Raw genomic sequence first — 144,179 nt, 5'->3', positions numbered from 1 at the left:
AGGGTCAACTGGGAGTTATCATTCTCACACTCGTGATCCTCCAGCCCAGGGCACTGATACCCCCTTGGCCCACCATCCATGTTGAAAACAGAGGCAAAGAATGTGTTAAACACCTCTGCCTTGTCTCTGTCCCAGTTCATGAGGTGACCATCCTCATCCTGTAATGGGCTGATGCAGCCCAGGATACAATAGGCCTTCTCTGCTGCAGGCACACATTGCTAGCTCACGCCCAGCTTTTCAACAACAACAACCCTCAAGTCCCTCTCCACAGGGCAGGGCTGCTCTCAATGACTTCTTCTCCCAGTCTGCACTCACTGATGAAGATATTGAAGAGCACTGGTCCCAAGACAGAGCCCTGGGGGGCACCGCTTGTCACTGGTCTCCGCCTAGACATAGAGTAATTGACCAAAACACTGTGGCTGCAACCATCCATCCATCCATCCATCCATCCATCCATCCATCTCTTTATCCACTGAACAGTCTATCAATCGAATTCATGTCTATCCAATTTGAAAATAAGGATGCCATGTGGGACCATATCAAAGGCCTTACAGAGTGCAGATAGATGACATAAGTCATCTTCCCTTGTCTACTGTTGCCATCATTCCATCATAGAAGGTCACCAGACTGGTCACGCATGATTTGCCCTCAGTAAAGCTGTGCTGGCTGCCTCAATTCACCTAACCCTAACCCTTGTCTTTTATATGCTTCAGGATATCTTCTGGGAGGATCTGCTCCATGATCTTGCCAGGCACAGAGGTAAGGCTAATTGGTCATCAGTTCCCCATATCTTCCTTTCTCCCCTTTTAAAAGGGGAGCTATGTTTCCCTTTTTTTTCCAGCCACCAGTGACTTTGTCTGATCACCATGACTTTTCAAAGGTGATGGAAAGAGGCTTGGCAACAACACCAGCCAGTTCCCTCAGGATCCCGGGATGCATGTCATCAGATCCCATAGACTTGGGGCTATTCAATTTCATCAATCAACCCGCTCTTCTCTTACAGTGGGAGGATTTATGAGATACCTTGGGTGCCAGCTTTGAAACTGCTTCCTGAAGTTATGAGTGAGTGTAAATAAAATGTGCTGCTGCTGGAGTGCAGGGTCCAGAGGCACAGTGGTCTGGCTGGGACCCTGTGGTGGCATTTACAGCATGGCAGGGATGAGGCTGAGGTACAAAACTCCAGCATGGCTGCAGACATCAAGCCCTGTACCCTTACCTCAACAAATAAGGAATGAAGGAAAAGCTTTGGGCTTGTCAGAGCCAAAGCTGTGGTTTAGATACATTTCTGGTGACAAATCTGAGCGAGAGGAAGGTGCAGAAAACTCAGGCTGCTGGAGGCACATCTCTGCATGCTGGATTTTTTTGTTTGGTGGGGAAGATGTTTTGTTTGCTGAAATGAAACACATTGGCTGAACATTAAGAGGGTACAGATAGCCACTGTTTAACTTACAACTTCCACACCCACTCATCCCTCATGGAAATGTTACTCACAGAAGTTCTCTAGATTGTTTTGCACCACAGCCACCGTGGTTACCTGTGTCTGCAGCTGCCTGGGGCAGTAGGCCTGGAGCCAAACAGTTTTAAATGCTGACTTTTAATTTGCCAAGAGTAATTAGAAGAGGTATGAAATGAATTTTTAGATAACATTGAAGTCACTGCCAGAGCCGGAAATGCCAAAATATTTATTGGCAAGAAAAATCTGTACATCACCAAGCAACTCTTTGCCCAGAAAACCACCAGTTTGAGGTTGTTGGCCCATTTCCTATGTTCTGCAGGGGAGAAGGATGCTGCAGGGAAGGGTGTGCTAGGGTTTCCTGCTGGTCGAATGGCTGGTGGGATCCCCTCATCATAGCCCATTATGTTGCCACCCACGCACTTGACTGTAAGATAGGCAAGTTAGATACAACCCAGTCAGCCCAGTGGGCAGATTTGGGATTTCCTGTATGTGGCTAATGAATGCCTCTGCCATGGAGCACAGTGCTCTGCATGCTTTGGGAAGACTGGGAGTGTCCCACATCAGACCACGCCACAACCAGCTATTGCTGCAGCGTGGCCACGGGCTTTAGGTGCTTTGTCTTGTTCTTACATATCTCTGTAAAGCCACCTGTGTTGTGTGCCAGATGGCAAGCAGAGGTGACAATCACAGTGCTTGGTGGCATTTGTGTGAGACCAGATGTTATCCATGAGAGGGTTTCCTCCTTTCAGGATGCAACAGTGCAGGATGCTGAGCTCTCACCTCCTCTGAAACTGAGGTGAAGATGCTCACATTATTTCAGGATAGTTTTTTGATCTGAATATTTGATTTAATAATTATTTTCTAACTATTTGATTTAATATTGAATAACTGATTGCATCAGAACTGGACCATGGGGGCTGCTGTACAGTGGCCAGGCCATTCCCAACAGGTTAAGGACAGCCTGGCCAAAAGGAAGAAAAAGTAAGTGTATTTTATTCAAGGTCACACAAATGTTTTAGGAATCTTATCTCCCTCTCCTGTGTGCTGACCTAGTGCTCTCTTCCCCAAATCAAAGTTTCTTTCTAACAGGTGAGCAGACACAGTCTGTGCCCTTACCTGAGGTTCAGAATACACATATGGTGTAAAGAAATTCTCTAGTTCTATCTTCAATGGGAAGTCAGTGGAAAAGTTGGGGTTGGTTTTAATATCTGTGTGTCCTTGGTCATGACAGAATTATTTCACTGTATTAGAACTGCTGACATTTGTTTAAATGTTTACATACCAGCTTAAAATTCTCCTGGTAGTTACTGCCAGAATCCTAAATAGTTAAAAGATGGGGCTTAGTCTAGAGCCTAGGCTTTAAGTGATGGTAGGCTTCCTCTTTCTTTAAAAAAGCCTTTATTTGTATCAGCTCATTTGACTTCCTTTACAAATAATACCAGCCCACTACTTTTTACATAGGGGATGAAATATTGGCAGTATCTGGATACCAGTGTTACTTCATATTGGATTGCAGAGTTTGTTTACATTTTCTCTTGTGAAACCATCTGCTAGGAGGATGCTTGACCTTTTTTTTGGTAGTAACCTAACTCAAAAGCATGGGGCTTCACAAATAGGAAACCCCAAGGTGATCGTTGGCATGTCTTTGCTACAGGGAGTTAAACTCAATTGTTCTCCAAAGGTTTACTAAAACGGAAGTATTTTAGGAATGCAAACTCAGGCTTATAAGCTCCACATGATCTAGCAATGTGTTCTTCACCTTTGCATAAGTCAGAGGTGTACTTTCCCTCCCTGGAGCCTGTGAAACATCCAGCAGCACATGAGCAAGCAAAAGGCATGCTGCTTCTGACTAGCTTTACTACAGAAAGGAGTCCCTGGTGAAGGACACCCCATGGGCATTCATTCTTGGGTGCATCATCCCCATGGACCAATTTGATTTCATTTTTCAAATGAACCCTGCTTTGGGACTCTTCTTTCACTATTTTGAGTGCCCCCACTGCCTCTGTGGGCTTGGGAAGAGCTCAGTACCCTACAGTGGGTTCTGAAAGTCCAGAGCATATTTCTTCACTGGGCTATTTCATGGAGGATGGGTGTTGTAAAGTGCATGCTACAACCAGGGGTCTGTGCGAGGCACTGGAGTCCATGACCTGCCCCCGCCTGCTGAGCAGTGGGGCTAAGGGAGCCCAGCAAGGTCTGTGCTGCTGGGAACTTGCTGCAGGCTGCAGGGATCACTGACAGAAGCTTAGCTCTAACTTTTTTAAGCTGACTTAGCAGCAACTGCTTCACCCTCCAGTGTACGTCAATAAAATCAGTCAAGGCTTGTACCTGACCTAAATCTATGTGACTGCTGTAGAACTGGTACCCACTTGCATCAAACGGGCTTGCACTGCTGCATCCAGCAGAGAGGTCCCAGATCAGCTGAGAAGCCCAAGAACTTGGCATTTTGGGTGCTTGTAGATAGGATACAGAAGGCTTAAATCCTGGCATGGCTGAGACTTGGCACATCAGCTGCAGAGAGAGACCTGACCTCCCGCTCTCCCAGGCTGTGTCCCTCTCCACAAACCCTTCCTGTGACATCCTCAGGTTGCACACCTAAAGATGTCCATGCTGGCCCAGGAGTGCCCATGCTGGGGAGGCGGGCACCTGTCCCACCTGAGGGTTCATTGCTGCTGGGTAGGACCCAGATGAGCTGTGTTTAAGCTTGCTGGGAAAACCCAGATGAAGTAAAACACATCTGTCTTTTGCCAATGAGTTCAATCGGTAGAACAATGACACAGGGAACAGAAAGCCTGAAGTTTACATTCAGAAGTCTTAATGAGACAAAAAATATTGCCAGTAGGTAAGCAGGATAAGATCTCTGTAATTGCATGTCTCCTTGTAGATCCAGTCCTAGGGCAAAACTGACAACTTCATATCAGCAATGTCTGTGGCTGTTTAGAAACACAACTAAACACTGGGCTGACCAGTGGGTTTGTATCCCAAACAGAGAGTGACACAGCTGGAACTACAGTGGAGTGTTAACATTGCCTAATACTTTCCACTAAGGCATCACTGTTTCTCTTTCTTTTGACTTTGCCAATTTTCAACTGTTGGGGCCAAAATTCTGCATACCAGGTGTTTGCCTCAGGCTGAGAAAATCTGAAAAATTTCAGCCAAAAAATGTGTTCCTTTTATGAAAGGATGAGGTAATGGGAGCACTCAGGTGAGCTGCCCATCCAAGAAACTCTGGAAGAATTTCCTCTGTGTGACTCCTAGAACCTGGCTCTGGGAGCCAGGTCTCCATCTCTGCCATTTCACCGTGTGTCAGGGAGCAGCTTTCTGCCTGCCCCAGTACAAGGGGCTCAAATAAGACCAAGTCTGTGCACACACTCCCATTCCAGCAGCTGAAGCAGCTGAGATTTCCCAGTTGCGATGGATACCTGCCTAATTTTGGGACTGGCAGCGATTGAGTATGTGCTGCCCTGGGCACCCCCAGTGCCCTGAAACAAAGGAGGAGAAGTTGTTTGACTCTTCCCTTGCCAGACATGATGCAGTGCCAGAAGGAAGACAGTGATCTTGGAGGAGGTGCAGGAGACAGCAAGCAGTGGATCAGACCAGTGCATTGATTTTGTTTCCAGGGCTGCCAGAAAAAAACACTACTGTTCCTCATCCTGTCCTTCTCACCTGGGGCAGCATGGGCTGTACTCTTCAAAGGAGAAAACAGGAAGTACAGACAGGGCAACCTGCATTGTTGCTCATTGGTTCTGCCCCACCAGCAGCATCCAGCCCATGTCCTGCTTAACTCTTCAACTCAATTGCTGCCTTCCCACTTCCCTGTATGCTAGGTGAGGTGGATAACTGCTTTCAGGTAGCAGAAAGGTGGCAGCTTTGAGCCTTCAGATGTCAGAGAGCATCACATGTAGCACCCAGCCTCCTCTGCTCCTCCTTCAGTGCACCCATGTCTTGAACAGGCGACCTGTCCCTTGCCTGTGCACCCCACCTGCAGTAATTCTGATCAGTGCGGGCAATCACCCAAAGCAGTGCTGGGGATATGAGAGAAAACTATTTCCTCATATAGATTAAAAATACCATTATCAAGTCAACTGGACAGTCTGCCAGCATGGATAAGTTTGGCAATAAGCTTTTTCTTGTTCTTTCTGTTTTTCTTTCCTGTTTCCCCATGACTATATCTTGGTTGAAATCCTGCATGTTGGTTTTTGGAAAACTTCATTACTGCACCCAGCCAGAAACAGATGCAGATATGACTGTGGCAGTTACGGGCTGTCATCAAGGGGTCAACCCAAATGCCCACCACCAGAAAGTGGTGATGAAGCAGATTGTTTCAGAGGATGCTGAGAAGACACGGCACCAATGGAAAACCTATGTCTTATTTCTCTATGTAGACACGTGCACCTCTGAATGTGCTACTGAGTCCTTCTACTGCAAGTAAGGGTGCTGAATACTGCATCAAACCCACCTGGGGAAAAAAAAAAAGAAAGAAGGATCGTTAGAGTGCCCAAGGGCTTGTTCTCAAGGCCGTACATGCTCTTGCCTTCCTCTGTTTCTTTTTGATCGCTTGTCAGCCTCTTAGGCTGTGCTGTCAGTCCAGTCTTGCTCATTCACGCGCTCATAGTTTATCCAATTATTGCATTACCAGCAGTGAGGAAGTGCAATAGACTCTTTCCTACCCACTGCTGAGAGCAAATGGCAGGGGAAGTGTGTGGGTGTGTGGGGGGGCGTGGGGGGGGGGTGTGTGTGGTGTGTGTGTATGTAGATTGCTTGGAACATTCTCTAAAGCTGCGTGGTAAATTACAGAATATGCTAGGGAGGTAAAATTGGGTAGGAAGGGTTTCTTGCTAGAAAGACTCTATTAATAATTTCTATTAATTAAAACACATTAGTGTTTTTTGGGGGGTTTTGGCTGAGTTCCTTACAATTTCTAACTTGTTTCTACTTCTGCAGAATGACCCTCTGGTGCAGAAAACTTTCCTGATCAACTAATTATTTCAAAGAGATCCTGGACAACCACTGGTACAAGCCTGCCATTTCTGCTCATGCTGACCACATTTCAGAGCTGAGGCATCATCTGCCAAGTCCCACACTAACATTCACCTGCTTCAGCACTCCCTCCCACCTGCTCTTTACATCGTCATCCCAAATTTTGGGTACAAAACCTGCTAGCAGATGGTAAAAAATGAAGAATCTCATCAATTGCTTGACTGCGCTTTGATAGCAGCACTGAAATCACTTAGCAAATACAATTTCCTCGCTATGTGTTGGCTACTGCTGCTGGTGGGCTGGTGGGGTGTCATGCATCACTGACTCTGGAATCTGAGTAGCAACATTTACTTTGAATCAGTTTCTAAATCGTTTCACTTTTTGGCCTCAGGGTCCCGTTCTCACCCAGGCTGTGCTATTAACAGTGCCTGCTAGGACTGGAGGAGGTTTCAGTCACCACCACATTCACATAATGACAATGAGAGCTGAGGAGGCACGAAATAACAAACCCAGGGGCTGCAGCTCATTCCCTGGGGTTCTCTCCTGTCCTTCTGCCTCTGCATCACTGCTCTGGTGGCCAAACCCTGCAGCTGAGGTGCCTTTGTGCTTCCCCAGTGCCCTCTCCAGAGGTAAACCTGCATCTCCTCTGTGCTCTGCCACTGCAGAAACTACAGTTTCTCTGAAACTGCCCACAGACACCTGTCCCCTCTGTGCCCACCATAGCACTGCCTTACTGAGATTGATGAAATCTAGCTCCTGTAGTGCATTTTCCTCAGAGTTGGGACCTTTTCTCTTAGCAGTTGATGACTAGAAGACCTAAGACACACCCCTGGGGCTCTGCTGCTTTCCCAGCTCAGGTCACAGGCTCTTTACACTGCTTTCTTTTGACCTCAGAGACATTTTACCAGTCTCACAGCTTGGGAAGTTTGACATTGAGCTGGCCATAGTTGTATGGCCAGAGAACCAGGATAGGTACACTCAGTAGTTTCTGCCACCAGGAGGATTGTATGTGGTTCTGGAAACATGTTAAAGGCAAATGTTGGCTAGGTGAGATCTCCAGATCCTTAGTATGTGTAAGAGACAAATCCTGGCAGGATTTTCCAGTGATCCTTTGTAAGATCTCTTACTGAGCATACCTCTGTGCTTGCGTTTGCAGAGGAAACACCTCTGGGGGAGTGAGGGACAAAGTGGGGAGATGGAGTATTTGCTTGTTTGCAGTACAGAGTTAGTGTAACCTGTGGTGTGATGTGAGCAGGCAAAGGGGAAGATGACCTTATGGTTTTGTTTTTCTTCCAGCTGCCTGCGGTATTTTTCATTTCCATCTTACAGTGTGCTCATTTCTAGCTTACGGTCTGCTCACTTCTATCTGAAAAGAAATTGAAAGCATGTAATTGAAGAGCTGGTTGCTAGCAAGGTGAAATCTTTATGCCTGTCACCTCAGAAGAAAAACTCATCTTAAAAAACTAAACCTGAAATGCTCTGGAACAAATTATATCCTCAAAAAAACCCCATATATTGTTATAGGATCATTTTTTTTTTTTATGACACAGAGTTAAAAATAATTTAGATGTTGGTCTGACTTGTGGGTGACAGTGAGAATTTGCAGCTGTGGGAATTAAATCCCAGAGGCCAAAAATGATACTTGCAAAAAACCTAATCTGAAGCAAGAATGTATATAAGGAGGCCAGAATAAGGCTGAGATGAAAACCAGATTTCAAGTCTGATGACATCTTTAGGCTTCTGTCTTTTCCAGGAGAGAAAAGACCAATGAGTGCAATAGCAACTAGTAGCGCTCTCCTGGCCTTTTTAAAGTACTTCTGAGCTCTGAAGCTCTTAAATGAGATTTATTACATCTACCAGAGTAACGTACAGTGGATCTTCTGCTGAGGCTTTACATGTCTGTGGTTTTCAGTGGAATATTTCTTCAGTTACACAGTTATCAAATTGTTAATAGAGAAAAAAATGCTACCCAGTCAAAAGCAAACACAAACTAGCTTAGCTATTGTTGAGAGAATTATCTAAAAACATATAATTTATCTGTTAGGGATTATTTTGTTTTGGGTGATTTAGCATGCACAGCACGGTTCCTGATTCAGCAGGAAGATCAGTATCAAGACCTCATTTTGGAAAACAGATCAGATGAAAGCAGTAGTCTTCATTTTTAAGGAGAAATGGCAAATGTGGTACAGGTTAATATGACCAAGTACTGGACACTGCTCTAAAAATAAGGAATTTTGCTAAGGTTTTATCTTGTCAGAGCTTTCGGATACATTGAGACAACAATGCTGTTGCCTCAAGACTTGCCAAATAATTTTCAGGCAAATGTTGAAATCCTCAAGGGCTCTGTTAAACTTTCATAATTTCCAACACTGAAATTGCATATTGCAGAGGTGAAATTGCCTTCAATCTGATGAGCATCTGGCTTCCCCTGATCTAAAAATAGTCTGTCTGGAGCCCCAGGCACCCATCACCATGCTGCTTCATCTGCTGAGCTAGACGGATGCTGGAAGGGAAAGAGACACATCAGTGCTGGGGGAGAGGGGACCCCTCTTCCCACCCAGCAAGCAGACAACACCAACCTGCAGCCCAGCCCTTCCGCTCTTCATGGGGAAACCCAGCACCAGCTTTAGGTCACATCAGTAGTTGGTGGTATTGCAGGATGCCAGCTGTGTGCCATGAATGGACACTTACCAAAGAGTCCTAGGGTCAGAACAGAAATGTGGAGTCTTCTGAAATGGTTTTCTGATGTGAACAGACGGGGCTGAGGGTGAACCTTCTCACTGCAAGGGTCCCTGAGCATCCCCCCAGGAATGCTTCCAGCCAGGCTGTGCACCCACCAGCACCAGGTCTCACAGACGTGGCTCTCTCCTCTTCTGGGCCATGGGGAATAGGAACAAGCAGAAGGTATGACAGGACATGAGAAATACTTCTCATGGATGCCTGGAGTCAGAGCAAGGTCTCCTACTGCTTCTCAGCACCATGCCATTAGGAACCCTGCACATTCCAAGTAATGTACATACTGATCTGTGAGTGAGACAGCTTCTGGGCAAGGCTGGATTTCACCTTGTGCTGAAACTCTGCTCCATTGGCTATTCTTTGCCAGCTAGAAAATACCAGAGAACTTCCTTAATGATTTCTTTGGTTATTCTGCATTTTGTGACAGACCAGTTTCAAACCAGGTCATAAATCTGTGACCTCACAACAGTGGGACAACAAGTCCTGTATTTTTTTCCTGTATGTAACATACCTGTATTGATTTCCAGTATATGCTTTGTTCTGACAAGGAGATTTCCATGGCCATTGAGTTGTCCAATGGACGGCACTTTTTTAAACACATCTAATTTTGTTCTCATACCCCTATTAAAATTGTTGATGAAGATGGAATTTGCATTAAAGCAATTTGCAGAGAACACCAGCCTGGCCATGAGTCAGCATGTGGGTGCCAGGGCATTTATTTCTGATGCTGTCCTGCTGCGTGAGATTGGTGCTTGGGACTGTATTTTCTAACATCTGTGAATGTTGCTTTCCTTGACATCTTCAGTAAGTGGACCAGAACGCTGCTTAGACTTAGGGAGAGGAAATCTGTACAAAGCAATTTTCCTCCAGTATTTCTGCAAAAGGATCCTTCCTCTTCGTGCCAGCTTTATCCAAAGCTCTGGTAAGAGAGAACTTCACTATTGTTTCTTAGATGGCAGCTGCTAATGCTAAACCAAAATATTTTAAATATATATATATAAATACGTGCTGTATTTGCTAATTTGGTGCATGACAGTTATGGCAGTAGCCCATTTTTGCATATGTGCGCTTAGCTGAATGGCACAGTACAGCACCAGTGCTCTTTCCTCTATTTCATCCCTGTGAAGCCCTCAAAGGTTTTTTCTTCAACCTTTTGGTAAATTAAGATGCCATTAATGTTTTTATTCTCTAGTCAACAGTGTCCTTTTTACTTCTGCCAGTAATTCTGACAAGGCACACTTACAAACAGGTAAATTTGCTTCATGTATTTCTGCTCTGCATTTCATCCCTGATAGATGCTTGACAGTTGCCTGTGTATAGAGTTCGGTCTCCTGTGTGCTCTGCTAAATATGAGGCTTGTACCTTGTCTCAGGCACATCTGAACAGCTGCTTTTAAAACCAGGATATTTACCTGTTGAGAGGTTTAGATCAGTGCTCACAATTGTGGTGTGCTAAGTGCTCATTTTCAATATTTTTTTTAAGTATCAACAACTGATAGTTTAATATGAAAAAAATGCTGTTTTTCCAAGATGTTTGAAACAGATAAACAGATTATATATATATATATATTTGATGCTTCCATGTTTATTAAACACATTAATTGCTGTCTATGTTATTGAATCACCTTTGTTCTTAAGCTTTGTCTTTAAAAAGAGCAATCACATCTTCAAGCATTAACTGTGAAATATTTCATCCCAAATAGTGATCACCACAAATTAAGTTTAAATAGAACCAGAGCTCTACAGCAGAAAATGTTCCACACCATCATTATATAATGCCATATACTACATGCTTTTGGCTTCAGACTCTAATAGTGCAGAAAAGGCTGGGACCAGTGGCATTCCTGTGCGTGACTGTCCTGGCAGAACCAAATTGGTGTCTTGTCACTGAGTCACCTGCTCTGCAGCAGCTGCGAGGCAGTAGGTTTACAGGATCTATTTGCACTTTGAACTAAAAAGCCACAACCTGCTCTGCCTTGTGCAAACACCCATAGCAGGAGCAGGATCCTACATGATCCACCAGCATGCAGATCCTACTGAACAGTGAGTCTATGGACTGGCTTTTCATGAATGTTATTTAACCAATTTATTGTGTTTGCATGGATATACAAGTCTTGACAGAAAGACTCGTCACTTTTGTTTGACTTGTTGCAGTAGCAAAGAGCTGCAGCAGTTATCTTCAGGCTGAGATGATTGACTGGAAGTGATTTTTCACCAGGTGACATTTGCAATAATTACATGGTGCTTTGCTTGCTCGGGAGGAAATAATCAGCACGACCTTCAAAAGACTCTACGGAAAGCAGCTCTTGCAAAAACAATTATTTGAACCTCCTACTACGACGGCTCCTGGTACAGCTAGGAAATGAGGAGAGTGTACTGCATGTATGGGAGCTGCTGATGACTGCTGAAAAGACAAGCAGAGCCAGGAGGGAGAAGTGATAAACTCGAGGGAAATCAATATTTCCTTCTGAAATCCTGTGTGTTCTCAACACCTGCTTCTCCCTGCCAGGCTGTGTGGTGGAAAAATCTGAGTGAGTGGCTGGGGAATCAGGTTTATTGCACAAGCTAGAGCAAGGCTGGGAATCTGACCCCATGCTGCATCCTAAGGAGGAAAGTTTTTTGGTACCCACTTACTCCAGATCTTACAGCATCATGTGAGACAATAAATTACCTCACATGCTTTCTGCCCTGAGGACAAGACTTTCTCCAAGCTCCATCATCCTGTGGACAACCAACCCACTTGTACCATGGTGAAACTGGGCAGCTTTCTGGGGAGCTAGGGGTGCCTGATCTTGTGGGGTCAGCATTCCCTATCATGTCCTGGGACACAGCCTGGTCACTTGGGTGCACCACCTCTGCTCCAGCCTGCAGTAAATGTTGGACCCAGCGTGTGTTTCCACTCTTCTTCCATGCCTGTTGCAGCCCAGGTCACACTTTTCTGAACTCATCCCTCTGTTAAACAGGGTAATGCCATATAAAAATAGCAACCTATGGCTAACGGGTTTATTGAACGTCCCAGAAGAAACAGCTAGCAACAAAGTTACCCAATATAAATAACTATTCTGACATCCCCACACCCACCTTCTTGCTGTCAAACTGAGACCAGCCTGGAATATTTTAAGTAGGATTTTTTTAAAAGGAAAGTATACTAAATTACTTTTAATTAACAAACAAGCTAGAAAGACCAAACAACAACAAAAATCTGAAGAGACTTTAAATAAACAAATATATAAATAATTATTCTCAAGCTGAGAGAAAGTTGGGAAAATTACTCATTTTGGGTAATCCTGAAAAGGGTGCCAGAAATCCTGTCTCCTGTTCCATCCAGTAAAACATGCTGTCTCATCAGGGAAAGCTAATTACCTTTTTGGAGGTTGTTAGACATTTGTGTCTAACATCTTAGGGATGTGTGCATGGCACCAGGGCCTCACCACCCCCTCACAGGCCGGGAGCAGTCTCTACCTCAGCTTCCCAGAAGAGGTGCCAGGAACTGGCCTGTGGTGGTACACTGGATGGACAGGGGACACCATTTTGGCTTGTTTGAAAGAAAGCAGAGTGCTGCCTTGGGCCTCCCTGGGTTTCACACACCCTGTGGAAATCCTTGGAGCTGGTGAAGGGCTATGCAATGCACCAGGAGCTGCTGCTGGGTCACCGAGCCATGCCAGCACCTCATTTTGCCAAACCCAGCTGTGCCACCATGGCTGTCACCAAGGCTAAGGGCAGCTAAGGGGTGGCAGGGTAGAGATTTGGATGAGGCACTGCATGATTTCCACAACATCTATCGCTGTAGGCACCCTTCCCATCGCTAGGGCTGCTGGCTGCCTAGACACAGCCGCTTAGGTGAGGGAGTCTAGCCACATTTCTGGCTTCTTGCAGCACTGGTACAAAGTCTTGCACAGTGCTCTGTTTGCTCAGCTCTTTGGAGAGCACTGGCTGTGTTTACTTACAGCTGCCTTGTGCAAAAGCTGGCTGCATTCCAGCCAGAGTCCCTGAGCTCAGCCCAGGATGTGCCCTTTCTGCTTCCTGGGAATTCCCCCCTTCCTTGGGACTGCAGACGTTGTCCCACTTTAGGCTCTGCTTCATTGCACAGATCCTCAGGGCTGGATGAGTTGCTTTTGTCTGCCCTGCAGGTAATGCAGAGCCCATGTTGGTGTTCCCTGATGCCTAGCATCTCTGTTAGTAAGAGTATTGCCTATCATTTTCCAAGGAGCACACCCTTGTAAGGCAATGGATGAGGTCTGTGAGCATATCAATGCTTGGAGTTAAACACCCTGCACCTTCTGAACTGGAGCCCAACCATCTGCTGTACAACCGAGGATTGGTCAGAACACTGCTGGTGACTCAGTGGAGGAAGCAGAGGCATGGGCAGTCTATTTTTAGCTGTCAGTAAATGTACTAAAGTGGCTTACTGCTGAGTTGAAGAAAGGACAGACAATCCCTGCTTGCCCTATTTAGGGAATAAATGTGAAATACTTGCATCCATTTCTAAAGTCTAAATGATAGGTACTGCTGGGGAGAGGTGTGCTGGGGAGAACAAATCCCAGGCCATCCCTCTGTGCAGCTCAGGACAGGCTTTGCTTCACAATGCAGCAGCAATATAAAAGGCAACCAGCACTTTTGCAGAAAGAAAAGCAGAGGAGGAATGTGGCACTCACCTGGAAGTGTGCTGCAGCTACCTGACAGTGCTTAAGTCTGCTCAGCCCTTCTTGAATAGGATGTAAATAAGTGATGGGCAGCAATGAGCCCAGGGGGACTGTTAAGCTTTTCTTTTACAGAGGGGAACAGTAAGGAAGAAAACTGAAAACCAAATGTTGAATCTATGTCTTGAATCAAAGATAATAAACATATATAAAATAATAATCATAGAAGATACTGAGTTGGAAGGGACCCACAAGGACCATCAAAGTGCAACTCCTTGCCCTGTACAGGACCCCTCCAGGAATCACACCATGTATATATATGTAAACAAGCTTCTGTTCACTTTGTATCAGAATATGAGAAAATATTTGGGTAAACTAAGAATTTGTAGATTCACAGCCAACAAACATGTTTGGCTCATCCGGTAAAGAATTGTCTGTAGATACAGCAAACTTCAAGAGTATAGTAACGTTGCAAGGAAGATGAGCTATTAGTGGGTATAAAAATACACATAGAGATGTTAGTAAATTTGAACAAGAACCATTTTTGCCTGAAATGTCTTCTGTTACCATAGACCGTAACTCTGACTTTGACTGAAATGGAGAAGGAAGAAGTCACTTTTCTCTGTATGTGGCCTTCCTTCTCTGGTCTTTGTTTTCAAGGCTTCTGCACATCCCCTCAGATGGGGTAAGAGTTGACATTCGAGGGATGGATGTTGGCAGGGATAAATTTGCCTAGAAAAATGCGCTGGCCAGGGCTGTTGCTGGGATAAGATGCCATGAAGGAGTGACTGGACCAGTGAGAGAAATGAGCTAAATGGTAAGAAGAGAGAAAAATAGGTCTCAGCAGGGCACCTGCATGTGGGTGTCTGGGGCTGGACCAAGATCTTCCTTCAGGAGGGGTTTGCCTCATGGGAGATGAGACATAAACTGAGGGAGACACTTGCAATTTGGTCTACAGATTGTTGTTGCCATTGCATCAGTTCTCTAAAAAGAGACTAAGAAAGCCTTTTCTATCTCCATCTGTCAGTGGCAGTGGGAAAGGCTGCTCTGCCACAGGCAGTGCTGCTCTTTAAAAGCTTTCAAATGCTCCTCTGCTGAGATGTTGTCAAGGTTTATTTCCTTGCAGTGGCTGTGGTCACAGAGCGCGTGATGGGCTCACAGCAGCAGGAGGCAAAGCATCTGTACTGAAACAACGTCAGCACTGTAAAATGATTCGATACATGGGAAAAAATAGCTGGGGGCGATGGAATGATGGAATGACCCCTAAAGGGAAAAAGGAAGAGAGTAAACAGCCTCTTGGCTTTTATTCACTATATTCTAAGCATTGGCAGTTACTAATGGAGGTCAAGGGGAATCTGCAGTGCAGGTCAATATTCTAGTGAGAGGGTTAATTAAAAAGATGTATTTTCTCTTTGGCGACATTATGTACTGGATTTGTAGGGATGGTCTGTTGGCTCTCCAAGACTATTCACACACAGTCACTTGCAAATCTTGCAGAGCTTGTAGCTTTTCCCAGCAGGTACCTGTGGCCCACCCCGGCAGTGTCCCTGCAGAATTTGAAGTGGGTGTGTAAAGAGCTCTGCCTGTGCCTGAATCAGCCATGTCCAACCCCATGATGTGCTCCTGGGACTTGCACTACTGATGCTCAGCTCGGCATCTGCCTGTTCCTCATCCTCACCTGCCTTCCTCCCATCACCTCTGTGGCTAGAGGAACAGGGCTTGTTTATCTGCTTTGGCAGAGGAAGGCACAGGAGTTTTCCACATTGTATTATTGATGTGAATGTTGGTGAGAAAACAAAGACCGAATGTTTAAAAGCATGGGAGATATTAGAGCCACATGGGTTTGGTGGTTGAATCACCCAAAAATAATCGCTTTAACTTGCTGAGCCAGGATAAAGGTCACATCTCTAGGAATGCCACATAATAAAAAATCAATTTGAAAGTCAATATTCTTAAGTTTTCCCTGCAGAGAGCCTGTCTGGAGTTGCATTTCCTCACAGCTGGTCTTTATGTGCAAGATGTTCCTCATGCAGAGCTGCAGCTTCTGCTCACTGTGTGCTCCCAAAGCTCCAGCCCAAGGCTGGCAAGGCCAGGCACTGGGGCTAAGGAACCCTGTGCTGCTGTGAAACACGACATTCATAACGCACCAGTTCCTTCTTTTCAAAATCAGCCTTTGCAATCCTTTTCTTTCTGTGTCCATAGAAGACACCACATTGGATGTGAGCAGGTTCATGGTACCCAGCAGCTGTGGCTGTCCCTCAGACATCGCTCCCTTCCCTCCTGTGCATTCGGGCGTTTGGGTCTTAAAGTGTACAGGGTTGCTCTGCAGCAGACTCCAATTGCTTTTTGTAGGTAGCTGCCCAAAACAGGAGCACTTCAGTGTTTGTATTTTTTAGAGGATGGTTTCAGTCCTCAGCTCTAACCACCTATACTCTTTATTCCTTGCTGAAGCCTGAATCAGAAAGGATTTTCTTGTCATTTTGCACTGGAAGAATTTGAGGACTGGTAAGAGCAGTGATTCTTGTCAGTGGAGATGAGGGAAATGGTCTCTCTTCTCCTATTGCTCCAATTCTCCTGGCTTCCCTCCATCTTCCATCTGTGCAAAATCAGAGGGAGGGCTGTGAAACACCCCAGCATACAGTGGTGAAAATGTCTTCCTCTCTGGGGCTTTGGCAATTTTAATGGAAACCTTGGTTTATTCCAGTGCTGGACATTGCACAGCCCAGCCTTATCTCTGCTGATATTTCAGTTCCTGTCTTAGACCCAGCAAGATCATCAAACTTCACATTGCCCCTGGGATCTGTTCTTAGGGGTATTTTTGACTTTGAATCACTCAGTCTCATAACTTGGCTCTTTTCTTGCACTTGTCATGAAGTTTCATAATCTGGGGTCTCTTGCACTGGGATCTTTTCACCAATGTTTTCCTTTGGCTTTAGTTTTGTGCAGTTTTATTTATCAAATCCTTCATGAAGCTTCCTGCTACTGCAGGCAATAATTATTCTTATGTGTACAGACACTGCACTAGAAAAATTTCCGTTGCCTCTAAACATACCTGTTTAGCATTAAAATATGGAGTTTGGCTATTTTTGGCAATTGCCTCATAATGGTCTTCACTGCAGAGAAGTTTTCTGACCACAGATTTTGTAGTCAACATGTCCTTCTCTTAGACCTGGGTGTTCAGTTGCTTGTGGGTTTGTATTTTACCATTGCCACATCTTCATCTTTAGACATTAATTTCCTTCTATAGCTTTGAAGAGCAACACTTTATTTAATTATTTTTCTTCTGTTATGGGGGTAAACACTTCTTTGTTGATTCAACCACTTGCACTTTGAAACCTTTTGCCTTGTTTTTATTGTTTTGTTATGTCTTGGCTGAGCCAGTGTAGCTCATCAGCTTTAATTGGGGAGAAAGCACAGGGTGTGTTTGCTTTTCCCTGAAAACCATTTTCTGCTTCATAACAAATTTTAAAGGCCTATAAAATTAATTAATAGCCTGCCTGAGTGCAGCTGGTGCTGAAGGGAAGTACAGCCTGCCCTGCCACAGAGCAGTGGGGAGTCCACCATCCTCTTCCCCCCTCTAAAGCCACTGTGTGTGTTTTGGGGCTGGAAATACTCTTTGAGTAACTCAGTGAGCAGCCAACCCTCTGCATATCAGTGAGATTTATGCTTGGAAATGGAGGTAGATTATCTCCAGGAGTGGGAGATAAGTTGCCTTTTCTCCAGCAGCCCCTTTGCAGCTCCCATCGCAGGGCTGGGGGGCCAGCAGGACTGTCTGGAGGGGAGCAGGGGCTCCTCCGCGGAGGCTGGTGGTGAGACACTATGATTTCAGTTCTCCTGGGGGTTAAAGGAACAGAATTTGCCTTTATTTTAGTTTGGCTGAAGCTGAGCCTCTGTGCTGCCAGTTCTGCCCATGGTGTGCCCACACAGCCACCAATGGCTTATGAAAGCTGCACAGGAGGGGATGGTGGGTTCGCTCCTTGCCTTCCCCTCTCCTACGCTGCTGCAGCCCCACAGGTCTGCTCAGGCTGGCTCTGGACTGGGCTGTGCACAGGGCCAGCGCTGCTGCCCGCTGCACCGTGGGGCAGAAATCAGAGGTGGTGGGGCAGGCAGGAGAAATGCCTGCTCTGGAGGAAGCTGGTATCTGCCCCGTAGCAGACATGGTGCCAATTTTTTGCCCTCTTTGTTGAAGACACAAGGATTTCCTTCTGAAGGAGAGCTTAAAATAGGAGTTTTAACATACCAAGAACAAGCACCTTAAGCAGCTGTGTTATTGCCTGTTCTGGACTGAGCTCTCTTTTGTAGCTTTGGTCCGTCCCAAAAGACCACACCTCCTCCTTTCTTGCAGACTTGATTTCTTTACATAAATGTTTACGTTCAGATATTAATGTTGCAGTGAGTGGGAAGGTCAGTGACTTAAATGCTTTCCTCTGGGATGCAGATGCAGAAGTGCTCCAGCCCCTTGTGATCTTATTGACAACCTCGGTGGGAATCTGATGTCGTCCATCTTGCCATTTCACTCCCAGGAACTGGATCTCTTGAGCAGGTCCTTTGACCTTGCTCTTCTTGATGGCAAAACCAGCTTCCAGGAGAATTTGGATGATTTTCTCTCCTTCCTCAAACACTTCTGTTGCAGTGTTCCCCCACACAATGAAGTCATCGATGTACTGCAAATGTTCTGGAGCCTCACCTTTTTCTAGTGCAGTCTGGATCAGTTCATGGCAGATGGTAGGGCTGTGCTTCCACCCCTGGGGCAGTCGGTTCCAGGTGTACTGCACGCCCCTCCAGGTGAAGGCAAACTGAGGCCTGCACTCTGCTGCCAGAGGAATGGAGAAGAATGCATTGGCAATGTCAATAGTGGCGTACCACTTCGCTGCTTTGGACTCCAGCTCGTACTGGAGCTCCAACATGTCCAGCACGGCAGTGCTCAATGGTGGAGTCACTTCATTCAAGGCACGATAGTCCACAGTCAATCTCCATTCTCCTTCCAATTTGCGCACAGGCCAGATGGGGCTGTTGAAGGGTGAGTGGGTCTTGCTGACCACCCCTTGGCTCTCCAGCTCACGGATCATCTTGTGGATGGGAATCACAGCATCTCGAGTTGTCCGGTACTGTCGGCGATGCACTGTCGAGGTAGCAATTGGTACTCTTTGTTCTTCCACCTTCAGAAGGCCGATTGCAGATAGGTTCTCTGATAGTCCAGGCAAAGTGTTCAATTGCTTAATGCCGTCTGTCTCCACAGCAGCTATTCCAAAAGCCCACCTGAGTCCCTTTGGGTCTCTAAAATACCCGTTCTGGAGGAAGTCTATGCCCAAAATGCACGGGGCCTCTGGGCCAGTCACAATGAGATGTTTCTTCCACTCATTTCTAGTGAAGCTCACCTCAGCTTCCACCAAGGTCAAATTTTTGTGATCCACCTGTTACACCAGAAATAGAAACAGATTCTACCCCTACATGCTGCGATGGGATTATTGTACACTGTGCACCAGTGTCAACCAAGGCATCATATTTTTATGGTTCTGATGTACCAGGCCAACGAATCCACACAGTCCAAAAAACACGGTTTTCCCTGGCCTCTACCTTTACCTGCTGCAGCGTGCGATAGGCATATGCCAAAGCCCAACATATTGCAAGGAGCTTGTTCTCATTAGAATTGTCATTGTATTTCTCTTTCAGATATTTCACCACCTAAGCTGGTTTCTGAACTTGTTCAGGGGGAAAATTGCAAACCATTGAGTCAGAGAATTTCTTCAAGATTTGGCCCATATCCTCCCATTCCCCACACCACTCAGGATGTTTCACCTTTGGGTCAGGTGTCTCAGCAGTCACCCTGGAAATCTGAGCTCTTATTCTAGACAAGCTGTGAACCACATAGAGGAAGATTACCAGATTACATACCAGGAGGGTGGTCTCTTTAACATCCAGGGGATGCTGAACATTCTCAAAAGATAACCTATCAAATTTAAAGGGAAGGGAAACCCCGTCTCCTCCTCTTCTAACAATCTGGGTGCAATTACTAATAAATTCCCAAAACAGGCTACTGAAGCTAGGACTGGGGTTAGGACGGAGAAACCACATATCATACACACTTCGAACAGCTGCCTGTGCCTCTATTAACTTCTTATAAATCATTATCACCGAGCACAGCGAGATAGAAATCCTGATTCGTCTCCCTTCTCTGTAAAATTTACATATCAGGGACAAGATTGGAGCAAGTTGTGGATAGGCAAACAACCCTAGGGACCAAAAAAACCATTAGTACCTCAATGAAGCCTAAGGACCAGAAAGACATGAGTACATCAAGCCAGAGAGACATTATGAACTCAACCAGCATGGTGACTACTTTACCCCAACGCAGAATAAGTAAATTCAAACCAAAATGTAATTACTACAGGTTTTTTCACTTTCCTTCGAGCCCCGCATTGGGTGCCACTAAATTTGTTCTGGTTTGGCCAAATTTAGAAATATATCCTCTGAGGGAAGGCACAACCACCCCTCCCCCACCAGGTGTGGGAAAAATAAATTTTCCTCTAAGGAAAGTGAAGGAGATAAAACTATTTATTTAACAAACACACGGGAAAAGGAAAATAATGCTAAATAATAAAATCTCTTGCTGTGGAGAAAAAACCTGGGAAAGTGTTAGAGTCCTCCCTTTGGTCTCCTCAGAGCTGGGGCTTGGCCCAGGGCCAGGCCCTCTGCGCTCGGTGGAAAGTCCTCCTGATGTGTTCTAATATTGAAGCAGTCCAGCAGAAAAGGGAGAAAATCCGAAATTCCGGGGAAGGGGAAAAAAAAATTCAACTCTCAGTCTCTCTCCGGAGAAAAAGAAGCTGAACCACTGGCCAAAAGCTGACTGGAAAGCCACAAGCCGGGTGCCTCCTCCCTCCCCTGCCGCAGCTGGAAAAAAAATGCTATCTCTGTGTGACCTTGAACAAGCTGCAAACTGCTTTGAAAAAGTTTTGCTCAGTTTTTTTCCTTCCCCCTCTCAGGCTCAGTTTAGAGGCATAGAAAGGCACAAAGTTAATTTCTGGGCATAGGGCAGCGACATGGGATACACATCATAAAGTCACCCCAAGACACCCCTGCACACCTTCTTCCACTGTGGGAGACATGAAGTTTCCCCAGGCAGGTCTACAGTGGTCTCTTAGTGTTTTCTTACTGATTTATCCTGACTCCAAAATCTCTGTTATTTTCTTGAATGCTTTGTCTTCTCAGGGACCTTCAGGACTTTTGATTATGAAATTGTTTCAAAGTATTAATTTGCTCTGTTAAACAAGGCCACAGTTTACTTTCTCATTGTGTGACCTGCAGAAATAAAACCAAACACGGGCTCATCTGAATATGTAGAGACATGATCCAGGCTGGAGAGCCCTGAAAGGTGATGGGTCTGCAGAGCAGTGCAAGTAAGTGTAGGGCTAAGGACCAAGGCAGGTGTAAGTACAACAGGAGGGGCAGACAGCAACCCCTACTTGGCTGTCTGCAGCTGCTGGGCCACCAGCATGATGGCCCAGGTGCCACAGAACTGAATATGGATATGGACTTTGGGAGGGGATCAGCTGCAAATTCCTGAGCTGTCCTCACATGCTCCTTATGGGAGGACAGATCCACCTGAGTGTGTCACATCTGGTGCCTTATCTGCACCTCACACTGCAAGGTGTTCATCACACCCTTCTTCTCCAGTGGCTGAAAACCCGTGAGCGTTATCTCGGCACACATGTGGGTTAAGTAATAGCCACAATTAACACACCTCTGTGTAATTAGAGAATAGCACCTGGCCTTGCCTGTGAGGCTTGAGCGGAAGCCAAGCTGTGTGGGTGGAGGGTTTCCCCAGAGGTCCTGGCAAAGGCGGGGCCAGGCGATGGATTGATTACAGCTGTGTGTGAGGGGATTTAAAAATAGCTCTCCAACTTTCCAGAGGAATGCATTTGTTATGGAGTCACTGAAAGGCTGTAGTAAGAGATCCAGGAGCAGCCTCTGGGAGCAAGCCAAGACATAGAGCTTCTTCTGGGCACAGTGCTCCCTGGAAAGGCAGGCTTGGGCTGCTGAGCAAGAAACCTGCTCCTGTTTGTTTGCCCTGTGTGTTCAGGGAAACAAGACACTGTGTAGTCTCATACAATAAATAAACATTGCTGCACCAAGGAAATGCTTGACGTATCATCAGTTGTATTGTAGTGGAAACAACCTGGCAAGACCCCGCTTACTGGCTAATCCTCTGGCCAGATGGAGGTAACAATATGTTTCAAATGTTAATTAACTACTTCATTACGTGTCTGATTTTCTGGTTTTAAACAAATAACTAAGAAGGCTTGTTTAGCAAATATATTTACTGTGGCATCCTGGTTCACTGCTCAAACCAAGAAGATCTCAGCCTTAACAGCAAAATTGTCAGCTTGGGTGTAACAGCAGAGCTAATCACTAACACATGGGGAACACAGAGCAAAAAATCTGCAAATGGACAAGGAGCATAGCAGGGAACTGAAATAAGGGACACACGTTCTGCTACTCTGCAAGAAAAAGATGTTTCCACCTTTTAGATACACAGAGGTCCTAATTAACTGTTCATGATGGTGATGCATTAGGATGAAAGGGCCTCCCATGAGCGTGGAATTAATGCACAGGTTCAGGTGAGTGTTTTCCCAAATATGTTCCCTAAAACACACCTCCAGCATACACACTAGGATGGGTGGGGAAAGAAGCCATGACATTCAGATTGGTTAGGGCAGAAAATGTATATGGCTTCAATGGAAAGAAGAGATCCCTTAAGAAGGAGAAAAATAGAAGCAGGGGTTATGCTGAGGGAAAAAAAAGGAGATGGAACCATTGTGCAGGTCGGGGGGAGACTGTGGGGGCCAGGCCAGGGGGGATCCTTGTACAACATCATGGAGCTGCAGGGTTTTGCAATCTCAGTGCTATGATAAACTCCAGTGAAGTGTAGATTTGACAGCACAGAGCAGCAGAGGCATTGGCTGTGTGTGCAGTAAAGGTAGGTCAGTCCTATCAGGAGTGAGAGCTTGCTGAGATAGAGGGGAGTTGATTAAGATCTGTGGTTTACCCTATACAAACCCATGGAGTCACACCAGCCACACCAGCACGTGTGAGAGATTTGTTTGGGCCTAGGAGGCATTTGTTGGAGGACAAATTGGGTTTTTATTCCAGGGATAAGTTTTTGGAGATGGTCATGAGGGAAATTATTTACTTGCAAGCAGTAGACATTTGCCTGTGTGCTTCTGAGAGACCAGAGCTCTTGCAGTGCTCTTGGACATAGGTCTGCAGATGATAACCTCATCTTTTGGCCACAGCATGCTGTGGGTTTGCCTGCAGGTTTACATATGCTCAGGAAACGACAGGGAGATAGATATGTAGAGATATATCTCACTGTATGGACTAGATGCAGGCAAGCATCAGGATGTCTGAAGGTATTGTGCCAGCCTTTTGGGACCCTCTGCTAGTGGACAAATTTGTCCTGGTGGTGCATCTTACACCCTTGCTGGCTCAGAAAGCCAAGGCAGAAAAACATCCATGCTGTAAACTGCACATCCTTCCAGCGGCACCAGCCTAGAGCTTTTATTTAGTCTCACATCTCAGGCAGCAGATTTGCCTACTGCAAGGAGACACATGGAGGAAAGGGTTTCTCATAGTTCCAAGAAGATGGCGTTCATCAGCTTCTAGACCTACTGTAAGGAGGAGTCAATTTGTAAGACAGAAGAAACAAAATTAGGTCATCTTTTTCCAAAGAAGAGATGTTTCTTGAGTCTTGTATGATCAAGTAAGTGCAGGAATATGGTTGTTTCTTCTCAGGTTGAGCCTTGACTTCTATTTCCCGGAATAAGTGCATGCATGGAGGTCTACATGCTCCAAACTAGATGATATCACCTTTTAGCCTATAAGTCAGCATTTTGTGAGCACTGCATCAGATTTGTTTTGAGAAAAGCCTTTGAGCTGTTGTAGAGCTATACAAATATTTCAGAATCATTATTTCATTTTTCTTATTAAAAAAAAAATTGCTGCATCAAAACCAGTTGAATTTTGAGACTCTAGTGGGACATGTTTCTCCCTTTTATGGCTTTTTCCAGCATCCTCTCAGAGTGTGAACACAACCTTGGGTCTGATTCCTCCCAGGAGCCCTGCCAAGCACCCAGCATCACTGGGTGAACACTGGGAGCATCCCCGCATCATCCATCCCCTCTGCGTCTTGTCCTTGAGCACCCAAGGAAAGGGACACATGCGAAATATACCCAGGTGCACAGAGAAGCAAAATAGTGCAAGATGTAATTTTAAGACATGGGTTAAGCACTCCCAGGGTGTTTAGCTCACACTGCATTTCCATAAGCAATGGCTTCTGCCCTGAGAAACAGCCTGTTGGTCAGACATCTGGCATGCTGGGCAGTAGAGCTGTATCTAACCTGGAAATAGTGGTGACAACAGGTTCAAAACACTAGGAAGAGCAAGTAGCAAGTTTACTTGAGGTGTATCAGTGACTAGGCATGCCATGTTTTGGAGACATTGCAGCAAGGTGAGCTTTGAGAAGGAGTTTGCAGGCAAATATGATAGCTGCAGGTTATGTTTTTCTGGTGTGGCCTTCATCTTACTCCTTTTTCTAGGGGGAAAAATGTAGAAATGAAGACAAAAATTAAGGTTTTATGTTGGCTAAGCAGCCCTGAAAGGGCTGGAACAGAAAACCCAAACAGCAGAAGTGTTGCTTAAAAAGCCAATTTCAATCTGAATTTTTCCACTGCTGCCTTCAGCTTCATAAAGGCCTTTCATATACCCAGGTCTGTTGATCTCTGATAAAATTGCACAAAGGAGGCAGCTCATTAACTCTCGTTCTGCACTGAGCATGTTTTGATGTGCAGATTGCTGACAGCACAAAAAATCCTTTCTGGCTGTGTATGTAGGGATAATAGCAGTATTGATAGTGGGTACCTGCTGCAGGCAAAAACACAGGGGGTGCTCCATCTCCTCAGCATTTCATCTCAGGAGTAATGACCAGGGATCGTGAAGAGTGATTGTGGAGTTAAACCTAATACAAAGCTCCTGTAATTGAAAACCCATTACAGCATCTCAAGTCAGACTCTTGAAATAAACACTAGCTTTTAAAAATTCCTGCCAATACTAGCTAGTTATTGATTAAAATAATGATACATTTTGGTTTTTACAAAGGTTTCCAAGCTCTCTTGTGTACAGAAGACTTCTCAAACATATAACAATTCCAGGCATGAACAGTTTATTCGAACACTGAGCTTGCAACAATGGAGACTACAAACAAAGAACTATTGTGTTAGTGTGGGGAGGCAGAGAGCAAAACTAGCCCACCTGCTTCAGTTAACTAAACTGGATGGAACAGCATAAGTGAGAAGAAAGTTACATTTAATGGATAATTTTTTAACTAGAGAATGTTGGATATCAAAGCTGCTGTCTTTTAAAAGAGAAATTGCTGGCAGCATTTGTAAGTGCATGAATGAAGGGCATGCAACTTTGTGGTTGTGCTTTGATTTCTTTCTCTCTGCTCCAAAATCATAAGGGATCATGGAGAGAAACAAATGGCTCCATTAGAGTTAAATGCTGGTGTTCACTGAAAGAACAAAGATAGAAAACAAACAACAAATGCATTTCTATGATGCTTTGGGTGCTGTCCTTCTCTCTCCCTAAACTAGGAGAAGATGGTTTCAGGCCCATTTAAGGTGGCATCTGTTTGCCTCTGTCGATATAAACATGATGGCTGTGTAGCGATGTGCAGCGATAGAGAATGGCTGCGCAGTTTTGGGGTGGCTGCTGCTGAGCCAGAGCTAGTCCACTCCACCAGAGCTGCTGGGCCAGCAGAGACCATGGTCTACCCTTCCCTCTCCCCTGCACTGCCAAAGAATCAAACACCAGCGAGTATCCTCCCCAGCACCCTGTGTGCTGAGAGGCTTGTGAGGAGGCACACCTGCAGGGAGTGATCCCAGGAAGGGAACACCCCATAGCAGGGAAGTGGTGGCTGCACAGGGACCTCCCCAGACCGCGAAAATCATAGTCATGCTGGTGGCACAGCTCTCCAAGCACAGCACAGGAATGGGCTGCTTTGCTGCTGCTCGCAGCCCTTGCTGGTGCACAGGCACTTGCTCCAGGCTGGCACAGCCCTGCTTGTGGAGACAAACAGACAGAGTCTGCATCTGTGCTGCCCACATTCCCAACTGGGTCGGTCCAAAAAACTTTGTCGCTATGAATGGCAGACGAAATTAGACCTAAGGAAAGTTCAACTTTAATGTCAAGTGCCACTGTTTCATTATGCGGATTTTTCAGAGCAGCCGAAGAGGTCCAGTGCTGCTTAATTGCTTAATATGATAAATTATGTCTTTCGCCAACTGCTTGCCTAATTATGTATTTTATTCCTTGTAAACATCAGCTCTGAGACGATGGAAGGGAGGCCATGCAGAGTTTCCACTGCCAATCTGATGGGCTGGAGTACAGCAGCCATTTCTGTAGCTATATTTATCTTCCTCTCATCAATGTGACTGACATGGACCTCCAAGAAGTTATCTTTTGTACTCCACTCTTCAAAATGAGGATTCGCTTTGTCATTTCTCCAGGGAAGCTGTTTGTGAATCTATTATAAAAGGTTGTTTATCTCATCTCCCAAGGACTTGCATATTTTCACAAAATATCATTTGGCCTCTTGCCATGTTTTCAGTCCAGAGTGTCAGAGGCCAGGCCAGCTTTGGACAAGAACTGGGAGGCTCCTCTCTGTCTGAACTCCTCCTGCATCACACCAAGACACACAGTTTTGGGGGCTTTTTTTGTGGATTTTACTCAGGATCAAGAAATTCTGACAAACTAGAAAAGCATTGTTTCTGAAGCCACTAAAAGTTGAATTTCAGGTCTGACCAAGTTTAACTTTTTAAGCTGGGGAGGGAGGGACTGGTTGCAGGTGGACTGCATGTGATGGTGCTAAGTACTCTGCAGCCCAGAAGGGCAGCAGCCCTCCGCCCTTGGGAGCTCACAACATGACGGACGTGAGCAGAGGGACTCTGCCTGTGATTGGGGCAGGGGTGACTGACTAACTGTGGTGGATGTGACCTCAGTGAACCTCCAACTCCACTCCTTTTGTCAGGTGGCTGCTCCAGAGCAGCACTGGTGGAAGAGGCAGGACCAAGGGTATCCCCACCACCACCGAGCCACAGGGGTTTGCTTACACCACTGCAAAACACTCCCATCCAGCAGTGCCTCGTGAACAGAATACAGCTGTCATCTACAGACACTCTATTGAGCTTCATACATATTAATGTTCATATACTGACTGCTCTTTCTCATCCACTTTAATTGGAAGATAAGCTGAATTTCTTACTTTGCTCTGCAGTAGGAGTTGTATTTGGAGCAGTCCATTTTCCTGCTGTGTTCCTACTACGTTTGAATTAAACTTGGTCATAACAGTAGAAAGAAAGCATCAACCTCTACATAAAATCGATTTGTACCAAGGGAAGTGTATAATGCTGTACTTTAAAGTGATGATCATTAAAAATAACTGTTTGGGACATTGTAGCTGAGGAGAAAAGCATCGAAGTCTTCTGTATCAGCACTGTAAAATATAAATGTCTGTTTCATTTATCAACTGCTGATAACAAAAGTGTTTAACTTCACAGGGTTTAATACCAGTTTAGATTTTTTCCTTCTGATAGTGCACAAGATGAACCATGCCTGCTTGAATTCTGAGAACACAATTTCCCTCTTGCAGATACACTGTACCTTGTTAAAAGAGAGCAGAGCAGAAAAATGAAGACCAGAGGTCCATTTACAGAAGTCTGTAAACAAAAATGTGTGCAAAACTGCAGAAACAGCTATCAGAGTCACATGTGACAGATGAACAACCCTGCACACAATTAGGATAAAAGGACAGTTCCCCCTGGGCAGCAACTGCATGATGGATGGCTGCAGCTTGCTGCACTGCAGCTGCACAAGAAGCTTTGGTATCTTTTTAATGTACATTTATTTCATGTGAACGGAGGCCACGCTTCCTGTGTTGAAAAGAACATTAAAATATATTTCCACAGAAATTCCAAAAGTTATTAGATTTATTCTTGCATTTTGTGAGTGATATTTATATGCTTCCCAGCTTTTTTCTTCTTTCCTCCCTTTGTCCCTTTTTCTGTAGGGGCTGAATAATTCATCATAGAAGGAAGCACATGGATTTTAATTTTTCATTTTAGTAAAACAATACTTCAAAGAAAGCAGTGTCAGAGGTTTGCTCATTGTGACTCAGATTTGTGGAAAAGGCACTGCAAAGTCTCTGGGTTCTCATTTTAGCTTGGATGTATTTGTAGGTCTACTCTCAGTCTTATGTTTTCCTAATATAAGCTTGCAAAAATTATCCTCAAATTTAAGTAATTCTACCACTGCAAACTCTGTATAACTTGACAAAAAAAAAACATCATAAGATTACATATTTTCGTTCTCTGGTCACAGCAGAAATTTTAAAAATATTTTATCAGCTTTTATTTTTTGGGGGGGGGCATATGTTAGGTTAATGCTGAATAACTTAGTAAGTTTCATCAAAATCAGCTGAGAACTCTCCAGCTGAAGAAACTATGTATTTTTGGAGACTTCCTCAGCAATAAAACTGCCAATGCAAGATTCAAAAGCTTCATCTTTTGTATCTTAGTTGCACTTAAAAAGCAAGCTATGTTTGTAGAAGATCAGGAGTCCCAAAACTCTCAGTTTATAAGGTTGGAAGTTCAGTACTTCACATGGGACCAACACCAAAAGCAAACATACCATCTTCAGAGAGAAGGCTTTGGTCAGCATCAATTGAGTTCGAAGTGCTCTCCACTGCCCACTGTGATACTGAGCTCCTAAATCTGTCTGACACTTGAGGTTCCCAATAACCTGCCTTAAATGTATAAACCACTTGAAAAGTGTAAACACAGCAGGTCCCTACCAAAATGTAAATCTCATGCTTCTAACAGGACTAGCTGGAGTGAAAAGGTCTGGGGGAGGACAGAGTTGTGACCCGCAGACACAGCAGGGAACCTCTGCTGACCACACAGGCTGGGAAACACTGTTGGCAAAGTTTGCAAATTCAGATGAAGTAAATGGCAAATTGTCCAGAAGGGCTGGGTATTCATGGGTTAGTTTTGCTCACTCTGTCCCCCACAACAGAGATGTAGAATTTGGGTAGGAGATGCTACAGAATGTTATTTAAAGAGTTTGAATAGTTGAGGTGAAAGTTGAATAGTAGAGGTGAAAGTTTAGGAGTCCAGAGGACTCCAGGACTGAGAGGAATTCAACATAGGTTAACTCTTTCATTCTGCAACCGGTAGTAGGACAGTAATGGTTTTATCATGTTACTGGCTTGTGGGGGACAGGAGCTACATCTCCAAGGACTCAGAGCTTGACCTTGGTTTTGTCCCATGACAGGCAAACACCATCAATACATTCAGCAGTTCTGATACCTTCTGATTACCCGGGACACTTCAGGACACTTCATTCTTTGTGGCCTCAATGTGCTTCTTCTTTCTGCAGTTTTGAATGTAGCTTATTTTTGAAGGGCTGGATGACTAGTGCTCTGCAAGACTTACAAGTAGTTTTGAACTTAAGGAGATCTGGTCTCCATCCTTTAACCATAATCTCCATGTCTTTTACCATTTTAAAGCCTTCTTCTGAGTTCTAAAACCCAAAACTAACCAAAGATATTTTCATCTGAGATCCTTCAGCTGGTTCAGAAGATACTTTGGGAATCCTCTTTCAGCAAGAAAATCTTATTCAGACATTGACAATCTATAAATGAAGGTAGAAATAGCTCTCAAGGCTCTAGTAACTTCCTAGGTGAGTCTGCTTTGATTTGTATGAGATCTGATGATCTCTGAAGTCCTCTGGCTGCCCTCTGTCTTCCAGAGCAAATTAGATAACCATGTGGAAGATGAGGAGTGAGAATGTGCATCATCTCTATGTGGCTAAGGAAAGCCCACTGATATGAAGCCATCAGTACCCTCAAGTCTCAGGGATTTAGAGGCTTTTCTGTAACAATAAACATAGCCCTTGGGAGGCAGCAGCACCTGAGCCAGTCTCCAGGCTGTGGACTGCTGGGCCTCATAACAATTGTGTCATGGGCGGTTTAGGCTGGATATCAGAAAAAGGTTCTTCACCCAGAGGGTGGTTGGGCACTGGAACAGCTCCCCAGAGAAGTGATCAAAGCGTCAAGCCTGGCAGAGTTCAAGAAGTGTTTGGACAATGCTCTTGGGCACATGGTGTGACTCTTGGGGATGGTGCTCTGCAGGACCAGGAGTTGGACTCAATGATCCTTGAGGGTCCCTTCCAACTCAGTTGATTCTGTGATACATGCTGGGATCACAGCTCTGGGTTTGATTTGCAGTAGGCCTCAAGGAGAGCAGAGTTTTTCATCTGAAGATCTCACTACTCATCTGGTAGTGTCTCATTTACAGAACTGATCTCTACCAGCAGTCCACCTCTAGCCTCTCAGGACCAGCACCCTGCATATCACAGGTACTCAGCCTACCTGTGCTGACAGAGCAGCACTTCCCACCATCACTGGGACTTCTGTCTCATCTGGCAGCCTGGAGAGGTAGGGCATGGCTGTACCATGTAGGTGCAGTCCAAGTTGTAGGAGGTAGTGCAGCTGTTGGTCCCTGCATGTCACACTTCCAACTGCTTGTCCATGAGAACTAAGGCGTGTGGAGAAGATAAGGTGGGAACCACGTACAAACAAGGTAAGAGACAATAGGTATGTATCTCATCTGGAGAGCTGATGCACTTGAGAAATATTTGTGCTGTTGAAGCTTCCAGTTTGAACACACTATACTTTCACAGCGACTTGGGATGACATAAATGGTCAGCAAGAAACTGGAGGAGAGTCACCCTACCCTGTGCAGCCCTGGACTCATGGATTACAAGCAATTAGCAATGACTCGTTTGCTTGTGAATGGCAGGGTCCTAATCCAGCCTTTCTTTAGAGTTTTTCTGCCTCTTTGCCTATGCCACAGAATAGTCCTGTTTTTAATATATGCAGGAATTAGATCACAGTCCTGGAGTCTTTGTGTGTAGCGCTTCAAGACAAAGTTCTAGACCCATGGAGAGGTCTGAAATAATGTCTCTGCAGTAGTAGAAATGATTCCTTCTACCTTTGCATCCCATGAGCTGTGGAATGTTGAGCACAAGACATGCTTCTGGTAGGAGAGGCTGTCACACCAGCTTCTCCAGGTCCCACATAGTGTCCTGGCAAAGCTAAACCTGATGGGGACCAGCTCAGAGCCTCGAGGGGTAGCTTTGTTTGGGTTTTGGCTCTGCTGTTGTCAGGTGAGTACAACATATACGTAGGTATTCACTGCACATCATAGGTACCATGTCTTTTTTTGAGTATTTACCTTTTAAACCATACTGTTTAAATACCAATTTTTTCTCCTGAAGGGTAGCAAATTCTGCTCACCTCCTGCCTCTTTGGGCATTACTGGCATTTGTCAGGGATCTGACATGCTCAAGTGCATTGCTCTTCAAGGCACAGAGATTTGGCTCTCCACTGAGAGCTATTATTTAGGGCTCAATTGATCTTTTGTCCATGTTTTGCCTTCAGCAGCTCAGCAAAGCTCCTCTCAGTGTGCACTGTGTCGTGTGGTGGATTGTTGCAAGGACTGTGCTGGCCTTTGTCTAACACATCAGCTTGTCTCACTCTCTCCTGGATTATCTTCTGACCCAGCAGTTCTTATCCAGCCATAGCTGTCCCCAGGATTTCTCAGAGCCGGCAGTGCATATGGTGTTTATACAGGCTCAGAGGGGAACCCTCTGTTGCAAGTTCGTAGGGGTTGACAGGGCCCTTTGTGTCCTCCTTATGCTTTACATGTGAATTTTGTATTGTTTCCAGACAAAGTGAGACTCAGTTGTGCGTGGTGTCTGGAGCCCAATACATTTTTTCCTTTCTTTCTCTTGGAATTGCAACATGAAAAATGGTTTATGCTCTTTTTAGAAGAAGCTGAGCTGATTTATCTGACTTCAGTGACGTTATGTGGGCGGTGAATAGAGCCCCTTGTGCTTGCAGAGCAGTGGAGGGTTTGGAGCAGGGCCGCAGGCTCAAGCCAAAGGCCAGCTGTGACTAACCTTGATTTTTCTCACCCAATAAACTCTCCAGCTACATCAGCTGGGGTTTTTCTATTGGAAAACTGCAGTTTTTGTGAAGGTTCAGCAGTACGTTTGAGGGATGGCTCTTACTCTCTTAAGGAAAAACTGAAGCACATTTTGAAGCAAATACACTTCAGCAAAGTGCCCACAAAAACTGCAAAGAGGGAAGAGGTTTCAGAAAATCTAAATTTGGATTGTTAAACTTTTGTTTGGTGTGGCTCTTACTTTGAGACCAAAAAATGAAAGCTATGTGGGTGGTGTTAAAAAAATGTCTTTCAGTAACACTTAACGACTTCTGAATTTTTCCTTGTAAAAGTAGATCATTCATTTTCTTCCAGGCTGGGGTGAAAGCTGGATTGCCCTGAGCCATGGGTGGCAGCTGGGCAAGTCTCCATGCCACCTGCCGTCTGGCATCAGCAGCACTCCTCAGTGCATTCCTTCTCATGTGAGTGGAGCTGGGGTTTGTGCTCACCTCTTGCATAAACAACAAATTGATTATTTAGTCTTTGTGACTGTGGCAACTTCTTGAGTTGTTTGTAATCTCATGCTTCTTTTCTGACCAATTTTATGCATGTTTTATGCAACAGAAAGCAGAAGCATTTTGATCTGTCAAGCAGAGATGAGTGCCCTTCCTCATGCAGCATCCAGTTGTGTCTGAGCCAATTAGCTCTTCTTTTAAATGCTGTCACCCTTCTTACATAAATAGATGCCCAAGAGAGAATGAGGGAGGCGGGGGACAAAAATATATTTAGGTGTGTATATTCATGTAGAAATGCTTAAGGGTGCCTTTCAAGGTAGGGAAACATGCAATTTTTGACTACCATTCCCTCTGTTCCCTTGCTTGTTTTCCCCTGCTTATGTGAAGCGCAGAGCCTAAGCTATAGACTGAAAGCAGCAGAGTGGGCCAGAGGAAGCCAAAAGTCTAGGAGAAAGTTAGTCTGGCTTGTAATGCCTGTGGGGAATCAGTATGGTGGGAAAGCTAGTTTTTCCCCTCTTTGCATTTTCTAATTGCAAATGGCCCCATCCTTCACCTCCTTTGTTCTCAGTTTTCTTGATAGACAAAAGAGCAGGTCCTGCTCCCCCAGAGGATTTTGGCATTCCCACCAAGCCAGCTTCTCCTGGGTTTTGCCTCCATGAGGGGGCTGAGCAGTAGTGCTTGGAAAATGGGATTCCCATCTGGGGTACCCAGGAGAGAGCACAAGATGTTGGAAACCTGTCCTGCGCTGATGGTCAAAGGGATTTCCAATTCCCCTGAAGGTGTGTGCGTTCCCCACCCCGGAACATACAGGAATAATGGAAAATACAGAATATACATAACGCAGCCACCATGCGTGTGAAAGGGAATGGTGGGCTCCCAGCCTTGGGGGTGAAGGTTCCCCAACCTCTCTGTGGCTGTTCTTGGTATCACCTGAAACCACGTGGGCATAAGAGCAAATGATGCATCTTGTGTCCAGACTGTTTGTGGTCAAAAAAGAGGGCAAGAGGCCACACAGAGGCTCCTGTAGGAGGAACATAGAGAGTAATGAAGTTCTTGTGCTTGCAAGGGACCACATCTTTGTTCTCAAGTGTATTCTCACTTCAAGGAGGTGTGTTGGTAAAGGGCTGCTCTGCATGCCAAGGCTGAAGTTTGCTTCTCCTTTTTACTCTGACATGAATGGCTTCCCCCATTCTAAGAAAAGCCAGCTCCTTTGAGAGACCCCATAAGCACAAGGAGTATTTACTTTTTCCAGGTGCCAGCCCTGCAGCTGGATATAAGGTGGGAAAGAACAAGAACTTCCCTTGCCTTGTCATCATGGGCTTAAAACCAACACATTTGACTCCTGTGGATCTGGTAAGAGATCCATAAGAGCTTTACTGTCTCTGACTTATCAGACTGGTCTTCCAGCAGTGAGTTTCACCCACCCCAGGAGCACCTTGTGGAATGGACATCAGCCTGGTGGGATGGGACATGGTCTGGGGGATGGAGGCAATCCTGACTCTGCTTGGCTTGCACTAGGATGGTAGCACTAGGGAATGTGGGGAAGGGTGCAGCATAAAACAAGCACAAGTTAACCCAGATACTGCCTGTTCATCTCCACATCCCATCTCTTAAACACCAGTACCAGCCCCGGCTCTGGGCCAAACCTGGCTCTGCCCTGAGGAACCATTCCCAGCCAGGAACTGCTCTCCGTGTGTTAAATAGACACCCCTGAGGCCTGTGCAATGCTTTGAGTGTTGGCTGTCACAGCTCTTTGGTTTCATACTTAAATTAAAGTAGCTGATGAATACTTAGACCCCTTTGATTTTTCTGTTTCCCTGCTCTGTTTTCTCACTTGTTCAAAGCTCTGTTAATTCTCTGTATCACCTGGTCCCCTGAGCAACTTCTCATTTCATCTTGGGAAGGAAATTAATTTAGCAGTGATTTTTAATTCTTATCCTATGCCCAATAATGTGAATAATGTATGTGCTACCAAAGCCATTTGTAATTAGTCCGTTGTGCTGCTAAACAAAATCTTAGGATCCATGGTTTTCATAACAGCAGGTAGGAAGGCTTTTGGCAGGTAGGAGGGCTTTTGTTACTGATTTATTTTCTGTGTTTCACTTTTTTTGTCATATGCTCTTTATCTCTGGTATTGTCTGACTGGTTGATAGTTTTCATTTCTAAAGAAGAAAATCACTCTGTGAATCCGTGATAAACAAAGGCCTCAGATAAGTGCATTTCAGTGGGTCATTATATCATACTAGCAGTAACAAAAATGAAATCCAAATACCCTCACCGTCGTTCAGATGAGGTAGTGGCTGGGTGAGTGAATATCCCAGCCTCAAAGTGTGCCTCTGTTTCGCTAAGAAGTCCTTGAATTCTGGTTGATTATTTTAATATTCATTAAAATTCATTAATTTTAATGAATTATTTCTCATAAATTCATAACAGTATGCCAATCCTCTTAAAGAGATTTACCAGTTGATTTTTGTGTTTGTTCTCTTTCTTTCTCTGTCTGGATTCTGACATCAAGATACATTTGTGTGGGCGGTCTAAGGCCTCCTCTGCAGTCAGCCATTATCCAGGAACTCTAAGAAGCCTTTCCTCATAGATCAAAAAACATTTATACTTCCAAAATGGCCTTTTCAGTTCCAAGAGAGAGCAATAACTATTTCGGGTACATGCTCCATTAGCCCAGTTATGGTTATTAACTAGACTAACAGCTTCAGCTAATAAGATGCAAAGTTTGAGCCTCAGGATCATTTCTAATAGTGAAAAAATATGAATATTTATCAGGGGCCAGATTTAGCTCTTTTAAAAAGAAAAAAGCAATTTAAAAAAAAAGAAAAAAGGGCAACTAATCATGTACCTGATATAAAATACTGACCTAAATGGCCAGGTTTTTACCCTGAATCTTTTGCCTTATGTTTCTTTTTAATTCCCAAACAACAACAGATAAGGATGATGCTAAATGCAGGGTTGTACACAGTTTTCAAAGTGCCCTGTGGTATCACAGGTCAGGCTCTTGCCCCTCTGCTCTACCTGCACCAGAGAGGTGGACTTTGTCTGGTGAAGAACACAGCACTGACAGCCCCTTCTGAGGCCAGAAAAGAGGTGTTTATTGCTAAAAACACTTGTCCTGCTGCACAAGCAACCTGCATCTTACACTGCCCTTTGGGATAGCATGTGTTAAATTAGTTGTGAAAGGCTGAGCAGGGACAGGGAAGACTTTTAGAAAGTCGAGGACCAGCTGGGCACATTTCCGCTTTCTCCCCTTTGACATCTGGTAGGAGTTTTTCCATCCCCTGATCAGATATGTCGGCTGGTTAATAAACTCAGGTGCAGGGCAGCAGCTTGCCTGATGAAAATGAGTAGTTTTCCCTGACTGGAATTTTGATTGCCACAGACATGATTAATAGGATTTTCTGACCACTGCTTAAAGAAAGCTTTAACTCCTAGGAAATCATTTAGTATATGGGAACTGTAGCCAGGCTTGAGGGATAGTGAGAGACTGAGCGAGCAGTATCATGAGAGGAGGTCTGACATTTTATAATTGTCTTGGAGAATAAGCTGATGGGAAAGGACACAAACAGTCTCGTGACAAACTGGACACACAACACCGCATCAGGTGGAGCTGCAAGGCATGGATATTGTTCAGGGGACTGGGAAATAAAATCAGATCTGTGATATTTTGGAGGAAATAATACCACCCTCCTTTTGGAGAGTTTAGGGAGGAGTTAACATGAGCCAGATGTTAATTTACAAATAACTTTTATTACAACAATCAAATACAGCTGAATAAACCATAGCTGAGTGTTGGTATACCAAGCATGAGAGAATTGCACTGTGTTCTCAGAAAGCACTTTTAAAAAATAAGCAGTTCATCTTCTTCATGTTTGAAATATCTAACACTCAGTTTTGAACTGGCACTGTGGGAAGAAGCAGGACTCAAGAGTAGAAGTTCTGGGGACCAGGGTTTCCATTTACAGCTGTGCAGTTTTCCCATGCATGACATGCTGCATGTGGGGAAGTGTGTGTTAACCCACACAACTCCACTGGCACTGGAGCTATTCAAGTCTCGGTTTTGAGGAAGTAGGGCCTTGCAACAACCTGATTTTGGTAACTTTGGCAGGAACTTCCCCTGCACTGGGGGTGCCCACGGGAACCCAGGAATCCTGAATCATTGGGAGATCTCCTGGAGGGAGCAAGCAGCACTGGGGCAAGTGAGGAGCTCTGCCTGGCTGGCTGCTAGGTCAGACCTCCTCCATGGGTCAGGGCATGTGCCACACTCCCATCACCCTCCCTCCATTAAGTCTGCTTCAGTGCATCTGCAGTTATGCTTACAATACCCCTCTCTCAAATGGTATCTTCTCCCTATCTCTTGGCCAGGCAGATGAGGAGCTGTGGATCAGTGTAGTCAGTGCCCTCCTATCTTGTGCTTGGCAGGGGAAATTTCTCTTTAACCACACAAGAAAAATCCAGGAGTTGCATTTCAGGAGCTTTAATTCCTTTATCTCCTCCTCTTTCACCATATGTTTGGATGATTCTTTGTCAGGAGATACAGCTTTAGGTAGTCTTCGTGCTTGTACTTCATTATTTTGGGGATTCTGCATTCCTCCACTCAGATCATTTGTTCCTTTACTCTCTTCAAAAGGGGAATCTTTCCACCAGCTTCAGTGAGATCTCAGACCATGTCCACCTTTTTCCACCCACCACGTTCCACTCTTGCATCCAAGCCGGCTATCCCCGTGGTGATCCTTCCTCCTCAACCTTCCCCTCCTCCCACTCCTCTCTGACTCCCAGACTTCCTCTTCAGCCTGCTCATCTCCTTTGTAGTCCCCACCTCCATCCATTTTCCTGCATCCCTCTGCCCAGATGTTCCAGGATCCCCTTTCATCCCCTGCTGCAAATGGGTCACTCCCCCTGCCGCTCCTGCTGCCACTCCCTCTGACTGGCACTCATTCACTGGCGCTGGCACTTGCCCCTCCTCAGCTGTGCCCAGACAGGTTCATCCTTCAGGAGCTTTCAGGTCAAGCAAAAGACATGGCAGAGACTCCTAGTTCCCATTTTCAGGGCTTGATTCCAAGGGGCTTGGCTGTTCCTGAAGTGCCCGGTTTTCTCTGTACATGTGGAAGTGCTCCCAGAGAGGTCACCAACATCTGCATCTGGACGGCACAGGAAGCAGACAGGAGCAGGCATCCACCCAGCTAGGACAGGCTCCCAGAAAACCTTTAGCTGTTGAGACCTTGCAGCTTTTCCTAAGAATGTGCAAGTGTGGTTTTTCAGGCAGCCTGGATTTGGAGCTCTGCATAGGCGGCAGGCAACCCAGAGTTTATGGGGCTGGTGCTGGCATCTCCAGGGGGCTGGTGCTGGCATCTCCAGATGGGTTCCATCTCCAGCCAGAAAGGCAGGAGGGGTAATAGTCTTATGGGAGAAATTATGTGAAATTTTAATGCTGGAAAACAGCTTTTTCATTGTCTTGTTTACGTCAAAACTGCAATAATAGTTTGGGTTTAGTAAAAAAAAAAAAAAAATCAGCATGTAGTAGCTGGAATGGGAATCTGCAGTCCAAATGGACAAGTGCTGCCATTCTTCTAAACATCTCACTGTGGCATCTCATAATGAGAATTCTGGGCAGTGTTAACAACATCAAATGTACTCGGGCAATCTGACAGAGGGGTTGGGTGTCAGCTCTCCAGCCTAATTTTGGGCTTTCAGGAGGAGCCTCATGAATATGTCTAAATAGCTGGAAATATGCTGTGACACTCAGCTGGTTCTTCAAAATGTAGATAAATGTGCAGTCATGGTGAAGACTGATAAAATGTGTGATTACTTGGAAAAGGGAAGTCAGTTGTGAATATACAAGCTGAGTTAGGCAGATGAGATGATACAAGAGGGTTTCCTACTCAGCAATAACATTCTTCTCCCAACTTGAGCTATCCAATATCAGTTTTGGAGGCTCCATGATGCCTCCAGGACGTTTGTCTGAATTTCCTGTGCCACATAAAACATTGCTGATAAAATATTGAACTGTGTGTGGGAGCACTTAAAAATGTCTCTGTAAGACCAGAAACAAAATACTTCAGTAAACAAAAGTATTTTCTTTACCATTTATCGTTGGATAGGATGGAGGTAGCTGGCAGGGGGTAAGTATGGGCATGGCAGGTACAGTGGATGTGACTGGGGGAACAGGAACTGTTACAAAAAGGTTTGAAAATTATGAAATTAAAAATTAGTTACATTTCTGCAACCTGTATGTGCTCCTCCTGCTACATCAGAGAACCACTTGTCACTGTGCCCTTCCCAGTTGGTGGCCTTGTCTGTTAGAATAGTTCTGGAAAGGCAGAACTCCTGTGAAATGTAGTATGTGTTCAGGAAGCAATCACAGGCATCACCACTCCAAAGATGTGGTGCAACACCCCTGCAGTACCTAGTTATTATGAAGAAATTGGCCACTATTTGGTATTAATATATGTCTTAAAGACCTTTTTGTGTATCCTGTAAAATTACCAAAATGCAGAAGTGAGAGAGAAATAGATAAAAATGTTGATGAACAATTCTATAGAATGGTCAAATGTACTAAAATACTCTCAGCTGAAATGCATCATCCAAAATTCCTGACAATTTGAACTCTGCTGAGTAACACTTTGTAATGATTTTTTTTATCATTTCTTGCATGTTGTGTCAGCAACTGATATTTTTCTGGAACAATTATGCAAACTATACAATAAATAGAAGTTGTAATATATTAGTATGATGGCCCCTAGGAAAACACTCTGCAGTTTGTCTAGGTTTGAAGGATAACTCTTGAAATAGAGGTTTTGAGGGGAGATTTATGAATTTCTGCTTTCTAGGTTAATTATTTTTGATCACATGCTACTCCACTTTTCCAAGGAGCTTTGGTGGGAATACAGTAGACTGATCTTGGCTTTTCACATATGGGACTGAAGTGTTTAAGGCGTTGGTCTGATGACTTGTGCTTGCCACACTACACATTCAAGGTTTTTTGGCTTAGTGACTCAAGGGAAGAGCATGCCACAGCTCTTCAGAGTCTGCCCATCAGTCTGTGCCTGGTGTGGACACAACGAGAGGGCTGTGCACTGTGTATGCCAGTGCACAGATAAGCCATTGCAGCCACAAAGAGGTTTGTGCTCCAAATGTACTTATGCTCTTTGGTTTTAGTGCATTTTATCTGGCTTCTTTGAAACACAAATAGTCCTGAAGCTATGTGGAAAGGAGGCAGGCTTGTTCATCTTCCAGGAAACCATGTGAATGCTTGTGTATAGGAGAACAGCTGATACAGAGTGAAGCAATCATATTTTTTTGGCAGGCTTGAAAGTAGGTGGTTCCTGCTACTAATACCAGATGTGCCACCAAGTGTTCCTGTGTAAAACCAGCCATCAGTCCTGGGGCCATATTGCCACTCTTTCTTGGCAGATTTGTATCTCTTGGGTCTGTCTGGCTTTATCCTGCACCATCTGAATTTGGAAGACAGAAGGTGTAGAAGTCTCACCTGTAAAGACATTTCTGCCTTGCTCTGGACCATTTTACTCTTCTAGCCCTCTTCCCAAAACCTTTCCCTGTGCAACTCTCCAAATGAACTTGGTGAGGTTCATTTATTGACTCTCCTGTGCTCCCTTGCCTGCCCTTGGAGAGAAGAACCATCCACACCAGTCTGTGTGAAGCTTACATATAAATGGAGGAAGGCAGTGTGTTGTCTTGCAGGTATGGGGAATTATAAGATAGAATTGGGTTGTGAGCTGTAAAACCTGCCTGCAAAGGTATATGGCAGAACAAAGGAGCACATGGTGGCACACAGAGGCTTGTCTCCACGGGACCCTGGGGGGAGGAGGTGTCACAGGGCAGACCCCTACGGAGAGGAGCCCGCGGGGAGCTGACAGACCGGTGAACAGCGAGTGATTACCCCATAAACGGACATTGAGAAAATGTGTTGCTGATGTGGCAACACGGGATAGGTCACGCCATATAAGGAAATACTGTGCCTTAGAAAAGTGTGTAAAACCAATGCACTCCTTGGAATAAACAATTCAGATTCCCTGCTGGTCTGCATCCGTCATTCAATCGCTAACAGCAGGTACTACTGGAGAGCAACAGGTATGGTTAGAACCAACCCAGCCCAGTAAGTCAGTTATTGATAAATCAGAATGTGATTGGTAAATCAGAGTGTGTTATTAAGGTTATTTTCATTAGCTAGTGAGAATGTGGGATTGTGGTTGGAAGGTGCCAGAAAATGCCTCCTTTTATTTGTGGTAGATATGGACAATTGCCTTCTTGCAAGCCCAAGAAATAATGCATGCAGTCTGTCTCACATTTTGTGAATCAGAAATGTGGCCAGAGCCTAGACTAGAGAGAAATGCATCTCAATGGGAAGTGAAGAGAGTGCAAAAGACTTATTTTTCTGCACATTCTCAGCATTTTCACTGCCTCTGATTCCGCTGTAGGCTTTTCCCTACATCAGGATCTTCTGAGTTGGCTGTACCATCAGATCTGACTCCCATTCCCCTTTGTTCTCTATGGAGGTGGAATGGAGCCTTCATTTCCTTGGAGAAGGATCTTGCTTCCTGCTGATGGTTGCATAATCCCAACATTGGCTTCTTGAGCTTTTCTCTTCCCAGACTCACATCTCCATCTGTGGTATTTAGAGGAGTGGCCCTGGAAATTACAGAAATGGTCATGTCCTTGCTCCTGACATGTGACTGACGCAGACTGGCTTCCTTGGCATGGTGCATTTGGGTACTCAGGGTATGGTGAGTCTGGCTGGCATCTGCCAGGGTGAACCTGGTTTTTGAAGATGGCCTTTTCCCTGTATGGTTGGTGAAGATATAGTGACTTCAGAAACCAGTGTTGAGTGATATCTCTTGTATGAATTTGACCCCGGGAAGTATTTTTCTGCGGCTGATATATACAAAGCTGCATTTCTGCTTCAAATCTACTTGCTCTAATAGTAGTAGTGTCTCTACTCTTGCCATCCACATAAATTCAGAACGCCTACGACAGAGATTTTGGTCTTCCCCCTAAACTGCATCTTCCTCAGTTATTGGGCGAACATCTTCATCCTTTCACTTTCAGTCTGGGCAGCATCCTCACATTGAATGTCACTGAGGGTCCTCATATCCAGGCAATACCCACATCTTGCAGATTATTTCAATGCAACTTTTCCACATTTCTGTCTGACTATTCTCTATCCTAATAGTCTTAGCCAGATTTTCATATGTCTCCATTATTGCAAGGTTATTGCCCTACCAATATATCCTTCGAGATCCTGCTAAGAAGCTTGTTTTCCTAGCTTGCTGTTTTGAGCATGCTAGCTCTCTCAATCCACCCCACCATCAGCTTCCCTCCTCTCTTACAGTGCTATTCCATTCCTTTCCCGGGCATCATCTCTCATCTACTGTCAAAACATCCATGCCTGCCCAAGCAGGATTGCCTCCCACCCTTTCTCCCAGCATCACTCAGTTGTTCAGTTTTGTTACAAGCACTTATGTGTTGTTTGTGCTGGAAGAAGCTCCTCGCTGTCATCCAAAATGCTTCTTTCTCATCCCTGTAAACTTTCTGAGGAACCTTTTTTGTTCTGACAGCTGTAACCAGCTTAGAACAGGAAAGTGGCTGGGATGTGGACAGAAGACAGCACTCCCTGTTGCCTTGACCAGCACTTTTGGGCTGCTTACCTGAATTTATCTTTTTTTTTGTTTAAGGGCAGATGTTAGAGCACAAGTGATGCCTAATGGCTAAGGTCCACGTGAACTGGCCTTTTGTGCCAACAGATCACTTAAAACACTGCTTAATTCTCCTAGCACAGTGTAATACCAATGAGGACAGCAAATAGCTCTCCAAACACACCCCTTCTCTGACACATTTTGAGAACTGCCCATTGCTTCCCTCTAGCCCTCAGCCACAGGCTGGCCTTTCCCCTGCTTTGTGAGGCAGCATCTTTGGCTCAGAAAGCCTTCAGTTGGGATTTTGGCTGCTTACCACCCCAGATGTACTGTCTCAGCACAGATGCAGAAGGCAGTGTGAAAGAGAGGTGTGCATGTGCATGCTGCAAGGCAGCTGCCCCTCTTCTCCTCTGTTAGCACCAACCACAACGTGTCCTGTGTCACACGGTGGGGCAGTGGAACTGCAGCCCCCAAATAAGACAGGCCTCACCCAACTCCCTTGGTCATCTATGGCTTCCCCCAGCCTTGCATAAAGGCTAAGACTTGTTAAAGGCACACATAGAATCATTAAGATCAGAAAAGACCTCTAAGGTCATCAAGTCCAGCCATTGACCCCACACCATTGTGTCACCAGTAAATCATATCCCCACGAGCCACATCCACATGCCTTTTGAACACTTGCAGGGATGATGATCTCACAGTTTATAATTGGTTAGAAGACCTTTGTGTTTTATGAACCAAAGACTTTTTAAACTACTTTGGTTGTGTCAATGAAAAAAAATCAGGACTAGATGGAAAAAAATAGTCTCCTTTCCTTTTAAAAATTCATCCTTTTAAAACTTAATGTTTGTTAATACTAATAGTATGAATTTAAAATGGCCAAGTGTTGAATTCTTTAATAAAGTGCCTCTACGAATGGTACTGTAAACCTTCAATGCAAAAACTTTTAAACATACTTCTGTTGTTTATGTGTGCATAGCTTGCAGTATATTATTACATCTGAGTCATCTCCTGGTCATCACAAGCTCACTCAAAGCACCAGCCAGCATCACCCTGTGCTACTGCTCTGCAGGTCCATGTGAACCCCTGGACAGAGCTATGCAGAGCAGCCTACTCCATTTTTCACAGTAACTGTTCTAAGCCACCTCTTTCCCCATGGTTTAAGCAGTCCATATTTTCAGCGCTGCCAGGGAAGGTGACGCCCTTGGGACAAAGCAGCATGCCTGACTCCTCTGAGTCAACATGGTCTTGGGTCCCATGGCTGAGCGGTGACTGAAGCCACAGCTCTGCCAAGCCCCAGTCATGAGACTTCAGTAGTGGTCTGAGCACCCCAGCTCAGCCATTTGGTCCCCATGGTGTCCTGCAGTGTTCTTTAATGCTGTGCATGAACGAGATGAAATCACAGGTAGCAAGAAGCACGCTAATCACGTAAATGGCTTCATTATCTTGATTAGACCCAACTACAAGCATAACTGCAGTGCCTGGCAGTGCAGTGAGGCAGGTCCAGATCAGATGGCAGGGGACAGGGTGTAAGGGCTGAACTTCACACTAGGTGTGTGCCAAGCCCTCCTCTCTGTGAATGAGTTTGTTTCAGATGTATGTAGAGTCAGAGGTACTTGTGTTGGGGGCATCTCTGGGAGGACAGACTGAGCTGATCTGGCTTGTCAGTTTGAAAATGGGGTGACAGGGGAGCGTACGATGCCACATGATCCTCTGGTGAACAACTCCTACTTTGGAAATGTTTAAACTACAAAGCACATCAAATATCTGATCATTTAGATACTAAATGATCAGATACTTGTTACTGGATTTGGGTTTGGTATGGGATCTCATGCCTTTAATTTGCCCTCCTGTTTTCATCCTGTAGGCAGAAGTGATGACTTAAGCACATTCTAAAAATATAACTCAGAAATACAAGAAATGTCTTTTTTCAGGGAATATTTCTGAAGGCAATGAAGCTTGATAAAACAAGAGAGGGTGTATGGCTCGTGTTGGAATATCAGTATATTTTCGATATGCATACAGAAAGATTTTGTTGCTACTTTTTCCTCTTACAGCAGAGGAGTCTCCATTGCTGTGCTGGCCTACGTGCATTCTATTACTTCAAGAAATCAGGCACACAGCAGGTTTTCATGGGTTTTGTTTCGTAATGGAGACTTGTTTCTAGAACGAATCGCTCTTCGTTTAAAGCTAGTAGAAGTTGATCCTGAATTTTTTTTACCTCCCTTAGAGGTAACAGATGCATGAAGTTTGAATGTATTGCTATATAAATTACAGTCTCATATTGGTACTTCTTGGCAATTGATACACAGAAGAGCGAGAGAGCCTAATACCGATGTAAAAATTGCTTTATATAGGTTGCATTTCTTTTTTGAAGCACATTATATTTTTAACATTACATTGGTTATTTCCAAATATAGACTGCAGTGAAATGCAGCCAGGAGAGAGAGGAACGAGCACATGCATGTGGCTTTCCCACCCCTGCGCCACGTTGGTGCTGCTGGGAGTGAGACACCTGTCCTGCTGCTCCTCTGGTTTCTGTCCCACACACTCCTCGCCTTCCCAAAAACGAGGAGCAGATATTGGACCCGCATTTTACACCTTCCCTGCACTGGGCCCATTGCTCCCATCGTACCCCCATTTGCAGGAGATTGCAATGCAGTGTGAATGCTGGCGGGCCAGAGAAGGAATGTGTGGCACAGGAGAGATCTTGTGGCACAAAAGCCAGTGACTCACACATGCAGTGATAAGTAAGGCTCCTCCCACCCAGACACTGCTGGGTCCCACCCTGCTTCCCACGGAGCCTGGTGGGGGGATGTTGTCACCCCGAATGACTTCGCAGGAAGCAACAGCCTTGGACTTTGACTTCAATTATATCAATCTTTGCTCTTCCTTGGAACAGACCAGCCATTTGGGTGTTCTCCTGCTTTCTCTTGCCTTCCCACCTCAATCGCTTGTCTCATCCCCTGGCCCTGCAGCTGCAGCCGCTTTCATGCACTCCCTCACACCTTCAGCCCCATCAGTGGGACAGGGGCCCAGCAGGAGGGAGCACATCACCTCTCTAGGGCAGGACCTGCTTCTCAGTGGGAGGGAGGTGAGGTTTAGAGGACTCCAGGAGGAAGATGCTTTAGCAATGCAGTGATGAGCGAGAGAAACCCTTGTGTGGGTTTCTTCACCACCAGGCACAGCTTCAATTGGAGCATTGGAAAACATTTCCTCTGCCTTGCTTGCCTGTAAGCTGGTGCTGGACACTTTTTTGAGAAATGAACTTCCAGCCTTTGCATCTAGCTGGCATTTTAACACCAGGGATGGATTGAAGTTCTGCCTGGGGAGGTGTCAGACCTCTGCTTGTGTCCCTGCTGAGGGTGAGCAGAAATACTGCATTGGATGGGCAGCACAAGCCTGATGGGCAGAATCCTGCAATTCAATACTTGATCTGGTACAGGTGCCACAGGGCCTTGAAACTGAGTTTCCTTCAGCCTCATAACAGTTTGGCCATGCAATATCATAGCCTGCTCCTCTTGTTCATTTTTGTCTCTTTGTGATGGGAGCCCTGTGCAGGCTCGTGAACCAGCTCACCAGAAAAGCAGCACCCTGTAAGCTGCAGTCCCTGGTCTGGCTTGGGGGTGGCAGGCAGCACTGCTGTATGGCATCCTGAGCTGTGGCTGCAGGTTCCACCAGACGTGTGTGGGAGACCCGGGAGAACCAAAATTTGCTGGGAGAATCAGAAGGGAAGGACTCTTCTTATTATTAGCCATGTCACCCGATGACAGCCACACCTCAGACGTCCACCCACACCACTTCCTACTCCTCTGAACCAGCTGCTCAGCTTGGCTCCACAGGGAAATGCTCAGCCAGAGGCTCATAATCCATATCTGAATCCTCAGTGTAAAATTAAACCACCCTGCTGTCAGAGCAAAGAGGAAGGCACAGCTGATGCTCGGCTTGGTGGGGTGATGGGGAAGAAGGGCTCCTCGTGACCAGAGCTGAAGGGCTCAAGGGCAGTCGGTGGAGCAGTGGCTTTTCTGGGCATCCACCACAGCAAAGTCATTGCTGAACTTCTTGTCTCTTCCCTGCTCTGATTTCAACTCACTTCTTTTTGTTTTTCTGCCTCTCCTACATTTAAACTTCTGTTCAGCCTTGCACTTACCTCTAGGAATTCCTCAGCATTTGGGATGACATCCAGGATAGCTCTTTTTGTTTGCAAATTTAGTTATCTCTCAAGTTCTTAGCATACATCTGTGCATTAGCTGGCAATGTTAAATCCTACATGGGTTCTGCCAGGGGAATTGGAGATAGATGAGAAGTCAGGGGTATTTCAGGAACTCTGCATACGGAAAGCCTGGGGGACCATCATGGCTATCAAGTCTAGTGAGAATTCCCCAGTGGCCTACTAACACAAATTTTTAAAAAACAATTTATAATGAAGCTTTCTTTGAGCTCCGATTGGAATGGTGCTGGTGCCTCTAATGCTGTAGGCAGGTATCTCTAAGGGAATTCATATTTCTTAAAAACTCAGCTCTGCATGACATCTCATTCATCTCCTGGAAGTCTCTGGGGCACAAGCTGTGGCAATCCAGGGGCATGAGATAATATAAGCATCTACAATATGACTGGCAGATAAAAGGGGCCTGATCCTAACTTGATCCCTGACAACACCCCAGAATGTGGACTCATGAGCTGCACCTATGCTGCTAAGCTCCATGAAGACATGGGGGCAGCAGAAGTCCCTTCGTCCATTCTCCTGTTGCTTGTATTGAACCTGCTCAGCAGCCTGTTTAAATGCTAATCATTAGCACTGAGCCCCCTATTTGCCATTCTATGTGCCATGCTCTGGAGGATCACAGGGTGGTTTTGGGGTTCTCCTGCTGCAAAAGTCAATGTGTGGTTTGTAACTGCTCTCTTTGTGGTGACCCTGCCGCTCTCCTGGCTCCTGGAGCAAATGATGTTTTCATCCCTGAGAAGGGCTTAGCAACCTCACTTGGGCTTTATGAGTAAACTTTTATAATCTATTAAGTATTTTAAGGATTTTACAGTATTTTAGTTGTATAAGGTCGATCTGTGCAAGAAGGAAGAGCTCTACCACCCAAGTTCAGGCTGCCCTGGGTGGTTTTGTGTGCAGGCAGGAGGTGCCGTTGGTTCAGCTCTTTGGAGCAGGAAGAAGGATACCTGCCGAGCATCAGCCTCAGGTTTAGCTTCTGCTGAGGGGTAGGCAGGGAAAAGCGGTCCCTTTGACAGCCCTCTCCTTAAACCTCCCTCCAAGGTGAACCTCCCATGGAGAAAAAGGCTTACTTAACTCCTGGTGAGTTACAGCAAAGACTTAAGAGACTTTAAAATGATCCCTGCCACCGTCTGGCTGCCTCATATGAACAGGAAGTAGATTTTCCTAATTGCTATTAACAGTTTGTCACTTGTCATGGAAAGTCTAACTGTGGGTTGAAATCTCTGTGTATAATCTGGATCTTGATCTGACTGCTTAGAGCTCTGTAATTTTAATTTTTTCAAGTTTCATTACTGGGTTGTTTTATTCTATGCGATGCTATGCTGTTCTAGGTGTTGTGACTGGTTGTAACGTTGCAACCTGGGCAGTGCTGCTGGCCCTGAGTGGAGGGCAAGATGGGCATCTTGCGTCCAACACAATGCAGGTGCCTGACGCCTCTCCTGGAGGGCTTCAAGGCAGCAGAGACATTTTCCTCATAATGCAAGGGCCTGCGCCAGGGCAGAGGACAATGACTTTATTTTAACAGTATGGATTCTCAGTTGCAGGAGATGTTCAGTGCAAGATGTGTCTTTAAGCATGAAGGTGAAGGTGGTGGTAGATGGATGCCAGCACACTGCTGGGTGGGGCTAAGGAGTGGTCACCCCAGCACATGCTGAGGATTCCCATCAGCTGGCAGAGGAAAAAGCAAAGTACCTGGTCTGCCTCACCCCAATCATAGCTTGACCTGGTTCAAATAAATCCTCTGCCAGCAGTCTTCGCTGCTGACTTTAAATAGCAACATCTTCATTAACTTAAGCCTTCTCTTGAGCTTTGTGGCTGCTCTCTCTGCTGAGCCTTTTCTGTTACCCCTGTCTCCAGCTGACAGACCAATCCTTCCTATGCCTGGTGCTAAAGGCTTCAGACTTAGGGAGATAGTTTAAAGCCCTGGTCTGTGGTCCGTGGGCAGCAGAGATTTGCCCTACAAAAATTTCTCCATCAGTCCTCACAGAGGAGCAGGCCCCTTCCTTCCTTCCTTCCTTCCTTCCTTGCTAGCAGCTCATCATTCCTTATGGGAGCCTTCACTGCCCAAGACAGAACATTGTGATCAAGCCTTTCCAGGAACCTCCTGGACTGTGTGTAATGCATCGCTGTGTTGCTTTTCCAAGAGATGTCTGGGTAGTTAAAAGTCCCCCACAAGAATCAGTTTCTGTGACTCCGAGGCTGTTTCAAGGTGCCTGTAGAAGGCCTCACCCACTTACTCCTCCTGATCAACTGTAGCAAACACCCACAATGTCACCCTTATTAGTCTGCCCTTTTATCCTAACCCATAACTCTCAGTTTGCTCATCATCCCCCCCCCCCCCCCAGGAGAGAGCTCAAAATCCCATCATTATAGGTGTGACTTCCCTGGGGACAGGCTATGCTGCCACTGGGTTTTGTAAAGCCATAGCCATTTTCAGTGTTAAGAACTGCAGCAGGTGACAGCCTCATCTCACCCACGGGGGATTTCGGGAAGGGGGGAAATGATCCTCAATCCTGCATGTGCAAATCCATTAGTCAACACTGGCAGGCAGAAATGTGGAGCCATGAATCATCCTGACCATCTCTACATGACCTCTGAGGAGTGTCATGAAACCACCCAAGCACCAAAAGAAGTTCAGATGGCCTCCAGTGAGTGAGGAGGATGAACCCTCCAGCTCCCTCGACTGCGAAAGGGAAGCCAGATTTCAGCACAATGACAATTCACATCTACTTGGAGATCTGAGCTATAGTGTTTGTATCTGTGCTAAACTGCCAAATAACCTCTCAAAATACTGTCTGGGGAGTACAGACCCACCTGCTGAGATGGGTAAATGCTGTAGAAATGGAATAATTTAAAGCCTCTGTTTGCCAGAGTGAAGCAAACTAACAAAAAGCCCATTCATCTCTTTAATAAAACCTTTCCTCCTTTTTTGTAATCAGTATGGGTCAGATCTCTTTTATGTAACACAAGGCTCTAATTCAGCTGAGTAAAAAAGTGTAATGTAATTTTGAGAATCTAGAAATGCTCTAAATATGATGTATTTAAAAACATCTATTCTGACTAAGTAGGAAGCAGAAAATATTACTTATATGACCATTAGGGATGGAGTTTACTATTCCAGAGAAAACACCAGTAATTATATCTCCCATTCACTGGCAAGTTCAGTGCCTTCCAACAGTGTGGACACATGTTCCTTAACCCTTTACTGTGCTGAAATAGCCATTTAAAAAGAATTTTTGAGTCAAGGCATGATCTGATTCTTTCCTTTCTTCTTCAAATGCATTCACACCCAGCACTGCTCAGTAAGCTAACCTGATCTGGAACAAAAGCTACACAGATTTTTGGTGTTACCAAAAGCTCAGTTTCAAGACTGGAGAGTGTTTCATTCCTAAACCACAGCAAATCAGTCAGGAGAAAATGCAAGTGACTCTGCACAATCTTCCATTCTCAGGGTAATTTGCTTTAAAATAAGGAGAGAGGTATTTATAGGCTCCCTGCCATCACCACTGGCTCCATGACAGGCTCTCGGTCCTCTGAAACCCCAGCCAGCAATTCAGTCTCCTTCCAAGGACTCTTCAGAAAGGTTGGAGGGCAGGGAATACTGCAGCTGCAGAGAACCCTCTGGAGCTGGCTGTGGCTGGATCTGCTTCTCTCCCCCTGTTCCTTCCACATGCTGCATGCAAGACATCAGCAGCACCCTGCAAATCTGCAGCTCCTGGAGAAAATCAACCCAACTTAAGTGTATTCTAAGGCATTGCTACAACCATTGGGTTTTGCAAACAAAAAGAGACTCAATTCCCCAGTGGAATCCAAGCTGCAGTTTGTCTTGTCTTTCTTGCACTCAACCACAGCTGCAGAAATGGAGATGAACTGCAGAGCTGCTCTCAGGGCAGGAGGTGCCACCACCAGCACTGCAGAGATGGGCCACAGAAGAGGCTGAAGTGTTTACCTACACATCTTAGAGCAGACATTCCTTTATAGTTATTCAGGCACCCAAGGAAGTCTGCTGACACAGACAGGGCTGCCAGACAGCCCCTGTGCCACTAAACAGCTGCTCAGTACTGTGGGCTGTACCTACCTGCGGCTCCTGGCCATCGGACACAGCGTCCCGGCCAGCAGGTGAGTGGCACCTCATTGTACAGCTCATTGTGAGAGCTTTGCTAAGTGGATACAATTAATAGCTGGAGAATGACATTTAAACATGTGTTTGATACTTTCTCCTAGAATTAGGACAGAATTATACTACTTTGCATTCTGATTAATTCTTTTAGCCTGCAACTGACTTCAGATTTGCATAAGCAGTGTAGTTCATGCTTTCTGCTACCCCTAAAAGCAGGATGTTTTTCAGCTATTATTTTGCTTTCAGTGTTTCACATTAATTTCCATGGTGCATTTGTCATTGTTCAAGAACATACAATGCACTGCCAGCTCTATCATTAATGCCAGCTCAATAGAACAGTGTCAGAACAATGATGACGTCTTGCTTGCATAAATTTCAGCTTTTCTGATAAAACTAAAAAATTCTGAGCCTTATGTGTAACTTTTTCTGACCCTGCATGTTGCTCTCTGCCCTACAGACCATCTTGTTTAGCTTATGAAATTCTGTTTATGGATTCCCCCATGATGGGGATGCTCAGCCCCAAGCCCGCTGCTGGCACATTTGGTGCTCACAGTTTTAAGACTACTTATGCAAAACAGAAGCTTGCAGCAACCATAATAAAAACATCACAACACTACAGAGAAAGAGCTCCAAGGTGGAGCTCATTCTCTCTGCAGGCTCCCATGATATGCTCTGCAGTACCTGCATCTGGCAGTCACTCCCTGTCAGCTAAGCAGGGTAGAAACAAAAGCACAGGCAAATTAACTAGGGAAAAGGAAGACCCATCTTCTGCCCACTGACTCAAGGTTGTCTAGAAAGGGCCTCTTTCACTTGTCCCAACTCCTGGTTCATTAAATGCTTCTCCTCTCTGCCCCATGACACACACACTGTTCTTCCTTATGTTACCCACCAATAAATCCCCAAAAGAGGAAATACTGTCTTCATTTTGGAAGTGTAATTAAATGTCCTTGATATAAAGCCACATTTCCATATCAATCTTTTGTGCTTTCATCCAGGCATGCCACTAAGCCAGGGAGGAACAAGGGAAGCATTCTGTATTTTTCTGCTGGAGGACAGACACTTCCCAGTAAACAGCAATGGGCACCCGAGGGGTGTGGAACCCTGCCTGTTCAGACCATTATTACAGAAATATTGTAAACGTGAATATTACAGGATGAGCTTGTTTTGGGATGTCATTTCAGGTCCAGTTTAAATGCCACTGCTCTGGAGGTCCATACAGTCCCTCTGCCCCTCTGTGCTGGCTGTCAGGGTCACCTTATCAGTGTGGGACTCATAAGGGAGACGAGACATCTCCTGGTTTTCCCGTGTGCCACAGACTGAGACAGATGCTCTAACTGTAGGCTCCCACAACTGGTGACAGTGACAAACCTCCCTGTTTGCCCAGATAGGTGTATGAAAAGCTGAATCATAGAAAGGTTTGGGTTGGAAGGGACCATCTAGTTCCAATCCCCTTCCATGGGCAGGAACAGCTTCCACTAGACTTGACTGCTCAAAGCTCCATCCAAAGAGTCTTGAACACTTTCAGGAATGAGGTGTCCACAACTTCTCTGGACAACCTGTTCCAGTGCATCACCACTCTCACAGTGAAGAATTTCTTGCTAATATCTCATCTAAACCTTCTCTTTTTCAGTTTAAACCCATCAGCACTATGGAAGTACTCAGAATGAAGGAAATCTTGGAAATAATTCCTTGCTTACAAGGAAAACCAGAGTTAGGTCATCAGTAAAACAAAGCTTCCTTACTTTAGTGCTTGTCTTAGAGATCAGGAATACAGGGTTGCAAGGCATCAATGCGTATACAAATTGGAGAGCACAGTTCCTACACTCCATTCCCTGCTGCCAAGACTAGAAGAGCACTGGACAACTCAGAAAATCTTTGGCTTTGAAGAAAAACTTGCTAATAGCAAGGAAGGGACCTAGCTGTTTTGCAAACCAAACCCTGTAATCTGGAAATAAGTGAGACACTGTGGCCAGTAGCAGTCTCAGAGCAGGAAAACAGGGAGCTGGAGAGCAGAGGCACACGTGGTCCTGCAGGTCCAATGTGGGCTGTGGGAGAAGTGGAGGGGGATGAACACGACAAAAAGATGAGGTGGTCTGGGGATGATGAATCAGTAATAAAATTCTGTTTTTGTAATAAAATTATAATTTTAAGTATATATATAAGTAATATTATATATTATATATTATATATTACTATATATATAAGTATATATTATATATTCTATATATAGAATATATAATATAAGTATATATATATATAAGTAATAAAATTCTGTTCAATGCTTTGGGGCATTGAACAGAAAGGGCAAACTGAAGAACAATGTCAAAAGAGGAGCCATGTGAAACTGTCTCCTCAAAAAGTGCTCTGAACACAGCACATGCCCTGACTAAACAGAGTGGATCTCTTCTGCTTGGGAAGTGTCAGCAGACTCACTGTGGCACTGCAGTTTTGCTGGTTATATACTCAGTGTGGATGATCCAGTTCACACCAGTGCTGCCATAGTGTTAAAAGCTAAACACCTCTTGCTGGGCTGCAAATGACCTGGCAGAGCCAAACCCCAAACTGTCCCTACTGCTTCTGCAGATGTTTGGATGTAGTGAACAAGAAATAAGCTCAAGCAGTTTTATCCAGAAGCTCACACTGACATTTTTATCCCATTACAGTCACACACACACTAAAGAGCCCAAACACATCAGGCCAAAGGGCACCCCAAGAATTCAAACAGTTTCAGTCTCTTCTGCAACTGCTCAGTCATGTTATATCTCAGTGTTATTCCTCACAGAGTATTCAAGCCATAAATTCAGACACAAAAGTTGTTTCTTTCCTCTCCTCCCTTGGTTAAGCTGCATGGCCAGATTAAGCCTGTGTGTGAATGTTTTAATTTCCATGGGTGAGTATCAACCTTTCCTGAAGAGCAATGGAAACCTTCTGGGTTGTGTTCAGCATATTTGCTGAGCTCTGAATTGACTTGTTTATCAGATTTCTCAATATTTACACTTGGTTCCCATCTCAGTAAACAGATGACATATTATATGATACTACTGTTCAAAAACCCCAAGGAAATGAAAACCAGAAACTCTTTTCAGCAGAAACCCACAAATGCAAAAGATATTGAAATTAGCTTCCTTCCCATGCCTTTTTCTTTGTCCATTATTTATAGATAATATGCAGTTCATATGTACATAGCACATGAGCACTGTTGGGAGATAGGCATTGCTTGATGGGTTCAGACTCACAGTATTTTTAACTCACACAGTGACAATTTCCAGATGCTTCAGGAGAAAGATTTCTGTAGGGAAGGACAGTAGGAAGGATGGCTCCTAAATCAAATTCTTCTTTACTGAAAAACTTGGTATGTGACAGAGCATGAGGAATACAGTCTGCATGTTTTGAAACTCTGTTGAATGGAGAATGTGAAAATGTCCCTGTCTGTACACCAATGCCTGGCTCTGTCTGAATCCTGCATGGTTCTGACACACTCCATGATTCCTGGGCATTGAGTTACCCAGGTGAGTGTCTTTTGATGAATGTATTTGAGATTTTTCTTCTTTTACTAGGGTATAGTACTGGCCATACCTTTCACTTTGCTTCGCATCTTTTTTGCAGTATTTTTGTTTATCTCTGTTGGCAGACTGTGACCTACAGCACTTGGTGATGCCATTGCACATGAGCTGTCAGTTGGCCTGACCACCTTCTGCACAGGAAAGCCCTTTGGTAACAGCCCCAGACAAAACCTCTCCCTTAAGGGTATTTTGTCTGCACTTGAAAAGCAAGAACAGTTCATGAAATAAGGGAGTATTTCCAAACTTGTGCTGCATTCTGGTTTTAACTGCGGAGTCCCTGCAAGGCTGTTGAGTCTGAGTAGTAGCCCAGGCCTTGCCCCAGGATGGAAAGGCTGCCAGTGCCCCAGGGAGGTCTGTGAACCACACAGGATAATGCCGGTGAGCACAGCTTCAGAAGAGCCAGGCACTGAGAAAGCAAACAAGTTCCTGGCTGGGATAGGACCATGGTATATGGCTTTTGCCTCAGAAGGAGAAAATCCCTCTTACTTAATTGAAGGGAAGCTGTTGTTACTTCTGTATTGCACTTTTCTGTTTTTAATTAAATTGAATAGTTTTACATAATAAATCAAGAAGTGCACCTGCAGTAAGCAATGTAGATTGGGCAAAATGTTGATTTTAATTATGCTAAGTTTATTCAACCGTATTAATGCCAGTAACTCCATCTGGCTGGAGCAGCAAGCAGGGTTTAGCATTTATTTCCAGGTGTACAAAGATATGGTTTGTACAGACTGAAAAGAGATGAGGCCTTGAAAAGAATTTGATTGCAGTGTTTTATTTAGCAAATTAATCTTAAGCTACAAGAACATAATAATAGCAAATAACGTTATAGGAACTTCATCTACATCAGAGTTATAGGGGGACATTTCCTGCATATAAATTAGCTTAATATGGCACCAGTTTTGGCAATGGTTTTAATTCAGTAATCTATACCTCAAAGAGTTAAACAAATGAGGGGATCTTAAAATTTATGTTGTATTGAATATTAATGTGATAATACAGACTAGCTGCTAAGGTGTGACTTCTCTTTTGTGTTTCTTGGTTCATATTAATTCAGTTTTTGTTAAGAACAGAAGTTGTCTTCTTTTCTAGTGCACAGAGGAAGGCAAACCACCCAAAGACAAACATATTTTCAGAGGTTGCAAAGCTGTCAGTACAAACTCATTCGTTCTGCACTTGGACTTTGAAGAATGTGCACAGTGATGAGGGCCCTGTCTGAAAGAGCTGTGCGCTACTTTTTAAGGGAAAAAGCAAATGTACAACCTCATTAACATGAGTTACTGTTGTTAAATAGCCAGGAGATATGGACAGAAGCAGCAAGTTGGCAGGCCCTTGTGGTTCATGTGCCAAATTAGTATGGAATTGAAGAGGTTGCCATGAAAAGGAAACTTCTTGCATAGTGATTTACAGTGCAAGTGCCTAAGCATAAACCAGAAATACTTTAGGGGTTAGGAAATACAGAGATTGAATATGTATTTTTGTGATGATTAAATAAATTCTTCCTTTTTAAATAGCATCTTCTGTAAAGCTGCTTTTTAAAGAGGTCAGTCCACTAGATAAACAGCAGATATGGGATATGAAGAGGTCAGCTTCCTGAAAGCTACTGCAGATGTAGTCCCTAGTCCTGATGTGTGGCTAATCTCACAAGTATTCACACAGACTATGCCTGAGATTTAAGATTTACAATAAAAACCATAATAGAAAACAGTCTCTTTTTCAGCCTGAAGTTTGCCCGAAAAATACAAATAGTTACAGTGCTTTGTTCTCAGCTGATTTTGTGGAAAACAGAAAACCCAGCCACCCTGGTCTTCAGGTTCAGCATATTTCACCACAAAGTTTCTACTCATTCATTAGAGAACCCCAGTGTACAAGAACCAAGAGCTGAATTGCTTATCATATAAGGGACACAGCTGCAAGCAAACAAATCCCCTCTGATGGCTCTCCTGCGCAAGGCGTTTTTCAGACCTGTGCAGGACAGGACTGCTTTGTTCCAAGGAACTCAGCAGACCTGGGAAATGAAAAATACAGGGTGGCTGCTAAGAAATGGTAAACAGAGGGATGTGTACATTGTGTTGCCAGTGCTGGGCTGGGCTCAGCTTCACTGCGAAATTATATCCCTAGCAGATGTCACTGTGGAGGGAAATGGTGGAAAAATAATTAGTGTTAATGGCAGCTCAGTAAATTAAACTTGCAGACTCAATTACTTGGTACTCCTATCTTTGTAGGTGCTGTGAGGATCCCTAGGGTGGCAGATAAATGGGTCTGGATCATCCATTCACCAGCTGATACTTGAGATGCAAGAATGAAGACACAAGTCCCACCATTGTAGTTAATGTGGCATCCTTTAGGCACGTGTTTTGGATAATAGCTTGTAGGTTGGTGTGGTCAGTTAACCCTGGCTGGACCAGGTGTCAACCAAAGATACTCAGCTACTCCCTTCCTTAATTGCACAAGGGAGAGAAAATATAAAAAAAGGCTCATGGGTTGAGATAAGGACAGGGAGATATCACTCAGCAATTATCGTCATAGGCAAAACAAAATCTATTTGAGAAAATTAATTTATTGTCAATCAAAATCAGAGTAGGGTAATGAGAAAATAAAAAGCTCTGAATTTTAAAACACCTCCTCCTCACTCCTCCTTTATTCCCAGGTTCAACTCACTCTTGAGTTCTCTGCCTTCTCCCTCCCAGCAGCACAGGTGTACAGGGCGTGGAGTCTGTGGTCAGTTCAGACAGAGACATAGGTTGTCTCTGTCATTCCTTCCCTTGCTCCAATGGGGTCCCTCTCGTGGGAGACAGCTCCCAGTTCTCCAGGGTGAGTCCTTCCCACAGTTCTTCACAAACTGCTCCAGTGTGGGTCCCTTCCATGGGGTGCATGGCGCAGACTGCTCCAGTGTGAATCTCCCACTTGTTACCACAAGTCCTGCAGCAAGCCTGCTTCAGTGTGGGCTCCAATCTCCATGGATCCACAGGTCTCGACAGAAGCCTGCTCCAGCATGGTCTTCCCATGGGGTCACAACCTCCTTCAAGCATCCACCTGCTCCAACACAGGGTCCTCCACAGGTGCAGGTGGATCTCTGCTCTACTGTGGACCTCCACAGGCTGCAGGGGCACAGCTGCTTCCCCACGGGCTACATCAAGGGCTGCAGGGGGATCTCTGCTCCAGTGCCTGGAGTGCCTCCTACCCCTCCTTCTCCACTGACCTTGGTGCCTGCAGAGTTTTTTCGCTCGCATATTCTCGCTCCTTTCTTCTGGCTACTGTTGCACCATCATTTTTCCTCCTTCTTAGATACATTATCCCAAAGGCGTTGCCACTGTCACTGATTGGCTCAGCTTTGGCCAGTGGTGGGTCCATCCTGGAGCCCTCTGGCACTGGCTCTGTCAGACATAGGCGAAGCTCCTAGCAGCTTCTCATAGAAGCCACCCCTATAGCCACTATCAAAACATTGCCATGCAAACCCAATACATTCAGGGACCAGGGAGACAGCTTCTCACCCCATGATATATCTCTGAAGGAGCAGAGAGGGGTGGAGGATGAGGGATGCAGGATAATGCAGAGACTGAACTACATCTCTGAGTTGGGTTTGGAATACAGTGCTGTAAGAGGCAAGGGAGAAGGCTGCACATCACTGTCTCTCATCAGAGAGGGCAGTGTCCATCTCCAGTGCAGCATGAAGTACAGGATGGAAAAAAATCTTGAGAGGAAAGAAGGGGTCTGGTTTGGATCACTGCTGTGACAAAGTCTACAGAAAAGGACTGATATTGTGCTGGAGGACAAGAAATAATAAACCCCTGTTTGTCCGCCTCTGCAGAGCATGGGGAGGCAGTGGGAGCTGGGCTGCTGCCCAGGCCCAGCATGCCCCTGCAGTGGCCTTTATTCAGATCCAGATCATCCTGGAGAGGACAAGAACTTTCCCATCCGCTCAGGGTGGTGGCCATGCCAATGTGCCCCAGGGAACATGGCAGCCCTGGCAGGGCAAGCAGGACAGCAGGGCAAAGAACCACCCAGGGAAGAGACCTTCTGGTTTCCTTAATTTTTGTGTAGGTTGTGAGGGACTATTCACACCTATCCAGCTTGTCCTTCCCATTGTGAGACCTCTGTTCCCTGCTGGAGCGAGTATTCCTCCCCATGCCCTGCTGCCGGCTGCATGGTGCACGCCAGGCACTGCAGCTTTGCCAGTGGCAGCCTGACCCCAGCAGCAGCTGCACTCCCTGGCCAGGGCCCCTCCTGCTAGGACAGAATCGGTGCCCTTGGGGCCTTGCAGGGGCAGTGTGCCCCTTCACTCAATATGTGTTTTCCAGAGCAGCTGTATTTATAGGAGGAGATGCAGAAAGGAGGAAGATGAGCATTGCTGGTGGCACTGGGCTGGTGGTTGCCTGCTGAGACATTCTCCTATACTTCGGTGCTTATTTTGGTTTAATATATTGCCCATTTATGTTTATTTTACAGGTGTTTATTTTGGATAGGGCTCTGTTTACATTTCTGTTTTTACGGGGAGTGCACAAATGTTGATATTTGCTTTGCTGGGACTTGGCATTCCTCCTCCTCCCTTCCACCCAGCCCTCACTTTGGCCAAGCCACCAGTCATGGCCAGCAAGTTAAAGGCTCCTTTTGCTTTCAGCCCACTTTCCACCCACCAGCCCTTGGGCCCCTCACTGAGTCAGCTTTGACAAAGCATGTTCATGCTTCAAAATCCTTCAGAGCATGGCTGGTATCAGCACTCCCCATCCCCTCCACGTCTTGGTGCACCAGAGGAGGACAGATGTGACATTCTTCACATGTAAAGCATCTGAATTATGCCACTGCAGAAGGCCTTTCTGCCTCTTCTCTCCTTGCACAGTGACCTGGGCTCAGCGGGAGCTTCACATCCCCCTGGGCCATGTCTGCACAAACCCAGCTGCAGTTTTTCCATTGACTTGTGCTGAGGTGGTGGAAAAGCTGACAAATCAGATCTTTCCTGTCCAGTCCATGAAGTTAGGAAGGTGGAGCTTAACTATTTCTTTAGAGGGAAGGAAGCCACTGAATACCTTGTACATGAGGTTTCCCCCTCTGTGCTAGCTAAAAAGGCAGAATGAGGATGTGGTACACACTAACTGAGCTCTCACTTACATTGTCTCTCTTACCAACAACCACGGCTGAAGTTTCTAGGAAATAGGGAATAACATTCATTCAGACTTCACTTGTGGATGAGCTCACTTCTTTTCTCCAATTTCTTCTTGCAGCAAGCTCCTGTCACTGTTTTGCTGGCAGCTGGTTTGCATCTCTTTTGTTAGAAGTTTCAGGTTCTCGGCCTCTTGCCCAATGTGTGCCTTTGCTCTATGGTCCCCCTCTGACACCGTGCCACCATTCCTGCCTTTTTACAGTGGCCCTTACCAGGTTCACTAGAGCCCTGATGATGGGAAATCCAGCACGGTCACTTGAGGGCATTGCAGACCTCTTCAGAGCAAACCCTTGAAATGATGCTGAGGATGGGCTTTAAGTTTGCAGCACAACAGGTGAATACACAGTGACTCCTCTGGAAGAAAATCCATGGCATCTTTATGACTTTTACAGGTGGATGCTGAGATGTGACAATTAAAAACTTGTGACCCCTGGCCTATTTTGTGTTTTTATATAATTCACGGGCAAGAGCTGTGTATGCATTACATGCACTCAAAAGTCATTCAACTGTATGTGCACCTGTCCTCCAAATATTGTGCACATGCATTTAATACCACTTGAGCTAACAAAGTATTAATCTCATTTGAGTCTTTTTTGTCTATAACACAGCTGATTAACAAAAAAATGGAAATCTGATGGGAGAACTCTCTTCTGACAACCTCCGACAGCCAGACAAGACAGTGTCACAGACCTCAGATCTGTACAGACCCCACAGCTTCTCACACGGATGGTAGTAGAGGACATCAGTTACCTCCTAACAGTGACCTCCTACCCTTCAGGTGCCACAAGAATAGGTCAGGAAAATTGTGTTTCCAAGCAGAGTAAGACTGAGGAACAAATACAAACACTCTGGTCTGTCCTTGAGAATGACAGTGCTGCTCCTGCTCTTCCAGAGACACCTTTCCTCAGCTCATTTGGCATCTGTCAGGTGCCTGCAACCAGGGGGCTCACAGGAAGGCAAGAGGTGAGGAGCCATTGTGGAGTTGTTCTTGCAAGAGACAAGGATGAACCTGGCTGAAGGAAGAAGGATGACTTTCTCGATATGGAAGTACCTATAGCATGAGGCCAAGCTTTGGGTTTGTGTGCTTTGGGGACATGCAGGAGTGACAAACTGAGGACTGGTGGATTCTCCCTGGGGACAGGAAGAGCCTTGGAGCATAGAACAGGCAGCCTCAGTTCCTGCCTCATTAGCATTGTCTTCCTTACACTCTCTCTAGGGCAGAATTTCTTTCATTAAAACCAAGGTCCAAACCTATGAAAATAATTAGACATTTGAAGTAGTCTCTAGATGGGAAGTGGGCACCTGAATCCACAGTTTAGGTTCTCCAGACTACTCTTGGGCTGCCCCAGTCTGGAAGATGCTGGACGTACGCCAGCATCTGAGTTTTTTGCATTTGCACTGCCAGTTGTGAACATGCATTGCCAGAGGCCTCATGGACCCCTGTGGACCCCACTGAGCATCTGGTGCTCAGAGAACATGGGCTCTTCTCCATGAAAGACTTCAGTCCTTTTCTTGTCCTCACGGCCATTCCATCAAGGTGGGCAGAGGCAGAGTGACTGCAGGAAAGTGGAGGTCCTGGAACTACTTCTGTCTGTCCACTTTGGTTCATCTCTATCTGAGAACACGCAGGTACTGAGACCTGCTGGCTCAGGAGCTGTCACACAAACCCTTCTTCTCTCTGGGCCTGCTCCACTTTGCCTGGCTCTCTCAGAGCTCTGCTAGTACAGGAGCAGCTCAAAAGCCTGGGAAAACAGATGCATGGGGCTTTCATTCATGAACCCTCAGCATCAAGGCCAGGAAATGCATAAAATAGATATTGACTGAACCATATAGATAATGTATGTATTTTATGCCCAGTTGATCTTTAAATACTCCAAGGTCATATAAATCCTTAGAATTGGCTAGTTGCAGAGATCTGATGGTTTGTTGACCACCACATTAAAATTCTTTTTTAAATTTTGCCACTGAGCTCATGAAAAAAACAGGAGGAAATTTGCGTTCATCTCCCTCCTGACCTTGTCTGCTCAGAAGAAGTACAGGGATGCCAGCTTCTAGGAAATACAAGAGTAACAAGATCAGGATTTGAAAACTGTATGAGAGTTCATAGGTGAGAGCTATAGCTCCAGTTCTTGATGTCCTCATTCAGCTTCACACAGTGTTACAGTAGGCTCATTTTCTTAGGGAGGGCTCATAGGTCTCTGTGGCCTGGTGAGATACTGCTGGTAACCTGATGCTGCAGGAGTGCCCACAGTGTAAGTCAGAGCCCTAAAAATGGTCTCCAGAGGCTTTCAAACTGCTGTGTCAGTGCAGAAACAAAGCAGGGATTGCTCTGGAATACAGAAGATGTGGTGCCTGCTCAGTCATAAAGACCCAGTGGAAACACAGCCATATTCTGTGATGTTTGATGGAAACAAATTGATTCGAAAATCTGCCATTTCCTGATGTAGCATGAAGTCCAGGGCAAGGACATGTAGTCTGTTGCTCCTTCACATGGTGCTGTGCCATCCTGCTAGAGCAGGTGTCCCTCTACCAAGCCTGAAGCCCCCGCAGCCCTGGCAGCCCCAACAGGAGCCCTCAGCTTCCACTGATCCAGCCACTGCCCTGCCACTCCACACCAATGCCATTGGAGAGGACATCCCTGTCTCCTGGTAGACCCTGTGTCCTGGTAATCTGGCCAGGCCTCAGCAATTCAGGGATGACATCTCCTTTGTCACAGCCATCATCTCCCCTGCTGCCACCAGACCCCTCAATTGGCTCCCCAGCAGTGAACAGATGGTTGTGCTCATTGCAAGGGGACAGGGGTCATGCTGAAGGCCCTGGTGACCTCATACTGGTTTCTGTGTGTCTTGTGACACAGGTAGGGCACAGATGAAATCAAAATGCCTTTAACTTCGCTGGAAAGGGACAAACCACTCCCTGCAGGCACCTTTCTCTCCTCTGTGACTATAGCAGGGGCTGAGGCTTGCTTAGGTTCATGCGTAGCCTTAGGATATGGGCTTTAGGGGCTGTGATTATGCATAGTTACATGGTTATACACTCACATAATCAAAAATAATTTCAGACTATTATTGGTGAGCTCTGACACTTGAAGACCTTGAAAAAAAATCTAAGTTATGGTGGTTCTAGACTGAAGGGATGCCAAAATCAGGATTTTTAGTAGGATTTCTCATTGCACATTCTCTGTACATCCTCTCCTATCTTCACAACCATTGATTTCTTTTCATTTGAATGTATTTGCAGAAATACTCATTTCCTTTTCTCTGCATGCCTCACCTGTGTTCAGATAAACTTTTTTGGCTCATAAATGGGACAGTTTTGATTCTCTACTACAGACTCAGCATATTTGCAAAACACTTAGTGACAATAGACATATTTTAAAGTTAATTACTGAATAGAGACTGAATAGGGGTTCTTTTCATATTGCTGCAAATATGCCTCACACCTCTATTTCAAATATTGTACTTGGTAATCACTTAGGCCCTTGTCCAACAACTTTTAATATCACTGGAAAGACTGACTCTGGCTGCAGGGACTGCTGGATTAGGCATTACAGTGCAATAGTTCTGACACTTCCAAGATTTTTTTTTAAGCTGTTTTTACTCATATTATTGCAAGGTGTGAGGCTGATTGTGTTCCCAGATCCATGTACAAGGGGGGAGGGGTAGCTCAGGGGGGAATCCTGGCACCACACTCCTCATTGCCATCCAGTTTCCCAGCTTCTCACTTTATGGTAATTAAGAGGTTTGGTCCTCATTCCTCAAGTGGGGGATGTTCCCAGACAGCTAAATGATATAAAATAAGCAGACATGAGGCTGGGCATCTTGCAGGGCAGCTGGCAGTGGTTGGAAAACCTTTGTAAAGACTCCTGCCACTCACGTCCCAAGCACTGCTGTAAGTCAGTGATTAAGTGCTCAGACAGCAGATTAAGAGAGGCTGCTGGGGACAGCTCTCCCAAGCCGCCACTGGCAACACCAGCAGAAGTGTGAATAGGCACAAGTAGCAGAATGTGTCTCCTGAAGGGCTGCAAATATGTGAAACCAGGTTCTCAAATCATCATGTCAGTGCCTGAATGCACCAGAAGTGCTTTTGTGTGCCAACACAGGCTGAGTGAGAAGAAAAGTGCTGCCAGGTCTTGAGCCAGCTTTTGAAAAACACCCCCAACCAGGCACTCTCTCTGATGCCATGATCCCTGCTGGAGCAGGACTTTCTTTAGCAAACTTGGATCATCCTTCTTCTCCTCCTTTTCCCCTTCCTGCTTCTCCTGGCTGCTCATCCTGGGCATCCCACCTCCCAGTTCTCAGTCACAGCCCAACTCTCCATCTCCGTCCTCAGAGTCAGCTGATATTGGCAGTACATCCCTGTTCCTAACGGTTATTAAGCTGATATCGATTAAGAAAATGTTCCTGGAATTTAATTTAAATCTTGTCATTTTGTATTTAAAGAGGAAACATGTTACTGCAAAGCAGCTAAAAGGTTGTGCAGGACGCCTTTCACACAGAGGCTAGTCCAGGATATGGGACCTCCCCAGGGTGCAGTAGGCCATTCTTCATACTTGGGTACTGGCCTCTGGGTGAAGGAACAGACTGGTCAGAGACCTGGGCAGGGGGACTCACTCACCTCCCATCACTGTTTGCAGTGATGTTGGGTGAGCCAGGCTGGTCACTTGTGTCCCACAGCTGCACAGGCTACAAGTGTGTGGGTTATGTGTCATCCTTCCTGCCCTCCAGCTGCTGGCACCTTTTCTTCCTGGGATATATTGCTCAGGGCTTGCTTCTTGTTGGAAAGGACACAGGTCCACTTCTGATTAGTACTCAAAATAATAGCAAGGCAGGGTTTTAAAAGGCATGGTGGGAGGATTAGAAACAGAAATAATAGAAATAGAAAATAGAAATAGAAATAGAAATAGATACCCAGTGCTTTGCAGTGTAGGTAAACTTTCAGTAGGGTCAAGGCCACTGAGAGTGGGATTCCAGACCTGCCTGTCCCGGTGTATCTGTGATGTCTGCAGTCCCAGTCTCCTGAACTTGTTAAGTATATCAGCACAGTGGAGTTGGCTTGAAACATTTTTAACAGTCTGACTCTGGATACATTTCCACGCTTCTCAGTCCAAAATCCGTCTCCTAACTGTGGTGAATTAAGCAGTATGTGTCTGAAAAACCAAATAGTTTCCAAATGTTTTAGGCTTGTTCATGTAAAGGAGTCTCTCATAAATATCACTGAGACTTTACTACTAACCTCTGATATAATTCATTTACTGAAATCAGGGTCTGGCTTGCAGGGTCTGTACTCTGAATCACCACAGATGTAAAGTATTCAGAAGGAGCAACATCCTTCTCAGGTGTCTCAAAGTGCTCTCTCAGGGTTGGTTTTGGCTTTGGGTGTGAATCTCTTCAGAGAAGCAATATGGCCTGCAACAGCTGTGTTGCTGTCCCGAAACAGTCTTTCATCCCTCTGTTGATTACATCTGGACAAGCTTCACTGGGTAGGAAAACCCAGTAAGAGAAGGAATCAGCTTTGTGTGTTGAAGGCTCTGGCAGAAGGTAGGAGCTGCATTACAATTACGTTGCATTTCTGTAACAGGGTCTCTGGTGGTGCCACTAATGAAAATAACTACCCTATTTAATGCTTTGGTGAATTTTCCCCTGTTCCAAAGTAAAAGTTATGCATCATAATGTGGAGGGAGCACGGGCCTTCAGGCTGCCCAAAGTCTACTGGTTTTAGTCCCATTCAGCCCTGGTTCCATGTGATGCACTATAAGTCTGTCCTGGATCCAGCTGCTTTTTGGTACTCCAGGGAACCTCCCATGATCTGGGCAGAGTTACTCCTTGCTTATACCCACATAAATAGGAATGGGACTGCAGGTGATAGATTTACTTGTTTGTTTGTTTGTTTTAAAGCCGACAGAACAGAGCCAGAAACAGAGACAGCTTTGGTAATAGTCAATACTAGACTTTTCCAGACTTGTGATGTAGTTTATCCTACAAGCCCTAAATTCTGGAGTGTTACTAGACCCCCTGTTTAGTAGGATACAGTGTGAGCTAATCTCAGCACACACAGGACAGGCAGGAATGCTCTCCAACCCAGGTCCCAGTGCTGGTGTTGGTTTAGCTGGGCTAGCTCTCAGTGCTGGGGCAGCAGATGAACAGAAGCAGAGAACTGTGAGGTCCATCCCAGCAGGTTTGCAAGTCTGTTACCTGTGCTGTGACCCAACTATATTGGGTTGTACATTATTTGGAGAGAAAGTAGCACGAACTATTAAGCTTTAACTTGAAGATGATGGGAGTGGAACAGCTAGCACAAGTTGAGCTCAACACAAGTTCCACATCCATTGATCAGGAGACGTTTGCAGAAAAATCCCCTGAGCTGAAGATGAAAATAGCCACCAAAGTGAGGAAGATCATTTTCCTGGGAAGGTATTAAAATTCCAAACAAATTTTCCATTTACATTGCCTCTTGCCTCTTTCAGAGGAGGTTAAATGACCAACTTGTGCAAGATGCCAAGATCCCGTAGCTCTTCTTGAGTGCAGCAAAACCACCTGAAACTTAGGAACTTTGCCTTGAAGAGAGACCCAGACAACGTGAGAATTTTTTCTCCATGCTTGATGTACAGAGGCTTGATGTACTCCCTGGGAGTGTGGTTCATGCCAGAGGATAGCCAAGGGATGTGCAGCAGGCTGCATGCCCCAGTGGTGTCAGTCCTAGTTCCAGAGTGGTTGTACTGTGTCTGACTGGGATGGAATTAACTTCCTTTGGTCAATCCACCACAATTATTAAAGGGTTCCAGAGTCGCTATGCACAAGGGACAAAATTAAGCCAATAGTTTTCCCAGCATGCACAGTAGTCCAGGATGTAGATGGCTCTTGTAAAAGTCTCTGCCTTTGTTTTATTGTCCTGCTGTTGAAAATGCTGTATCCCTCTGGAAGATTCACTTTTTTCTTGCCAACTTGTCAGTTTCCATAATTTTGGCACCATGAGGCTTGTTTCACAGAGCCTTTGGATTATGTAGGACTCCTAGCATGAGTAAAGCTGCAGAAGAGAAGTGTGGCCTGTGGGTTGCCTTCTGCGAAGGCAGTATGCCAGACTGGGTGCCACATCCAGGGTCTGCTATGCTGTGTATTAGCAGGAACAGAAAATGGCTCCTTTTGCCCTGCTTGGCAGTTAAAATGGGATTTCTTTGAGAATACTGTCTCTTTGAGCATGTCTTCATCTCTTGTCTCGTTGTGCCCCCCAAGCAGCTTTTGAAACCACTGCCCAAATCCAATCAGACTGGCAGAAGTCTCCCTTCTGGGGAAACCTGCCCTGAAAATACAAGTTCCTCTGTATTTTGTGAAAACTAATAGCTTATTAAAAGAAATCAAAATTAACAGTCTTCTACCCATCGATACAGAGAGAGACTTCAGGCCTTCTTTATGCAGTTTAATCAATTCAGACATACTACTAAAGCAGCCATGCAGCACATGATGAAGCCTACCATTACTACCATTATCCATGTCCATGTCCACCTAACATCCAACACCGTCAATGTGGAGTAGCAGGAGGCTAAGTCAGAGCATGGCTGGCCTATGGACCCTGGGGGTGAGCTGGGTGCACCACAGAGGAAGCTCAGAAACAAAATGGAAAAACTGGAAGGATTCTGGAGCTATCTGCAGATGTGAAGGAGACTTGGGAGCCCTGTAGTGAAGAATTATTTGGGACATGGAGCAGGTCTGGGGACACTGTGGTAGGGAGCATAGGGGCCATAGACATGACTCTGGAGGAAACTGGGTATTCGCTTTGCCCCCTTTCATAGCAAAATAGATTTACTTCAACCAGTAGTAGGAATCAGTTCCTACTTATCCTAGGAGCTTCCACTGTTGCCTTTACTAGCATTATTTTAATTTTAGATGTATTTCTAATGGTTTATTTTTCTTGCTGTTACAAAAATCAAAAGCAATGCTCATGATAAGGCAAGGCAATAACTTTTCCCCTTCATTTTGACCTACCCCAGTTCTTTTGATCAGCTACCTTGATCTAGTCCCGTCCTGTCAGTGTCATGGGGCACTGACTTTCTCCGTTGTGTAAATGCCATTTACTGTGTACCCACAGTTTAATTGCTTTATGTTTTTTGTTGCTAATCCACCAAAGACCTTAAGATCCTCTAAAAATTGCCCCTTGGCAATGTGAAAATCTCCCTCATCCAATTCATTTTCCAAGAGAGAATTTCCAAGAGATAAATCCAGGCTTATTTTATATTGTTTTTGTTTTTGCATTGCCTAGTTATGAAAAGTTGCATGACAACAGTTCAAAACGGTGACTAACTACCAGCATAGTGGAACTTGCTTTTTTTGCCTTTTAGGAATGACCCGTGCCTGTTTTCCAGAACAGACGTACCTTTTGGTAAAAAAATTCAAAAGAGATGCAGACAAATATGCACGCAGTTAAGAGAAATAAAATGCTTGAACTGTGTCTCCCTTTTATTGTGGACTGCAGTTTCAAGGAGCCACTGCCCTTTGCCAAACATGTATCTGAAAAGGAAAGTTTTGAGTAAAGTCTAACCAACCCACCAGTAGGGTGAAAGGGGAAATATGTCATCGCCTCCCTTGTCTCCTCGGGGAAGTTTCCGTGAGATAAGCAGGATGTGCTTGGAAACAGTGATAGCCACTGCTCCATACCCTCCATGCCTTTTTGCAGAATGTTTTTTAGCTCATCCAGTCTGACCAGAGCAGAAAGAAACAGAGCTAAGAACTAGCTTTGTTTCCTCCTGCCAGGGAGGCTTCCCATTCCTCGAGCATCTCTGCTCCTTCCTAGTTTGTTTGTCCGTCTACCCTGTTTTTCTCCTCTGACACTGTGATCATCTTGCATGTAGGCAATGTCTTCATCACCGTATATCACCAGGAAAATACTGCTTTTTGTGCCATTATAAATTAGAGCACTCCCAGGCTCTGCCCTTGAGGAGCTCAGCCATTGTCCACCTGCCAGCCTGCTCCAGATTCAGGAACTTGTCCACTGGCCAGTTCCTCCTCACCTTACATTTCTTGTAGCATGCATAGTCTCTGTTTTTTCTAGTACTTACCCATATTGTGCATGTTGGATGGTTTAGTGGAGTCTAGGTAAATAACATTGCCTTTGGACAGGAAAATTCTTTTCTCTAAAGCAGATATTGGCTAAGTTGAATGCATCTATTTCATAAAGATATAGGCTTGTATGCTCTTCCTCTGTGTTTGTTCCTCCCTTAAAATTTGACTTTATGCTTTTTATGCTACATAGACCAGATAAAGGGACCTATATTTGTGAGTATTACTTAACAGTCCTTTGATTAGAGACAGGCTGAACTAGATTTGTTAGAAACACTTGCTGTCAGACTTACCATTTAATTTGCCAGCTCTTTCATTATTCTGTGATTCTTAGATACAGATCATCTGTACTGTTGATTCAAACACATTAAAAGTCTTCAAATGTTATTCTATTAATATTCATCCCCACATTCTAAGTCTGATTAGCTACCCTATTTTTGCCCCTCTGTTCATTGTCCTGTTGTACCGCAAATTGAGATGAAGGATTAAATTTGTTTTGGGACTATACCCAGATCATCTTTAACTTGGATGTCACTCTTTCTCTGCATAATAACTCCTCTCTCTCTTTCTTCTTGTCTTGGTGGGCCGGCTTACTAGAATTTAAGTACTTGGGTGAGTTTCATTTGCAAAGTTAACATTGTTTTGGAGCAGTTCTTATTCAATGCATTTAAAAATTTTCCATCTCTTTTCCACCAGTTTTTAGGTATCGTTTCATCAAATTCAGCATTAATAAAATTTCACTCTCCTATTTGAATCTTCCTGAAGCAGATAAAACATGCAGCTGTAACACCTTGCACAGCCCTGGAGAGCACAGGGCTTTGCTCTCTGCCCCCATGAGGAGTCTCCAGGACCCAGGACAGGGAAGCAGAAGGACTGTGAAGGAGCAAACAGGTGCCACTTAATGCCTTGGAGGGTTTGTGACCATGTGGGAGAGCAGGACTGAGTGACAGCAGTGCTCAGACTCAGTGAGTCAGGAGCAGAGATTCTTGCATCTACTCATATTTGTCTTGTCCTTGCATCTTCTTCAAAAGTTAATGCATTTGTAGCCTAGAAGCCATCCTCAAACTGGGGTGGCATTCACCTCCTGAAATAAAAAACAGGGTACACCAGCTGGAAAATGCTGCTCTTGACACCACTGATGAGGGGATGAAGGCGAGGCCTGGATCTGCAGTGTCCAGCCGTGGCTTGTCATCTGGCTTACTGAAGTTGTGTCCCTCTCATGTCAGTGACAGCTTCACTTTTGCTCTGGTTTGTTTTGTTTTGATGAGTTTGGTTGCTGGGATGTAACACAACTGGGCGACTGTCCCACTCAGAGATAATGTGGGAAAACAGCCATAGTTTTCACTCTCTATGAGGACTCCAGGGACATCTGTTGTAGCTGGATAGGGTCATCTCTACCAAGAACAGGAAGGTACTTCATGCAATGAGGCCTTTCACTCAAAGGACAACATAGTTCTTAGTTCCTGTAAAAGACAGATAGGAGCCATAAATGCAGCAATATTGGTAACTGGATCTTACGGAATTTGGCTGTTCCTAGGTTGTTTTTGTTTTATTCTTAGGGTATTTCTACATGTTTCTGGCAGGCAGTTGTCAACTCCATCTTACTTGTGCTCTGCAGCAACCAAATATTGCCTAAGTCGCCTTCTTTGCTTGTTTTTGGTGGATTTTTTTTCCATGTAAACCATCCTCATGTGATTTCCAGTCAATTCAAACCAGGGTCAGAGTGAGCTCATACCTGCCTGCGAAAAACCATGTGTGCATGCATACCCATGGAGTCCACTAAGTCAACAGAAAGACTGATTGAGTTGATTTGTAGGAATCTGCCTTTACATTCCAGTTCACATAAAGCACTGTCGGGCTCAGAGCATGTCTGCCTGTTTATCTGTGGGGTCCAGCCATGGAGTTGCCTTACATGCAGGATTGCTCTTCTGCAGGGAGAGCACACCATAGCATCAGGTGTGGTTTCAGGAGAGACACAAAACACCAGCTGGAGAATCGAAAGGTCTCAAACATTTGGCTTAGTGTCCAGAGTCCTAACAGACTCCATGTTTGTCGTCACCTGTGGGGAAGGAGTAGAAGATGATTAGAGAGAGGCTATTCTGCTCTCGTCTGCTCAGAGACTGACAGCTTTTAGTTTTGTTGCTGCCACAGATGCCTGGCCATGCAGTAATCACTCCTGCTGCTCCATGCCCTCCTCTTGTTGCAGTGCCATGCTGTACCAGGGCTGCAGGGCCTACGGTATGAAAACTTGTGTGTTTGCCTTTGGGCAGTTGCTGTGAGCTTGCTCTGCAGGTATGTGCGTAACTGGTGTCCACATGTCCATCCTTCTCACAGCAGGGTCAGGGACACAGGCAGGCACCAGCAGCAGGTGCTGGAAAAGGCAAAAGTGAGAAATGGGATGTCAGAGGGATGCAGTTGGCTGCTGCTGTTGGAGTTGCTGATCAGGCATGGCCAGGTCCTTCCTCTCAGCTTGGGCAGAGTGGGTGCTGAAGCAGTAGGGATGGACTGTGTCCCAGCACGATAGCTTCTCTGGCTCCTACTCCTGTGTTTAGGAAATGTATGACAAATTTATCACCACTTACCTTTTGGATATCAAGGGGTGAAAGGGGAAATGTGTATGTGATTGAGGAAAGGGCAAAGACACTTGGTGTAAGCCAGAAAGCAGATGCCAAAAATGCTTTCATTCCTATCTCTTCAGCAGCTACTGACACTAGGAAACCTTTCCATATTATCTGTGAAGGAAAAAGTCAAGGAAGTGCTTGCCGGAGACGCTGTATAACAATGTGTGCAAGGACAGTGCGTTGCATTCCTAAGAGCAAAACTCCAGAGCACTCTGAACTGACCTTTTGTTCCATTCTGACCCCTGCCTGCCCACTGATAAAAAGCCAGGCAAAACAGGCAATTTAGACTTCATCCATCTAGCATTGAGGAGCAGAGATTAGCTACTGGGGAGGCGCTGGGTGACTGTGGGGGGGACACAGAAATGTCTGGGACAGGACTGGCAGAGAATTGGAGCAGAATGAGTTGTTTATTGTGTCCCAATTCAACCCAGGGGAGATTTTCCTCATGGCAAGATAATATCTGGGTGGCAATCTCAGGCTGGGTGAGGAGGATGCCGGCAGTGACCAGAGCAGCCCAAAGGCCCCACGTCCCCCAGGTTCTTTTGGGGAAGACGTGTGGGCAGAAGCCTTCTTTGTAAAGCACCATCTGGGCTCCTGGGAATGGGCTGCAAAACGCCACCATCCTCTGGAGAGAAAAACTGGTTTCCTGTGCCAAGAGCTGATATGGCCCCAAGTGGTTCAAAGCCATGGGAAGTGCTGACACCGCTGTGTCTCCATGAAGGAAGGATAACATGCTCTCATTCCTGGGGTGGGCAGTGAAACACCATGTCAAAGGTGTGCTGAAATTCACCTTTTTCTAAATTGGGCTATTCACAAATTGGTATATTTAACAGAAGTGTGATAGAGTATTTCCATGTGGAACTGCAGGCTAGTGGCTGGTGATTTGCTATTACAAATTAAATACTAGCAGCTACTCAGATAAGATAAACTACACAGAAATGGACAGCAGCAACTCAGGGAAGGGGGGAAGAAAAAGTGAGAGTGAAAGCACAGGAAAAGAAAAGTAAGAAAAAACAAAAACATTTGAAATTTGCCAGATGTTTTAAAAACTGGAAAGGTTCCTTTTCAATATAGGTGGGACTAAAGTACATATGACTGAATTCCTGTTACTGATTTCTGTTCCCTTCTCCTTACTGGTGAAAGATTTCTTTGGGAGCAAAAGGGTATTTCTGTCTTGTTCCTTTGTTTTTCTGCAGCACTATCGCTGTGTGCACGGTTGGTTTCCACAATGCTGTCAGGCACTTGGGCTCTCATCCAGCAAATACTTAAGCACACGTGTAACATCCCAGCCGGTGTAAGGTTATCCATGTGCTAAGATGACTTTGGGTCGGGATCTTAATATCTCTGTGGCTCAGATGTGACTTCCACACAGTAAGGAGGAGATGCAGAAGAGCCAGACAATTAGAAAACGTTTTTCTGAGACCACAGAGATCCTGGCAAGAGGGCTCAGGGGGTAATTCACTACCTGAAATATTAGCTCAGTCTGGATGAAAAATTGGTAAATCAATTATTCTCTAGAAAGTGCTGCTTTCAGGCATTGCAAACAATCAGCAAATTCAGTCCAAATGAGCTAGGTTAGGTTAGACTGCACAAATATCAGAGAGGAGAGGGGTGGTCTGTGCTTCCCAGCCAAACATGCCTCAAGGATGAGGGAGGATGACCACCAGCAGGACAAGCAATGGTGGCCCCTCCTGCCCACACAGATCTTTGCTGAAGTCCTAGTGCAGATGAAGACCTTTGTTTTCAAATATCTTTGGCTTGTTTTAAAATGCCCTAAATGCTTTCTTTGATCCAAAGTGCATTTTTTCCCCTGCATGTTGCCATGTAATCAATTCTTCTTTGATCCAAATTACTTTTCCTTGTTTTCTTTCAGTTTGGCCCCTAGATAAGGACACACAATTCAAGTGCATCAATTAATGGAAAGCATCTACATTCAGCAGCAAAATCAGTCTTCTGGCTGGTCCCTTAGGAGGCACTGATTGTGATTGCTAGATGATGGGAATTTTTTTCCAGCTAAGAATATTTCATTTTTTATCTAGTATCTTAAGTTTTTGAGCTGGTCTCCTGGTACATCTGTGCCAGTGAGATGGGATTCCTACAAGGGTGTTTCCAATCCTGCGCAATTGCTACTCCTCAGAGCCTAAATGATTGTTGTGGTAGCCAACCTCAACTCCTCTCACTCTCCTGGCTGTGGTTTAGGGAAGAGCAGAGGTTTGAGGTTCTTCACAACAGGAGGAAGGGGATGAGGCCACCGTCTCGGGGGAGAGGTTTGTCACTACAGGCTCCAGTGGTGCCATGACATCTGATCTCTGGGCCAGGGAATGGGTCCTGGCTCCTTTTAGCTGCTGGAGTAGATGTTGTCCTGGAAGATGTGCAAGGTGGCAGAAAGTGACTTTTATCTTACTCGTGGTTCAAGATGCTTTTCCCATCTAAAGTGAAGGTGAGGGAGTTTCCCAGAGTGAGGCTGAGGGCATTGCAAGGACAATCCAGGAGAATGCGTAGAGAAAGGAGAGGATGTGGAGACACTGGCATAGGGGAGGATATGCAGGAGGGATGCACAAGCCCCAAAAGTGATCAGTTCCTATGAGGAAACAGGTGCAAGCAAAACTTTTAAAAGATCCTGTGAGAAGCTGCTGCCTATCTCAGCAGTAAAAACAATCACTGCAATACTGCCTAAGGGTAGATGATGGCATTATTTAGGCTCAAATGTCAGAAAAGTTGTTGCAGACCAAGTGATCCTTTCTACAAAATACGTCACAAAAAGGCAAGTGACACTGCAAGAGCTTTTCCCACCCCTCAGCAGGAGCCATCAGAGGCCTTTGTTTGGACCAGGTCCTTGCTGCTGATGCCTACACCCTCCCAGAGTCTCCCTTCAGTCTGGGGGCTCTTCTCACCGTTAGGAAGGATGCTGGGGGCATCCCCAAAATCACTAGTGCTGTACAGGAAACAAAAATTACTGCTTTGGAAGGCAGAATCTTTCACCCTCCCTGGGAGCCAGAATTAGTGGCAGTAAAGAGTCATGACAGATATATGGAGAGTGTAGGATGTTCTTACAGTGCTGCATTCCTGGGAAACCATCTTCCACCTGATTTGACTCAAACAATAACTCTTTCACTGGGCCATCATCAGTGAACAGGGTGGGCTGAACCACTTTCTCTCCTTGTTTTTTTCAAAACCCCCTGTGCTAGTAGTGCCATGCCAGCTGTATCAAAACTAAAATGTCTTTCCTGTGGGTTTTTTTTCATGTTGTTTTTCTACAAGAGCAAAAGTCAACATGACAAGTTCGCTGAGCCCTGTTTCTGTCTCTTTTTTATCTATGTAACCAATGCCAATGGAAACATTAGCCACTCTTTCAAACAGCAAGCTGCAGAGGCCAGCAAAACACATGTGGTTTGTTCTTTATATTTATTGCATCAAAATCATGGCTACTTGCCTTTTTTCTTTCTTTTACTTTTAAAAACAGTAAAAAAGTAGTCAGTATTTGAGGAAAGATTCCAAGATGAAACACTTTCTAAGTGTTGTTTTGATATGAGGAAAGCCAAGAGTAGATTCTCAGCTGCTTGCATGGATGTGGCTCCTTCCTGAGAGCGGGGATTGACGCCAGGGAAGATCTAGTCTTGTGGGTTCAAAGATCAGCCCATATAGAGTTTCTGCTCCCTGCGTGTCTTCCATTTTATGGGCAAACAAATGTTATCTATTGTTAGCTCTCTAGAGCAAAAAGAAGCACAGGAGGAAAAGCTGGATGGTGCCCTACCTTGTAGTGCTGCATTTGTGTGTAAGTTACTACATAGGTCCTGATACACGTATGTGCTAGGTTTAGGAATTAGAGATATCTGTGTGTGTATTATGATACATATGACACACTTGGCTGCAGTCAGTGAAGTTCTGGCAGACTGTCCATCATCTAAGGATGAAGGGGCCAACCCATGTTCCCTAGTACTGCTCTCTGTGGGCCCCAGACTCAGAGGGGTGGGAGGGATGGAGGTGGTCCCAAATGCACGACAGAAACCTTTCCCCATGAGGCACCATGTTCTTGCAGCAGGAGGAGGAGTGCCTTTGTATCATGGTCCCAGATGGATGCAATACATTCGTTTCTCAGCAGGCTTCAGATTTTAAATTGTAGAATATTAAGGGTAGGAAGGAACCCCAAAGATCATCCACTGATGACTCATATTCAACTTTCCGTCGACCAGGACGCCCAGGTCCCTTTCTGTGGTGCTGCTTTCCAGCCTCTCATTCCCCAGTCTGTCTGTACATCCTGGATTGCCCCACCCCAGGTGCAGAATCCTGCACTTTCCCTTGTCGCACTTCAAATAGTTGGTGATTGTTCAATCCCCTAATTTCTCCTCTAATCTGCACCTTTTGGTGCAGCCCAGGATTCTGTTGGCTTTCTGGGCTGCTGGCTAAAACTAAACTTTCTAAACTAAACTAAAAAAAAACTTTAAAAAAACCCTAAGCTTTCTAAACTAAACTCCTCTTGACTAAACTTTCTAGACTGCCGGCTCATGTTGAGTTCTTCATCAGCCATCACTACAAGTCCTTCTCTGCATAAAATACCTGTTTAGTATTTTGCCTGTCTGTGCCCATGTCTCATTGCTTTGAGCTCACTTTGTTGATTGAAACTACAGAGGATTCTGTGTTTATGTTGGGGGTTTTATCATGGAAAAGTTAAGATAATTCAGAGAATATAGGTTTTTCTGTCACTTCTAGCAGGATACTTCAGCTCTCTGAGGGACAGATGCTGTTGCTTTCATTTCTGCATCTGTCTGCATGGTGTAAGGTCTCCACTGACCCTAGTCCTGGAAAGCCTTGACAGTTACAGCAAGTGCTATGGAGAAGCAGGGATTTCAGTCAGAAATTCAGAAAATCTCCCTGTCGAGGAGCCACATCACTGGGGAGGTGCAGGAGAACCTCTGCCAAGCCTTGGGAACTGGGAACATCCAACTCTACACTGCCATTATTGTATGTTCTTCAGAGCATTGGTCTTTTTTTTCCACTTAGCATCTTTCAACTGGCTGAAAATTATAACCCTCTCAACATATAATTAGTACCCCCTTATAAACACTGTGCATGGTTTAAAAACTCCTCTAAGCTCTTGTACTGTAGCAGAAATATGCTGTAAAGGTGAGTGAAAGGACTACTTTTATGCTGGAGGACATGTGTCTGCAGGTGTGGAGGGCCAGGCTTACATAGGAGCAGAGCAAGTGCAGGTCCTTGAGGGTCTGTGAGAGTTGGGTTTGTTCAGCCTGGAGAAGAGAATGATCTGGGGAGACTGTAGAGCAGCTCTACAGTACCCAAAGGGGTTTACAAGAAAGATGGAGAGGGACTTTTTACAAGGGCATGTAGTGACAGGACAAGGGGTAGTGGCTTTAAACTGAAAGAGGGCAGGCTGAAATTAGATATTAGGAAGAAATTATTCTCTGTGAGGGTGGTGAGACATTGAAACAGGTTGCCCAGAGAAGCTGTGGGTGCCCCACTCCTGGAAGCATTCAAGGCCAGGTTGGATGGGGCTTTGGGCAACCTGGTCTAGTGGAAGGTGTCCCTGCCCATGGCAGAGGGATTGAAAGTAGATGGTCTTTAAGGTCCCTTCCAACCTGAACCATTCTATGATTCTGTGATCCTGCCTGGCTGTCTCTGCCAGCTCTTTAGGGAATCAGCAAAATGGTTTTTTGAATGTTTTGTGACCATCAAAATGCATGTGTTGTATTGTCCCCTTTTGTGAAAAGGCTTCTCTAAGAATTAAAAACCATTAAAATCTCTCTCAGGTGCACACATTTTTGTCAGACTGATAGAAACGAATGCACTACACAGTGTTGAGGGATATCTTTTTAAACTGCAAACCCAAACTTCATGTAGTATTGTACAAATATTGCCATTAAGTGAAAGAATACATCTGTATGTTATGGTACAATTTTATTGGTGGGTGTTGACATGAAGTTTCAGCCTTCTATATTGGATTAATATGTGGGATTATGTGCAACACATGTAGTAATCAGTGGGGGTTTTAAAATCCATCACATTATTCTTGTTTTAAACAGTCACAGGTTTCCTAGCTAATTGTGAATATCTTCCTCTTAAGGCAAGAATTTTAGACAGTGTGGGCTGCCTTACTCTATTGTAATAACTCTTTGAGCCCTCTGCACTGCACTGAGGCCCAGGGGCCAGCTCAGGATCTCAGAGGCCTTGGCCCCCTAACACAAACTGCCCAAAAAAACCCCAGTGCAGTGCCGGTGCTGGAGAGGTTGTTGATAACCTGTGCTGGAGATGCACTACTCACTAAATGCTGCATAAACCAGCATTGGCTGTTGTTGATCACAGGCTCACAGAATGATTAGAAGGCACCACTGAAGGTCATCTAGTTCAATTTCCCTGCTCAAGCAGGGTTCCCCAGAGCACGTCACTCAGGATTGTGTCCAAAAGGCTTTTGAATATCTCCAGCGAAGGAGACTCCACAATCTCTCTGGGCAGCCTGTTCCAGTGCTCTGTCACCCTCAGAGTAAAGAAGCTTTTCCTCATGCTCAGGTGGAACTTCCTGTGTATCAGTTTCTGTCCATTGCCTCTTGTCCTATCACTTGGCACCACCAGGAAGAGCCTGGCTCCGTCCTCTTGACACTCTTCTTTCAGATACTGATAGATATTGATAAGGTCCTCTCACTGTCTCCCCTTCTCCAGGCTAAGCAGGCCCAGCTTCCTCAGCCTTTCCTCATAACTGAGGTGTTCCAGTCAGCTAATCATCTTTGTATCCCTTCACTGGACCCACTCCAGGAACTCCATGTCTCTCTTGCACTGAGGAGCCCAGAACCAGACAGAGAACTCCAGATGTGGCCTCACTAGAGCTGAGTAGAGAGGCAGGATCACCTCACTTGACCTACTGGCCACACTCTTCCTATCACCCCAGGATACCTTTGGCCTTCTTGGCCACAAGACATGGCTCATGGACACTTCGTTATCTCCCAGGACCCCCAGATCCTTCTCTGCAGAGCTGCTTCCCAGCAGGTTGGCCCGCATCCTGTACTGGTGCCTGGGGTTATTCCTCCCCAGGTGCAGGATCTGCATTTGCTTTTGTTGAGTTTCAGATGGTTCTTCTTTGCCCATCTCTCCAACCGGTCTAGGCCCTTCTGAAGGGCTGCACAGGTCTCTGGGATATTGGCTGCTCCTCCCAGCTTTGTGCCATCAGTGAACTTGCTGAGGAGGCATCTATCCCTTCATCCAAGTCATTGATGGATAAGTTAGACAATACTGGACCCAAGTATCCAACCTTGGGGAGCACCATGAGCTACAGGCCTCCAACTAGACCCTGTGTTGGTGACCACAACCTTCTGAGAGCCACTGTTCAGACAGTTCTCTTTCCACCTCACTGTCCACTCATCCAGACCTGATGTTCAGCTAAATACCCCAAACACCTGCTGCTCTCACAAGTGGGAGAGATGCAGGGGACTCAGTGGTCCTCCCACTGCCCACTAGTTCCATGTCCCTTCCATTCTCCTTCTGCCTTGGATGGGGGGAAGGCCTCCTCAGAACCCCTTTATACCCTATCTCAGCTTATTTTTAAATTTCTAGTGATTTCTCTTTTATCTCTTGCAAAGGGGCCAAAAGCCAACTTTGGCTGGGGATGCCTCAGTGTTGGTATTTGCAGATCCCATGTGGCTTTACATGTGCTTCCTTCTTCACCAGAGCCATCTATTGAGGTCAGTTCCTGGTACTGCATATCCTGGGCACTGGTCAGTAACCATCACTGACTCAGATGAGCTCAGAAGTATTTTCTTGTTGCTGACACTTTGTCTTTCCTCCCTGCATCTCACAGGTGAAAGTCTTTCCCTTCTCCAGCATCTTCTGTGTCCTACTCCTGGCATATGCATGTGTTGTGGGGCTGTGGTAAGGTGGAGAGAGAGAAAAAAAGGAAATTTGGAGGAAGGAGTGGATTTTAGCTAGAGTTACAAGGAAATTGGAGACACTGGTGTTGTGTCTCTTCCCGCAGGATAAGGCTGCACAGGTGAGTCGGAATGAGATGGAGACAAGCACTGCTTTGTCCCCCTTCCTGTGATGTTTTGCTGGGAGCAGCTGGAGAAGCATCCTGTGCAGGCTAGCAGAGGGACCAGATACCGAGGCTAAGGGACATGAGGCCGAGCTGGCCAGGCAGCTCTGGGGGCCAGCCTGCAGCCCTGCACGGCTGCTACCCCTCATCACCACAGCACGGACCACTGCTGCCTCACCCCGAATCTGGGCAGAGATGTGGGTGACCAAGCATATGTCTCTGTGGCCACGAATAAAACTTCAGCTGTGGGTCATTTAGAAAGACCCTAATTTTAGCTAGCCAGCACGTCACTGAGGTGTCCCAGCACCCTTGGAGGGCAGCTCTTGTGCCCCTTTGCTTGAGCAAACCAGGTGTATAATGTCTTTTTTTCTGCCGGAGGTTGGGGATGCACGAGGAAGAGGAAGAGAGACGCGTTTTCTTACAGGGACAGGGTTAAGAGAGAGTCGGCGATGGGACCAGCCCCCGGCGCAGCCAGCTCCAGCAAGCCCGCGGTGTTTGGGTTGTCCGGGCGCCCGTGATGGCTCCAATGTGCGCGCAGTATGACAGATGACCTATTGAAATAATTTCGGAGCAGTGCTGGGGTTGCCAGGACAACCAGTGCTCCCTGGGCCGGCGCCGGGCCATGTGACGGCCGCCTTGACGTCACTGGAGGCTGAGCCTGCGGTCCCGGCCGCGCAGTCAAAGCCGTGAGAGAACCCGGTGGATGCTGGAGTCATCCCCGCCGCCGCCGCCGCCGCCGCCGCCGCCGCCGCCGCCGCCGCCGCCGCTGCTGCTGCTGCTGCTGCTGAATCTCAGGGGCTGCCAGAGCATGGACTATTAAAAACTTGCATTTGTGCAGTGTGAGGTAACCATTTGCTTTATGTTCTCATCAGGTTTGGGTTATTTTCCTTTAAAAAAATAGAATAGAAAGCAGCTTGTATCAGTGACTAATATTTTTTTTCACTTGTTTGTTTTGGCTGGAAGTTTGCCTTGATGAACAAGCCCAGCACTATCAGATAAATGCAAAGCAGCTTCCAGTTACTAATTCTGTGTGCAGACGGCAAAACGGAGTTAAATATAGATTAATGATCCATGAAAGGAGAATAGAATGATAGCGTTCTCATTTGACACTTGAGGAATATAAATGAACGTGAGTAATCCTAGGCTAATGCATTCGGGAGTTAAAAGAAATTATGTTTAGGCATTGTGTTTTTATACCTCTGTTGGAATTTGTAGTTTCTTAATGCTGCCCGGTTCAGGCGGGTTTGTACCCAGTGTGTCCAGTCAGGGGGAAGCCAGCAGTCAATGCAGCCAGGAACAGCCTAAAATCCAACTCTCAAAGTTCGAGCATTTAAATCGTCTTTGTTCATGCGGAATCCCTGCACCCTGCGCACTCCCCGGGCTTTCTGCCCCTCTCCTGGGGCACGCGGCACTCTTGACTGTATAGTGTTTACAGAGGAAAGAATCAAAACCTTCCTGAAAAATTATCTGAAATATGCCAAGAGAGCAGCATTGCTGTAACACAGGCTTTTACCCTTTTTCTCACAGGCACACACACAGGGCTTGGTTTTTTGTCTTCTTTTCTTTTTTTTTTTTTTTCTGTTGTGCATTGAGAACAGTTAGAATAGCTAAAAAAAGAACTGTAGCATGAGCAGCCTGATTTTTTCAGTCACCACAGTTATTGAAAAATGAAATGCTGTTTGGGTCTTTTTGTAAAAACAAGAGGGAGTTTGAGTCTGTCTCTGTATTGCACTTACTCCGAGGTAGCTGTTGTGGGGAAGGAGATCCCAGAGCTCCTGAAGTTTAGTGCCACAGCCTGAGTTTGTTTGTGTGGGAACATACAGATTTGTTTTAAGAACAGATTACAGCTGAAGCATCGTGTGCGTTGTTTCCTGGAAAGTATGTTAGATCTTTCTTATCTTCTCGAATTATATATTCCTGTTCCCTTCCTCCCAAAGTTCAAAGGGTTTATCAATAATGGTAATGATTCTCTAAAGCAGCTGCTTTAAAACAGTCTAAAACAATGTGGAGCTACAAAACAATTTAAGGCACCGAGCAGTAAAAGATTTTTTAAAATATGTGAAAATTATCCTAATATTGTCAAATGCAGCATAAGTAATTGTTTCAGAAAGAGAGCCAAGACAGACATTAAAACTGAAGGCACTGCTCTAGGGAAGTTATGGCTTAATGCTCTGGATTTCACTGCATTTGGTGTTCTTAGCAGAGAACAAGAATAAATGCATCTGAAACATCTAAACCATTTCACTTGGTGTTACCTCATCAGTTCTTTCCAGTTCAACTCTTGTGCCTAAAACATCATTGTTGAGGGGGCTGAAGTATTTCAAATTGTCTTTATTAAATTCTTCACTTGATGCCACTGCACCAGTGCATGAGGAATCTCGCCTGGCTCCTCATAGGTGAGTTTAACCAAGGTTTACAGGAGCCTCGCAGCATTAGTGGAGGTGTTGGCACTCCGTGAGCAGACTTCCCGTGGGGAGTGAGTGGGCTCTCGGCGTCCTTGCCCAGGTGACCTGCCTGGGCTGGGCTGGGCATGGCAGCTCTCCAGCTGCTGTGGGGAGCTGTGTTTCAGCCCGTGGCAGTCCATCCCCCTCCGTCTGCATGTGAGTTCCCCAGACTGTGGAGGTGGGGTAGGAGGGGAGGACAGGGGGAGGTGGTTGATACAACCCACTACCCTCTGAGGTCTGCTTGTTCACCAGCTTATACTGCTGGGGTAAGTCTGCAGAGTGACCAAGGCAGGGAGTATGGGGACAGATTTGGGCTGAGTGGCACCTGCCGTTCAAGAGAAGTCATTCACCCTCATGTCTGCAGGATTTGACTCCATGTGTAGCTGCCGTCACCTCCCAGGTTTGACTTGAGAGATGATGCTCAGTGTGGGCTGAGGCTTATGTTGTTAATTTAGGCTTGAATACAGTGTCCTGTAGCATTTTTTTGCCTTGAAAACACCTGTAAGGGGAAAAATAATTGATGCAACTTTTGCTCGAGAGCTATTCGTTAGAAGTACTTTAAAAATAGGTTCCTCATCTCCAGATGGAATGGACATATCTTTCTTTAGTGACTCTGAGGAAGTCTTGAAAAGGCTCTAGCTTGATCTTAGAGAAGAGGATGATAAACTGCTTCACATTTTAGCAGAAGGTCCTAGACATGCTGTGGCAAGAGGCAATGTTATAGGGCAAGCTGGTAAGTGCTGCTGGGGTTGTACAGGGATGTGTCCTACTTGGTAGAGTGACAGCTGTGTCCCCTCTCAATGAGTCTTTGGGGGCTTTGGGCATCCCATCACCAGGCCCCACCCATTTTGCCCCAGAGATTGGGAATGAGTTGCGAGCAGGCAGCTCACAGGGAGCACCAGCGTCTGCAACTGGAGACACAGGTCCCGCTCAGGAGGGCAGGGAATGGTGTGTGAGAGTCATCCTGGGGCTATGTGCCTCTGCTTGATGATTTCATGCTCTCATTTTCACTGGTCAGCTCCGTACCAAACCCCTTGGACAAGAACTCAGGTTTACCTTGGCAGTGTGTGGAGTTGCCAGGCAGTGTAATGCTAAGCATCCCCGCATCTCTGCCCTGCCGTGCTTCCACCCACCATGAGAAAAGAACAGCCTGTAGGTTCCTTCCCACCACCGAGAGGGGAAGGTGCTGCAGCCCATCCTTCACCTGCTGCCCAACGCCACAACTGTGACACTGCCAGCTTACTTGGGCTTGGAATCCTCTGACATAGAGAGAAAAAGCATGAGATGCGTGTGGGCTTGACAACACTTCACCTTCTTCCAGGGAGTCCAGACTGACCCTCCTACTTCCCATCAGCCTTCATGCCATTGGCAAATGTCAGCCCCTTTGCACACACATGAGGAAGGGAAGATGTCTTCCTACAGTCGCCTTGTCCATGGTGAAGGGTGAGCAGACTGGCAGTTCCTGAGGAATTGGAGCACTTCACCTTAGGAAAGACCTTGGCTAAAGTCATGTCTGAGATCTCCTCAAGTCACTTCTCACACAACTGCATACAACAGGGAAGTCAAAAACAGATGTGAGCTGTTGATGCCTCTAGCCTCATAATAATAACACACTGAAGCCTTTAGTGTGCTCTGCCTTGATCTGGTTGAGTTGATGGGCAATGACAATATAAATTTAGGCCAGAATCATAATAAAATCTAAAAAGCCCTTGCAATGCAGAACACTACTCCTTGAATTTTTTCAAGCAGAATGCAATTTCAGCTGTCTTTTTAAAGGTCCTAGCTCCTGCTTAGGCAATATTCATGGGGGGAATAAAATCCTCTGTACAGCGTGGCAGTTGTCAGTGGGAACCGATGTTTCAGTATGGAGTTTCAGGATCTTAAATTACTTATTGCAGAAGTTGGTTCCCATTCTGCTAAAAATCATTACATTGTGCTAATTTAATGTCTGCATCAACATTAGGAACAACTAGTTTAAATGATAGCTGAGCTGCAGTAGAGATTTGGCATTTTAGCCAACAGTTGCTTTTCCAGTTAAACAGATGCCATGCGTAGGGTACTCTGAATACAAAATCACAGTTGACCTGACTGTTGGTTCCAAGCTAAAGCAACAAAAATCGTAACTCTGGAATGTTTTTGGTAGTCATATTTTAGAAATAATCTTCTATGGTGAGCCAAAATCTATGCAGACAGTTATAGTCAGATAACAGTTTAAAAAATAGACTATGTTTTGGCTGTACTTTTGCTGCTGTTAAATTTATCTTCTTAAATAGCAGGGAGTATGAGTTGAGGGTTGAGAAACAGTAATTTTGTAATTATTTTATATGGATTGAATTATTCTGTCATCAAATTTGCATTTCAGACAGCATTACAGTATGAAAATATAATTAGAAACTGTAATTCAGGAATTGCTGAATGTCATATTTCCCAGAGGGAGCACTGTGAAGAAGCTGCCCTTACTACAACTTTAGCAAATGTTGAAATCCTATAGGTGGAAAATGTGAAGGCTGAGTTGTAAAGTTCCCCTTCCTTCTGTGGTCTTCACACACTGTCAACTTTCTGCTGAACATCATTTTTTCATAAGATTCGTTTCCACAGAACCATCTAATCATTACAAGCTGAAGGGCTCAGATCCTGTTCTGCTCAATTTCAGTCTGGCTGTGCTGATATCTGCTGAATTGCTTTCAGCCACAAAATGACACTGAAATAATGTAAGGATCTGATTTACATGCAGAAAAACCAAGAAGCTTGTCGTTTGGTCTGAAATGCTGTTTTCAATTTGCCCAGCACCTGAAATTCCCAGCCATGCCTCTTTTCACAGAAGATGGCTGAGGATGGGTCTTGGTTTAGCTCTGTTTGTCTTCTTTTATAGTTCAGTGTTTTTTGTAGTACATGTTCACAGTGTTGTGCAAAATTTTAGCTGTATGAAACTCACTGATGTCAATCCTTATGTTTTTTATTCTTGTGACAATCTATGGCTTATCCCAGACATACTAGCCAGAAACAAACATGTCGTGTGTTTTTTAGCTGGGCTTATGTTGATAAATCCCGTGCACTTTTGTTTGAGACACACGCTTCTTAGGAGAGCATCATCCACCGCCAATTTTTCCCACCCCCTTGCTGGGGCATTGGTCAGGTCCCTACGTGAAACCGAGCCTGTGATGCACAAAGCAAAGACAGCATTGGGAGGAGGCAGAAGCTGAATGTGGGGCATGCTTGATGCTTTGATGTCCCCATACATCTGTCACGGTCCTGCTGAGTGACAGTCACAGTGCTACTCCAGAGGAACTGTCAGGACAGGAAAAGGAGAAGTGTGGACCTGTCACCCCAAGGATGGCATGGATAAATGGGCTGGCTGGTGACATGGTTCCTAGTGACCCAGGGACACTGTCACCCCCTGAGTGCTCTGAGGAACGAGACCGTTTTCCTGTGGCTGCCCAGGGCCATGTTCCTGCACCCAATGGCACCCAGCCCTGTCATTTTGCCTGGGTGCTGTGGAAGACGTCTGTTCCATCGCTCACATTTTGGGTGACACACATCCTGACGCCCATGTCATGCAATGTGGGCATAGGGCAGGAGCTTCAGGGTGTCACTGCAGATGACCATTTCTGTTAGGGAGGGTGAAGTAAGCCAGATTGTAAGCTCTTTAGGGACAACTTGGGGTGCAAGTGCTGGTTTACAGGTGGGACATGAGCAGTTCCTGAACGTCACAACTGCATTTTTGCACATTTACTTAGAAACTGCAAAGGAGCAGGAGGCAGCATTTCAGCCGTCTGTGTCTGCACATGGGAGCTGAAAGGCTTTGAGACAGGTTTAAACCTGCCACATTTGTCACAAAGCCTCTTAGCTGTGTGCTGAATCTCATTGTCAAGAGAATGGGTCTTTGGGAGCAGGGCAGAGCCAGGTTGCCCAGCCACAGGGGCACAGTGGACCAGGAGGGGTGGGACAAGGTGGGAAGGAGAGCTCTTGGCAGGACTGACTGGGCACATGCTGGCAGGATGTGGCCAGGACAGGCTGCTGCCATTGTTCCTGCACTGCTGCATCTGCCCATGCAGGGACCTCTGGCAGTGCTGCCTCATGTCCCTGGGCATCTGCAGAACAGGCCAGACAAGACTTTTGTGAAATGGAGCTGTCTGAAGGAGTCAGGAGAGTGAAATACTCTTCCTGTGTTAGCAATGACGCAGCGATGTTGTTTAGCTGCTGTGTGATGTAGCTGTGGCTAACAGGGCTGTCTCTCTTCTGGGCACTGGGTTCAAAGTAGGGCTGGAGGAACACTGCACAGTCAACCCTTGTGCAGTACCTGCTACTGGATGACAGTAGTTTCATGATTGTTCTACCATTATAAATAGAAAATGCTTTTGGAGACACCCAACATTACTTGTAGAGAGGTTTTATTAGACAAGAAGATCAGGTGGTTTATAGGCTGTCACCTGAGAGAAGACAAGTTAAAGCTGAAGAAGGTCAAAGTTGGCTTCTTTCCTTACCAAATTCCCTCGCTCCTAGAGCAGCCAGATTTCCTGATTATGTCTCACACGATCTTTCTGCGTCTCCTTCAGGATTGTAAAAACACAATGGATCCAGCACATACGAAGTGTCTAACTTCAGCTGAATAGCACTCAAAGAGACTTCATGAAGCAATTTAGCCCTGAGAGCCTTTAACTGAAAGAAAATATTCTGCTCATGTTGTGCGCGCAAATCCAAGCTACCGGGGGACGTGAGCACAACGGCATTGATTATTTCCACAACTGCTATGTGCTTCCTATCACAACAGTATCCTTGTGTGCAGAATGGCAGCATGATTGCAGAGTCCTCTTTAGCTTTACCATTTTTTCAAGCCCAGGTCCAATTAGAGCAATTATATCTCAGCAGAAGCACTGTCTGTTGTCCTCTGGACCTGTCTGTCAAGTGTCCTATTCATTGCTGTTTATCTTGTGGGAGGCTTTTCATATAAAGTCGTTCTGACCCTACTGAAAGCGTCCCACCAGAAGGGTAGCCTGCATTTTTATTTCACAGGCTGATGTGGATGAGAAGAGTGCAAAGTTACGGCTGGCCAAGGATACATCTTTCAGTCTAACCATGATCTCTTCTCACTTGAGTATTATTGCTGATTTGTCACAGCACACAGCTTTCATGTTCAATTATTTCACTTCACCCTTAATTTTCAATTACTTTACTGCTAAAAATTGAGAACATTATCAGAATTCACAGTTCTTCCTTGCCGTGTTGGAGGGTTTCCTTAATCAAAATCCCCAATGTGAATTGCAAGGCATGTAATGTTTGATGGCATATGTTATTAAACCACTTACAGCTCTGAGGTCTGTGTGGACTCTCTGCTCTCCAAGTTACTGAAGGGTAGTGGGAACTTCTGCAGAAAGACCCTCTGTGTTTTGCTTTGCCTCTCCTAACAGGGCCTGATGACAGTCCTAACAGTGACTCCTGCCAAGGAAGTCCCCCTTGTCACCACTAAGGTAAAAGCTGAAAAGCAGAACTCTGTGAAAGGCAGAAGTGCTGGGACTTGGGAAGGTCAGGGGCAATGCAAAGAGGAACTCTTTCTGAACAAAATATAGATATTTATTTTCTCATACTGCTCTTGGAAAGGAAAATCCAGGGAGGAGTGTTTACAGTTCTCTTTATGAAACAAAGAGAATTCTTTTCTGACAATTCAGAAATGAGATTGCCTGTGACAGAGCAGCCCCTGTCCCTGCTGCTTGCTCCATGGCATCCACGGGAGTCTTGGCCAACATGGGCAGCAGCACTTGGGCGGAATAGGATTGCTTTAGGAACTGAAAACATGAGCTCAGACTTTGGTTGGTTGTGGTGGCTGATTGGCCAGTGGCACAAGAGACAGAGAAAGCTCTTGTTAAGACAGTCTCTGGTGCCAAAGACTTTGGTTATGGTGAGGGACAGAAGCCTCTCCCAGAATGCCATGTTCAGTTATGGTGCTGTACCCCGGTTCAGGTTCCCCGGTTGGCTCCTGGTGTCAGCCTCACCCCTGTACTTACCCTGAGCTGCCACGTGCTCGGGGTCATTTGCCTCTGGAAACCTTCACAAGTTGTAGCAATAAACTGCTTTCTGTGGAACTCTACACAAGGACCCTTCTCAACTCCTTGCCGTCAGCTTAATATTACTGAAGCCATCCCTGCGTCTGTGTGTTCGTGCGTGTGAGCCACAAAACTGTAGGGGACTCAGTAATAGTTGTTCTTCCTCCAGTATCATCAGGGCAGGGGTTCCATCAGGTTTGTTTCCTATTTCGCCTCTCGTCTGCTAGGTTTTAGCCCAGAAGGGCGGCTTTTGTCAGGAGGAACTGCAGAGCCATCTGCAGTAGTGGTCCAGATGTCAGTTCTGGGATGTGCTTTCCCTTGGCACAGGATGCTGTGGGCAGGAGAACCATACCAGCCCTGACCAGGGCTGCAAAGAGACCTGGCCAAGTTGGCCACACTAGTAGCAGAATAAGTGAGAGCTGATGAAAGAGCAGTATAACATGCTCCACATCAGCTCCATGGGGGTCTTGGTGAATTTGTTAAAGATGAGTTTATACTACTTAACTGGATCTGCAGCCTTGGCAGACTCAGGTTTTTTTCTTGCAGCAATGGCCTTTTCTCTGAGAACCTGGAGCAGGGTTCTCTGCTGCTGTGCAGGGTCAGAGCCCTCCACTCACCATGGACACATAATGCTAATGATGCTTCAATTAGAAAAATACAATTCTTTCAAAGATGACAGAAGGTGACAGAAGCACTAGCAGGGTGACTGCTTGCCTGACTTTTACACTTTTTGTTAGACACTGGACCCTTGCAGAAACCCCTGCCTCAATTCAAATAATCTGATTAGAAGTCAAAGAGTATTGCACTAGTAGTTCACCATGTGCCAGTTATTAGCAGGCTGTGGTGTTGCTCCAAGAGCCTGTAGTAAGACACACCTTTCCTTCATGCTGCTCCCACAATACTTGTGGATGGCACTCCAAGCAGGGTGTTGGGGAGGCAGCTGGGAGAGAAGGAGTTAAAACAAGTCACAATTACAGTTTGAGATATTCTCAAAAATAGCAGCTTTTCTTTTGTTTGCTGAATTCCCCGTGCTTTTACAGTCCTGTTCCCATTATTCATTTCTTTCCCAAAATAACATTTTTAAGCAGAGGAATGACTTGAGTGGGGAGAAGAGGGGATCTGCAGACCGAGTGGGACAGCTGTGTGCTCCTGTGTCTGCAACAAGGGGTATTTCAGGTAATTTAGCTTCCTCAGTGGAGAGCGCAGTAATTCCTTCCTGACAGCCCTTGCTGTGCTTCCCAGGGGCAAGCTTCAGGCCGTGTGCTCCTGCTGTCCACTGTTTTTGTAGCCTAACTCAAAAGGAAGCATTTCTTGCTGGTGGATGCTCCTTTGAAGGAGAAGGAAAGGATGCATTTGGAAGAATAAGCCGAAAGGAGCTCCAGGACTGGTGGTGCAGGCAGATCCCACTGAGCTGGGATGCAGTTCCAGCCCTCAAAGCACCTTGTGTGTCCCATCCTTGAATGCTGGCCCAGGAAAGCAGCTGCTCTGGAGGGGCTTCCTGACAGCACCCACCAGGGCTGGCCAGGGACCTCGCGCTCTCTCATCCCTCACAGTCAGGCATGCAGCCAAACACAAACAATGTGAGCTCCAGAAACAGGTGCCAGCAGCCTGCTCCTGGGGCTACAGGGAGGGATGGTAGAAAAGAGGCCCTGAGAGGAATTAAAAATTAAATGCTCGTGGCAGCGGCTTGCTGTCACCACATCTCAGCAGTTCACCTTCACTGTGGCTGGCTGGCTGCCCAAGCGCTGAGCAGGAGCAGAGAGAGGAGCATCCCATTCTCACTGCCTTCACTGGAGATCAGCCAGTTCTCCTGTTGCCCTGGTGGGTGAATGAGGAGGAGCTGCTTCACTGCTGCATGCACACAGAACTGACCAGAGCAAGCAACATGTGCCTCTTTGTGGAAATCCCCAGAGTCCTGGTGAAAGGCATCACACCCAGAGGTGGCCAGACCCAGATGAGTCACACGCCTCTTGAACAGATGCTGCTGTCCAAGTATGGGGTGCTGAGGAACTAAACTGACCGTACCACAGCCCTCCCTCCGGTCTGGAGCCTGGAATAACCCCAGCAACAGGCATGCTTAGTGTGGGTAGAGGCTGAGCCCACAAAGACTGGCATTTGGGGTGCAAGGGTCAAGCCTACCAAGGCTGGTATTTGGAGGTACAAGGGCTGGGCCCTCCTTGGCATCCAGTCCAGCTCCTTAGTGTGCACATGCCCTGAAACCCCTTCAGAGCCCCAGCAAACTCATCACTGAGCCCAAGGCCCCTTGCAGAGCATGTCCCAAATGATTCAAACTTTGGGTCTAGTTCATAATCCCCTCTCAATATCCCATACTAGGTAAGTGTTTGCTTTCCCCAAGCCTTGATATTTCTTGACATTAACATTCAAGTAGGTGACAAGCTATCGAGTTTCCTTAGATAATGGCTATGTCTGTACTATGGCCACTGGCTGTGCCCATAATAAATGAAATAGGGGACAACCCCAACACCAGAGCTCAGTAGTTAAAATCACTCCCTCTGCAGAGCAGTCCCTATCCCTCCAGCTCTTAATCAGTTCCTGTCTTCCCAGCCTGTGCCACTGGGCCCATTCCAGGGTGCAGATGGCACACAGTCACTTTTCATGAGGGTGCAGAGTTCAATAGCATGGCCAAGGGAGCTTCTGTGCCGGTTGGCCCCCATGCTGGGGAATGCACCCAGATGCATTTGCTTCATAGTCACAGGTGATGTGGTAAATGTCGTCATGCATAACTGGGTGAGAATCCATGGGAGAAGAAAAAGAGCATTAAAAATAGAAAAGTGTTTTTTCTGAAGCCTGGGTCTAGGTAGAGCTTATGAGCTGCAGGCTCTTGCCACAGCCACCAGCAGGAAATCAGCCCATTGGAGCATGACAAAAAGATTGGCAGCTCCAGTTTGTCAAACAAAGTGGTAGGGTTCTAATAGGACCAAAGCGAAGGAAGTGAGGAACATGGTCCTCACTTTCCTGGAAGAAAGAATAAAGAAAAACCTTTGGTCTACAGAGAAACCTCTGTCTGTACAGAGGAACATTGTCATGTACACTGCTGACCTGACTCTTTGCAGGATGGGGGTTTGATACTGATTTCTTGTTGTTTCTTGGTACATACTCTTTCCCCTGTGAGGCTCAGTTTTAATCCTTTTCTAGTTTACAATCCATTTATTTTTAAGAGATGAAAATTGCAGAGGTCAGTATCCACTACTCCACCCCTTCTGTTCTACCATTTCTCCAGAGTAAGTAAATTATTATCTGTATTAGCCTTCTCAGTGAGAGACCAACATGGTCCACTTTTCTGATGCTGTCTCATGCCTAATACTTGTTTTCCAAACCCTCCTTTGCCTGAAGTGAGCACCATGCACTGCACAATGCACCCCCCAGCTCCCTGGGGACTCCCCAGCCCCATATGCAGCACTGCCTTCCCCACACAGCACTGTCAGGAATTTCACATTTCACTCTGCAAAGAGAGAAATGACGTCCAGATGCTCTCCTTGTAAAACTTCAGGGTTGAAAGAGGTCAAAAGCAAAGGAGATTTCTGAATGCAGTTTTCTCCCAGTACTTCTGGTTTTGTTGACTTCGACCTTTATGTTTTTGATCTTGGAGCATTATGTCAGTAGGGTTTGAGAGAGCCAGGGGAGCATTTGCCTGTCTCTCTGCCTGCAGCTTTTTAGGTAGGTTTGATTGTTTTAATTCCTTCCTCTGTTAGACATGGAGTGTCTTTCACTTTCCCTGAATTTCCCAGTCAGGTCCAGTCACAGATCACTTAGTGTCAGTGCTGGATGGAAGCCATCACATGGAACTCTGATATTATTTGCAGATTTACATCAGTCCTGCAGAGCATGAGGATACTGGCTGAAAACTTGAACAGTGGGGTTTAGCACAGCAGGATCCTGGCTTTTAGTAAAGCAGGACTTGGGCACGGCTGTGTGAAAGCATAAAGTTTTTCCTTTTCACTTTCAGGCAGGAGTTGCTGTGCTTGCATTGCTCCAGATAATACAGGGGATTTGGGAAGACTAGCGTTAAGACAGTTTTTCAGAATCATTGAATATGTTTTAATCCTTATTAGCCTTGAGCAACTGGCTCCCAGTGAACTCAAGGGTAGGTATAATTAAAGATCTGTCTTGCATAGCCTGCTGTGCATTTACAGCTCTGCAACTGCTCTCAGTAGTGAAACAGAAATATGTCTTTCAAAGGAAAGCTCAACAATAGGAAATATTTCTTTCAAAAATATGAACACAAATGTTTCTTCCAAGAATCATCAGATAAAGGCAAAAACTTTCTTAAATTTCTAGTTCCACTAAGCACCTGGCTCTAATCTACAGTTCCTTGACTTTGTTCATTTTTTAACCCAAATGGGATCCTATTTTAAGGCATTGTTATTTCATCCGATAATAAAAGTGTATTCAACCATTTGTGTGTTTCATCAGTGTTTGCATTTCTTGTTCTGTACCATATTTTGCATTTTTCTTCAGTCTTTCCAGTGAAGAACCAGTGTTGTCCAAATTGCTGCTGCTCAACTGGACATAACTCCCTATTCCTTGCTATTTAAAGTTGGTTACCTAGTTCTGCTGGTGGGTAATTTTGATCAAGATTTCACAGAGTGCTAAATTTGTCTGCACAGACAATAGAATGACAGGATTTTCTCCCAGCCTTTGCAGAGGTTTTTGATTGCTGCCTCTCAGGTGTCTGGCACAAGTGGAAGTGGCACTGTTGTGGGATGTGCTTGTTACTTCAGGCGTTAGCCTTGAAAAGCACTGGGTTACTGCATGGTCTGTCATGTCTGTTTAAGCACACTATCTCTGAAACTGCTCCTCCTGCAGTCAATAAGAGACTCCATTAAATTGTATAAACATATTAAGAAAAATAAGAGATTTACTCAAGGAATCTTTATTGCATTTCATTATAAACCACTGAATCTAATATACAAAGAAGATTGCTTTAATTATAAGTGGACAAAAGAAAGATTTGCTCTGTGTTCCCACTAGGCAACTATGAGCAACATGCACCTTCTTCATCTAATGTGGTTATAACAAGTAATTAGGTTTGGTAGTTCTCCTGGGAGCAGCACTTAGCTGTATTACACAGCCCCCAAGAGACAATGACATCAGGTGGTTTTGTTAGGTATTGTGGTATCTGTTCTCAGCTGTTTTTTCTTGCCCTGAGGAAACTCATGAGACAGCCATAATGTGGGCAGAGGGTTCAGATGATGAGCTGTAGATCTCCCCATCTCACCTCCAACCAGTTTCACTGCAGTCGGTGCTGCCCTCTGGAAGCTCAGCAGATAGCAGAGAACTCTGATGGCCCTCTGTGCCTGCACACCCATGCATGGCTAATTTTTGTTGTGCAAAGTGAAGTGCCTTGGTGCCATTCACTGTTGTTTTGTATGTTATTACTATTTCAAATCCTGAGCAAACAATTTTAAGAGGAGGAAAAGGGAGAGTTCAGTCCAAGATGGTGTCCTAGAGCAAGAGCTCCCTGCCGCCTGTGTTCTTCCCTGTTAGGTGGACATCTGACAACTGAGTGAAGGTCTGATAAGTGGAGGGATTCCTCCGTATCTGTCATGGTGTGGCTTGGGAGGGAGCATGAGGCAACATGGTGCCTTCCCACTCACAACCAAGAGAGGGCTGGGAATGCCCTGAGGCAGAAGATGGGTGTCAGGAGATACAGATGCCTACAGCCTCTGAGTCCGGGTAAGGTCAAGAAATGCCTGATGAGAGTCTGTTCTGTGCCATTCTCCTGTGAATCTCTGCCAACCCAGGAATCTTCAGAACTGACTCCAGCTAGTCCAGAAGCACAGGACTAGCTGATAAAAAAGCCATACAGATTTAAAAAATCATTTCCTCCCTGCCAGAGACTGGAAATACTTCATGCCTCAAACATTGATACAAAGTTTTGCTCATTCTAAAGAAGCTACAACCGAAGAAGCTTCCCTGAAGAGTGGGACTTTGGACTGAAAGTCAAACTGTTGATTAGATAAAGGGAAATGGATTGTTCAGTCATCTCAGGCTGAGGGAAAGGTATGCATCCACGAAATGCCAAAGCCACCAGCTGCAACTATCCCCGGCTGAGTTTGGGGTGGGGGAGAGCACAGCTCACAGAAGCCAGGTTTACACAGACTCCCCCCAGCCGAGGGGGAGGAGGAGGTTTTGGGTGCATGGTGCAACCTCTGGTCAGAGGCAGTGAACACCCATCCTCCGTTACACAAACTGGCCCAGCTGTGGAACCCCCAGCCCCACAGGGCACATCCACAGGACTTTACTCACGTGAGAGGCTTGGCCCCACAGGGCTGCACGTGGTGCAACAGACCCAGAATCTGCTGTGAGAGACTGACCCCACCCCAGGGGGACATGGCCGGACGTGCCCACCCAGCCTGAGCATGTACACCCATGGGACTCTGTGCCTTCTGGGGGCACCTTCACCACCAAGAGACCAGCTGGAGAGGATCAACGAACAGCATTGGGATCCACAGAGTGATGATATTTTCCTTATTCTGTCCCTGTCAACTCTTTCTGTCCCTGCCCCTATTTTCTACTCCTTTCTTTATTTCTCGCTCTCTCTCTCTCATATTTACCATCAAATAAAACCCTTACTATTGTCACTGGCATATGGTCTCGTTTGCACCTTAATTTGGGCAGAGGCATTTCTAAGAACCTTAAAACTGGATCATAACACTCCCTCTTCCTGTACATCCGTTCAATCAACACTGCAGTGCAGCTGTCAGCCAGTAATTTTTTTTAAGTCATCAGAAGTCTTCAGATGAAAAGAATGGTGTTAATAAATTATTGTGTTCCTTAGAGGAGACAAAAGGATGACAATAAAGAAGTGAAATTTTGTAGAAATCTTGAATTACTGAATAGAAACTGGGCACATGATTCACTTTCAAAGAAAATGCAGAGCTTACTATTTCATGATTTGGACAACATAGTCTGCTAATCCTCTTGACTCCAAGGTTAAGCCCAACCAGCTGTGAATTTTATTGAGGTTACTTGTAAATCTTAATTTCAGTTAAATTTTTTGCAGTAATGTATTGCTGCTCTCAGTGCTGTGTGATGCTTGAAGTGACAGAGCTGGCCAGCTTTCCTGACCTGTCTGCTGCATCCTGGCACTCGTTCCTCTGCTTACATAAGCCTCCCCTCACATTCCTGCCACTCCCCATCACTGATGCGTGGTGGGGGGTTATTACATAGTGCAGAGGAAGATAGAGATACTTGTTTACTAAACATCACTGCCTTTGGCTCTCCTCGTGGTGATCCTGGATCCTCTGTGCCTGAAAGAGTGCCCGCTGTAAGAAGTGTGCTTGTTTTTTCAGATGCTGTTTCCCTTCTAGAAGTCAGGACAGTAGGGGATCTCCTGACTCCCCCAGTTCACTGCAGGTATCTATGTCATATAGACCCCATTTGTGGATTTTTCAAATTGCGTTTTCCCATGCCTTTGGCTCTTTGTCTTATGATCTTTGAAGAAGGCTGTTCCACAGACTTCGCTGCTCCAGTGGTTTGAGATTTGCTTCTCATTCCCAGCCAAAATTTATTATGGCTAGTTTATACCCATTTGTTCTTCTGCCAGCATTGTCCTTCAGTTTAAACTGCTTTTCTCCTTCCCTAGTGTTTACCCCCTCTGATGTATTTATAGACTACAACCATATCCCCTCTTGGCCTTTCTTTAGCAAGGCTAAACAGCCAAGTGCCTCTGGTCTCCTCTGAGAGCACAGGCTTTCCATTCCCTTATTTGGCTTAGTAGCCCTGCTCTGCAGCCACTGCAGACCAAAATCCCTTTTCCTCAGTGTGTTTTCCTGGCCATGTACTGTAGTAATCCAGGTGAGCCCTCATATTTCCAAAACCTGCTCATTAACAGCATTGGTATTTCACCCTCCCTGAACTCAACAGTTTGGTCTCAGCGGGTTCATTAGAAAGCATCACTTGTTTCCTGCAGGAGACATCATATTGGTATTTTCCTGTTATCTTATGACTATATAAGATCTCCAGCTCTTCCTCCTGCTGCATCATTTCTAGTTAAGAGCATCTTAACTACTGGTCCCTCAGATACTGCATTTTGCAATAAGGAATTTCATCCCTTTGCACTATCCCAGGGCTAAAATCGTCCCATTGTTCTTGTGTGGTAGTCTGGCATCCACCTGATGGTGCCTGTCACCTTGGTGTCATCAGTAACTGCACTGCCTTGAGATTATGCATCCTGATTATTAATGAAAATGTACAACTATATCCATGCCGAGACTCAACTTGGAAGAACCCTACTGTAACCACCTTCCATCTGAGATTTCTCCTTTGATTTCAGTTCATGATCCTGGAAGAGGAAACATCTGCCTGACTCTGTCCAGCACATTCCCCAGAGGAATGGTTTGCTTTGATTTTACCCAAGTGGCTTTGAATTAGCCTTTCTATATACATCTGTTTATCTATTAGAAATGAATGCTCATGTACTGGTTGGAAAGCCAGTGCAGGCAGACTTCCTACAGGGTTTCCATATAAGGTCAGTTCTGCCAAGAAACTTCAGTTCTAACCTCTAACATTTCTACAGCTTCAGTCTGAGATCTCTCTTCAGCAGCACTTGCCAACTGTGCTGCTCAAGTTGGGGTGTTAGCAGATGTGTTTTGCTCTGCTTCAGTCTCCCAGTGGGTCACGAAGCCAAATTCATTATTCAAATGATTGCACTTATTTCTCAGACTTAGTACACTTTTTTTTTAATGAGAATTTGGAATGGGGTGAAAATTCTTTTGTGTTCTGGCATATGTCCCTCATATCTTGGCTTGCAGAGGAATAGCAAAAATGATATTTGTACCCCTTACATTCAAAATGTGTGAGACTATAAATATCTATGTAGTAAATATGTAGTCCTAAAACATTCCTGCTTGTTCTTCAATTAAGACTCTGAGACTTCTCCCCCAACATCTCCCTGTGAATTCTGACAAATATCTGACTCTCTTCTTCTTTTTGCTGAAGGGCTTAGAGACTTAGGAGTTGATGGTGACATCTCACAGACCAAAGAACACAGCTACTTCTCTTTTGGGCTCAAACAGACCAACAGAGGAGAAATTACTGAGCTGCCTTTTTGATGACAGGAAAATCAGTCCTTGTCCTCCTTCCCATGAGTAGTTCAGGTTTTGGATATCTCTCAATGTTATCAGCTATTTCTTCTGAATATGTTGTATAAATGAGAACTGAATGAACTGAATGAGAACTAGTTCCTTTAAAAAGAGGAGGAAAAAGAAGAGGAAAAAGCCTTTGGAAATATTAAGTCAGTCTAGTTAAGTTTGTTCCCTACTTATAATTTAGCTTCTTTTTATAAACATTAGAGCATTCTCTGATCTGAAGAATAAGCTTTCACCTTTTCATATTGAGGGCTGGCTGAAAAGCCTTCACCTAGTGCCTACATCTGAGATGTTGTAAAGTCATGGACCAGGTACTCCTGTGACACTCCAGCCTTCATCTTACTTGTTTGGTGGACCAGTTATCCTGGATGCAGCTCTAAGAATAAGTGATTTGAGGATTTGTCTGCTGAGTGATCAGGTAGAAAAGGCTTTACGTTGTTATGAGGTTTCATTTTCCAGCTATTTCTGCTAAAATCAGGGAACTTTACATCAAGAAGGAATTACATAATTCAATATGACACTCTATGTTGAGCAAACTCAGACTGTGTTCTGCTCAAGCAATTTTGTGAAACTAGCCTCCCGTATTTCTGTTTCTGCCTGACACCAACCCATAAATTTGGGATTCACTCACTCACTCTCTAGATTTCAGAGATGGTATTGACTAGATTTCTATAGCTTGTATAGAGACAGTGAAATTTAGGTTTCTGAATCTGGAGTTTTCTGTAGGTAAGTAATGTGGAGAGTTTGATGTTAATCCCCTCCTGAGCTGTTGTCAAAGGATGTAGCTTGTTAGAGGTTGATTCTAGATTCAAAGCACTCAGTGTGTACCTCACACATGCTCTGACCCTTGCTTTGTTCAGGCAGAACTGGGGGCCATGGCTGTGAGTGCCCGATGGTGGATCCTTTCCACCAAGGAAGCTCTCTGCTGATCTGAACCCAGCAGAGGGAACGCTTTTGGTGGTCTCTGCCTCTCCCGTCAATAGAGGGCCCAGAGTGAAGATGAGCAGAGCCAGATGGCTCGGTCCCCAGTGCATACAGAACTCATGGTATCAGTCAGAGAAGTCCCTGGGGGCTGCAGCCCCCACACCACCCCACGGGCTAGTGCAGAGTCACAGTGTGCAGCCAGATGCCTGGAGCCAAATTTCTCCCTCCTTTCCTCCCTTCCCACGGCATCATCTCTTGCTGAGAAACTTGAATGTAGGAAGCATCCAAACCAAAAGCATAGGGAGGGGAGCATACCAGTCTGCAGCTGCTTAGCATCTCAAAAGGAAGAGTGAATTCCTTGTATCTGACAATCAAGATGCAGGCAGCCACTTTATTGACAGAATTAGTTCATATTCCAGTCCATCATGTGTACAGATAATGCACTGTGGGATTAAGCTACTGTAGCAATAAATTTCCTAACCTAATTTTAAAAGATAAAAGCTCCAGTGAAGTGAGGCTTCATGGCACACTCCACTCCATTCAATTTCCAGTCCTTCAGAAGAGCAAGCAGGAAAGCCCTCCCTCAGGTTGCTGCTCCGCATCTCTGACCTCCTCCTCCAAAAGCAAATCTTCCAGGGGAGAAAATAGAGCACCACTAAATCTCCCCTCCCTCTGGCTACCAGCATCTGCTGTCACTCTTCTCATCTCATTTGAAAGGTCACATGGAGCAGGGCTCTGAGAAGCCCTCCAAGTAAAATAAGGAGGAGTGCTGTCTTGCACCAGGAGAAGACCTGCCTCCCCTTGTCTGCTTCCTCCCCTCTTCTGCCGCAGTTCCTGACCACCCTGCTCTTCCAATGAGTGTCGGATACAGGCACAGGCACTGCCAGTCCAGTCCCTGCACCTTTGATCTGGAAACAGGAGTAGCTTCTGAGTACTGGTGGCACATGAGATGCTGATTACCACTGTCTATTGCAACTCAGCAGCAGGAGGAGGAAGGACAGAGCAACCTGTGGCACAGTGATGCTAGGGAGACATATCAGGCCTTTGTTCATGTTTTGGGGTCAGGGAGGGCTGAATGCACTGGGCATCACACGAAGGTCAGACGGTGTCTGGGCACTGCTCAGTACCCACAGGCCTCCTGTGGCAGCAATTGAGGGATGGGTATTGCAGCCAGTGAGGAAACCCTAAGAGCTGACCATTTTAGGCTGGATGGCAGCTTGCACCTCGGCAGTGCAATTGCTGAACTTGTCCATCTCTGCAGCCTCAGAGATGGGAATGGCTCTACCACGGTGTGGTCGAGCCCCAGGGAACAAGGTGGCTGTGTGTGCATGGGGCAGCTGTGCAGGGAGGGAGTCAGGTGCCCCTCAAGGCATCACAGGTCAGAATCAGAGAATAGTTTGGGTTGGGAGGGACCCTTAAAGGTCATCTAGTCCAACCCCCAAGTCATAACAGGTCATTGATTTCCATTCATGATTGAGCTGCCTTGCACTGCTAGTGAGACCAGAGTTTCTTGGAACTTCACTGAATTAAATTTTCATCTGGCCATGCTGCAAGGATGGCATTGTCAGAAACCACAGGCATGAAGCCTATGTAATGCTGGTGGCAGTAGCTTTATTTCTCTTGGCCATGCTAGGGGAGTGTTGCAGTGGGGATCCTGCAACACGCATATATCAAACCAGGAGTCCCGTGGAAAGGAAATATATATGGACAGACAGATTCTTGCTAGATGTTTCAGAGATGTTTATTTCTCCAGCCGCATGGCCGGAGCTCTGCTGAGGAACTGTTCCAGTCACGGGACCAAGGGTCCTTCTGCCCGCGCAGGGAACACAAACCAACCAATGGGAACGAGGCTGAGCAGGGGCAGGGAAGCCCCGTGTCTGTGCCCTCAGGGTCTCTCTCCCAGGGCTACACGGCGGGGGAGGGACCCCAACACCTCACCCGTTTTATTTTAATAAAAGGAGAATGAAAACAACTGGATAAACATAACAAGAACAGTTTCAAAACAAAACAAGCCACCCTCCTGAGTCTTTAAATGTCCAAACAGATTCTCTGGAACATCTTAGGGCTGACAGAAGGGAGACAGAATTCTCTGAGCATGCTTTGTGGGGAAACTGAGGCAGGAGAGGGTTTAACTTCTTCCCTCCCCCTTTTCATCCCCCACTCGGCATTGGAAAGGGATTTTTGGGGAAACAATTGGCAAAAGCATGGTTTTGTGAGGGAAACCATGGATGAAAAAACGGATTGGGAATACACTGCGGGTAATAGGACATAGGGTAAAAGGGAAAGGTGGGATTAGGAAAGGGAAACTGTAGGGGGGGCTTACAATGGAGATATTGTCTAACATGACTACGATTTTTTGCATATATACTGCCTTTTACAGGAACACCATCAGGCCCAGTGACCTGTGATGCTTGTAACCCTTTTCTCCCTAGTACAATATTAAATTCCACCACCTCTCCATCTCCCAAGCTTGGGATGCATTTTTCAGGGTTATTCTTTTTAATAGCAGTTCTATGCACGAATATGTCTTGCTGGTTGTCACACCTTGTTATAAAACCATAATTTTGCTTAACATTATACCATTTTACTATCCCTAAGGTCTTAGTTACTATGATCTTTTTCCGAGTGGCTGCTGTTTTCTGTCTCGCTGCGTCTTTGCTCTCTCCTTCAGTCGCTCCCGTGTTGGAATTGTCGGGGCTGCTCGTGCCTGCGCGCTCTTCCCGGGGTCGCGTTCGGGGCTGCGCGGGCCGGGCCGGGCCGCGCCGCTCAGTTCTCCGTGCGTCGCCTCCTCTGGTCGCAGCTTCGCTGCCAATGCCGGGCGCTGCACCCACGTCTCGGCCAGGCCCCCGAGCGATGACTCCCCCGCGCCCTGCTCCAGCGCGTGTTTCGGTTCGGCGCGGCTCCGTTCCACCGCCATCGCCGCCCGCCGCCGCCTGCGCGCCTCCCCTCTCAGTCGGGCGTTCACGGGGCTCGCTCCACCACGCGCTGCGCAGGGCCGGGCGGGCACCGCCGGGTCCCGCCGCGCCTCGCTCCGCCACCGACACTGCGGCTCGCATGGCTCCGCCGGCGCGCGGGAACTGCCTCGCTGCTGCTCGCAGAGCGCTCGGTGCACGTGGCCTGGGCCGCACAGTCCCTGAGCCAGGACACAGCTGACATCGCTCAACAGTCTCGGTAACTAAATAATATTCACGAAAATATTCTTCCATCGGCATATATTTTGACTCCAGTATTAACTGTGTCCAAACGGTTTTCCAAAAGCCCTTGGTAAGAATTAAATCCCAAGAAACATAGAAAAAGTTCTTAAACAACCATGCCAGGAAGTGTTTCAGTTCTTTCTGAGCTTGAATCAAGCTAAAATTTACAAATCGTTGTTCAAGAATTGTTTTAAGTTTAAGATAAATGTCCATATGCGGCTCTGAGAGCCAAGAGTCTTCCCACGGTTCCTCCATAGTTTAGATACGGAATAGCAAAGCAAAACCAAGAAGAGGAATCCAAAGTTTCCAGGGTTTACTCACACAAATCAGTCGCTTAGGGATCGGGGATCGTTCTGCTCACAAATCTCCACCATTTGTTGCAGTGGGGATACTGCAACACGCATATATCAAACCAGGAGTCCCGTGGAAAGGAAATATATATGGACAGACAGATTCTTGATAGCTGTTTCAGAGATGTTTATTTCTCCAGCCGCATGGCCGGGGCTCTGCCAAGGAACTGTTCCAGTCACGGGACCAAGGGTCCTTCTGCCCGCGCAGGGAACACAAACCAACCAATGGGAACGAGGCTGAGCAGGGACAGGGAAACCCCGTGTCTGTCCCCTCAGGGCCCCTCTCCCAGGGCTACACGGCGGGGGAGGGACCCCAACAGGGGAGTTTGCAAACTCCACCAAACTTCTCTGAGCAATTGGTTGTCTTCACATTTGAAAAGGCAGCATTTACATTGCAGGCTCCAGCAATGTGCTTGGTATGTGCTAGTTTAACATAATTTTAAGCCATTGATGAGGAGAAAAAGAAATCCTTGTGTTGGTGTGTTGTCTTCCTTTATGAAGGTTAAAATGTTTGATGCTCTGAACAGTGTGCTAAAAGCATCTGCAATAGGGAGACAGTGGCATCTTGTTCGCTTGGAAACTCCCAGGAAAAAATATTCATAGCTTCTATATTACCAAAATCCAAATAAATTAGTGCTGTTTGTGCTGTTTGAGGGCTTAGAGTACAGTTCAAAGGGAAATCACACAAAAAAAGGTAACATTTTCAGGTACTCATACCCTGCCCATAATTATTGCCTGCACTGAGGACTGCTACAACCTAATTACTTGCACCAGCTTCACAGCTGGCCTCCAGCCAGCAGCTGAGGTTCATCCCAGTACTAGATATGAACCTCAGACAAAGTTTACAGGAAGCCTTCGAAAATACCAGTTGGTGGTTTCAGTAGGGTTCAGCAGCACCAGCTCCCTGGGCCTTCCTTTGCCTGCTTATTTTCGTATCGTATTTTACCATCTGCATTTCAAAGAGGAGTGTTTGCAAATTTTTTATGAACCAAGGTTGATATTAGGCACTAAAGTGGACAAATGCTTTTTGCCTGGATTCTTTGGCCAAAATGCGCATTGCTTACAAGTTCCCATTTAAAACAGTTGTCACTCAGGTGTGTAAAACACTCTGAAACGCCCTTTCCTTCACTGCTGGCTCTTGCTGCAAGCGGTTCCAGTCATCCTGCACAGCTCCAGGAGCTGCCTGTCTTGTCTGTGCACAGCATACCCATGTTATCCCCCTCCACCTCTGTCTCAGCTTATCCTCCCTGTCTCTGCTGTGATTTTTATTTGATTGGGCTTTGTTTGATTAATGGCCTTGTTCTTCTCCACTTGTATGTGCCTGAGGAGCTGCAGTGCTTGATGGGATGCAAGGTGGAATGGACTGTGGCCAGAGCCAGGACAGAGTCTCGGGAGGCACTGGAGGAAGTAGGCCAGGCACTAGGGTGTGACAAGGTCAGGTGTTTCTGAGGAATCTAATCAGTCCTGTCAGGTCTCTCTCAGCCAAGCCAAAGAGGTCTCCAGGCTCAGTTCTGCAGGATCTTCCAGGAATGCTGCTTGTAGCTGCTGGACATCACTCTGATGTATGCTGTGATTACTCTGCTGACCTGAGGGAGGGAGACATCTGCATGTTAGGGGAAGATCTGGCCCATTTCCATCATGCTGCATTGTCGTTTTCCACAAAAGTATTTACCAGCGGTTTCTCCAGTCCCTTGCCAAAAAAAAGAACAGTTTTTCTTCCTTCAAATAAGAGTGAATGTAGCATTTGAACTACATATACATATTTTTATACTTGGTAGTTTCTTACAATAAATGTGCCACATGGCCTAGGATGAAATTGTATTAGAGGAACCAGCACATACATCAAAGCTTTGATTGTAAACTTCCATCTCAGAGAAGGAGATGAGCAATCTCTATGTTCAATTATAACTGCAGATATTTCCTTTTTCCTAAGATAGTGTCTGTTACCATGGCCACAACCTTCAGAGTTTTCTGGCTATTTTAAGGTCATTACTAGGAGTGAAAGAGCAGATGTTTAATTACATTCTTCTTATTCCATTCACTAGGTACAGCTGACATTTTAGAAGTCCTCAGTACAAAAAAAAGTCCTTTTTTATTGTTTATCATTTTCCTAGAGAAAAATAGCAGAAGCTAATTAATATATGCCAATATGCACTTTGTCTACAACTTCTAAGTAGAGGGGAGAAAGCAGTTTCTTGACATCTTAAAGACTGGGTATTAGATTGGTATTAGCAGTAGTCAGAGGGAGGTGAAAACCATGCTATAGAAAATACACCAGTTTTTGTCCTGGTCACTGACAACCCCAAAGGATTGAGAATATCCTTTGAATGCTTTGATTTTCACCCAAAGAAACACTGTTAAGCCAGAGCCATGCATTTGCACATCCCCAGCAGAGTCCTGCACGGGCCCTGCTGCCCAGGTGTTGTGATTGTCAGCATCCCCACTGTGTGTAAAATCCTCTGGGATTTATCAAAACCTCACCAGAAACTTTTCTCCACCACATTGTGGCATTTCTGGTTTGTGAATAGAGACAATATTTATTCAGGAGATTGCTCAGCCAACAGGACTGCAGGGCACGTGGTCCCCTAGATCTCTCTTGGACCGTTCATGGTATGTTCCTCTTTGCTTAGTGTCCTAGGTTACAGTGTAAGATGTGCCCACAAGCATGTATTCTATCACCATCTTCATGAGCTGTTAAAACCAGGTGGGGCAGTGCTCCCTGCCTCCTCCTTCAAGACTATGTCCTGTTAATGGCCCATCAGCGTCTTATCTCATGACTCATCATTCCATTGTGAGATGCTCCACCCAGAGGGAGAAACCAAGCATCCCATCCTGGATATAAACTGAGATTTTTTTGAAGACCTCAGGCAGCCTTTCCCACTGGATTTCCAGAGGACAAGAGCTACATACCTATCACTGGATCTTCTGAGGAAGACCAGATCTTCCTACACAGGATCACCGCTTCAACAGAACCACATCCATTCACTTGAGGAGGACTGCAGCCACCACCTTATCGGACTGCTGGTGCTACCCTGACTAACAGGGTCAGGTCATATCTGACTCTGTCAGTTTAAATCAGTTTTTTCCCTGCCTTGTTTTATATTTATATATATATATTAGTAAAGAACTGTTATTCCTGCTTCCCATATCTTTCCCTGAAAGCCCCTTGATTTCAAAATTATAATAATTTGGGGGGAAGGGGTGTTGCATCTTCCATTCCAAGGGAGGCTCCTGCCTTCCTTAGGCAGACACCTGTCTTTTAAACCAAGACACTTAGACAACATTACCACCTGTGTCACGGTATAGAAGATTTGTTCATTAAAGCTTCCTGGACTCAGGGTTGCCTAAGTTTAACGTTTTGTCTGTAATGATGATGACTCCAGTATGTGATGAAGGCCTTGTCATCTTCCTGTGCACACCCCTCCCCACCAGACTCTTCTCAGGCCAAAGGAGCAACTTGATTAGAAGAAAGATGAAGTATGAGGTAGGTCCTGAATCCTACTGAGACCGGTATGTAACTTGGTTTATGCGGAGAAATGTCACAAGAAGGCAGCCTCTGATGTCTGCCCACTTCCAGGGACAAATTGCTGCTGAGCAGGGACTTCTGGGTGTTTGGCTTGCACACGTTTGGATAGAGCAACCCTACTTCTCATCCCACTCTTGCTTTCAGTGTCTAAACTTGCATGGATCTGGTCTCTTGTTGCTCTGTGCCTGACCTCTTCACCAAAGACTTCCTTGATGTACTGAAGTGCTGGGAAGGTGGATGCCCTAGGAAAAGGAATCATGAGATGTGAATTCGTATCTCCATATTCAGGCTGTTCTCCCTTCCGTTCTACAGATAGGTGTTCTAGACCAATGCTGTTAAACACCCTTTTAAGTATTTTCTTGACTCAGAGCTGGTAGGTATCAGCTTCCCAATGAGTTACATTGTTTACAATGAGTTACATGAGATTTCATTGTTTAACTGTTGCTGCTCAGCTCCTCATGGTGGTGAAGTTTGCTCTAGCTAGTACTGCTATTAACTTGAAGCTATTAGTGTATTAAGACGACCATAATCTCATCAACAAATATGCTGATGAACACTGATTTAAAGATTTTGCAAACCAGAGCAAAGGACAGTGATGTCTTCCCCTCAAAAGCAGAGCTCACATTATGGAGGGAGATTCAGCATGGGACTGAAACCCCAAATGGAAACAGAGATGCCAAAAGAGGGAGTTCAGGGTCAATGGCTGTAGAAAATCCCACGATAAGAGATGTGTTCAGTGTCCAGCAGCTGCTCAGTATCCCTGCTGCTATGTGATGCTTACAGAATCTCCACACACAGCTGCTGCTGGGCAGGGGGAGGAAGAGCTGGCCAACCATGGATGTGCCTCTCAGCCACTGTGGAGAGAGTGCTGGCTGCCCAACAGTCCCTTCTCCTCTGACCATGTGCAGCTTGGCTGTCATGGTTTTGCCTGTATTTTGGGTTATGCAACTATTTTGCTAAGTTGCAATCTCTTGTATTGCTGTAAAAGCTGCTCTTATCTGTGCAGACTCTGTAATTAAATATGACCCCTCTCATATCATGCCTACAGTACACTATGCACTGTCCAAAACTCTCAGTTCCTTACACTTTGTCCCATTCACCTGTTCCTCAGAGATGTCAGAGTCCTTTCTATGTTGGCAGTGAGTTCAGCAGATAGAAGGTTGAGCTTTGGGCTTTAGGAACTAATTCTTTCTACAGCAGTAATGCTACAATGCTACAGACTTATCCTAAGTAACCCAGCCACCTGGTCTGGCTGAGTCAGTGTAGGACAGAAAGAGTCTTCTGCCTACATAGAAGCATAATCACTCTTGAGCAGGAAAGGAGGCAGAAGAGCATCCATTCAGAGGACAGCACATTTTTTAGGCAATCCCTTACTTAAGGCATGTTTTTAGTTTGCAGTGATGGAAGAGAAGCAAGTGCCTTGCTTACAACATCTGCTTCACGCTCCATGCATGACTGATCACATCTCCTGCTGCAGCAGCTCAGCAGAGCTGCAGTGCCAAGGTCATGTGAAGGTGCAGTGGGTTCTGTGCAAAGCAGCTGTGACTGCTGACCTCAGATCTGTCCCATCTACCAGTTCTGGAGGACCCATTTGGTTCTTTCTTTAGGGCATTCATAGTTCAGTGTGGCATCCAACTCTGCACCCTGCTCCCCACTCTGGGTTGTACTAACCTACATGATAACCTAACCAGGGGGTGTCTTGTCTTCTCCTCTTGAAAGTGTGTCCATCTAGGTAATGCTATATATATAAATATATGTTGTATAATAGTTCATACGTGTGCATGTGCTATATTACGTGAAAAGATAAAGGTGAATTTTCAAATTCAAATAGTTGGAAAGGTTGAAATTTGGATGATCTGTGCTTTTCTTTTCTCTATTAACTCTTCTAGCATGCATCTTTCATATAATAGGAGCATATGGATTAGTGCAGTCAGATGTGCCTTTCCATTGTGCTTCATTTTTGTGACACCGCTTGGAAAGTAGTTGCAGAAGTCCAAGAGCGGGGTCTCCTTGTGAACAAGGAAGATGGCTTTGGAGAGAGGGAATTTACTTACATTTCAGAAACTGCGCACCCCTGAGTCTTTTATTCAGTGCATCTGCAAGCAGAGAGGGTCTTGCAAATCGGTGGAATCTGCGCAGCATCACGCCACCACTCTCTCCACAAGTAGTTTGTGTACAAGGGGCTCACGTGCATTGCTGTCCCATAACGTGTAACTTTGCCCATTTGCTTGAGTATGGTCATTTCACTATGTCAAGAAGTATCTGGAGAGCTTTCTATTTTGAACAATCCTATCTATGTGTCTTTCTCAGAATGAAGAAGATGCATCCCTGTTCCATGATGATTACAATGCACCTTTCAGTAGGGTCTCAGTGTGTTTCTAGATCAGCTCATCAAGGACCTGTAGTTTCCTCTGTGAATGTGCTATTCTAGACATTTTTTGGTCAAATTTTAGTTAAATATGCTTTTGTTATCAGCTATCTTTGTAAATGAAAGGGATCAGAGTATATAAAAGCTTTAGAGTTCCCAGATGAAGAAGCTGATGTCTCAAATGGCCATTCAATAGATACAAGAATGATAATCTACTGAGCTAGACTCCTGCAGGAAAAAAATCAACAGAATGATGTTTTTTTTATTTGAGACTACTTTCAAAGTTCACATACAGAGGCTCCTTTCTTTGAGCATCTCACACATAGTCTGAAGAAAGAATATTTTAATGATAAACCTGCGCTGTCTGATCTTCCCTGAGCCCCCTTGTTTACTTTGGGCCCACTTCAAAGCTGTGCTTAAAAGGTCTGGTATTTATTTAATAAAGAGTAAAACTAGATTCTAGGTGAATGTGTAAAATACTGGGATGTCCATGCTTGTGACTGCCCAAGGGGAGCTGGACAGCACATTCTGTGTTCAGTGTAAGGCCCCACATGCTGCCTAGTGTGGAGGGCATGCAGAGGTATATCCCCAGTGCTTGGACTAGGCAGGCCAATTCTGCCTTCTGCCTTGGGGCAGAAGGAAATAAATCCCCTGCATCTGTGCACAGATGAACAACTTAAAGTTGAATATGAGTCAGCAATGCACTGGCAGCCAGGAGGGCCACGCATGTCCTGGGGAGTGTCAGGCACAGCATCACCAGCTGGGCAAGGGAGGGATTGTCCCACTCTGCTCTGGGCTGAGGCAGCCTCACCTCAAGTACTGGGGGCAGTTTTGGGTGCCACAAAATAAGAAAGATACTAAGCCATTAAAGAGCATCCAAAGGATGGCAACAAAGATGGTGAAGGGCCTTTAGGGGAAGGTGTATGAGGAGCAGATGAGATAATTTGGTCTGTTCAGGCTGGAGAAGAGGAGACTGAGGAGAGACCTCATTGCAGTTACAACTTCCTCGTGAAATGAAGGGAAGAGGAGGGGCAGGCACTGATCTCTGCTCTGAGGTGCCCAGTGACAAGATCCAAGGGAATGGCCTGAAATTGTGTCAGGGGAGGTTTAGGTTGGATATCAGAAAAGGATTCTTCACCCAGAGGGTGGTTGGGCACTGGAACAGCTCCCCAGAGAAGTGGTCACAGCACCAAGTCTGACAGAGTTCAAGGAGCGTTTGGACAATGCTCTTGGGCACATGGAGTGACTCTTGGGGATGATGCTGAACAGGGCCAGGAGTTGGACTTGATGTTCGTTGTGGGTCCCTTCCAACTCAGCTTATTCTGTGATTCTCTGACTTATACCTCCTAGTTGATAAGATGATGGCAAAACTGAACATCTATTTGTCTGCACAGTGTGTGTTCCCATTCAGGATTACTTTCTGCCTTTTCTTCTGCTATATTTCATTGCCATCAGCCAAGAATTAGAGAAGTGATCACATGTGTGCATGGACATATGTGCTCATATAGTGTGAAACAGCTGCTGTCACCAGGATGGTTTAACAGTATAAGAGACTTGTAAGGGAGATGAAATATTTTTATTACATGAGTTTACATGCTGTGAAACAGCAGAATGTACCTTTGGCATATACTGTTGAGTGCTACAGGCTGGCATCTATATGAAGAGATCATTAAAGAATTTCTGCCTGAGCTGGAATGAGGTCACACCTGGAAATAAGTTTTTTCCTGAGGTCTCCCACTTGGTTTCAAGTAGCTTCCCTCCTTTCCCAATTCATCATCTGAATTCAACTGTCCCAAGAGCCAAGAAGTGTCAGGTGAAATCAGGTCTTGCCAAAGCCCCCATGGTCTTTAAAACCAGTGGATTCCAGGTGTATTTGTCACCAGATATGATACAGATCTTCTAATGCACCATATGCCTGCTGTAAAATGAAGGTGAGACTGCTCCATGGAGGTTAGTGACAACCTCCTTCTCCACTAATATCCCTGTCTGCTCCAAATGTGCTAATTACCCTTTTCTGTCATGCTTAACATTAATTAGTGCATTAACAATGATAAATTTACAGGCCACCTGTTTCTCTCCTATGTTTATCTCAGGGCTGACTACTTTGTCTGACCTGCTAAGGCACTTGAGAAAGTCCATTTATTTTTACCTCATTAGGTGGTCAAATAAAAGATTTGTTAAGACCCTCCTTCACAAACACAGCTTTGAGGAGTGGTATTTAACCCATCTCATCCAGTTCTGCAGTATTTAGCCTTTTCTGATATCACATGCAAAAGTTGGTGAGAACACCTGAGCTTTGTACTGATGAGGACACCCAAGCTTGTGCTGGTGAGGATCACGTGCTGGTACTCTGCCAAGGAGCAGCACATGCAGCCTCTTGGGAGCACTAATACAGACCTTTGGTCAGAAGACAACCCCATTATTGGCTTCCTAATAGGTGCATAACTAAGCAGTGGGTGGAGAAGGGCACACAGAACTTGTTTAGAAAGACCATTTTCTTTTCCCTGCGTAAGGAACAGGAAATATCCAAGTGGTGACACGTGCATTATTTCACAGCAGCTCCCCAACTTCCAACTTTTGTGTTTGAGGTGGCAACAACTCTTGTGCCAGGACTCCATCAGACCACTTCTCTGTGGCTAGCCAGCATCACAGGGCATGTCTTGTCCTCCTGTAGCTAGTAGTCCCTGCTGGAGGTCCTATCACATCCATGCCCTCAACTCCTTTGGAAGGGTCTATAGATACGTGGGCATGAAGACTGCTTCCAGGTCTCTGTGAGATAGATCAGGATTTATTCAGGGACTGGAAATTGGGAGCTCAGCATGGGACACCCCTGCCCACATAGTGGTGCACGCTTGTTTCTGTGCACATATAAAACTCAGAGTAGAGAGATCCCATCGTTTAAGTGAAGTACATGTAGTTGAACTTTGGCCTCCACTGCTTTGACTGCAGAAGAAAACAAGGGTCTAAAAATAAGGAAATGTTTGCCTCTTGGAAATTTTCTAAGCAATTAATCTAAGAATTATTGATGTTTCTAATTTTGTCAGAAGAGGGAGGACCATCAGTCACACTCAAAAATACCAGCTCTTTGCTGATAACTCATAAAGTGGAATGTCTTTTTAATGAAGTTGCCAGAAGAAAGGTTTGCTGCCAAAATCAAGGATATTGCTCTATCCCACTCATACTCCTTCATCAAGGAAACTGCCAAGAAAATTCTGTCTTTCTCCCGAAGTTGTTGTGTGGGATTTTTTTTTTCTTCTTCTTTTTTTTTTTAAGTGCCTGAAAACCAACTCCAAAGCCAACTTTACTTTTAAAAGAAGTAATGATAATATATGCTAACAGGAGGTTCCACAAATCAGTATAAGATCACTGAAACCAGTTCTCATCTGATCACATGAATGAACAACGTGTGGGTTTGAACTGTGTTCATGATATGATGATAGTTCCATCTTTCATTTAGATTGAGATCAAATGAATATTACTGAGTGCTGGGTGGTAAAGTGTTGATAAGTCACTGTTTTTTCATTCTGTGGAGACTAAAGTGAAAATATCCTTGTTTTGATGTAACTGAGCAATAGATTTTAAAGCACCTTGCAATGAAATAGATACTGTTGCTTCACGAATGGCTCCCTTTCCTAGAACTTTGATTAAAAAGCAATGAGCCTCACAGGGTACATCCTTCTTTTAATAAAGAAAAAACAAGCAGAAAATCAGAAGCTTTCTATATACATTTGCATAGTTATCAATTTCTTAATCTTTCTTGGAGGATTCCTTTGGTAATTCACAGGAGGATCCTTGTGTCGCTCACTGACTTGAGTGACTTTCCAGTGAATTCGTTAGAAGATCAAGATCTGAGACGTATTTGGTGGAACAGGATGTGCTTTTATTATTGAATAAGTGATTTGTATGGTGATTTTATATGCCTCTTTACAAACAGTGGGCTGATTCTTCAGTGTTCATCCTGTTTCTAAGCAGTGGAGCTTCACTGGTTTTCATAACATTGGTAGCAGAGGAGAGAATTAGGAAATACTTGATGCATGAAGTGAGAGGAAGCATGGAATGTCTGAGGAGTGGGTAGGGACAGAAATTATTGGTGAAGGTGATGTGGAAGAGAGAATTAATCACTTGAAGGTATTTTAAGGACATTTTAAAAGCTACGTATAGCAAGCAGGAATAGAGAGACATTTAAAATACAAGACCTTTATTTTTATAAGGCATGATACTGAGAATGCAGGAGGTTATTACTGTAGTAAGAATGGGTCATACAGGGCATACAGAGCAGGAAAAGAAACTGGAACAAATGTCAGAGACAGAACTCTCTATTGGTGAGATTATGATTATGTGAGAGCATATGTCACTGAAAGGATCTGAAATATTGGCCATCAGGTAACTGGTAAATCTTTCATTAGCCACAGGCAAAATATTCTCATTAGAGTCAACATCTCATACTTACATACATTTCTGCTCCTTTCCATGTCTGAAAAGTAATGCTTCCCAGGAAAAGGAATCAGATCACCACAATCTGAATTTCTAATTGAACATTGGTGATGATGCTGTTCAGAGTTCAGAAATTGCTCTTAAAAACAGCACTACTGTTACTCTACCATTAATGCAAAAGCAGCAAGGTAAATTATGGTAGATGAAATGGTAATAGTTTTCTAATAAGTAGATACTAAATACATCTTTGCTACATATTTCTTTTGGATGATTTAACTAGAGAGAGACACAGAGATTAAGCCATAGATGGTCTTCTTCCAAGGTTTCCAAACCCTGCTGCTTCAGACATGATATATTTCATTGTTAGGATATTGTTTTGATGGTGCATGGCATCAAAAATACAAATGCTAATAGTGGGAATGGACACGTATAGGAAATGTGCAAAAAATTAAGAGAAATTATATGATACAGACTTTTTCAAAGATAATAGGAAAAAAGAGATTGTGTTTATTTTAGGGAGCTAAGGGATAGTAGTGAAAAGTAAGAGGTAAGGGAAAAAGATAAAATATAAGAAAGGACAAAGTTTTATATACTAACACAATAAATAAAAGTCCTAGAAAATGAAAAATGGGGAAAGGCATTAAAACTCACATACAAGAAATCTCAGAGAAGCTGACATCTTGAGAACAGCAAAGAGGCAAAAGTAAACTGGCCTAAAAATGTAACAGGATCAGCTGTTCTGTTTATTTACAGTCACTAGGAAGTGGTGAATAGTGACATTTTATTCCATGTTGGATATAATCTGGTTTTCCTAAGGTTAAACTTTGGAAAAAAGCTTTCTGGTTCTGCCACTTCTTCTTTTCTACAACAGTAATACAAATTGTTTGTTGTTCACATGAGAAAAAACAGTTCGTTTGTTTGAAGACAGTTATCTGATGGACTTTGTTTACTCCCTCAGAGGATGTTAGTAGTGAAGGAAGATGTGCTGTTAACCCTTTCTTTTGTGAAGGAGTTCATCTTAGTTGAATTTACCAAAAATTTTCAGTGATGGCAGAAAAGTTTTTGATCTGATAATTCATATTTTTCCATCTAGATTTTGTCCTGGGTTTTATACAGTATTTCTTGTTGCAATTTATGCAATGCTATAAACTTGTCAAAAATTTTTGTTGAATCCATGCAAACAATTTTTTACGACACTCGCTATAATGACTATATGATACATGGGATTTCAAAGGTTCCTTTGTAAACCAGTATTGTCTTTATGAGTGTCTACTACCTACACTTAATGTTGAGAACTGCTAGGGTTTTGTTTATTGATAACAAGCAATAGTAGGAACATCAAGATTATACAAGCATTTGTTTACGTGTGTGTGATAGACAGAGAAGCACAGCAAATTATTTTTGCACTCAATTTGTCAAATGTTTTTCTATGCCTCTTAAGGGAGTTTGCTTACCGACCTTTATCATGTTGTTCAAACTCCCAAATTCATTCCTGTTGAGTAATTTCTAAAATCAGGCAGCACACTGTGTTATGCATGAAATAGCAGTTGGGTAAGACACGGGTCTGTGTTTTTCACGGCGGGCTGTCAGGACTGGATGTCATTCTAACTTTCAAAGTGAATACATATCAAAATCTTCTTCCAGTAACTTTATAGATTATATCCAAGCTAAGTTTTTTCAGGTTTGTACACAAATGGTGCTCAGAGGGAACAGAATCTGCACATTAAACACCTGTTGTACATACCCAGATGCAGCCCTCCCAGGTCAGCTGTCTGTGTGGAGAAGGAGCATAAGGTGGCTTGAGCAATCATCAGATTGTTAGGGAAAAGGGAAGATAGCATCATCACCAATGGTAACCACATCCTTGTCCACAGAAACTTTTCAAGGGGCACAGCAAAGCACCTGAACTGGGGTTCATGGCTGAGCTTCACAAGCTGACTATTGCTGGACCAGTTTGGGGGCAACTATCTGGTTTTCCTGTACCTTATCTGCAGCACGAAGATTGTATGCGAAGACAGAGAAGAGGTCTTAGGAAAAAACAGCGAAGACATTGTCTTAAAACAAAATTAAAATATTCCTTTCTTTCATTTCTGCTAAGATCCTTCATGTCAACATATCCTCTCAAATAGAATTCATATTATGACTTACCTGGATGAAGTTAACTTTTGAAATAAGATGTATTTATTTTGCTGTTAATGTTCAAAAATAGGTGTTTATCATGGAGCAAATATTCTATTTAAATTATCAATTAAAAACCTTTGTGAAATGGAAGTAGCTTACTGTGCTGCAATTTGGGAATTACGAGTTGCTTTCAAATGCAGGAGCTGTAGGCTGTGCCATATGTCACTGGGAGGATGTTTTCTCATATATTCACAGAAAAATCTTGGATTTGAATGATGAATTCCATGAACTTGGCAGTAGAGCATGAGGAATAAAATAGAAGTGGCTAGCCTCAAACTCCTCTAGACAAGTAGAAGCTAGAAACTTGCCATATGTCATTGACTTCCATGAGCAATGCTGAACAGTAGAATGTCACCCAGTCTTGCAGCATTAAATACTGCCCTAAGTCATTAATACAAAGCAGATGGCTTTGTTGTTGATTAGAGCTGGTTAGAATCTGAAATTCCCATTCTAAAGGAAATTTTGACATTTGTATTTATTTTCACTGCCTGTTGGAACAAAACATCAAAATTTCCCAGTGGGATGGATATTAAAAATTATCTGGAAACACCAAGTTATTTCACTTCATTGGCATTGAGTTGTTTTCTCAATAATACCAAACCAGAATAATTCTAAAATTAATCAAATGTACATGCCAAGATGAAATTAATAAACATACAAAGTAACACTGAAATGTTTTTGCCATGTTAAAAGGAAAAAATTAAATTGAAACTATAAATTATAACATTTTTACAGAATTTGTTTTCTTGAATATGACAAAACATTTTGATTTCAGCTAAGCTGCGTTACCTAATGGAAATGGGTTCTACTGGAAAAATGTTCACCCTGTGCTGTTTGTCCAGGGCCGGTAACGTAAAGGATCATCTTGCAAGTTCAAGGATGTAAAAATTCTGAGAAATTAGACATGCACAAAGAGAAAATTAGTACAATATCTGCAGTTTAGGAATATCTTTGAAGACTGCTTTAAAAATTCCTACAACTCCCACGAAATTCATTTATTCATCTTGATCTGTCTTACATTAGGTCTCTTTTGTTCAGGCACACTCGAGAGTGCTAAGTGCTGGACAAATCATCCCTGGCATGGACCTTCATATTCATGAACTTGTAAACTGTGACATTATCTTAGTGTGTCTTGTTTCCTCTCCTTAGCAAAATTCTGGTCCTGACTGCCAGAACCTCCCACTCCAATCTCCAGCTGCCTACTTTCCTGGAGAAAGTTCCAATAGCTCTCTTCAATATGGAACAAAAACTCACAGTTACTCTCTGGGTAGGAGCTTCCACAATCATTCGTTTCCCTATCATAAGAACATCTTTAAAAATATCTAGTTTGCCAGCTAATGGCTCAATTTTTTCCAGTATCATGATTTCTTCTTTTTTTTTTGTCAACACCCAGTCTCTGCTGTAGGATAGGAGACCATCTGTTAACAATTTTTTAAGGGTAGTCTAAGCACAAATGTCACTCTTTTGGAGTCACATGCTATTTATTTACAAACATAAAAAAATCAATATCATGAATTCACATCAGCTTCTAGTCTTACTTTGTGCAACAGTAGCTTTCTGCTTTAGTTTCCACTATCCTCCACCAAGGTATTGCATATAAGATTACATAAAAGGACCAAACAAGATGTAGGACAGATTAGAAACCTGATGAAGTTGCTGCTGGATGAGTTTGATGACTGGTGTGCTCAGGTGCACTGGGGAAGATTATGTTACTACTGGTGAGTGCCCTGCACGAAGGAGAGAAGCCCTATGCAAGAAAGGAGAATAAACCGGGTTTGACGTGGCTGGACATGTGAGAATCAGGATAAAGACAAACAGCAGTGACGCAGGTGTGTAGGAAGGGTGGCTTTCCTAAAGCACTCAGGCCCTTGTTAGGTACCAAAATCAGTGATGCTACTTTCTGGTAGGTCTCAGTTTACTGGATACAGATGCTTTTTGAGAAACCACCTATTGCACAGGTGCCCAAAGGGGAGGCGTGTTTTGTTTGAGAAGCCCGAGTTTAATTGTGGGTGCTGGGCACCTGGAAAAAGTGGGACCTTGAGCATTTTAGGACATGTGGCCCAGAAAGGTATTGTTAACCAAAGAGACTTTAGGCTCACAAGTTGCTTAATAGGAGACATAGTAACTGCAGAAAATTCCCATCATTTGGATCTTGATATGTGGTCTCCGTCTGAAAGAATGTTGAAAGATAAAGTCACCTGCAGATGGAAAAGGTGAGAGATTTTGCCAGCTCCCCTACTGTCGGCTTAACACCCATGTTTATAAATACTGCAGATGTCCTGTGCTTAGTGAAACAGCTGAATGCAGTAAAATCTGGAAAGGCAGCCTCCTGAGGGTGGATGTTCTAATGTACTGTTAGCAAAGTGTCTCTTGCCCTTTGCCATACAAAATTAGGCAAAGGCAAACATACTTTTACAAAAATACTATTTCCATAGAGTTTAAAAAAATCAAATACATAAATAGATATATCTAATTCCCAAAAGAGTCATCTGAAGTCTGCCAAGACAAAGAGTTAGTTATTTTAGAGACCTTAGATGGTTCTACCCAGGGTTAATGAACAAAATGTTGTGGTTTTTTCTTACACAGCATATGGTAAAGTGTTGTTTCTCAACTTCACAAATGAATGATTATGAACCAAAAAACATGTGAATATTGGCATGGTTTTTATTGTTGTGAGTTCTAAAAGAATTAGGAAGAAATGAAATTAAATAACAAGACCTTTTCTGAGTGTAAGAGGAGGGATAAACAAATCTGTATGGGTTCTTCCTCTTTTGTCTGGTTTCTCTTTTTTTTCTCATTTCTCATTAAGGAAGAAAAGATTATTTTCAAGCCATGCTGAGTGGGTGAAACCTTTGCTGGCCCTGGGGAATGACTGTCCAATGCTTACTGCATCATTTTTTGCACTGCTCCAGGGGGGTGGCAGCACTTCCCAAAGGGATTCCAGACAAAGCCCAGGACACTGAGAAAGATTGAAGTGCTAGATACCCACCATGTGCATAGGGGAGCCCGCATTTACACCGACTTACACTTTGGAGGGTCCCTGTAGGATTTGGGAACATGGATTGCTTTATATGATATCCCCAGCACCCCCTTTTCCGTGTGTCTTCACTGCCTGTCCACTCTGCCTGAGGTTACACCTTAACTAAGCAGACAACCTTCCTAAAGTTGCTTAGGTGTGCTTTGTCTGAAGCAGCAGAGATTTTGTATAAAGTGAGAGAGCTCCATCTCCCCTCTGTGATAGCCAGGCTGTTGATGCAGCAGCAGCAAGTACCTGATTGCCAGGAGGTTAAGGACAGACCTGACTGCCCCACGCAATCACAATCTAATGGGTGGAGGTGGCCCATTACAGACGCTCCTCTCTGGTGGATAGATGTACACCAACTTTCAGTCAGGAGCAGCTTCAGAAACAAGCTCTGAGTCATAAATGCAGGGCTGTAAGATGGAAGGAGTGACCAACCATGAATGAGAGAGGAGTCACTGCACAGTGTGACACACTGAACAAATGCTCTTTTCCCCAGCTCCCAATATTAGAAATGCTCATGCCTAGTCATCCTTGTTGTACTTTACACTCCACCTTACAGGAAATGCTTTGGAAACAGAGACCTTTTCAGGAAGCCCCAGTGATGCTGAAGGCGATGCAAAGATGAGGGGTGTGAACATCAACCCTTTCACTGCTTGAGACTAAAACACTGCATATTGGTCTCAAAACACCTCCAGCTGAGACTGTGGGCATTGTTGAGAATAACATGATAAGCACTAGGCTGCTATATAGTTAACTCACTGGTGCTGAAGACAGCAGTAGTAGTGTACTAACATTTATTGACAGGGCACTGCCTTTCTGCTGCACCCCCCTCCTCCACCCTCACACCAGCCCTCATTGCTAAAATGCACAGAGGAATTATGGTAAAGAGAAATAGAAGACAAAGTGGAGCAGCTGTAGCATTTCTCTGCCAGGGCAAATCTGAAGGGAGAAGAGCCTGGGCTTTTGATGTTATCCTTGAGCACCTCCAAGTTTGAAACATGTGAACTCTGCAACTGCTCCTGCTTGGACCGTCCGCCTCAACCAAAACAGAGTTATAAAGGATTTGCTTTTATTTCTTGTTTTGAATTCCTCCCGGAGTAGCAGGAAGGCACAGAACAAATACTGTCAAAGGAGAAATTAGAAGCACCTTTGGTAGTGGAAGGATCCCCAGTAAGGGGCTAGAGAAACAGGAAGGTGACACTAAACGAAACAGGAACGTAGAGCAGTGAAAATGTCAGGATCCTGGAATCAAACTAAGATCCTAATACAAAATAAGTGAGTATTGTGATGAACAGGTTTGGAAATATCAGTGGGCAACTGGATGGCACATGACCCGTCTTCCTTCTGTTGATAAAGAAAGCATAAATACTGAATGATGATCCCATCTACACCTGTTCCTTGGGTTTTTTCCTCTTAATTTCTTCATTAGTCTTCATTCCTCTTCTTCGATGTCAGCTATAGTTTTAGCCAGACATATTTGGGTACTTGTTTTACTGCACTACAAATCTGTTTACTGCTGTTCCTTCTGAATATTAATAAGAGAATGTCAGATTTTTTTTATGAATCTTGCTCATGAATTTCATCTGGTTTTTGCTCTTTGCTAGTATAAAGAGATAAATGGAGGATGGCAAGGATCAAAATTTTGTTCTGCATATATTTATTTTTTTTGCTAAGTCCCTAGGTGGTTTTTAATAAATTTGGTTTTCTTTCAAAAATATGTTCCAAGATGCTGTTAAAAAAAAATTAAGCAAAAGCCTTTCTTGGCAAGCATCTCCACACTGGTTACTCAAATGAACGTGTGAAAACAAGCTAGAAATGGCCAGAAGGAAGCAAAGTGGCTTCTTCCAAGAGCCTGGGGGGTTGTTTTCTGTGGAATGGAAATGAAAAAAAAAATCTCTTGACCAGGTAGCGCTTACACTTCATGGTAGGAGACTAAAACCAGATAAGTTATTCTTCTCAGCACAGCTGCTGCTGCTGCTGTAACTACTCACTGTGTCCCACCAGCAGGATCCTGCACCGGCACTGGAATTTCCAGTGGAATAGTGGAGAGCAGTGCTGGAGGTGGCTCTGAGGCTGTGAATTGGGAGCTCAGGGATTGATCAGAGTTTCCTGGGCTGGAGCACATCAGAGATCAACAAACACGTCCCTGCCTTGCTCACCAAGTCTCACCAGAGAGCTCCAAGATCACAGACAGTGCTTTGCCCACATTTACTGTTGGGTTTGCATTCATGATGAGGCCATGGCAACATTGGTGTCCCAGCCACAGGGAAGAGCATACAGAGATGGGAAGGGAATGTATCATTTGAGATAGCTGTTGCTTTGAACTGTCTCATTACATAGCTCGTGGAGCAGTTAGCAGTATTACAGCCCAAAGGAGTAACTGACCTTATGAAAGAAACTTGGCTTTTATACCAGATTGTGTTCACCAAGCCTTGACTTTTTTAAATGCACATAACTTCCCCCGTTATGTAAGGGCATGGCCAAAGGTGAACCAGAGCTGCATTTGGAAGCATGTGTACACTGGATCACAAATAACAACAGATTGCAGAGACTGACACATTGTGGTGAACTGGTATTTGGTATCAAGCTTTACCAAGCAGTGAGAGCAGCTGGCAGAGGGGAAGGAAGAGAGTAGTTCTGATGTGGTGAAGTTTGGTAACAGGACAAAATTTTGGTCTGGAAGCCCTGGGGACACATCCCCAGACAAAGTGTCATGCTCTGAGATGCACTGCAGTCTCCCCTTGATATCCCTCTGTTTATATGCAGGGTAAGGGGATGTCATACTGCAAGGTTTGGTCAACCCGAGGTTTGGTCAACCAGGGCAGAGCAGTATCTCTTCTCTGAGCTTGTGACAGAGCTCAGCTGTGCAGTGACAGGCAGAGAAAGAACTGGTAGGGGTGGCAGAAAGTGATGGCAGAAGAATTTAGCTTGCCAAAGCCCTATCTGCTGTGCTGTGGAGGCTGGTATGCAGTGACAAGAGAAGACTGCTCATGGGTAGGACATGAAAGAAGGTGAGATCCCTGCCATTTCCAGATGTGCAGACAGCTTGAGAGATAGGTGGTGTATATGAGTCCACTTGTCACACATCCAAGTTTTCAGTAATGATCTGACAGGAGGAAAAACCACAGCAGTGACGGTGAGTGGAGAATCGCACTCATACCTCAGAGTGGCATTGCCACGGGGGACTGACTCATGCTGGAGCACTGCTTTCTCACCACTGTCAGGTAGCAGAGCTGGCTCAGAGTGATGCTGTTGTGCTGCTCAGCCTTAGTTCATTCCAGCAGTCATCAGGAGCTTGTGCAGCTGCTTGGCAGGGATTGAAATCCCACGATTGCTAGTCTCGGGAAAATTCTCAAATTATGTGTTAGAAATATTAAAGACAGCATTGCAACCGTAAGTGGATTATTTATTGGAAACAGGTCAAACTGTGTGTTAGAAACCAAGAAACAGAAGTTTCTGAAGAGAAAAATCACAAAATGGAAGTTTCATTGCTTCTTTCTGAAAAGTTTTCTGCTTTCATTTTTACAGAGCTGGTGTCCGTAGCCAAGCCTGTGGTGTGTTTAACCTTGCTGTTCCCACTGGAAACAGATCAGGCAGGACTTGTTTTCAAACTTACTCTTTAGACCTTTGAGGTGATTTGTACCCTGTTAGCTATAAAGCACCCAATAGCCTAAAATTTTCATTTCTAGAGCAAGACTTCACTGGCACTGAAATGCCCCTTTCTCATAATACTTTTTCCCAGCACTGAACTTCCCCTCAGATTTAAGCCTAAATGAAAATTAAGAAGTCTTTTTGTCTTTGGCAGACTGAGCTCAATCAAAAAAAAAAAAAAAAAGCATGGAGTTTTCTTTACATGATGGTTGTCAAGTTTGGAGAGTAAAAGCGCTGTTAGAAATGTGTTGTTAGAACTTGGTTATTATAACAAACCTTCAACAGAAAAAAGAAAACATTTATTTCTTTTAAGGAAATACATTTAGATGTTTGCATTGCATGTTTGTTTGCATTGCCTTGCTCTCGTTGCAGTGGGTTGGCTGCGTGCTGCTGGTTGCTGCAGCTTTCCAGCTCCTGCAAGGTTGTTGCTTGAGCAGGCAGCGTTTGCCTTACTCTGAGGTTTCACATTGAGGTAACAACTGTGTGTGAGCAGCAGCAAGCTGCAGGCAAAGAGACGTGATAGCACAGGTGTTCAGTGCCCTTCTGCCCAGTCAGAGCTCCCTGTGTGAGGAGAAGGCTGTAACAGCAGCGCTGTCCTGTCTGCACACAACACATCTGCTGCACTCTCAGTGCAGTGTCGCTTTCTGCTTATGCTGAATTGTCACAGGCCAGTTGTCTGTCAAACAACTCTGTTGTCTTCATCTTAAAAACTCCACACGTGGACCTGAACAGAGGAATCTTAAGGAATTTTGATTTCATTTAAGGAGCATTGCCTGTGATATTTCCTCCAATAATCAGTGAACAGGGATTCTTTCCATAGCAACTGTGCAGCAGTGACGCTTTACTTCCTGATATTCTGTAGTTGTTCGCTGAAATGGCATCAACCTTTCAAGCCATAAACACATCACATTCTTTTACCAAACAATATTGCCTTAAGAATTAAGACCTTAATATTTTAATATGTTTTTCTATATAGCAAGTCATTCATATATATCTAACACCATTGTATCAGAGGAAGAAATTGTAGAAATGCAATTAAACATATTCATTAAGCACTTAATTTGTCTTTCTTTTGTACACCTACAATATCCATTTCTCAGTATTGTCAATATTTTACTTTGCCATTGTGATTGCCGTTCACTATTTACTTGTGTATTTTGAACTTCTAATAATTTATTAGAAATTTGAAAGACCTACAGGAATGATAAAGTGTGAAAAAATACCTAAAATCAGTTTCAGTTTTGTTTTATTCTGTGCCTTTATTGCTGTCATTGTTAGCTGACATTCTCTTAGCTCACTGCACTCTGCCCATAATCTAATCTCTTGTGAAGAGTCAGGCAGCAGTCTATGAAGTGATTGTAAGGATCTTCAAGTGTCTTCAATGGTACTTTCTGTACTTGCACTGCAAAAGCATTTTGATCTGTTGCTGATAGATAGAACAGGCACAATAAATCCCATTGTTACAGTTCCTAGGACACCACCTATTAAAAAGGAAAAATCTGGAGGGCAAAGAACATGATAAAAGTTCATCACAAGTGGACTCAGAAATAATGCTACTAGTTTTTGACTGCATCACCTGGCATCACAACAGCTGTGCATTTCAACCTTGTAAGTCACAGATGGTTAACTCTCCCTTTCTGCCTGGAGAACACAGATTTTTCTGGTTGTGATATTCTGCAAGGCAGTGCACTCTACTCTTCTGTGTTTTTTAGTACTTGGTGAAAATATGTGATACCTACAACATTGTGCAGCTATGAAGGCATTATTTCTTAGAGTGAAATGCGGTCTTATTGGCTGTATTGAAGGGCACTGCCTGCATCTTACCTCACTATTTCATTTTTCAGAAGACATTGGACTAGAAATGTGCAAGCTGAGTTTTCAATTTTCAAATGTTTGAATTATTAAAAAGCAGGAGGGGATTATATGGCTAATTCTAGCTCATTCCTACCACAGCTGGTTTGCACCTTAGTCAGCAATCTTCCCTCCCTACTCTGTGGTCTGGAAAGTGTGCTGCCTCTGGCAGGGTCGAAGAGCTGCTGGCCAGGGATGTGGGCAGCTGCTACCTACTCTGGGGATTTTACTGGGGGTTTTGTGTTAAGCTAGTGCCACTATAAACTGAGCCTGGCCACTTCCGCTGTCCAGTTGCTCTTCCATCCCACTGGCAGACCCTGATTGTGTTGTTTTGCCTGACATAAAGCCCTCTGGCTGCCCTAATGTAATCCATTCGCTCAGCTAATTCCCAGGTTGTTTATTTAGGGCCCTGTCCAACACCCGTGGAAGGCAACACAACGTTCAGCTGCCTCGGCAGCTGTTGGACCAGGCCTATGAAACAGGGACTTTTTTGCTGTTTTCAGGGCATTAAGAGCTTGGATTACTTAAAAACTGTACAGCATGTTTTGATCAGGGTGAAAATACAAAAGGCAGTAGAAAAAATTACCTTTGAGGTGGCATTTTCCACTTTTCAAGTGTTTTGGAGACACTTTGGAGGAAAATAAATTGTTTGGTCAACATAGTCAACCAAGCCCCTGAAAGGGTCAGGAGGTGGATAGGCCCCCACGGGGCAGGATTCTTTACCCTTCCCAGCCTCCTGTCTGTGAACGGGGGAGCCTGTTCTCCATGAACTGTGTAGGCAACATGTTTAGACAGGACATGTAGTTAGCAAACAGCCATCAGTGGATCCTGGAGACGCGGATGAATCTAGGATGGATCCCATAGTTTTTACACTTGAGAAATACAGCTTTTTGGTCATTCTGATCCAAGAACACAGGGAATTAAGGAATCAGTCCTCTAGATGCCTTGGGGAGCTCAAATTCCTTGGGGAGAAGGGGAGCTTCCCACAAGAAAAAATAATAGCATCAGCCTAGGGGAGCCTCAATTTCTTCTTCCCAGTGCCAAATAGAAGAGATGGTAGATTAGCTTCGAATGGTGGTACATTTCTCAGTAGTTGCTTCTGTCATGTATCAATACTGTATTATTCTTCATTTTTTAAAAGTAGTATCTTGTTTAAGAAAGGACATTTTACTGAATGCTCATTAGCCATTCCAGTCATTGTTACTAAATCTATCTCTGGGCCAGAGACTCCATTCTGACAACAGTGTGAGTCATGTTTAAATTATTTTGCAATTCGACTGTACTTATCCATACATCACATCTTAGTTGTGACTGTCATTTGCATGACAAGTTCTCAGGCAGGTTTCTGTCAATAGAGAAGGGCTTCCCACAAATCAGTATAATGTTAAGCTTCCAGTAAAACTGATGTTGCTTTGTGGAGCCAAGGCACTCAGGCTCCAAAACTTAAAACCCAAAGGCATCATTCATTAGTAAATCTGCTGCACAATGTGATATGTAGCAACTTGCCTTAAATGAAATATAATGAAGGTGATTTAATAGAGACTTTATCCAGTAATACTTCTTAATGGTTAATTTAAGAGAAATGAATTTCCAATTTCATTGTCTAGGTACTTTTTTTTTCCTTTCTTCTTTCTTTTTTTTTTAAAGAGGTTTTTTCAAAGAGCTATGACCACCCAGATTATTATTACTTAGTAATAGATCCAGTTTTTGGCTGCAAGGAAGATTAAAAACACAGTAATAGTTTGAGGTGGGGGAATCCACCGTTGATAAAATCTCTTCAGATTTTATCTTCATTTTGAAGTAAAATAGGAATTGGTCAATGCCAAACAAAAGAGGCAATTTCTGGTTTGCTTTCTGGTTAAAAAGATGTGTGTAGAAGGGCTTTGGAGCTACTGGTTTCAGTGTACACTGCAGTTGCACCTTGATCCCATTTTGGAACAAGACCAAGGGAACACAGGCCTTTGTACCAGTCTGGTTTCCACCAGAGGTACAAAAATTGTTTCTCATTAGGCCAGGTCGTCAGGACAGTGGGGTGACAGGGATGGAGGGTGTGCTGCAACACACAGCTACTGGTCAGCTGCGCCTTGCAACATCCATTGCTTACCTCGTGATTTCAGGGGGAAAATAGGATGGCAATAAATTCAATGTAATTACAGGTCTCCAGACTGTCAAAAGACAATGTAATCAACATGTAGATAAGGTTTATTAATTTTTTAAGAGTATACATGTAGTACTGGATATTGTCCAAGGTTTCAGTTGATTCCCAAGAGTGAACTATCATCAGAAAACTCATAATGCAGCATACTGTTGTTCTACACCCTCCAAGCTAATCAGTATCAATAATTAATAATAATTCATATGTGTTTGGTTTTGCTCTGCAGGTAATATTTTAATTCCAATATGGGAAAGCAAAACAGCAAACTACGCCCTGAAGTCATGCAAGATTTGCTAGAAAGTACAGACTTTACAGAACATGAGATCCAGGAGTGGTACAAAGGCTTCTTGAGAGACTGTCCAAGTGGACATTTATCTATGGAGGAGTTTAAAAAAATATATGGAAACTTTTTCCCTTACGGGGACGCTTCTAAGTTTGCAGAACATGTATTCCGCACTTTTGACGCCAATGGAGATGGAACAATAGATTTCAGAGAATTCATCATAGCCTTGAGTGTAACGTCAAGAGGAAAACTGGAGCAAAAGCTGAAGTGGGCATTCAGTATGTACGACCTCGACGGGAACGGCTACATCAGTAAGTCAGAGATGCTGGAAATCGTGCAGGTATGTGCTGCTCAGAGGCACTGCTGGGCTCCCTCCTTCAGAGCAAATTGTGAAGCAGTGTTGCACTGAGACACTGAAAGAAAAACTGGCAGCATTGGTTTATGATCTTGCATAACTGCTTGGATATAAAATGCTGTTTCACTTGACAAAGATCATGTCACAATTCAAACTCCAGCATTTAATATCCACTGCAAGTTCTTCCTGAGCGACAAGCTGCATGGATATTTCTTCCCTGGGAGCTCTTTTGGGCTGGAGCACAGCAACTAACCTCCTGATAAATGTGATTCTCTAATCCTGTCAATTAATTATGATTAATTACAGTTGAACCAAGGTATATTAGAACAACGAGGGAGTTTACTTTTAAGGAAGGCAGGCTCCCTCCACAATAAGAAGCAAATCAACATTGAAATCATGTTATTATGAAGAACCAGCTCCCATATTATAAAGGTGTTTTGTCTGCCCAATTCCAGTGAGGTCTGCATTATTAGAATCATACTAGCTGTCTTCATACGAAATTGCCAGTATAGATAAACCTTATCTGGGTAGATGATGACCCCATACGTACCTTCTTTGGTTGTGTTTTTGTGTGGTGTGAGTCCCATGTCACTTTGGCTTTCTCCAACATGTTTTTGCCCTTGAGGCACATCACTCTACTGAAAGATTTAGAACATTTTTTGTATGGCAGTGTATTTACACAGCTTGAATCTGTATAATGCAGCACTGTTTAAAAAAAAAAAAAAAAAAGCCTGTTATCAAGATCCTTTCCTTTCCCTGGAAATTTTGAAGTGCTAACAATGTACTGTATTATTCAGACTTATATTTGCACTGAAAACCAAGGGAAAGTAATGCACACAAATTACAGGCTGTGATGGCAAGCTGCGTTTAGGGAGTCAGCCTAATGTGGTGCTCCTGTCTTTCTACCAGAGCCCTTCTCACATCCTTCAGTGGCCAATACCAGCACTTGCGCCGCTTCAGCAAGAGCAGATCCAAAGCTCAGCTGCAAATCTAGAGCTTCTGTGTCATCTTTCACTTAGTCTGTTTTGTGTACCTGTGTGTGAGTTGAGGAGCAGGACCTCCCTGTCTCTGTGCCGTGACAAACCCCATGGAATATTTGCATTAGGAGATCTACTGTTCCTTACAAATCTTCCTCTCCCCCAGGCAGGGTAAACAGTCTGTCAATTATTGTTTTTCTGGCTGTATTTCTCCTCATGAAAAAACCAAAAAGAATCCCAAAAGAACTAACGTAGTACATAGGAAACACAGGGAGCCAAACCCAGGTGACCGCCCGCTCCTCTGGAGGAGGAGACACCGCGGGGGCTGCAGGACCCCTCGCTGCTGTTGAGGAGCCCGGGAAGGCGCCGTGCCAAGAGGCAGCACAAACCCCCAGGCGACGAGATTTACAACCAGGGAGAACAAGGCCACAGATTTGTTCATGTCAAATGAAATGAAATGAAAACATCAGTGGCTGGATTTTCTGTAGTGAGCCAAACGAGGACCAGCAAAGCCAGAAGCTTTTTCCAGTTACCCCAGATCTGCTTGCCAGCAAGTTTAGAGGCTGAAATGCTCTGCCTGTTCTTCACGTTCACATCAGTACCAAATCATAGCATTGTCCTTTACAGCCATGATGCCATCATCAAACAAAATTGCCGCTTAGGGATCAGCATAGGGCGACATTCTGCCAACGTGCGTATCCAATCCTGAGCAGCACTCTGGCTGCCTACAGCCCTCAGCCTGGCACTCCAGCCATCCCACTGCACTTCTTGGGAGGTTTGGCTCTCTCCTCCTTTCAGACTGAATGTGAAACTCAACTGCATGATGCTTATAATCTCACCTCATTTTGAGGGACCCAAATTTGAGGGTCTGAAATAACTGGTTTTTAGCCTGAAAAACAGTTATTTCTGTACCATGGACTATCAGCAGTTTTTCAATCAGGAAAGCTGCTCTTTCTGTGATGGAGTTTCCCATAAGGCAGTGTACTTGTAGATCTCACCCTGTTCTCTTCTTTCAGGCTTTTTTGGATGCAGGGATCTCCCTGTATTGCACTGGTCAGCCATAGCTCCTCCCAGCCGGATTGGATTTGTTGTGTAGTCTCTGGAAACGTGTTCAGCTGGTATCTGAAACTGAAGTAGATGAGCATATTTTCTTGCTTTGTTGAGAGGTTCCTTTGATGTAGAGTGATTAGATACAAAAAGCCAGCAAACAGCTATCACTTTCATTTATGAAAGATGATTATTTTTTCATATGGAATGACAGGATTCTGTATCAAATATCTTCCTGGGCACTCTCAGCTGTCATAATTTTTCTGAGAGTGGAAATCAGAACTCCAACAGATCTCTGATATATGTCTTAAAGGAACCTATTGCAAGTCCCTTATCTAGCATACATTTGCAAATTGATAGAGCAGGATTATGTTTTCATTGGGGTTTTTGCCTGAGACAACACATCAAAATGAATGCTAAAAGAAACACCTTTAGTCTGAAAGTCTTAGATTCACTGAAAAATACTTTCCCTGTTAGTGTGTGATTACTGTATTTTAAATAGCATAGGGGCAAGGCACACTGTTGTTCTTTTTCAGTCTGCTTTTCTTTGTGCTTTGAAAGCCCTCTCTCTGCAGTGATTTTCACTGTTACGCTGATGCTTCCTTGCATTGCCTTTCCATTGCTCTGGCCTAATCTAACAGCACTGAAGGCAATGCAGGCACTGCACTCCTGCTCAGCTTTGCATTGAGGTAACAGTGGCAGCAGCAGCAGCAGCACAGGAACAGCAGAACCATTGGTTAAGATGTCCCACAGGAGCCCTCTGACTGGCCAGCTACCAAGGAGATGAACCTGAATGGTCCATAACATCTTTCTAAGGCCTATTTTCTTTGCAAAATGATGTGCTAAGTGGCAGAGCACCTGCATTCCTTTAAGCTCTGTACACCGTCATGCCCTTTAACCACATAGGCACAGCCGTGCAGACTCACCATGGCTGTCTGTGAGCATCCCTAGACCAGTCTCCAAAAAGCCCTGCCTATAGATCCACATGAAGCCAACTGCACAGTTTGGAAGTTGAAGGACTTTAGTGGTGGGCTGGCAGTTGTAGAGCCTCAAAAAAGGAGTTCCATGGGATACTGCTGCACTTACCAGGTACAGCACATCTGCAGACTACTGCAGGAGGAGGCTTCACAGCCTGCCCTCTTGACAGACCTTGTCACAGTTCCTCTCAGATTCATGTCTCCGGCTTTTCGTGTCTGCCATATGTTTACCTATAATCTAAATAGCCCAGTGCACTCAAAAATAGCTGCAAACCAGTTAGAAGATTTGTTCCCCTTGCTGAAACAGGACATATTTGGCTAGTCTCTTAAAATAAGAGTTCAAATGAGAGATGGAAACCTTGTTCTAAGGGTAAATTTTTTCACTGCATGGACTCAGAAGGCATTTTAAGAATACTGTGCAGAGACAAGAATAACACTTTCAGTTTAATAAAAACAGAGTACACACGTTCCACTTGCTGTAATAGCTTATTTGCAAGTCAGGAAGAAACAGAAGCTGGTATGGGAAGAAGAAAAAGCTGATACGGCTCTGTAAAGGCAATGTCAAAAATCTCCATGAGTCTGAGAGGAAAACAGTTTTTTTCAGGCCAGTCATTCACACCATGAGACTTTCAGGCATCAGAATTTATTTCAACAGAGTAAAAAGGATCGACTGAAAATTTGTTCTGTCATTGCTGTTGCCATCACCATAATGAGCTTTTTGACAGTTTGTCAAGTATACCAGGAAAATGCAGCCCTCACCAAGGCTTCTGGTCTGAGTGCAGCAGTGGCAGCCAGCAACTGGGAGCAAAACCTGTGTTAGTGGGCAAAGGGATGAGATTTGCCCTGAAATCACCCATTGCTGCTCATCCACACGCAGCTGGAAATCAAAGGGGAGAGTTCAGCAGAGCAGCAGATGAAGCTGGAGCCTGTGCTTGCTCCAGTGATGTATACAGGGCTCTGGAGGCACAACTTCCTCGTGTCAGTCAAGGGTGCCAGGGAGCTGTAAGGAGCACTCCTGACAGAAGTTCACCTATTAAAGCTGCTCTGACTCAGGAGACTGCTGGCAGGTAACAACTTCCAGTGCTGAATGCCGCTGTTGGTTTTCAGTCCAGGTTCTGGGAGGCCGGGGAGTTGCACTCCATGTGCAGTGGAACCCCTGCAGCCTTTCAGTTGCAGGTCCTAGCCCAGGGTTAGCACAGCCCAGCTCTGTGTAATTATTGCATGAAACCAAATTCCTTTCAGAGCTTTCTCTTTCAAACATACAATAAAGAGTTCTGTGTAGCTGCATTGAATTAATATGGGGCAAGTCTCAAGATTCTTAATCAGCTTTAGCTGGCTTTTACTTTGGGAAAACTTCCCAATGAACTTCTAAGTAAGGACAGAAGAATTTGTCCAGAGTAACCATTTTCAGCATGAAAGGAATGCTTACTATGCTATTCCCATCTGGCTTTCCTAGAATATCTCATCTCTTATTCGCTTCACACGCCTCTGTGAAAAGGACCCTGTAGGATGAAGTCATCCTGAAGAGCTTTTTTTGTCCTAAAAATCTGCATATTCTTACTATGGTTACTTTGATGGGGTAAACACGCCCTCACTCCCGGTCTGGGGCATTCCTCCCACACTTTCAATGCAGATTCTCTGCTTTGCCGTCCTCTCACCCAGAGAGAGGGAGTGACCCCTCCACCTCTCTTCCTACCCCAGACAAAAGCCAGACAGCTTCAGATGCGGCAGATTTATAAGCCTCATCTCTGCTCTGACCCTCGCAAGCCTTGCATACTGATGAGGAGAAGCAAGGTCTAAATTCTTACTGTCCACCATTTTTTTCCTTCCCTGTTGCCTCCTTCCCCCAGCCCCCTCATCCCTGTGTTTACATGCTTGCATGTTCATCCTTTTTCCTGTGCTCCTGGTGTCAGAGTATCATGGCTGTGTGGACAGCATCCCTGCCTGTGCTGAGTACTCTGGAACACTAGTTCTCTTGGGAGCCTTTGGACACTCCTGCAGTTCAAATGATGATGATGATGAGGATGATGATGGTGATGATGGTTAAAAGGGTGTCCACCACTTTTCTATTCAGCCAGCAGGTGTTCATGCTGAAGTGTTCACCTCTATTCTCCTGCTCAGGTCCATAGCCTGTGTTACACTTCCCAAAGGGCAGACCTGAAAACTACAGCCACACTCTTGGTGACATAACTGGGGGAGGAGATGTTTGATTATGCTGAGCATAAGTGAGGGGTAATTAATTAACCAGACAAATGCTTTTCTTAGGATGTAAGTCTCTTTAAAGCCCAGGAGGTGTGAAAGGTGAGCTGTTGGCAGAGGAGAATCCAGCAAGATGGCCAAGGAAGCGGATGCTCCCTAGTCTGAGTGTAAAATGTCTGTGCTGCTTAGTGGCATCCTCTGTGCTGTTACATTCCTGGAGCAAATCCTTGGGGATTCTAAGCCAGGTGATGTGAGCTGCTAGGCAGAGTGCCTTCATGGAAGGGAAGAGAAGAGAGGGGTGACCCAGTGAGAAGTCTTGGCTTGCATCAGGGACCCCCCTCCCAAAGCAGGAGGAAAGGAAGAACAAATAACTAAAGCAATCAGGCGACAGCCAACGAGTTGCAGTGGGCGGCAGAAGGGCCCAGTTGGACCAGGGCAATGGTGCCTTGGGCTGGGATGGGCTCCCCCTCCAAATGGCTGGGAGGATCCCCCAAGGCCACCACCCTGCAGCCATCTGGGTGCTGCTGCTGTCCCAGCTGTGGCACCGCAGAGATACCTAACGCAGAGCCCTGGTGTTCACTGGCGCTGCATGCTTACGTTTGCCAGCAAGATTTGGGTGACCAGTGCAGAGACAGATCCTCAACCTTGTTTTAAAATTAACATTACCCCTCTTTCAGGGGCAGCTAGTACCAAATGTGTCTGTGCAGAGAATAGCTATGGGTGGTAGTGGTGCTCTGTGGGACCAGAACATCTGGTCTCTGTGGAGCGAACTGTGCATATGATTTTGAGCTGTGCACACTCACCAACCCCCAAGGAAAAGGCCACCTCCTTGATGGTCCAGTCTTTGTTATCTGTGAGGTGCAGAAAATGCAGGGAGTGAGTCATTGCTTTCCCCACAGACAGGATTCTGACCAAGGAGGGAGAGAAAGGAGATGGGGGAGAAGGAAAGGCAGGGTGAGGAGACAGGTGTGGTGAGGATGAAGCCTGTGTGGCCAAAGCATGGAGATTCATCACAGCACAGGACGAGACCTTGGTGGTCTGGCTGTTCCTCCAGGCTCTGGGAACTGCCATTGCTTAATGTGTTGTACAAATGATAAATTCATCCAAAGACTGTCTTAATAAGGAAAAATGTAGCCTTAGTCCAAACCCAGATGGTGTTTGACCATGACTAAGTAAAGAAACACAGTATTTCACAAACGAGTGTTCCATAGAAAAGGGAAGCTGCATGTACTGGTGCCATCCAACACCCTCCAGCACCCAAAAAGCAGGTCTCTCTGGTATTCCCAGGATATCTTCTGCCTGTTTCTGTCACAAGAAGATCATTGTACCGTTGCATTAAGATACTGTGTTTCTTACAAGCTCTTTGCTTCTGTCTATCACACAGGCAATTTATAAGATGGTTTCTTCTGTAATGAAGATGCCAGAAGATGAGTCAACACCAGAGAAGAGGACCGAGAAGATCTTCCGCCAGATGGACACCAACCGTGATGGTAGGCACCCTCCAGGGTAGGCACAGCTACCAGGGGTGGCTGGGGTGTCCCACACACGTGGGACGACCTGCAAGGCCAACAGGGTGTGGGCAGGCAGGCCTTCACCTTGCAGGGTTGCTTTCCCAGGGGTTTGCCTGGCTTCCCCGGCTGCCTTCCATCATGCGTGGCCAGAGGCTTGACAGGTGTTCTGCAACCCACCCCATGCGCTAAGTAAACGTGTTTCTTTTCCAGGAAAGCTCTCTCTGGAAGAGTTCATCCGAGGCGCCAAGAGTGATCCATCCATAGTCCGTCTCCTGCAGTGTGATCCCAGCAGTGCCGGGCAGTTCTGAACCTGTCCTTTGGATGAATTATGTATCTGCTTTTTTTTTTCTTGCCAAACAACATTCATGGTAGTGTTGCCTCTGTGTGGCCAATTATGCCTTCATTTGTGGCATCTTATAGCTTCTTTTGTTGTGGGTTAATTATAAGAATGCTGAATTGCTCTTAACAATTTGTCCAGAGCACGGGCAGTACTGTTTTAAACAGATATTGTGGTGTTACCATTGTTTTTAAAATTTCATTTTGTTTTTTTTTTTTGTTTGTTTGTTTGTATCTGTTTTGGAAAGTAAGTGTTGAGGAGGAGTAAACCAATAACAAACCCCTTGGCAGCAAGACACACTGACAGATTTTAGATTGCTGCTTTAGTTGTTAAGTATTCACCTGCAGGACCTGAAAGTGTAGTAAGGCTGAACCAAAGGGGTTGTGATGGGTGGGGTAGTAATCACCTGGAACCTCCTCTCCTGTCCAGGAGGCACCAGTTAAGGTCAAAGACAGGACTGGGAAGAAGTATGAAAGTGCAAAACATGTGCTGGGTGTATCATCCACTCTTATGCCTCATCGTTTCAATGCTGTGAACACTTTCCAGGTTGTGAAGGAGAAGGGACAAAATGAAGGCTGACATTTTTTTACTAGGTTTACAGTGGTTGAAGTCATATGGCTTTATCTGAAAATTCAGCAATTTGCAATCCTGATCTCCAAATCCACAACTGACAATACCTCTTGCCGTTTGGGATCAGCAAAAGCAGACACAGATATGAAAAACTGGGTCTTGACAATGAATTTAAGGGAGATAAATGTTGAATGTGAAGTTTTCAGGTTAGTAATGAAGTAGTTGCTACTAAGGAGAGTGGGCATTCACGTGAGGAACTCATGGAACCTGCAAGCAGCTCCATCTAAGACACATTGCTGTTCTGAATGCTCTTGCATAGCAGGAAGTTTTGGGGGTGTTTTTGTCTCTCTCCATGTAGCTAACAGAGTTTCCGGGCCTGCTCTTAGGGGAAGGCTGTCATAAAAACTTGTTTTAAACATAAAATTGTAGCATTTATATTTCATTTATTTTAGTAAAGTTCAAAAAATCTGTACTGAAATGAGGAAATGGTACGCTTTATGATATATTTATATATATAAAAATTAAAACAAAAAAAGATCAACTCTTGAGAGAAATGTTGAATGTTTATCTTTTCGCCTAGATGCAGGAGTTCTGAAATTTGCTGCTGCAAAATTTTATCCTTTGGTCAAAATTGCTATATGCAAAGCTAGTACACACATGTGGGATTTCTTAGGGACTTTACAAGTGCTGTTGCAGAAGAAAAGCTGGAAAAGCTGTAGCAACAGGAGGCATTATGCTGACTAAATTGGTATTAATCAGTCATTAGCTGAAGTCTGCTTTGTGATCCTGTTGGAGAGGTACCCATGCAGGCAGCGCACGGTGTTGGGAATTCATGAGCTCATTAGAGTAACCTTTGTCTGACAGGCAAAGTTGGAATTTTGTCAAGTGACCTTGTAGATGCTAATCCCCAGTAGCCTTAATAAATAAACTAAGTAAAATAAGTCTGCTTTGCAGATGATGATTAGCTAAGTACTAATTAGAAGTCATGAATAAGTAGTTGAGTATAAACAATCTTCTGTGGAACACTAGCTAGCATGTACAATAACTGACAGAAACAGTCCTATATTTAATTTTTCCATACCATTTGCTTTGCCAGGTGTGAAGTGCAAAGCATGTTAAGAGAAAATAAAAGTAAATTGAAAATAACATTGTTAATCAGCTGTACTAAAATTTTTATGAGTGGCTAGTGACACTCAAAAAATGTCTTCAAGCACGCACCTTTGTCTCAAACACTCACAGAAATCCAGTTGATGGTATATTTCCATTGCATTCATCAAAATACTGAGCTGAGTGTGGGAAAATAAGAAAGCAAAGTAGGCCCAACCAAAACACAAACAGATTTTAATATCCAGTGCTTTCAGGTGTTATGAGCAATACTGGCAAGTTTTGCACCAATTCTTCTGGCTGATGAAAATGTTCCCTCTCTCCTTCTCCCAAATCTTCCTTAGACACCATGTGCACAAATCTAACCCTTCAAAGGAGAGTCTATGCCTACTTTCTTCAAGGTAATTTTCTGCTTTACCTGGAGAGGTTCTGGCCCTCTCTCCCATATCCATCACCCATGTATTTTGAAAGTCATGTTCTGTCTTGAGTGCTTTAGGGTTGTTTTTCAGCAGGAGAAGCCTGGCCAGACTGCTGGGGATCGTGGAAGGAGGGTCAGTGGGCATGCACTGATCAACACCCGTCTCTGCCAGATGGAAATGACCAGTGCCGCCACCCCAGCCGCTCCAGGGGTGCTCCATCACCACCCCTGTGTGGGCAGGACAAGGTGACACCAGAGGATCCCTGCTGAACTTCCAACCTCCCAGCTCAGTGCAGGCACCCACGTCCAAAGCAGCCCAGACCTGTGGAAGCTGGCATTTACTGAAGGTGAACTCAGATACCTTCTATAGTTCCATCTTCTTCTTAATGCAGTGAAAGCAGTTGCATGTGACGGAAGCTTTTAAAACGTTGCCTTTTATTTAAGTGACTGCATACCACCTCTTTTTCATTTTACAAGATGCTTCTGGCTCAGAACCTAATCTCTCTGGTTTTGCTCAGTAGTTTTGGGGTGTTGGGGCCAGGCTCGCCTCCCGTGTTACTCCTGTACAACACGTGCTTGAAAGCACAACCTGTGCTCTGACCCCAGGCCAGCAGAGCTGTAATGCTTCCCACAGTTCACAGAATTTGAAATAATAAGAATGAGCTTACAGCTGCAGAGGATATAGCTGCAGATAAGGCTTTTGTATAAACATTTACAGAATGAACTAAGGTTATTCTTTTACCTGACTGCCACTGATGATTGGTGTTATTTTAAATTATTAACTATCCCTTTCTTCCTCTGCCTCTGCATGTACTTAAGGAGTGATTCATAGCTGGAGTTGTGATAGGAACATCTGCAGACCTCAGATCAGCAGGACAGCAGTGGTGTGCTGCACCTCAAATTGAAATTTTCTGCTTTGCTGTCACTTGCATTTGCAATCAGAGCTGCCTTCATAAAGCTTTTGAAGGCAAAGTGGTGTATCCTGTATAAAATAGCATAGCAAGTCAGACACTTTTGGGTGATTCGCTAGCAGTATCTCCATACAGGAAGGATGGCAGACAGCACATACTATTTCATATGACTTCTCAATTTTGTAGATGCATTCTCTAGTTTCAGCTGCATGTGCAAGAGGCAGCCTTCACTCATGCGTTGTCCAAAGGAATTAATGAGTGCATCCCACATGCAGACTGAACTCATGGAAAATGCCAGTCCCATTTATCTGACGTTCCCAGTCAGCTTGTCAAACTCTGGGCCAGAAGATGTGAAGTGAGGACTATGACTTATGAGTTTTGGAGTAGCCTCTCTTTGTTTTAGCATGCTTTGGGAAAGGAAAAGGGAACACAACCCTTGTAAAACCAACACATATGTTTTTGTGAGCACTTAGAGTTTGAAAAGGTCTAAAGAAATGTTCATGTTTCAACATTATTTGAAGCCCTGTCAGTTCACAGCAGTGATGTTCCTGAGGTTCCCAGAGCTTTGCTGTTCCCTTGCTGTTCTTAGGAGCTTGTAGGATTTTTATCTTGTTGCTGGCACATTTTGTCCTTGTTGTTCTGTGTTGTAAGGCATGACCTCCACATTTGCGGCTGCTTAAAACAGTAAGCCAGAAGTGTGTTCATTTTGTAGCTGGACGAGGTCTGTGTGCACAAGTGTTGCACACCAGCACAGAAAGTAGTCATACATGACCAAGTCCCCATGGTTTGAACACTGCCCCTGGGGAGCGAGCCCCAGGACTTTTCAGCTCTCTTCAGTGATGGCAGAAATGCAGTAATGCAGCTTAGCTTAATTTTCTTTCACTGCAGACCATGTTAAGTCGCATTACTGTGCATTTGCTGTGGGCAGAACCTTGTCTCAGCTGACTCATGGAAACTTGGTGAACGGTGGTAACTTGGTGTTGAGCCCTAATCTGCAGACTAAGCTGAGATGAGAAGATAGCCTTGGCCATACATCTCCGTCCATGTGAACCAGAGAACACGGTGACACCTGGCAGGTCCCTGGGGACATGTGACAGTGAGAAGGGAATCTCCTGCCTCAGAACAAATGCCCTGAGCTGAGCTGCCTCCTTCTTTTAAAACTCTCTTCTTTTAGCGCCGCTGGTGTAGATGCAACACAGTAGCAATATAGCAGGTCAGGATTGAGGAGGGATCCTTCAAGAGTTTCCTTTTGCAGTTTAGTCTACAAGTGCCAAGTGAAACAATTGGAGGGAAGGGCTGGACAAGTCTTCCTGAACACCCTGTACACCAGCACCTCCTTTTGTCTTTCTCATGGTGCTCCCTTGGTTTCCTGGCATGGCAGTCATTGGGCTCAGGAGTTAGATGTTGGGTAGCTGGTGCAAGACTGGTGGAGAAGAATATTTCACCTGCCCTTTGCATAAGCATTTGGATGCATTCTTTGCGGGATCTCATGTAGTAGCCTTAAAGTGGGGAAGCTCCTTTTCTTGCTATCATGGGCAGAACTTGTGCTTAGAAATGTAGAGAAACTTGGCAAGTGCCAGATAGCTGAGCAGTGCTCAGAGCTGCATGCAGAGTTTTCCACTGATTGTGCAGTAGGCAGATAAGATAAACAGCAGTGATACATCAGACACGTGGTGTGATGTGTTTCCAGATAGGGCTTGACTAGAAATGGCACCTTCTATGTGAGCAGCTCTGTCTGCTGCGTATTCTGTCAGAGGTGCTGACAAAATACACTCTAAAATTAAGCAGCAGAGCTGTTCACTGTACCCCAGCAGGCACTGAACAAACAGCTCCCAGGATGAGCACAAGGCTTTCCCTGAGTGCAGCTGAGGACAAAACATTGCCTGTAGGAGTTCATTCCCGGTCATGGCAGAAAAGAAGAAGGGAGAGCTCCGTTGACTCTCAAAGCCCAGGTGTCACTTTGCAGGCTGGGGAAGGTGGAAAGAACATCTGTGTTTTAAGCACATAGAAAATAGAGCAGGAATTGTAAATTGGCGTGGAAATCAGTGGTATTAGAAACCAGGACCACTGCTGAGGGACTGCAAAAGCCATTAGGTGCCTCTGGCCTTCAGAGTAGTAGAAGCATCAGTTGGATGCATAGTCAATCTCCTTGTCCCTTGCAGAAACTATCCCTGTCTACTCTGGGTATCTCAACAGCATCCCTTATTCCATCCTGGCTTTTGCTGCTGTTGTTTCCAAATTATCCATACTGAGAAGTTGTTTCAGGGGTGAGGATTTTCACAGCATAAGGTATAAACCTTTTCAGATGTACTGTCCATATCTTAACGAGCTGGAAAAGCCAGATGCAGGGGGCTTCTTGCTAGGTACAGGTTTGATTTTCTCATTGTTTCCCATAGGTTGTGTTATTTTAATATGTAGTTGGGATTAAGCTATCGCCTGTAAAATGCTGGTTAATGCACAATAAGCAAAGCAAAAAAAGAGTGTGAGTTGTAGTGAACAATGTGAAAAGACTAGAGAAATGAAAAACTGCAAAAGACATCCCTGCCTGTAGCCCAGGGTCTGAATTTGCACAGTGAAACCCTCTTTGCAGTAGCCAGCACAGAACAGCTCCTCTATGCCAGCCCAGTCCGTGGTACCTCCTGGGCTGCTTCAGCCCCGTGTGGTGAGGCTGGGGATTCTGTGTCCTGCCACAGACATGGTCATTTGAGATTATTAGGCAGGCTGAAGGCTTCCTAGATCTTGAGGCACAAAACAGCGACCCACCCTCTGCATAGGCTTCACTTACTGTGCACCTGACATGTTTTAGATCTTCCCCTCTTGCCCTGACCTTATACCAAAGACATTCTCACATTCCCAGGGTATGTGCTTAGGGTGTCCAGCTCTCCAGGTCTTTGCAGCCTCCTCCCACCTGCCATCCCCAGCCTCTGTGTGAACAAATAACAATCACCAGCCCTTGACACGTGGAGGAGCCAAGCTTGATGCACTTAAATGGAACAGCTTCTGATTTGGTTCCCAGTCTTTCACCCACCTGTGCTACTACACTATTTATTTCCTATTATTAAGTAATGGCATTATTAAACATTTTAAAGGCACACTGAACCTCTGAAACAACATGGTTTTTATTATTGTGTACGTGTTTGTTGAGGCACTGCAGACTGAATCTTCCCGGTGCTTGGTCTCTGCTCCCCTCCCTTTATTCCACAGAGAGCTGGTTTCTTCCAGGCTGGAGCAGCACCTTCCTATGCATCCCCGTGTGGTGCCCCAATCCTGCAGGAGTGCCCAGATGCTGTGGACCAAGAGATAATTTTGGCATAGTAATATCAGGCAGAAACTCTTCCTGCTGTTTCCTCTGGTTTTCTCCTCGCTGGGGACAGGGGTTTCAGCACTGTTCAGGGTTGGCCGCATGGTTCCCCACCAAATGGGATGACAGGATGAGAAAATCCTCATAGATTCTAAACTTCATTTGTGCTGCTCTTTGGCTGCACTCAGAGGGAAGATTAATGGGTCCAGTGTGGTTGTTTGGGGGAGAACTTGCAGTTCCTTGCCACCACCACTTTTTTATTTCCTGTCATTATCTTACTCCCATTTCCAGGGCAGCCAAATAGTTTTTTATTAGTATCTGGAAGAAAAAAAACAAATCCAGGGTTTCAATCCAATGAGGATCTAAGAAAGGTTACTTAAGACATCATGCTCAATGTTAGTCATAAGAATGCTCCACAAAATCATGTTTCTTTGGTATTTCATGTTTCATTTTCTTATTCATGTTTTAGGCGTGTTTGTGATTTATTCCGGTTTTTTGGATCATCTTAGATTCAGCCCTGCTGGTCCTTCAGCTCTTATGCAGAAGTCCCAATGATCCCAAGAGCAGAGCTGACTGAGCAATTACCAGAGAGGTGGGCACACTGTGCCTGGTAAAAATGAAGAGCTTAATTACATTAGGGATTATTTTTGTCCGCACTTGCTTCAAGGAGACAGATTGAGCTGCATTTCAATATGTTTATCTCTTCCACTTGCTCACTTCAATTCCATCCAAGCAGCCTTGTAGTTAATATTTGTATATTCAGCATTATTTTGCTCTTGAGCCTGAAGTGACCAATATTGTCCTACTTTGACAGGAGTACTTAATACCTTTTGATTTTTAAATATTGCCGAGTGAGTGATGTGATGGATGCAAAAGTACTCACTCATTTGTATGCTGGCTCTGGCTGTGATAGAGTTAATTTTCCTCACAGTAGCTAGAATGAGGATAAGTTTTGGATTTGTGCTGGAAACAGTGTTAACAGAGGGATGTTTTCATTATTCCTGAGCAGTGCTCACATGGTGTCAAGGACTCTTCTGCTTCCTACCCCAGCCCATCAGCAAGGGAACCTGGGGTGCACAAGGAGATGGGATGGGATACAGCCAGGACAGCTGACCCCAACTGACCCCAGGGATAGTCCAGACCATATGGTGTCATGCTCAGCATATAAAGAGGTGGGGGGAAGAAGGAGGAAGAGGGTGATATGTTCAGAGTGATGTCATTTGTCTTCCCAAGTCACCACTACCTGTGGTGGAGCCCTGTTTTTCTGGGGATGACTGAGCGCCTGCCTGCCCATGGGAGTTGTTGAATGAATGCCTTGCTGTGCTTGTGCATTGGGCTTTTGTGTTCCTTATTATCTCAACCCACGGGTTTTCTCACTTTTACCCTTCCAATTCTCCTCTCCATCCCACTGGAAGGGAATGAATGAGTGGAGTTGTGGGACTTAGTTGCTGGCTGGTATTAAATCGCAACAATTCATTTAAATTTGGGCAGATATTTTTGATGCTGTAGAAACTAATAAATTGAGATAAAAACATGGCCAAGAGCTGAATGGATCAAAGTGTCCAGTTCCTATTTAAGTCCATAACCATTCCACAGGGAGAGCTTTCTCTGTTCCCTCAGGCTGTTGCCTCATTGCAGCATAGAGTAGAGATAAATCGAACTTTTAATGATCTACTATGAGCAGATTCACTGCAGCAGCATGGAGTTCAGCATATCCTGTGTCTTGGCAAAACTAGATACCTCTCTAGATGAATGCTTTGTAAGCAAACCTACATATCCTAAGGAAGACTTTTACCATTCAGAAAGGAGAGGGACAACTATGAATTAAATTAATTTGGTCCGCTTATTTTTCTTACGGCTGTCTAGAATTGCAAATGTCTTGTGTGTTGTTGCCTGTAGCTGTTGTGATGTGTTAATTTCCCCCCCTGGTTCTGTTGTAAGCTCATCTGGTGGTATTCTGAGTCTCCAGCTGGTTCTCCGCCAGGCAAAGCCCATGAGAAGGTCATGTAGAGGCGAGCGGCTTTCAGGCACACCGGGGCAGCTTTTGGGGATGTGGCCCTGTGCTGTTCCATGCTTTGGGAGCCTGTACCTGCAGAGCAAAATGTTAAACCTACCTGGTAAAATGAAAGTAGATGATCAGGCCATCGAAAGAGACGGAGAATTTGGCGGAGGGTTGTGTATTTGTGCCCCCCAGCACGTGCACGGTTCCCCCAGCTATTAACTTCCAGTTAGGACCTTTCCTGAGCTCTTAGTATTAGAATAAAGTTTTCTTATGCTGATAATGTATTTGTATTATGCAATGTACTCAGAAAACAGAAGATTATCTCTCTATGACTGTCCTCTCCTCTCCTCTCGAGAAGCTGTTCTCCTCTGTACATATGATATGCAGAATGTATGGGAGTCTTACCAGCGTTGGTTTGCATTTTTAAGACTGTACTAATTAATGTGTGATACTATTGTGTTTTTGTAGTGGCATCTTTGATGTAAGATGTAAAAACTATTTAAAACTTTTTTTTTTGTTATCGTTCAGCTTTTAGAGATAGCACCAAGGACTGCATGTTCACTAGAACCAGCCTTTTTCAGGGGCTGTCATAGCTGCACGCAGGCACCGGTGTTTCACCCAGCGTGTAGCACCTGCGTTCTTCTTTTAATAGGGGTCAGTTTTGAGTGGAAACTAATTCTTCCTGAAAAGTCTAGTTTTCTCTTTCCCTCTCTCAGATTCAAGCTTCCCCCTCCCACGCTGTGTGCCAGCCCTGGCCCCAGGAGGAGACCTGGGAGGAATGTCTCCTGACCCAGGGCACCCCACTGGCATCAGGCCCCCTTACCCTGTAGCTCACCCAATGCATGCTCCTCGGAACTTCATTTTCCTTGGAACTGCTGGCTATGCTAGGACAAAAACGGTGGGCTCACATTGCAAGACCATTTGTGCAAGTGACTTTAAAATGAATTAACTAAAATTGGGGGAATTAAGGAAAAGAAGAGACTGAGCAGCAATTTTAGGGTCAGAATCTTATTGGGGTGCTTAATACAGCAAGAACTTGGGGTCAGTCCCTAAAAGACAGGACCATTTGGGTGGCTTAGGTCTACATTTCTTGGCAGGTTTGGAGAGTGAAGTGGGGCTCGGATCCAGCCTTTCAGGCAGGGTTGACTTACTAGATGGACTGAGTCTGAGAGGTGCTTCTCCAGATTGTGTCATGGGCCAAAAGACAAGACATGCTGCAGCTTAGGAGTTATTTTTCTTTCAGGTTTGTTTTTTTTTTCCTTTTTAATGGAGAAAGCAGTTCAAACTGCACCTGGCAAAATGACTGACTTCAAAAGCATGTTTTCTGTTGTTATATAGACACTCACAAAACAGCATTGTATGGCTAAAAAGGCATATTTGTGATAGTTTCTTTTTGAGTGCCAAAATATATAAGCAGTATTGTTTGAAGGGAAATAAGAATTTTTTTACTGTATTGTTATTACTGTTTAACAAATATATTGTTTTTAAATGTTAGATTTTGAAGACTTTTGTATTGTAAATTGTTTGTGACACGGTGCTTTTTCATACTGGAATTACTGATTGCACCTAAATATGAATTATTGCTTTCTTATATAAATATGTGACTTTGAACAATCTTGATGAAAACCAATGTATGGTGGATACCAACAGTTCAAAAAAATTCACCTACTGAAATCCCCTAAATGTTCTTTCCTACTAATAAACATTCTGCTGCAGCTAGCTACGGTGTGCCATGCGCTTTACTCCCTTCATGGTGGTGCCTTAAAGCCTCATGTAGCCCCATGGTCTGGTGAGAAAACCCCAGAGAAGCCTTTGCCTGCTGCTGTCACAGCTCCTGTTGCACTCACCGCTGTGGGCATGGAGCCAGCAGCTGTGAAAGCCAATTTGGGGGGCTCAGCCAGGGCTTAAGCTGTGCATGGGCGCTGTGCTGGCACATTGCAGCTGGCTGGGCACTCCACTGCTAATGCAGTTTTTCCTCCAGCAGCTAAAGCCAGCAGCTGGGCAAGGAGTAGGGTATAAAAGCAAAGGAAGGACAGCACAAGGCTGAGAGACCTGATCGCCTGAAGCTGGAAAGGCCAGCTTAGCTGACTGACAGCAACTTTCTCTGCTATAGATAAATCCCTCTCCAGGTTTAGGGGATTTTTTATCTCCTAATGACTATCATAACATCAAGGGAGCAGGATGTGGCGAGGGAGCATAGGCTGGCAGGGTGGTAGCTGTGGTTAGTCGCTCTGAGATGTGGCTGATGAGGCGGCAGCAGAGCTTGTCACAGCAGGGACTCTGCCAGCCTCAGGCTCTGAAGGGGGCTGCCTGATGCTTCTGTGCATGCTCCTTAAGCTCCTCAAATTTTTACCTAGGTTAAATTTGGTGCTGGGATTAGCAGAGTGCAAAAAGTAGTTTAAATCCTGCTGGAAGGTAACAGAAACCAGTGCCTATTTCCTTTTGAGATAAAAAAAAAAGCACCTATTTGTGGAACTGCATATTAATAATATAAGCTTGAGACAGGCTGGAGCCTGAATGAAGCATCAGTTACCAGGTATCTCCTGTGCTCAGTGCAACTTTAAACTGGCTTTCTTACAGAAGCTTCCAGTGTGCCAGGCTCCTGTGATGGACATTCTTCTCACCCTCTGTCCTGGCTAGCTCAGTCGGTACAGCATGAGACCCTTAATCTCTGAGTTGTGGGATCGAGCCCCATATTGGGGCACCACATTTATGTCTCGGCTTTTGAGACAAAACTTCAGGAGGAAACACTCCAGAATGAGTGATACTCCCCTTCTCCTCCGTCAATGAGACAAATGGGTCACAAGGAGTGACAGTGGGAAAAAGAAACCAAACTCTTTATTAACACACGAACAAAACAGGGTAGAACAGGATAAAAAAAACCTCCTCAAAATATAACAAATTCCCGGAGAGGGAACAGACAGGCGGGCTTGGACCAGCCGGGGCCACCCCCGGAGGCTCCCCAGACCGGCGAGGAGGGAAGGGAGGCAGGGAGGCAGTGAGGCAAGGGGAAGGAAAGGGAAAAAAGAACAAGAAAAAAACTCCAATAGAACCCTTTCCCAGCTAGCTGGAACACAAAGGAACCCAAAAAGCAGCACAGTGCTCCCAGCACACTCCCTCCCGAGCCCTGCCGAGCCCCTGCAGCCGTTGGGCCGAACCGTTCAACCGCCCCCTCGGGTCCGTGGCTCCGGCCCCATCCCCCGGGTCCATCTTAGAGGCACAGCGTCCTGGGGCATTGAGGGGATGGTTAAGGAATAAAGCAGCTTCATAACATCACCCCAGGACACCCTCCCCTTAGGGCCATCATAGGATTTAGCATACAAAGACAGGGCTGTAAGGAGGTGTTTATTTGTACAGGGTGCTAAAATCCTCCACTTACCGCCTGTGCTGTCCCATGCATCTCTGCATCTTGTTGTGCAAAACTTCTGATCCAGGCACTGTAGCACATGGTGCACTCCCACGATCCCAGACTGGACCTCCCACCACTTCAGGGAGGAAGGAACCTGAGATCTGCAGCTCATGGCCCCATCTAGGAAATAGCATGCTCCAGAATCTATCACTGTTTTCTGCAGCACAAATTGAGCCAAGAGATTGGGAAGGTGCTGAAAACCACAGCTTTGCTGCTCCAGTGAGTCCCCTAAAGTTTCAGTCAGGAGCTAGAGGTGGAGTGTTTTGCTCCCTGCTCCTCAGAGGGGGTCAGTTCTTCTTAAAGACCTTTAATCAAGGTGACCTGAGTCACCTTGCTAAACCCTGTCTCAGCCATGCCAGACACAGTCCAACCCTTGAACATGCAGTGGGTGCAGTGGTTCCCATCAGCTGACACACTCCTCCTCACCCCTCCATGGCCTCGCAGATGGAGCACTGCCAACCACGCAGCTTTCAAGCATTTGCATTTTAAGAGCCACTCAGTAAAACTACTTCCTGTAAAACATAATTAAACATCTATCACAGGCAGTGCCCAGGAAACGTGATTACCTTAAAGAGCTTCATGGGAGCTGATCTTGGCTCACCCTGCACTGCTCATCCAGAGCACTGAACTCCTCCACCCCACTCTAAGACAGGGCTGTCCTACTACTGCTTGGGGCATCACCCTTTCCTGAGGCAAATGCTTTCCCAAGCA

At 44.9% G+C, this 144,179-nt stretch overlaps 1 protein-coding gene across 1 annotated transcript; it reads left to right on the top strand.

The window, feature by feature from the left end:
• Positions 1 to 79,485: 79,485 nt before the first annotated feature.
• On the top strand, positions 79,486 to 141,778 carry NCALD (neurocalcin delta). Its single transcript, XM_032130517.1, has 4 exons — positions 79,486 to 79,657; positions 124,294 to 124,690; positions 131,290 to 131,395; positions 131,627 to 141,778. Exons 2-4 carry the CDS (start codon positions 124,313 to 124,315, stop codon positions 131,722 to 131,724), a joined length of 582 nt encoding a protein of 193 aa, XP_031986408.1. The 5' UTR covers positions 79,486 to 79,657; positions 124,294 to 124,312; the 3' UTR covers positions 131,725 to 141,778.
• The last annotated feature ends 2,401 nt before the right edge of the window (positions 141,779 to 144,179 follow it).

The sequence above is a fragment of the Corvus moneduloides genome, chromosome 1 (genome assembly GCF_009650955.1).
Source record: "Corvus moneduloides isolate bCorMon1 chromosome 1, bCorMon1.pri, whole genome shotgun sequence".
NCBI lineage: Eukaryota > Metazoa > Chordata > Aves > Passeriformes > Corvidae > Corvus > Corvus moneduloides.
Note: the sequence above shows the minus strand (reverse complement) of the source record. Positions and strands in the feature narration are given on the sequence as shown.

What these genes read in the sequence shown, in the direction of transcription:
- NCALD (XM_032130517.1), top strand. Translation starts at nt 124,313, where the DNA reads ATGGGAAAGCAAAACAGCAAACTACGCCCTGAAGTCATGCAAGATTTG. An exon ending in AGATGCTGGAAATCGTGCAG is followed by an intron (nt 124,691 to 131,289) that starts GTATGTGCTGCT and finishes TCTATCACACAG; the next exon opens with GCAATTTATAAGATGGTTTC. An exon ending in GATGGACACCAACCGTGATG is followed by an intron (nt 131,396 to 131,626) that starts GTAGGCACCCTC and finishes TTTCTTTTCCAG; the next exon opens with GAAAGCTCTCTCTGGAAGAG.